Here is a 144,179-nt window from a genome sequence, read left to right as displayed (position 1 = left end):
TCTAAAGAATTAGCTATCATTTAAGAGATAAACATATATACATTACTAGTCGACTGTAATGATAAACAAAATTAGTTTTAGAGGGTTAGCTACTACTTAGAGGTAAACATACATTCCTAGTCTGAGTGTAGAGATAAACAAAATTAGTTCTAGAAGATTAGCTAGCTACCGTACTTATACCGCAGAGGTAAACAGTTCTAAAAGTTAGCTAACGTCATAAGTACAGTTCATCTCTTCTTTTTAAAATCTCAATCGAATATAAAAAATCTCAATCCGATACATCATAATTATAAAATTATAATAATTTTTATATGACGCTTTGACTTTTGGCACATATTTTTAAGTGTTTTGACCGGGTAGTTAAAAATATTATTTTTTAAAATTTTTTTTTCTGAATAATAATATATAATCAAAATTTTTATTCAGAAAAAGAAAATTCAAAAAATAATATTTTAAAAGTGTATATGATTGCACTTAAATGTAACTGGCCGCCTGCAAAATATAAAACTTAATCACCACACGATGTCGCGATTCCATCAAGAAGATCACATACATATAAAAAGATTTTTAAATCTATACGAACAAGATAGAGCATCAGACTGCTCCAAAATGAATCCCTAATACCATTCCTATGATTTGTAAAAAAAAATTCTATAAATTCATGTAACTGCCTGGCACAGAGAGTTTGTTAATCAACCTTAACCAAACTAATTAATGTGGACTTTCAAGAGAGCTGCATCATTCAGATAACCACCCAGTCATCCTCTGAAACTTCCTCATCCCGCCCCACTGAATTTGCCCCGGGCGAGGTCAGAACACAACTTTTCACTCTTTCTTCGTCTTCCAAGGGCTTATTTTCCTTGATTTCCGCAGACTTCAAGTTTGATCTCCCATTGTTTTCCTGGAAGTGAATTCAAACAAAACAGTGGTTCAGCAAGAAGCTGACAAAAGACTTTAAACAAAACTAAATGTTCCACATTTGTCTAACTAGAGCCACACAGCGATGCCAATAGAAATTGGAAATAGTGGACGAAAAAATTAGGCAAAAGACCAACAATTGTTCTGACATATGTGTTCATAATTGAACACGAAAAGTGGTAATTATATAATAACAGGAATAGAATCTTCAAGTTATGCAGCAGTAAAACATTCAAGTTAATGAATGATTAATGGTGGCTGCCACCCTTCAATAAATGGTTATTGCTTTGAATATATCTCAACTATGGTTGTCCGTTAAGCAAAACTACCCTGTTGTTATCTGGTCTAATTCCAATGGTACTCCTGTTGTTCATGGCAGGCCCTTAAAGGAAGTATTCTAACTATAAAACGTGTGCTTAAGTTTGGAATGGTAGCTATACAATCATGCACCTGTGTAATTCTGTAAATGAAACTATTTCCTTTCTTATCAATGAAATTAATATGTTATCAGTAAAATGTTCCCTCCCTATATCATTTTCTACTATGCTTTTCTTCCACTTAATTGCTTAAAAGAGCAAATACTGAAAATCTTTTGTACTGCGGCAATCCATTATATATTGCAGCAGCCAGCAAGGGAGTGCAAAAGTTCACGCTACATACTAATCCGTTTAGTCGTGGATGTCTAATTTACTCTGTTTACTTCGTGAGCAGAATTTAAGTGTATGGGCTAGAGCAGTCAGTACCCTTACTATGTGTAAAGGGGATCCCCTAAATTACGTTGATATTTTTCGCAACATTATATACTAGGCAAAAAAGAAGAAGAGAATAGTCGTATAGCAAGACTGATATTTTACCTCCAAGCTCGGAATGGAAGATAAGAAACTGGTACTAACCAAAAAATAATATTCCCACAACTCTGGCTTAGCAAATTGTGATTGAGTAGCGTAAACAAACTCTTCAGGAACTAAAGAATCATCAGCCCCTACTGTACTTACCTCTCGATGACTAATGTCATCCACTTTCTCATAATCCTCAAGATCCAGAACATCTTCAGTGCCACTAACATCTGATCTGCCTGTAGTGAAACCAGTTATAGTTGGATCAATACATCAGTTCCATAAAGTTGTCATTTCAAAAGCATAAATATTATCATGCAACTATACTACTGGTTACTATTGGCCATATACTAATATACAGCATTTCGAGGACTAGCCCGAAACAAGTGCATGCATTCAAAGCATTATGGCTCGAATGAGCTACTTGTTTTGGATATTCAGAGAAGTACAAGCACATTTATATTACGAGTTCCAAATTTCACCATAATTCTAGCTATTTATATGAATTATTATTTAGGCGGAAAACCTGATGATAGAAGTGACCGGAGATCATCAGACTCCACCCCTTGGTCTGAAAGTTTAGCTTCAGATAACTTAGTAAAAGCAACAGGATCATCAGCTTGTTGATCACTTGCTACGTCAGTATTTGTATCCACATACCAACTTATTTCCCATTCAATGAAAGAACGAGATATGCTTTCACATGATCCTAGGGAAGTAATTTTTGCTTCATCAATACAATTTTCTTTATAGCTTGCATATGAATTATTTAGGCGGAGAAAGGTAATAAATACATACCTGATGATAGGATTGACGGGAGATCATCAGACTCTACCCCTTGGTCTGAAAGTTTAGCTTCAGATAACTTACTAAAAGCAACAGGATCATCAGCTTGTTGATCACTTGCTACGTCAGTATATGTATCCACATACCAACTTCTTTCCCATTCAATGAAAGAACGAGATATGCTTTCACATGATCCTAGGGAAGTAATTTTTGCTTCATCAATACAATTTTCTTTATAGCTTGCAAATGAGTTATAATACATCCCCGTAGCTGCATTTTCCTCAAGGGATAATTCTCTTTGCAAACGGTCATCAGGTACCATAGTATTTACTTCGGGTATAGAACACGTATCACTGTTATTCTTTTCTTTATCTACTATTGCAGTTGGCATTTGAGAATCGGAAATTTTAGTAACTTCTACTTCTTCAACATCTACAGACTCTTCAGGGCTCTGATCGACAATATCTTGCACAATCTCTGACCAGAATTCTTCAATACGGGCACCAACTGCTGATAACTGGTTTTCAACATACTTGAGCTATTTATTCAAGAAAACAGTTAAGTTAAAACAAAAATAAAACAGGAAATTTGCACTAGTGTCATATCAAACATGAAATTAACATTACACCAAGATTAAAAAACTAGATTGCAAATTTTAAACAAGGGAATACTAATACCTTGCAGTTAATGGCTTCATCAACTTCAGAACAAAAACTATCAAACTTCTCTGAGATGTCTCCAAACAACTCCTCACCTATCTTTCCAAAATCCATTCTTACTCAAGCAGCCACGCCTCTAGAGAAACCAGAGAACAATAAAAAATTCAGCTTCAGCATTACTTAAAAAGCCTTTAGACAGAAAACAAACTCACTCCAAAAGTAAGTTGTTAAGCCAGTATATAGTAATGAAGAATCATCATAAGTAGTAAACTATATATATACAATACAAGTTCCTGCACTTAAATTGTATCTCCATTCCTTCTTAGTAACTGTAAACTTTGTTATAACATAATTAAATCCATTACAAAAAGGTCATACCCAACACGAATCCCGCATCGGTAGGATTTAAGGAAGGTCCAGACATACACAAAACATTACCCCTGATATTACTACAACATCAGTATAAAAAGTACAAACAAAGACAACCACAACATTATCACTATAAGAGTTTCTTCATTGGGTTTCTAATCTCGAATTCTGGTGCTTATTAGCATAATTTGTAGCTCCACATGTAGCACACACAACTCCATACTACAATGCATGTATTATAGCAGAGGCTGAAAGTAATTACACACTGATCAATGATTAACTGATCATTATCATCATAATACATAATTAAAATTGCTCTACTTTTCATCACAAATAAATATAATCAGAATTAGAATAGTATGAATATTCAGATAACATTATAACAAAAAACATGATCAACAAGGTACTCTAACAGGTCTGCATGTTCCAGAAAACAATAAAACTTAACCAACAAATAACACAAAATTATTATACAAGTGACAGAAAAAGTTCTTGATATAAAAACAAGTAAACAACAGAACAATGAGAAAGATATTCAAAGAATTCTCGTACCTCGAAGATAGAGAAACGAAGGGAAGAGAGTTAGAATTATTGTGTTTCACGATTGCAAGAAAAGAAGAGTCATATAGAGTAGAAAGAGTTCTATTCCAATTCGTATAGATTTTCTGTCTGCTCTAGAAAACCGTACCAAAAGAAAACAAAAGGATGCATATATATTTTATCAAAAAAAATAAAATAAAGGATGCATATATTGTTTAAATCACGAAAATACACCTTACGAAAAATACGGAAAAGCGAGGACCGACGAAAACAGTTGTCAGTGTACCTTAATGTAAAATCAATTGTCTAGCACTCTAAGTCTCTAACACACAAATATAGTTTAAGTAAAACCATGTCTATTTAACTATAATCTGTTTTTCTAAAAAGAAAATAAAGATAGGGGGAACAACGGTAAAAAGTAGCCTACAATGAGCCATTGACTTACAAATCCTAATCAAAATCGTATATTTACTTCTTGCAAAAAATTTATAAATGTTCATCTTATCTAAATGATTTAATATTTAAAAGTGAATGTGAATATCATAGATTATTAAATTACATATAGCTTAATTTATTTCATATTTATATTAATTGTATTATATTCTTTTATCTATATCTATATAAACTATCACTTCTATTACTAAAAAGAGCTCTTTTCACCGTAGCCCTCTTCACCTTTTTATCCATACTAGCCTTTAGCCGGGCTCGTATATAGTTCGTAATTTATTATCTAAATTTTAACATCAATTTATTAGTATTTTATTATTAATGAATTGAAGTTTAATTAAATTATATTAACCAATTGATTATATTTTCTCACGAAATTTTAGTTTTTACAATTTTATTATCTATTTATAAATATTATTCTGTTATTAATATGTGATAATTTATTATTCAATTAATTTTAAATTAGATTTTTCATATTTCGTATATCTTCATGAAAAAAGATATTTGTCGTAACGAATTAGATTTAGAAATAGTTACGTAACGGTTTGTGTTTGTATTAAAATATAACAGTTATATGAAATTTCTTATTAAAAAGATATTCTAAATTGGATATTTATAATTTTATTTTTAACATTATTATAATCTTTTTTATAAAGTATTATATGACAATGTATTGCATGAGTGTTTTTGATATCTGCAATTATCAAACAATGTAAAAATAATAGAGCTCCACATGTCCTCCACATCTCGTAGATTTGTAGTTTTAGAGGATAGTATCAAACAAAAAATATAACTACAATTTTGTACTACAAATTATAACCATGGTTTATTACAGTATAGATAGTATAGAGTACTTAATTTGTCATTTGCTTTATATTTTTTTTGGATATTAGTGAAAACATAAATTTATTTTAATAATTCGTATGATACACAAAATTCTTTAAATATATTTATATTAATATATAATATAATACAATATAATATTAATTTGTTTATATTATGAATTTCCTTAATAATATTTATAAACAAAATATATTATTATATTTATTTTATTTGAATAAATATTATAATTTTATTACAGTATATTTATTAAAATTATATATATATATATATATATATATTAAAATAAATAATTAATAATACATGCATGCCACAAGTTAATTTAAGTAAATGAAATAAGCTCACATTCTAAAAAGTTAAATAAGATATTTAAGCAGATTGAGATATAAAATTCTTTATTAACTGGAAAATTTTGTACAATTTAACCCCCATAAAATGAAATAGAATCAAATAGGACAAATTCATGGGTTCATGCAAAATTAAATGATGGCAAAATAACAATCAATGCAAGTTCACCACTTGCCTAGTTAGTCTCCGTTTCTAATGGTGCTAGTGACCTCCAAAATTTCCAACAGATTTTATAATACTTCCTCCTAGTTAATTAATCGCCTAACCGACATAATTAAAGCACTAAATTGTTCAACTAGCTTATTCGAGTAGTCCTGATCACATGGCCTGAATAGAAGTACTCCAACCTCTATACTTATATGTAAATTTACTTGGGATTTGATACATGCACATGCAGAGTTGAGGAAACTTACTCTAATGTTCCTGCAAGTTTATTAACAAAAATGGAGACTTAGCAAGATTTATATTTCACAAGTATGGAGGCAGTGAAGAGAGGAAAGAGTGTGGGAATACTGTTTACAAGCTTCTTAATCTCACTTGGCATTATTAGTTTTCTCGCAGTTTATTTACCAAACAGTTTCACATCAAATCAGGGCTATCGATATATGGACCTGCAGATCCCTCTGGAGAGTGAAGAAGAGTGTGATATTTTTCAAGGAGAGTGGATTCGGACAGGCCAAAACGAGTCCTTGTACAGCAGTACAAGTTGTGCATGGATTCCGGAGTGGAAGAACTGTTTCATGCATGGAAGGAAAGACACTGAGTTTGTAAATTGGAGATGGAAACCTCATGCATGTGAACTGCCAAGGTTCATTGCCACCAAATTCTTTGAGATTGCGAGGAATAGAACAATGATGTTTATTGGCGATTCTGTTGCGCGTAACCAAATGGAGTCTCTTCTCTGCATCTTGTCAGAGGTAATCATCACTGGCCTGAGAGCTAAGCGCAATGACATTTAGAAATTTAGTGATCACTTTTTGGCAGAAGATAAATTTATCACATTCATTTTCTTACAGGAAGAAGTACCAACTGAAGTTGAAAAAGAAGATGATGAAGCTGGCAACTGGACACTCTATTTCAGCTCAAACAATTTCACCATCACTTTTATCAGATCCATATTCCTAGTGAAGAGTGAGGAGATAATGATAAATGGTTCTTCATCTGGTTCTTTTAACATTCATCTTGATAAGGTCGACGAAAAATGGGCTGAGAGACTTCCCAGCACAGACTACACAGTAATCTCTTCTGCTCATTGGTTTTTCAGAAAGAATTACCTATACGAGAAAGGGCATCTAATAGGATGTGTTCATTGTAGTGAACCAAATGTCACAAATTTGGGTCTTGGTTTTGCAATAGGAAAGGCCATCAGATCCGCGCTTGAGTTTATCCATAGTTGTGAAAACTGTCATAGCTTGATGACAATACTACGAACATTCTCTCCAACTCATTTTGAAAATGGAGCTTGGAACGGTGGAGGATACTGTAACAAAACAAGTCCAGTAAGTAATACAGAGATTGACTTTGGAGGTTTTGAATGGGAACTGAGAAATGCTCAGAAAGCAGAGATTGAAAAAGCTCAAAAGAAAGTCTCATATAGTAGTGCTGATAAAAAGTTCAGGGCTCTAGACGTCACAACGGCAATGCTTCTGCGGCCTGATGGACATCCGGGATCACACTGGGGCAATCAGTGGAATAAGGGTATAAATGATTGTCTACATTGGTGTTTGCCAGGTCCTATTGATGTTTGGAATGACTGGTTGATCGCACTGATGAAAATGGAAGCTAGAGCATCGCTTCACCTCTAATTTGCTTATTTCAATCTTCTGTAGACAGAAAGAAGCATTTGATTCTTTATTGTTTCTACTATTTTTGAAAACACAAATTAGTTATTTGTCTTCTATTCTCCAATTTGAAAAAATCTTTGAGGCCTTGCATTTTTGTATAAGTAGTAAATCATTCATTTTCAGAAATATATCTATATGAGTTCCCTTCAAATCTTTCTCAATATCATTTTATCTTCTTGTTCTGGTGTTTCTATAAGATCTAAAATATCCATCTTATACTTCAATGGGTTCAAGTAAGTCAAATTAAGAAAATATAACAGGCTCAATGGAAGGCTGCAGTTCTGCAACTGTTTTTATTACTTCGATATCCTGCAGTGCCTCCAATATGCTGAATTTTTTCTAATTTGACACTAACTATCAGTGAGTGTGGACGTAATTTCTTTTATGTCTTAAAATACATATCGGAAAGTCAAAGTTTCACTTATTTTGGGACGGAAGAGTGTACATGGTTTAGAAATACTCCTATATCTTTCATGGAAATGTGATTAGTGAACATGCGTATAGAATTTGAAACTAATGATGGCAGAGTATCAATCAAATCTGAATTTGACCACTTCACATCCCAGACAAGCTTCCGGAGTCTTCTAATCTCAATTCCATTTCAACTGGTGCGACGTGCAACAGTGCAAGTATACTCCATTATTTAATAAGTTGACACGGCTTGTTAAATCAGAGTAACAAGTCAATATAGTCACTACTAATCAAGTAATCGCCGGACCTAAACCCTAATTAAACCACTAAACTATTGGATTAACTGCTCACATGGCCTGCAAATGTGTTGATCCCCGTACTTGCTGCTCAGATGTACTCGAACGTTAGTAAAAATCCACATGCACATGCTCTGCTCCTTCACCAACACTAAGATTGCGTTCACTTTGATGGAATAAAATGAGGAGAAAATGAAATGAAAAATTGTAAAGAAGTACGAGAAAATAGTAACTAAATATGAGTAAGTCAAAATTTTTTATGATGCAGATTGTGGAGAAATATGATGTTGAGGTAGAATGACCCTTCTTTCTAAAACATGTGGGTTAGATTTCGTAGTTAAAACAATAGTGGAGACCTGTAAAAATGTAACATCACAAGTTCTGGACTCGATGGCAATGCTAAGAGCAAGTCCAACAGTGTCCTAGCAAATGCCCTATAAATATAATAAAAAATAGTGTCCTAGTAATTTAGGACATCTTTTTGATACATGAACTCCAACAACATGCCTTATAATTGTGTCTTATTATTAAACTAATAATTTGTTTGAATTAAAATTGGAGGGAAGTGAAAAAGTAGGAGGAGAGAGATGCATTGAAATGGTGGGAAGTTAATATTTTAATGACAAAATTGGTTTAGGACATGTTTAGAAGTGCCTCAAAAATGAGGCTTGTTGGATGTCCTAGTGGTTTAAGGCACCACTAGGACATTGTTGGAGCACACATTTCATCCAATTGCCTTATATTTTAACTTAGGACTTCAATTTAGGACATTGTTGGACTTGCTCTAATGCGGCCTGATGGACATCCAGAATTATACTGCCGGTAACCAGTGGACAAAGGGTATAAATGATTGTGTAGTTTGGTGCTTGCCAGGTCCTGTTGGTGTTTGGAATGACTGGTTGATTGCACTAATGAAAATGGAAGCTAGAGCATCACTTCAACTGTAATTTGCTTATTTCAATTTCCTCAAGCCATATAGAAGACTTTGATAATGTTTTTTGTTAGTATAACCTATTCAATGATGATTGTTTTAATATATTATTTAGAAAAGTAGGTACTTATATTCAACACCTCCTTTACAAGGGGCGACTTTGAAAAATGTAGATGGAGATTGAAGGCGAAATTGCGAAAGTGTGCAGGGAGGACTTTGAAATTTCTAAGCAAGATAGAAGTTACAAGTGATGAAAAATTGGAAAGGTGTGCGGAAATTTAGACAAGTGCTGTTCAAACTAGTGTACACTCAATACTACTTGGTATGAAACCAATCAAAATTTGTCACACTCATTTGCGGACCATTTTGAAAAAATCTCCTGGGTCTTGCATTTTTGTAGTGAAACCAATCATTCATTTTCAGAAATATGAGTTCCCTTAGAAACTTTCTAACAACCAATTTATCTTCCTCTTCAGTTATGTCTATGAAAGCTAAACAATCCATCTTATCCTTCAACTGGTTCAAGTAAACTCAAAAAAGAAAAAAAAGGACTTAATGGAAGGCAGCAGTTCTGTAAGTAATTTTTTTACTTTCTTGTGCTGCATGTTATTCTTTTTTCTTTCACTAAACTCTATATCAGCATTAGACAATTTAAGAGCCAACCAGACTCTTATAGATGGGAGCATAATTGTTTCAGATGGTGGTCATTTTGAGCTCGGTTTCATTAGTCCTGGAAGGTCCACAAATCGGTATGTTGGTATATGGTACAAGAAAACTATGAAAAAGGCAATTGTTTGGATTGCCAATAGAGAATCTCCTCTTAGTACCACATCTGGAATCTTGAAACTTGACAGCAAGGGAAGCCTTATTATTCTTAATGGTTCTGATGTAGTTTGGTCATCAAACTACTCGACATCTGTGAATAATCCTGTGGTGCAGCTGTTAGATTCTGGGAATCTTGTTATTAGAGATGAAAATGACAATGGCACTGAGAATTACTTGTGGCAGAGTTTTGATACACCTGGAAATACTCTTTTACCGGGTTATAAACTGGGGTGGAATTTGGAAACTGGGATTGAAAGGTACCTTAGTTCTTGGATAAGTGAGGATGATCCATCTCCAGGTGAATATACATATCATATCAATCGTAGTGGATTTCCACAGCTGATCCTGAGGAAAGGCTCTGCTTTAGATTTTCGTCCTGGGCCTTGGAATGGTGTTCATTTTTCTGGCACACCTAACTCGAAACCAGATCTAATTTATAAGTATGATTTTATTTCTAATAATAAGGAATTGTATTATCATTATGAAGTTGTTAACAGTTCAGTTGCTATGAGAAGGATATTGGATTCACTTGGTAATATTCAAACATGGACATGGACTGAAAAATCTGAAAGTTGGCAACTTTATTTTACTGCTCAGAGGGACGAATGTGATCGTTATGCATTGTGTGGAGCTTATGGCAGTTGTGACATAAACAGTTCACCTGCATGCGCGTGCTTGGATGGATTTGAACCAAAATCTGAAAAAGAATGGGAAACAGCCAATTGGTTAAGGGGGTGTGTAAGGAAAGTAAAACTGAGCTGCGCTGAAGGAGACGGATTTGTGAAGCATTCGGGGTTGATATTACCATATACTCAGCGTTCTTGGTTTGATAAGAATATGAGTCTTGATGACTGTAAGAGGGTATGCTTGAAGAATTGCTCGTGTACAGCTTATGCAAGTACAGATATCAGAGGTGGCGGAAGAGGATGCTTGTTATGGTTTAATGAGCTTATTGATATGAGAGAGCATAAAGAAGATGGGCAAGATCTTTACATTTGAATGGCTGCTTCAGATTTAGGTAAACTCAAATTGTCTTCATTTATTACTAGATTTAGTACTGCTATTGCAGAGTTGAAGCCATGGATTAACTAGCACATACGGTGGTCATACTGATTTCTAGTTTCCTTGTTATAAATAGTGTATTTACATTATATTTCCAGCTAAATCTGCAGTTAAAAAAGGGAGATCTAAAGTATGGTTCATAACCATCCCACTTATGATGATCATAACGACAATGCTTGGCTTATGCCTGTGGGTAATCAGTAAGAAAAACAAGAACACGAAAGGTATTCTATTGATCTAGCAAGTCCAATATCTTTCCCCGCAATTATGTTCTTAGTCTTACCATAAGCCTTCAAATGTAGAAACTGCAGGGATAGCAAGGCTGTATTCTAAAAATGAAGGGGATTATGTGAATGGTGATCAAGACTTAGAAATGCCTTTTTTTGACTTCAGAACCTTAGCTAAAGCCACCAATGGCTTTGCTACAAACTTTAAGCTAGGTGAAGGTGGCTTTGGGTCTGTTTATAAGGTAATTACCACACTACTGAGTGATCTTAGCTTGCAGAGCGTGGCTTAAGGCCACTCCTCATGTAAATAAATCATCAGAATGCATATGTGCAGTATTGTAAGAGTTCTTTGTGTCATTCATGGTTATTTGGTGTGCTATTGTCATTCATGGTCTGCAGTATATATATTCCATTCTACAACATGACAATGCCAAATTAATTACTTTAGGGGGTGCTTGATGATGGGAAAGAAATAGCTGTAAAGAGGTTGTCAAAGCATTCGAAGCAGGGCTTGCAAGAGTTTAAAAATGAAGTTTCATGCATTGCTCAACTTCAGCACCGAAACCTAGTGAAGCTTCTTGGCTGTTCTGTGCAGGAAGGAGAAAGAATGTTGGTGTACGAATACATGCCTAATAAAAGCTTAGACTCGTTCATTTTTGGTATATTTATCCTCTCCTTCGATCTTGTCAGATGGTCAACTATATGTTCATCAAATTTGTCTCTTTAAATAGTGTCCTAACTTGAGTGACCATATGAACAGATAAAAATTATAGCAAAGGACTTGACTGGCAGATGCGCTATAACATCATAAATGGCATTGCAAGGGGAGTTCTTTATCTTCATCAGGATTCTAGGCTCCGGGTCATTCATAGGGATCTCAAAGCCAGCAATATTCTCCTTGATCATAACATGAACTCAAAAATTTCAGACTTTGGCACCGCAAGAATATGCGGAGAAACTAAAACTGGATCAAACACAACCAGAGTAGTTGGAACATAGTAAGAAACTCTATTATTCTTTAAATGATGATGTTCACATTACCCAGTATTTGATACACTTTTGATATGTTCTTGCAGTGGTTACATGTCCCCGGAATATGCAATTAATGGCCTATTTTCGGTGAAATCTGATGTCTATAGCTTCGGGGTATTGCTGTTAGAAATAGTAAGCGGGGAGCTAATAAATAATTATTCTCATTCTCGTTACAATCTTAACCTTCTTGGACATGTAAGCGCCTTGCCCATAATATAACAAAGTTTATTGTTATACATAGCATGTTTTATAATTTTGTTATGAAAATTTGTTTAGGCATGGAGAACTTATACAGATGGCAAAATGTTGGATCTAGTAGATGAGGTTATTGCACAGTCAAGCCATGAACACAAGTCTGAAGTGTTTCGAGCCATCCAAATAGGGTTGTTATATATGTGTGCAACAAAATCCAGCAGATAGGCCAACAATGGCAACTGTGGTACTAATGCTAACTAGTGAAAATTCCCTTTCTCAGCCTAAAGAACCTGGATTTTTCTCCGAGACAAAACTGCATGAAGGAGCCTCTTCATCACCTTCATCGAACAATGTTAGTGTCACAACTATGGTTCCTAGATAACAGAATTATCAAGTGCTTCCAGTGATTTCTCGAGAGTCTTGGTGTGCAAAACCCCTGGGGTCTGAATTTGCTATGTGATAGTCGATGAGCCCAATGCAAAATCCAGCTTTGGTGTACGATTATTTTTGTATCATACAGGAGTTTGAACTCCAGCACTTCAATCATATACCTTCTTGGACATATTAGCGTCAAGTAGTACGTAATTAACAGGTGTATACTCTAAAAGCAGAGCAATTTCTGTTTTCCTGATTCCATAAGAGAAATTTATATGCAGGTTACATGGAGACAACTATTTTATTGGAGACATGGGAATATAAATATTGAATATGTTTTGTATAATAATATATATTTTGCAATGTTTAGCCCGCAGAACATATATAATCTCTGATGAAAAAAATGTCTATGACTACTGGGTGTCCAGAAGCTCACTTCCTCTTTTTCCCCAACTGTTTGGCAAATGATTCCATGCACTTAAAAAATGTGAAAGAAGTCCGGGAAAAAAGCTTGAGATCCTGGCTTTTTTCAAGACCCAGTTTAAGCTTATTTCAATTGCACCTTCCTACTCTTTACTTTCTACTGCCTTTGTTTATTTTTTTGTTCCTGTCTACTTCATGTTATCTACATCCAAAGTGAGAGGTGACCGAATATAAAGATTTTTTTATTTAAACTTTTTTCTTCAATTTGATGAAATACTCAAATATACTAATTTTATATATTAATATTTATATAAATTTTATGAAATACTCAAATATACTAAATTTTAATATTAATACTTATATAAATTTTTAAACACAATTATTAATATTTTCGTCAACTTTTCTCAATTTATTTCGTAAATATCAAATAACTATATTACAAAAATACGAAACTATACAAATTTATAAATTAAGTTATCTAAACACTTAAAAACTTATAAGTCACGGTATCCAAACACTTATGATAACTTATAAGTCCAAACCAACTTATCACTTATAATCAATTTCTTTACTTTAAGCAATAAGTCACTTCCTTTAAGCCCAGCCAAACGGCCCATTAGTCTATAAATTTTAATGGATTATATTTGATTTTGATTTTGTGCGGATTTTTGATAAAATGTCGCAGAGTCAATATAGATTTTTTAGGATTTAAGAACAATACTTCAAAATCATATTGATTTTGATGAGATTTCAAAAAATTTAAAGTACACCGAAAAATGTCACAAAATCCATCATTTATGAAATTTAAAAAATCCATCCTCATTTGAATATCATCAGATTTTAATGGATTTTAAACAATCTCAATTGAATACCATCAAATTTTAAAGTATAACTTAAAATCCTAATTGAATATCACCAGATTTTCTTTATATAACTTTTTGCTCATTACTATTATTTCTTATATTTAAAAAGTAACATTTACGTTGCGAGAAGTGTGAAAGCTCTTAAAATATTTTTCGAAAACATTCTTAAATAGCGATTGTCATTTCTGAAACACAAAATCTATTATTCATTTTGTACTTATAACTATAAATGGACCCTGGCATATATGTTAGAATATAAGATCCTGGAAATGACCATTCTCTAATACCTTGAGATTTTAGAGTAACTGGTTCCTTGACATGGTATCAGAGCCAGGTTGGCAGAGGACTCAGGTTGGGTTCGATCCCTACCACCCCCAATATTCTCACAATTTATCGTGGCACGAATGGCAAATTAATGCTCCAAAGATGAGCGTCCGTGATCCACTCTTCGACCCATAAATGGGCTCTCGAGTGAGGGGGAATGTTAGAATATAAGATCCTGGAAAGGATCATTCTCTAACACCTTGAGGTTTTAGAGTAACTGGTTCCTTGACAATATGGACAATCCTAATTAAAATATTTTACTTGTCCATTTCTGGGACCACGAACTTTCCTCTTGCATTGTTATCTTTAACATGTGTATTTTGTAAATATGAATTACACGAAAACGTGCTGATTCAATCCTTTCCAAAGAGATAATAAGACATTGTTGTACATCAATTATATACGAGAAGTAGTGTATTTCTCGAGTAATATTAATTTAAAATGAGGAATGATAAAGAAAGTCAAAACCAAATGTAATAATATTTTATTTAGCCCTCGAAAGCTACTAGCACTATGAATTTATATCAGGGGGACATCACATAAAATTACTACTTTTTAGCTCTGTGATTGAAAAGCAACAAATTGATAAATAAGATCTAGTTTTATTGAAGTCTTTTGGTAATAATCAATTACAAACGCAACGACCATTGATGCAATGATACACAGGAGTTGAGCAAGGGCCTTGACAATCACTGTCTGAAGTACAGGGCCACCAAACAACATGCCTAGCTTCACCTCCCATGATCATTATCCCTGTCAGTTTACAAATGTTAGTTGTAGCCGATAAGTATATAAAAATCAAAATACATGTATATATAATACTTGATATAATTATAAAGGACGGATTAAATTACCGAATGCAAAAATAAGGAGGATGAGGCAAAAAGTGGCTTGAACAGATGGTGCATTCATGTTTGCAAGATGTTTGTTGCTTCGAGATAAATTATATATGTATTCAATTGTGAGTTGATAAAATAGCTTAGCTCTGAATAACTTGTTTTATAGGTGAAAATGTCATATAATATTGTGATTATCTTTAAAGATTTGGAGATAAGATATTCAAATATTAAAATCATATCGTAGATAAGACGATTGTATTTAAACTTATCTCTTTTTTTTAGATGCACGTGTCACATATGACACATTAACAAAGATTATAATATCTTTTATGATATGGATATCCGAAACTAATTAATATTTTTATTAATAAGCAAAATTTAATTAATTCGAACTCGAAATTTTCTTCCGTGAATGGTACGAATATAATAATATAATGTAGTAAAATTTTGGTTGAATAAAATTGTACTGGAGTTCTTAATTAAATATTTTTAATATGATAGAGCAATTAGATGATATCAAGATTTTTTTTTTCTATTTTGATCTTCTTCTACATCGTACAATATGGGAGATAATTTGATGCTCGGTTTCAAGGGAACTGAGAATGGTAATCTAGTGTAACATCACAGCAATTCATTTTACCACAAAAATGTCAGGCCATCGAGGCGCACATGCACTGAGAAACGAGATCATGTCGAGGAGGAGATAACCTTGGGTTATACTTTGTCTTGTTTCATTTAGTTACCTATTATATATCCACATAATTTTTTTCTTGTTACACATTTGTTATATACATACACGATATTATATAATTATAATATGCTCCTTCCGTCCAACCGATAGTATACATCGCGTGACGGAGACGTGCCACATAATTTAATTCTTCATATAGTTGTGCAATTTATATTTAAGATTTTTCTTTTCTGTATAAAAATATAGCATTTGTATTTTTATACAACAAAAGAAAATTTTAAAAATAAATTATAGAATTATATTTTATAAGAGTCCTAAAATACGTGCCAAATAATAAAAAAAAACTTATACAATTGAATGAGACGGAGTGAGTATTCGTTATGCAATATTCAAAAAGTTTCTCTTTTTTAACTATGCTTTTTTGGATATTATAACACCAAATTATCCTTCAATATTTTCTTGTCTATTGTATAAGTTTTAAATAGATAACCTTTCTTTATATAAATTTTTGCTCATTACTATTATTTTAATTTATACACAGAAATAACTTCTGAGTTACGAGAAGTGTTAAAACTCTTAAAATATATATTTTTCGAAAATATATTGAAATATTGGATTTTTATTTGATCGAAAACAATATTATTAATTTTGTACTTAAAGATATAAGTGAAATCCTTACATGAACAATTCCAAATAAAATATGAAAAACGTTATGTACTTTAAAAGGTTCACACATTTTTTCTCCAAATTTAGTTGGCAATATATAATTGATTTCACCCACACTAATAATGATGGGATCTATGTATGCTAGACCAGATGATTTGGTACACGACACGAAAAGTTTGAGTTCGGTTTTCAATATTCAGTAATGAACACGATATAAATATTATTTTTAAAAATAAATATATATTCATGTGTATATATATATATATATACATATATATATATATATATATATATATATATATATATATATATATATATATATATATATGGGCTTATTCCACTACAAACCACACTCTCATACAAACCTAAAAACCACTATTTCCACTCCCATTTTTACTATGAGCACTCCAATCTTTTTATTTTTTATTTTTTTTTAATTTTCAGGGGGGGTCCACTGCTGACATCATCTGCCACGTCAGCACCTGCTGACGTGGCACTGCCACATCAGCTGCCACGTCAGCACTGGGTCAGCCCACTGCTGACGTGGCAGATGACGTGGCACTGCCACGTCAGCAGTGGGTGTGACCCAGTGCTGACGTGGCAGTGCCACGTCAGCAGTGGGGGACCCCCTGCGCTGACGTGGCGTGGTGACGTGGCGGGGTGGAAAGTGTAAGTTTGGGGAAGTTGATGGCAAAGCTAGGGGGGGTGATATTGTTAGTTTTTAAGAGTTTGGGGGATATTTGTTTAGTTTTGAAATTGGTTTTTAGGTTTTTATGATAAAGTTGGTTTGTATTCGAACAAACCCCTATATATATATATAGGGTCAGGTTCCAGATAGAACCGCTTAAACTTAGAACCTTAGAACCATATTTAATAATCATTAAATGAAAGTAATTTGAATGTGTGAAATTAATTAATGTATGAATGTGTTTTAATATAGTACATATTTAAATATACATGTCTCAATCAATGCACATTCTTAATTTATATTTGATCATTTTAACAATAAAAATACATTTAATATTTAATTCAAATATCTCCGTAGTGTGATTCAACAGAACTCCAAAATACGAAGAACTGGAGTGTGTTTGTTTTGATATTTTATTATTGCTTATATGTACTGCAACAGAATTTCATGTTTTTTAATATTATATGAGCTAGATATGTACTGCATCAGAATCTCGTGTTGTGTAATATTATATGAGCTAGATATGTACTACAGTAGAATCTCGTGTTTTGTAATATTATATGAGCTAGATATGTACTGCCGCAGAATCTCGTGTTTTGTAATATTATGTGAGCTATATATGTACTGCAGCAGAATCTCATTTTCTGTAATATTTACATGTACTGCAACTGAATATCGTATTTTGTAATATTATATTATTAAAATTGATTGAGAATCACATATATGTATTGCAGCAGAATCTCATTTTTTGTAATATTTACATGTACTGCAACAGAATATCGTATTTTGTAATATTATATTATTAAAACTGATTGAGAATCACATGTTGTAAGTTTGATTTGCATTTATAACAAAGTGCATATATATTAACTGATTATTATGATGATTAAGTAGTAGTTAATGATTATTATGATTTGTAGTAATGATTTACATATAAAGTCAGGTATCTTAAATAGCATTAAATTGTAATTTATATTTATATAGTAAGGCAGATCATGACCATTGAATTCAAATTCATCTGATGGATGTGTGTGGTCCTAAGTTCTAATTTTAATATTGGTTCTAATTTGAACCTCACCCTATATATATATATATATACAGGGTTACTCCAGTGAGAACTTCTTAAAATGAGAACCGTGAGAACTTCCTTAATTTATCATATTTTGACTAATCTAAACATCAAACTAGTGGGTACCCAATATAAAAAATGTATATAAAACTAGTCTCTCCCTAGCTAGTCAAAAAAAAAAATCAAAAAAAAAGTCCACTGCCACGTCATCAGTGATTTATTTTTATTTATTTATTTATTTTTCCGGCTAGCTAGGTGGAGACCTTAATGATATAATTTTTTGTGAAGGTGCCCCTGGCGGGGTCCTTCAAATGAATGAGATTTTGATAAATTAAAAAAGTTCTCACGGTTCTCATTTTAATAAAGTTCTTATTTGAGCAAGTGCCTATATATATATATCTATACATGTACAAATTTGTATCCAATTATATACAAATATACCGATTTAATATATATTTCACAATATAATACATAAAAAATGTATTTTGTAAATGTCCTTTCATTAAATTTTATTATTATATTTATATCAAATGTAAACGAAAAGTACACGACACGTTTCGAAACGAGTATGGATTTGAGATTAGGTACACGAATCCTGATTTATCAAAAAATCTCTGATAAGTCTTCCACAAATCCTAAATCGGTTAGTAAATCGATCAGTTATTATTACTAATTTCTGCCATCATGATATTTTGTTATTATGAATTAGATGACGAGGTGTCCATTTGAGGAATAGCGTATTCTTGAGTAGTATTATTACTAAATGAGGAATGATAAATAAATTCAAAAGCAAATGTGATATTTTTGAATTCGAAAGCTACTAGCAGTATAAATTTATATTAGGGAGACATCACATAAAATTATATTTGTAACTCTGTGGTCGAAAAACATCAAATAGATAAATAAAATTTTATTGAAGTCGTTTGCTAATAATCAATTGTTACTACAAACGCAACGGCTATTGATGCAATGATACACAGGAGTTGAGCAATGATATTGGCATTCACTGTCCGAAGTACAGGGCACCCAAACAACATTCCTAGCTTCACCTCCCATGATCATTATCCCTGTCAGAGATCCACCAAATTCATAGCAAATGTTAGTTGTATACGATAAATATATAAATAACCAAAATACATGTATATATATGTATATATAATACTTAATATAATTTATAAAGACATGAATCAAATTACCGAATGCAAAAATGAGAAGGATGAGGCAAAAAGTGGCTTGAACTGATGGTGCCTTCATGTTTGCGAGATGTTTGTTGCTTCGAGAAAAATTATATATTGTGAGTTGATGAAATTGCTTCAACTCTCAATAACTTATTTTATAGGTGAAAATGTCATTTATTGTGATTATCTACACTGTTCTGGATTCTATTTTCTATATTTTATGTAATTCAATAGAGACTTGGAGATAAGATATTCGGTTATAATTTTTATTAAATTTAGATCTTAGATAAGGTAATTGTCTCCAAATTTATCTCTTCAGTTAAATGACATGTCACATTAACAAAAACTATAATATCTTTTATTCATATGAATATCCAAAATCAATCACTATTAATAAGTAATACAATGTTTTATACAATGTCTTTTATTATATTAATAAGTAATACAATGTCTTTTATTATATGGATACCCAAAATCAATCAATATCTTCTATTAATAAGCAAAACTTTATTTCGATAGAGTTTAGGGTACCAAATACCAAAGTACCAAATTTTAGTCTTTTTAATTCTTTTTATGATATGGACATCCAAAATCAATCGATATCTTTTATTAATAAGCAAGACTCCGAAATTTATTTTTTATAATATCTTTTATGATATGGATATCCAAAATCAATCAATATCTTTTATTAATAAGCAAGACCCCATTTCGTGGAATATCAGAAGTATCAATTATCAAAGTACCATATTCCAAATTACTAAAATTTGATCTCTTAGAATATCTCCAACGGTTTTGGCTAGTTTAAATGGGACATGTAAAACATTATGTAAAATTTGCTGAAATTGTAAGACATTTTACTTCAATGGTATTCGCTATATTGGTTAGCTATAATTTAAAAATAGTATATGTTATTAATATTTTAGATTGTTAAAATAGAATATATCAGTTCAATATGGTAATAAATGATGTGCAATCCTCCTACAGATTTCTTACAGACATGTAGAGGTTCGACAAATTTAGCCATCCAGAGGAGGTTGGCTAAAATTATAGACAACAGCCGGGTATGGTTGGAGTACGAGTTTTTCGAGCTGTTGGTTAAAATTTTTTATTTTTAGAATGCCAACTCACCATTTAGCTAAGGGTTTTCAAGCATCTCCAACGACGTTGGCTATGATCGTTTGCTAAATGGGACTTGTAAGACATTACGTAAAATTTGCTGAACCTGTAAGACATTTTGTTTCAATGGTATTGGCTATATTGGTTGGTTATAATTTAAAAATAGTATGTTATTAATATTTTAGATTGTTAAAATAGAATATATCAGTTCAATATAGTAATGTATGATGTGCAATCTTCCTACAGATTTCTTTCAGATCTGTAGAGGTTCGATAAATTTAGTCATTCACAGGAGGATGACTAAAATTATAGACAACAGCTGAGTATGGTTGAAGTTGAGTTTTTCAAGCTATTAGCTAAAATTTTGTATTTTTAGTAGGCCAACTCATCTTTTAGCTAAGGAGTTTTAATGGTTGGAGATACTCTTATAACATCTTTTTTGATATAGATATCCAAAATCAATAAATATCCATATATTCTTAATGCATGCTAGTGAAGGCCCCAAAAATAATCCTAATTTTGCCCGTTTTATTTGCCTGCTCCATCCACCCGAGACCCGTTAACCCATCTGCCCAGCACAGTTTGTTCCTTAATTTATGCCGTTCAATTCTCTTCCTCTGAATTCAAATTTCCAATCATGTGGATTAACCTCTTGGATTATGTGGCATCCTCTTGGATTCATACGGGCTTCAACCTGTGATATCAAAAATCATAACCGTGTCGCCGGTGTGTATTATCTTCGTGTTTCATCAAGTTTGATTTAAAGGTCGGAAACGAATTACTCTCAGATGCCGTCTCTCCCTTCGATAAAAGATGGTAAGTTTTTCCACACCCATATTATCCATCTTGCAATGTTGTGATGTGTTGAATGCTACAATATGGTTCAAGAGAATTTGACTTCTTGCAGATAGTTTTTGATTGATGCATATAAGGTGTTTGATTTGTGATTCTATGTGGGTTTGTTTGATTTTGTAAGATATTCTCACACTTTTATACTTTTTCATTCCAAGTCTCATCTTAGGTGTTAAGTAGATATGATTGTGTAGTACTTCACCTGCTCAACCTTTTTCATTTTTTTAAATATATGTTCAGGTCAAAAGCCAGTGTCACTAAGTGTCCACTCTCCTTCGTCGTCAGATAAGGGTATTGGTTTGTCTGTATTTTAAATTCAGTCATTTATTTTACTTTAAATTTTTCTCTTCTGCTCTCAATTTGAGTTCTGTATGTAGATATTCATTTTCATCTATAATTAATATCACTTGATATTATTTTACATTGTTTCATAAGGATGTATATATAGTTTTGAACTAAATCAATAGCTACAATTCGTGGAAGAAAATAGTTGTATCATGTCGATTCCCTTCAGGTTTTTTCTTCTCTTTATGATTTGTTTATTTATTTTAATATATCTAAGACCTAGCTTCTTATCATAATGATTCTTTATAATCTTGATTTCTTTGGATGTTGTAGCGATGCATAGTCTATAAACAGGGAAGAAAAAATGGAGGGACCAAGTTAGAAACCTTCCTTTTTAAACACAACTAACATCATAATCCTTGGATTGGTGATTGAGATTTCTTTCGAATTGTTTCTTACTGACCAGAAGTGGACGGAAAATAATTTTTTCCTAAATGGTAAAGTGTTACAAATTTTATGATGGATTATAGCATTATATCTTCTGTTTGTATCTTCTTATTCTTTTACATACTTAGATAACAATTGTCCTGTTTCACTGTTATATCTTTTTTTTTTCCAGATTCTCTATAGTCCTGCGTTGTGCACACATTAGAAACAACCCTTACTCGAATAGAAAAGCAAGTACATTTTTGATCCTACAATCTTGCATCTCATCACAGATTTTCTCGGAAGGTTTGTCATTTTGATCCTACAATCTTGCATCTCATCGCAGACTTATTCAAACATTAACGATAATAGACTTCTTCAAACTTTATTGATAGTGGCCAGAATTGTCTAAGGTGTACAGGTGCTCCGCGATTGGTTGCTTCTGTTGCCAGTGCATAAGCACAATAATCTGGCTAGCAACTTGAGGTGATTGCTTTTATAAAAATTTTGCAATATTGCCTTTATTACACAAAAAATGGTTATTCCTTCTAGGTCATCTCTTGAATAACTTTTAGAGTTTATTTATAAGACATAAAATTTTCAAGTATCAACCGTCCAATTTCAGTGTGTAGCTTATATTTTACAGTTTCTTCTTTCAGAAATCGGATCGAAGTTTGTCACCCTGGCCGCGATGGTATGGTGGTAGCCAGAATCATAAAAGAATACACAAAAAAGTGGTGGTATTCCTCTGATTGAAAGCTATTTTATTTTAAAGTTTTAACATTATTTCGCAACTGTTTGCTGCCTATTGATTTAAAATCTAATATTTGATAATCTCAGTATATAGTATAATATTGATATATGTAGATTTATATTATGCATGTGTTGGTGTTTTCTATACACATTTTTCCAGAGAAGAGTAGTAACTATTAACATTTTCTTGATATTATCTTTTTTTAGCGGTGTTACGCTTTAATGCATCTTTATTTAGTGATATGGCAATAGTAATAAAATGTTTAAGAACGTAATAGCTAAACAGTGGGAAGATGTAATCTTTTCTGATGTGAGGTTAATAAATCTTATGTTAAAATAAATAAACACTTTAGTGAAGAACTTCCTGTTAAAATAAATAAGTATCGGAAGTTTAAGCTCCCTACACGATTAAAAAAAAAGTGGCTGATAATTTTCATGAAATTAATGCTACTATATATTCCTTAGGGATATTATACCGTAGAGTTGAGGTTGCAAATAAAGATTGTGGATTTTTAGTATCAGAATTTACTTCAGTGCAACAAAGAATGACCTATTAACAGACTTTGGCAAAAGTGGTGTTAAGCTTTAATACATTTGTATTTAGTGATATAATAGTGATAGACTATTTTGGGACATAATGCTAGACTTGAAATTCCAGTGAATTTTGTTTTATGTGTTTTGTTTACAGGAAATCCCACCTATATATATGTGTACCTACTAAAGACTAAAGACTAGAAGCTACAAAAAGATGCAAGATATTCAAATTGGGAATGAGTTTTGTTCATTATCACCCAGGTATCATTAATTTTCATATTGCAGCTCTGTATATTTTTACAGCCATGAGTTTCTATTCTAACATCAATTCAGTAGGTGTGTAACTAATAAAAATCCTAGGAAAGAACAATGAGTCTCTTCATCATCTACAAAATAGTACAAAAATCACAAAGAGTTTAAAGCCAACTTATATATAAGCACCTGCGCTAAAGACAATTTTCATTATATGTCAAAGGTTAAATAATTTTAGTCTCCTCCAGGCTTATAGCATTTTTGTGAGCTTTCATGGCTACATGTATTGTTCCATTACAGGGTAACATATTATTTATACAGTCACCTTAGTAGTCCTATACATAAGTCAGTACTATATCCCCAATCATGGTTACATACTTTCTTAGAGAACATCTCTTTCCTAACTGATTCGAAGCTGCAAATAGACTACCACCAGTAACTTTTGTAATTGCAGTTGAAGAGACGGAAGATGTACATATCTCTGACTGCCCTGTCTTTATAATATCTGGAAACTCTTCGTGCATCGCAACAAAGGACATGTGGAACGAAATCAAAGAGGTTAGTTTAGCAAATCATTAAGATTTAATTAAATTGACATCTTTCACATAAAATTTGAGCTCTCCGCACTCTACTTTCACGACCAAAGTTGGCTGAACAATGACGTCTTAAAAGTGTTAGAACTGCTAATTTATAATATACCTTAAAAAGAGATAAAAAGATGGTGGATATTGGATTCTTTCTTTTGAGATTAATTCCATGTGTTGTTTGCTTAGTACACCGTTTTGGAATTTGGTGATCACCTCACTAAAAAGAAAAAAAGAATCTCACCATACTAAATTTCCTAAATAAAAGAATTTTTTCTCAGTTTCTAATAAAAGCCCTTATTTTTTATAGTGTTAATTATAAGTTGTTGCGTAGTGAGGTGTTCAGAGCATATATCCCTGTCAAAATCTGTTTGCATATAAACCATTCCGAGAAGTCAGTGGTTGTTTCAAGGGTAGTTTTCACTTAATTTTGGATTATCATAAAATGCACATCATATATTATTTTACTAATAATTTGAAATTCATACAATCTATGATCATGATTGTATTTTTCTTAAAACAGACTAATGAGGCATTCTATGCATAAGTTTACCAATTTCGCTGGAAGAGACTTACACACGTACTTAAGTTTATTATTTTTCTGCATGCTATGCAAAATCAGAATTTGGCATATGATTTAATCTTTCATACATTACACAATTGTTGGTGATGGAGCACATGTATAGTCTTCAAGTAATTTTAATCAGTTCAGAGTTTAATCCCCCTTTGAAACACAAGTAACTATTTCTTGGTTGTTATACGCATTACAGGGAATATAGTGTACAGACTACCTTTTGTCGTGATCTCAGGCCTGGACTCCATATCGGCGTTTTCTTCCTCGGACAAATCTGCCGCCCCTTCTACTGCAGCGCGGCTGTTTGAATGCATGCAAGGGGAGAGAAGTGTTTTGCTTTAGCTTTTTTGGACAATTATTAGGCTCCTCTTTTTAAGTTGTGCCTTATGTAAAGACCTTTTTAGATGTGTCTAATTGATATTTCGTCTCTATTTAATTTATTTAGGAGTTAATATGGATAACTAACTAGAAACTAATTTATATTAATTTTGGGGAATAACATTAACAAATATGTTTTTTTATACGTAGTAAAAATTTAACAAGAACTTGATATAATTATTCTTCCCAAAATAATTTTGTGTGATATGATTTTCGTGTTTATTTTTTGAGCGGATAAAGTTTTGATGTAGACAGTTGTCAGGTATAATTTTTTTTTATATATGAGTTCATATGTTAATATCATTTTTAAAAAATTGGGTATGAATTGATTATAAGTTCGGGAAGTTAATATTAAAATGACCAATACATGTTTGGAAAAAATTAAAATTTTACTTTTTTAAAAGAAAATTATACATAATAAAATTAATCTTTCTAATATTTTTTAAGTTGATATGTGTTTTTATTTTTGGGGTTATAGATTTGAAACTGATAATTATAAATGGACATTTATTTCTATGAGCTTATTTTATAATTTAAAATTTGAGTTCAATACTACCATAAAGAGTTGGTTTCCAAGTTAATAATGTTTCAGTGAGCTATGTATGTAATCAAGTTTCTTGATAAGCAAACATTTTGAGTTAGATATAACCATGATCTTAAAAAATGTATCTTTTACTTCTTACTACAGCACGAGTCTCTTCTACTACAACAGCCACAGTCACAGCAAGGGAACAACCCACAACTTGAGGAGCTTAAATCTTTTAAAAATGTGCTTGAGCGTTTTCTATCATTCGTACAAATTTCGAAGAGCAATATACAGATGGGATACAAGGATAAATTAGACTCTTATGAAAAGCAAATTATTAACTCGAATAGGCCTCAGAAGCCTATTCCTCCTATGCAGCTGGACCAATCACTTATCCCATCAAATGTGCCCTCCATGCTGCAGTCGCAACGACAAGTGTCAAATGACCCATCTGCAGCCTACTGATAATCAATTTGAATTTCCAGATGCAATGGGGGGGCAATGAAGCAGAATATGGTGAATTTGCAGCACATTTCATCTCCTCCTTTATCTGGGCTTTTCTTATGCACAGAAGAATGTGATGAATTAGCTACAACCAAGTTTTACTTGGGGTTCAAGACAAAGAAACTCTCTGCATTCAGTATAGTAAGTTGCTCCCGGACCTGTACAACAAAAATCAATGAGGCAAATGTGAACCTTATTTCATCACACAGTGGGGTGAATTGTCTAAAGGCCATTTACGTTTAACCATCAAGCATAATTGATGTGCATGTAACATAGCCAGGATTGTGTAAGCAGGGACTAAAATACTATAAAACAATTCATATTTAAGCTACTATGTTTTGTACAATTTTTTGTTAAGATATTCGTAATATATAGAATTGACAAGTTAATTTATTGCACTAAAATATAAACCATTCTTTTTGTTGGTTCATAAGATCAGAGATATACTTTGATTATATGGTATTTTTTTTTATAAAAATTATCGACAAATTTTTTATAGAGCGCTATTTTTTTCGGGGTGCACACAGTAAATGTGACGAGTCATGTATACTAATCATGCTGCTGTTAATTTTCAAAAGAAAGCTATAAGTATCTTTGCATGATTCATTTATTTTCCAAAGTAAGCTATAAGTATCTCCGAATGATTCAGATATTTTTCAAAAAATATTATTAATATACATAAAACTCCTTTTTTTTTTCATAATAAAACATAAGATGTATAAATTTTAATATTCTGTAAAGGGAGCTCGCGTAGCGCGGGCATAATTCCCTAGTTATTTATTAATAAGCCAAACTCCATTTTGGTGGAATATCAAAATTACTAACTGTCAAAGTATCATATGCGAAAGTATCAAAGTACTTTTGATCTTTTATAATATCTTTTATGATATGGATATCCAAAAACAATCAATATCTTTTATCAATAAGCAAGATTCAATTTCGGTGAAATTAGAAGTACCAAATATCAAAGTAACATATCTCAAAGTACCAACATTTGGTGATTACTTTTATATTTAATTATTATCATCATCATTCTACTAGACATATATATTGGTCTTGACTTTATAACACAGCGATTATTCATGAAAGATATTTGTATCCCAACAGAACTAAATGTTTTTTATTCAAAATTGAAATAATTTAACTTGCGAATTAACTCTATAAAATTCTATCAAATGAATATAACGTTCGAGCAGAGCATTTGTGTGGATATGAGAATATAAAATAAAATTTTTTTTACATAAAAATAAGCTTAAATATTCTATTATTCTATTATTATTTATTACTTAAAAGACATATATACATATTAGAACTTTATAATATAATGATTAATCATGAAACATAATAACATGCTAATGGAATTAAATATTTTGATTTTTAAAATTGAAACAATTTAATTTATAAATTAACTCTATAAAATTTTAATAAGATAAATATAAGGAGACAACAGAGTTTTTGTGCAGATATGAGAACATGAAATAAACAAAATTATTTAAATAAAAAAATAAGCTAAAAAGCTTTATTATTATATTACTATAAAAAAACTTTTATATTTAATAGGACAATTTTTTATTTTAATAATAATAACCATCATAGTATTAAGAAAAGGTTTTTATATATTAAAAAGAACTTTATAATTTAACGATTATTTTAACAACAAATTCTTTATTTAGACCGTGCTCGACGCAGGTCATCATCTAGTCAAAAATAAGAGCATCTCCAATGGGGGTGCCAAGAAGAGTGCTTAAGTGCCATGTGGCATGACATGGCATGACACTCTTGTTGGCTCTCCATTGGAGTACAAGGAGTGCCAAGTAAAGTTGCCAACTTTTGGCACCCTCTTAAAATAGATAAAAGTTGATATATCACCCTAAAGTCATATACTTCCCTATCTTATTATACTTATGTTTAATTTAATTTTTTTATATAAATGTGTGGCAACTTTGGGTGCCAACCATTGGAGCAAATATATAGGTAGAAGTTGCCAAAAGTACAAATGAAGAGAGAGAAAATAAAATAGTAGTACTTTTGATGATTTGGCATTTTAAGCAACTCTACTTAGCACCCCCCATTGGTGATGCTCTAAGTACTACTACATGAAAGAATCAGGACTTGTTTGCTCCTTTTTATGGCTAACCCCTTCCCAGAAAATTAATGCTTTATTTCCATAATATACAGAGCACGAGATTAAAGAACAGAAAACAAAGAGAACTTAAACTAATGACTTTATTCTAACGGTCTTTCTAATGTGTGCCCAAGGGCACACAATAATCACTAAATTCTATAAAAATGGCCTATTCTGATTGGTGGAGGTGATGTGAATGCAGGGGGGGCATTATCATTTATTACTCATCCACCAATCAAAAGGAGCTATTTTTATTGGAGTTAGGGACTATTGTGTGCTCTTGGGCACACCATAGAAAATCCCTTATTCTAATAAGGCAAGCTCTTAGAACTTGAACTAATGACCAAAAACTTGAGCTTAGAAGAGCTTTCATCGCCATGAGCACGACGAGCCATTGATTCCATATTTTTGTACAGACTTTGCTTCACCATGTTTTTCATCACCTTCTTTCCTTCACTCACTTCTCTTTGATTCACCGGAGAGCCAGAGGACAATCTTTGCGTTTGAGGTCCCGAATGAGGCCTCATTTTTGTTTGTCGTTCATCTTTAAACCATTGTAACAATCTCAATGCTCTTTTTTGTGCCAGAGGACTACTTAACAAGGAAACTTCAAGAAGAACAGGAACGATGCCTGCATTCGACATTTTCAATCTTTGTACCGGGCTTTGATGTGCTAAAATCATCAAGACATAAGCAGATAATTCTTGGCTTATTGGCTTATCATTCCATGTCATGATCTCTATCAAGCTCTCGGGAACCATTGGACTACTTTCCAGTGCTTTTTTCCCTGTTAAGGTCACTACTAAGTTTCCTAAGGTTGCCAGAGCTTTTTCTGATGTTTGTTTAACCGAAGAGAGTCTCAAGAGGATGTTAAACACTTCATCTGAAGCCAGAGTGTTTGCATTGTCTAGCATATTAGAAAGATTGTATAATGTGCCTAAACAATATTCTTTCGTGTCAAGACTTGAATTTGATTCAAGCACGGAGATCACAAAAGGAACCATCATCGACGAGTTTACTGGAAATTGGCTGTTGGCTAGGGAAGATACAGACAGGACTAGCTGTGCAAAGTCATGCATTGTTTCTTCATCTAAAACACCGATATTCCCGGGTAGTTTTGATAAGATTCCTGCATCCATTATCAGTGCCTTGTTCCTGAAAAACCAACAACAAACAAAAAGATAATCAATATGAATGCAAACCCCATGAGCTTCAAACTTAAGTCCATATGAGACCAATAATATAGTAAAGACTTGACTTCCCCATGTCCCATTTCTTTGAATCTCAAAAATCATGAACATCATATGTAATTGTGGGGTTTTCCAATAATGCAGAAAATAAACAGAATGAAGGTCAACAAACAGTTTTTTATGTTCTGAATATATTATAAGCTAGAGGATATCTCAACAACTGAAATAAAATCACAAGAACTGCAAAAAAATACCAGATGATTAAACATAATTATAGAATAAAGCATTTAAATAAAACAACTTGTCTGCTTAAGCAGAGTTGAGCCACCTACAACTATGGAGCTTAGTGGACAGTCAGCGCAGCTCATGCCCCTTATTTCCATATAAGTTAGTTCATTCTTTAAATAATTAGTATTGGTCTTCATTTAGATCGTTGAAAAAATGGTTCTCCTTGGCAATGCATATCTGTATATGTGAAATTCCAGATATGACAATGGGAATAACTTTAAATAACAAGCGATTTTTTAGTAGGTTTCTGTTTGGTTTTTTTGTCTTGTTACTCGAAAAGTCTAGATCAGTGACACAGATATTTATAACAAATGGAGCAATAGGATGGAGGATAGTGCTGTCCCATTTGGGATATTAAGTTTGAAGATAGAAGTTCAAATAGAGCCAACCCACCTACCGACTATTATAACAAAAACACTGTCATGTCATGCCATGCTAGGGCCGGGAGAACCAGGATTCTGAAATAGCCGGGTCAAGAAAGTACTAGTGCTTACATGTGGATGATGAACAAATTTTGAAGATTAGCGGGGGCTCAAACAAAAAATTCTACTCATTCTTAAGGGCAAAAGATGACTGAGAACAGTTTTTTACTACTGATTTTTCTTGCTCATAATTTCATTTGGAAAGATATGAAAAGGTCAGAAAACGATGGTACAAAAGTCAGGTTAACTGGACCCAGCATAGAATCTTGAACAAACACAAGAGCCAAGAGTTTGCTGGTGGGCGCTGAAATCTAAATATCCAAGCAGAGATCATGCCTATTTAAGTCGATAAATGTATCTTCTCCAACTCTATAAATAGAGTGTCTCATCAACCATGATAATTAAGATAATTCACATATAAAGAAATTTGCAGACTAACAAAAACAGCAGTACTTGCTAAAATAAACGAGTATTTACATTTCTGTTATCGATAACCTTTTAAAATAAACAAACACACACGAGCTCCATGATGGATTAGGAAATAAGTTATCATCCACTTAAGTCTTCGCAAACCACCATTGCGTAGAAATAAGTTTCTTTTAATTGTAAGAACATTTTATCAAGAACTTGAACGCCCACTGTTTATAAACTGCTTCAAATTAATAAATTTTGATTATAAATTTACTTAAAAATGTGATATTTGATAAAGAACTTACGTGTAAGTGCCGTTAGCGAGCTCAGTAAGCGCTTGAACTGCCAGCCTCTGTCGTGCCGTGGCTTCTGATCCAGCCATTGCCACCAGTGGTGGAATCACACCTAGCTCGGCCATTAATTTTCGCCTACTCAACGCTTCTGCCGCGAGGTTTTTGATATCTTTAGCAGCAATATCCTTTTCTTCGGGGCTCCCGAAGAGAAGCTTCTTAACTGCCCTTTGCAAAATTACCATCTCTTGTTCTTTCTTTTCTTCTTCTTGATCATTCATGTCTGCAACTTTGGCTGTGGTGTTTGATGGCTCAGATGGCTTGATGGAACTCTTGGGGTTGAGGAACCGTCGGATTCGAGTAAAGAATCGTAGCTTTGTGATGGTCGAGTGCCATGTTGAAGTGTGATCAGACATTTTCAATCAAAGCTTTGAAAACAGAGAGGGAGAGAGAGAGAAGGGGGAGAGAGAACAATATCTCTATGAGGTGCTTTTGGTTATTTATACAAGTCCGGTTTTGTAGACTATTTTTAAGAGAGAGAGAAAACAAGGGAGATATTACAGAATCTGAAAATTATAGAAGAAGACTTTGAAGGTAAAAACAAAGAGAGCACATGCGGACTCACAACAGTGTCTCGAAGAAATGGGGTCTATTGATCTACCTATAAATATTGTATGCACCTAAAATATTTATCGAATTCGATTGTGTGTATATAATTTGTAGCGGAATCATGATATTGAGCGAACCGGAATCATTCAATATCTCGAATTTTCTCGTAATGTCGAATTATAATACAACATATTGCATCATTTGCTAATTGTTTGGCATTGGCGCACTTGGTAATCAATTCAAAGAGGCAGAGCAATAAAGTTGACTTAAGTTAGGTTGCCGAATGCACCTAAAGATTGTAGCCAAGGACTCTTTGAACACTTTCATACATGTTTCAATTCTACATGCAGCATTTTCCGCAGCACACGAGTCAGATTTTGTGTATCGAGAATCAGAACTAATGGGTTACATCAATAAGATTTATAGGAAATTTTTTCGATAAATCAAAAATTGTAAGCTAAATTGAATTGTAATCAATAAATTATTATAATTTTTAAAGATTAATCAAAATTAATTGGGAATTTTTCAATAAATCGGGAATGATTAGAACATTGGTATTATAATACTTATATTATATATATTTTTTCCTAGCAAAACTTTATTATATATGTGCAACTAGGTCCAAGTTTTGGACCTCTTTTCGGCTGCAAATTGTCAATTGATATTCTAGTGCTTGGATAACTTGTATAATTTCTCTGTTCTGTGTTTTGCTTATGAATCACTTCATCCGAATCTGCTCGAATATCGAATCTGAGTGTGGAAGATCGAGAGAGATCATACGGTTATCAGTTATCACTCTTCTCAATGGTTCCTTTGCGTTGAAGACGCCCTTTAAGTTTGTTTAATACACAAATCATTAAGTTCCAGAAACTCAATCTTAGTCTTACTTTATTAATGTGATCTATTAGTTTGCTTAAGAGCCATGCACATTATACTAGTACTCAAGCTGTATGCAACATCTGGTATCGAGAGATTCCTCAGAAAGCGGCGAATTTATAATTTATGAGCGCACATTGCACATCCACGCGTATGAGTGTCAGAGATTTACACGTGAATACGCGATACAATTCATGCACGAATATTCAGTTATCAGGTATCAATGATACGATATGGCTGCAGCACCTGTTGTGATCCTTCATCGACGCTCAATTAACTGGAAAATGGAGGCGGACAGCTCATATGATCAAGGGACTCAGAAATACTGACACTAGCTCTATGCATCAACTGGACAATGAAGACTGCTTGCGAGACAGCTCATGCGAATGTACAATTAATGGACTAGAATCTGTTTTAGAAGTACGAATGCACATTAGTTAAATTAGATCATAATTCAAACTGAACCAGCTGTTAATCCACTGATATGTTGGGACACTGTCTGCAGACGTATCAGTAATTAGTTCCTCTGTTATTACTCGGACTCGCGTACTAGAGAATTCTGATTACCTGTGGAGGATTAATAAGAATTGTAAACTCCAGGCAGCTAAAAGATGTGAGGGACCTTCAAAGCTAGCCACAAGATATTTGGGTTACCGTACAAATTCATGGTGCATCATCGAGCTGTAATTCCATTAAATGGTCCATTTTATAACTCAAGCCACTGAATATCACTTTTGCATTAAGACATGGATAAAGTCAATTTATTGTTTCTGTTATATAGACATGCAGGGACGGATCTAGTAAGAGGCACACTTAGAATTCGGTGTACGTTTCAAATTCGTTCATTTATCCATAATATTCCAAATCAAACGTATGCTATTGACATCATATGCAGCGACAGATCATGATTTGACTAAGACGAGGGCAACTTCTGTAGAAATATTACACATGTTCTCATTAAATTCAAATATAATCCTATTATAAGAAGACAATAGAACTCCGCCACCTAACTAAAAAGTGGTTGTTAGTGTGTGCTTGCAGGCATACACAAGAAAATCCGTTTAACTGTAGCTATTGCTTACTTTTATGGGACAAAGATGTTAGGAATTCACATCTTAGAATAAGTCTGCAACACTGGTTTCCTAAACGTAAACAGCCGTCTACTTTCACATAAGATTTTGAAATCTTCGCTACAGCAAATTTGTTCCCAGATTTAATTCAAGATTCTGCACTTTCAAACTATATTGTGACTTTTATCCTTGATAAAGAGCGCGGAAAGCGATAATAGAAGTCAAATTAGTGGAGAAACCACTTGGCACTAAATAAATGAAACCAGGGGAGCTTGACAATTACTCCCTCTGTCCCATTTAATTGTATACGTTTCTTTTCAACTGCTCGACACGCATTTCAATGCTCTTATAAAACATAGTTCCGTAACTTATTTTTGAGATTTTCTTTTTCTGAATAAAAATATAACATCTAAACTTTAATTTAGAAAAAAAAAAATTTAAAAATAAATTACACAACTATACTTTACAGAAGCATTAAAGTCCGTGCCGCGTCCCCGTCCCCCAATGTATACTACTCAGGGGGACGGAGGGAGTAGTAATACTGGATCAGGATACAATTTTCCACCATAGAACCAACAATAGCCAAACTAAAAGTGGATTTAAACATTCAACTGATAGCAATGTCCATTACCATCACATAAGACTTACATGTTGATCGTTTGAAGACTGCAACTCAGATTAACAAGTCTAAGAAGGAAAATAAAGTTCGTCGTGGAATCATTAATACTCAGATGACGCGTTGCAGTCTTCTGCAGAGAATCAGTAAATTTCATTGGACGCAATATGATTTCACGAGGAATCAGCAAGTTGGACGAAATGTAGTTGATTGTTATTTTCATTGCTGCGAGGCAAAAACACTTTGGAATATTTTCCACAGAAAATGAAAAAGTGCAAAGGTTAGACCACTAAAAGTGCTTGCTGCATATTGAGTAACTATTGTTATTTGAGACTCTAAAGGAACCCTCCTATATGCTCTCAGCACTATATTTGAGCTTATAATTTTATTTTTTTGGAAATATTCAAACATTGAAGAAGTATTTGAGAGTTGCACTTGGACCTGACAAGTCATAACTGTGTTCAGTGTACAGTTAAGCGAAAAGGAGCCCTAAATTGCTGCTGCGGCAAAAAGGTTTTTTTAAATATACATAAATCAATTAATCAATAGACAGATGTAGTGGAATAATTAAAAATTATAACTTGCCCCAGCCGGAATCGAACGTGGACTGGTCTCTGCCTTGGAATACCCGTGCTTGAATGTCAATTTGATGAGCTGAATGCATCTTCGTATTTATCTATGAAACATTCATAAAGCATTAGAAGCCCGTAAACTTGCGTTCACTTGGATGGAATAGAATGAAGAGATACAAAAGTTTCAATAATTCACTCGACTGGATGATGTAGGTATGATTTTAGTAACTCATGTCAGAGAGCAAAAGAGCACTTAACTGCAACAACTTTAATATCAGAGATATTCTAGATTTGCTTAAACTAAGCTTAATGAAAGAATATCACCCCCTTTATATGGATAATATGTCTGTCGACTAATAATAAAAGCGCCTTTTAGATGGTAGGAAACGATGCATCTGTGGCAATACCACAAATGCCTCGAGGATCAGCAACATCTCGAATGAAGTATCCATATCCTCCCTCACCCCATCCCGTTCCCCACGAATTCTTCACAATCCAATACTTGACTCCGTTACCATTTGCACCATAGCCAACAATTGTAAGCGCATGGTCACATTGTGTGCCACACCCTGCATTGAACACACCGCTGGAGTAAAATCTGAACCGGTAATCCCTACTATCAACAGCAACTGAAACAGGTTGATTTGCCACCGCTTTCAACAAATCAGCTTCACTATTTTGGGGCACATTTTGATATCCATTTATTCTAACAGCTGCATGATTGACATCGCTGTTTTGGCACGTGCCTTGTTCGCTAGTGTAAGAATAGTCTGATTCCGCGGTGATACCATTCTTTTATATGAAACTAAATACATTCTGCATGCTACCCTTGTTGCAACCATGGTCATCATGGTCACAGTCTACAATTTCTTGCTCAGACAACGATACGAGCTTCCCTCGGGTAATATATGCAATGCCTTCCACAGCTGCAACTGCTGAAAATGCATAGCAGCTGCCTATAACACCAAAAATTAGTCACAAAATTATTAAAAAAATAGAATTGTCAAAGCAAGAATGTAACTGACCACACTGTCCCTGGTCTTTCACGGGAGTGACCGCCCCTTTTTTTCGCCAGTCAATGCTACTTGGAACGGATTCTAAATTTGCATACTTGAAAAAGGTGTCGTTCTTGGCCATGGACATCCCGGGGGAGTAAGCTTTCGAGCTTTTACTGTAACCAGTATAAAAATCTTGAAATTCTTCATCTGTTAAATCTGCGAAATTGTTTAGAGTTAAATTAAATCCTTTATTTCCCCCTCTACTAAAAGCCTCTACAAGTTCTGCATTTTCCTTGAAAATTGTAAACCTCATCTCCTTCTCTGCTAAATCTTTGTAAACGCGGGCATATTTGAACATCCAGTTGTCGAAAATTCTCACAATATCTTCATAAGGAATAGTCTGAGAGGAAGTTTGATAGGATAAATTGTTTAACCCCAAGATCACAAAAATTATAATAATAAACATGGCACTAGGAGAAGCCATGTCTGCAAATACAAATTTAAAAGGTTCAATTTATAGGTAAAGACAGAGAGTAATCTGTTTTAGCTTAAATTTAATACTTCATTAATTTTTAAACATAATTAATTACTTCTACGTTTGCTAGACTGACATAAATATATGTGTACTGTAACCTGCAGCCCTCATGTTTCTAGATTGAGCACTCTTTGTTGCTTTGTGTGATTTGCAGAATGCCTTGGATCCAGCTAGTTATAAGCATGAAATATAAACATAAACAGAACTTATTTTATACACAGTTCTTGCCAATTCCCTGATATCTAATTTCTTCAAACTAAACAAATCATCAAAACTTAACGCGAAAGAACACTAAGCAAATGAGCACCTACTTATTAACTAATAAGCCAATTAAGCCTATACTGCTAGCTACAACTGAAAAGCTTCTTATAAGACATTAGTCTAGAATAATCATGACGAGGATAACATATTGTTCCAGCTCTTTCACATAGTAGGGTACGACGGATCAGTGGCAATGCCACAGAGGCCTCGAGGATCTCCAACATCTCTGGCAATGTAGATATATCCATTGTCTCCCCAGTTTGAACCCCAGGAGTTCTTGACAATCCAATACTTCTGTCCATCGTCTGTCACGCCATAGCCCACAACTGCAACCGCGTGATTGACACCCGAGCTGCATTCCATATCCATAATACCACTATTGTAATATTTGAAATAATAATCACCACCAGAAACAGCCACTGCAATGGGCTGATGCGCCACAGCTAAAAGCATTTGGGATTCGCTGTATCTTGGAACATCTTCGTATCCACCAATCTGAACAGCTGGATTCGACGCAGCATTTTGGCAGTAGCCTTGTTGTCCTCTGTACGGATAATCTGATTCGGTGCTGACACCATTATCCCTAATGAAGTCATAAGTGGGTTCCATGGCACCTCCATTGCACTTGTAGTTTGAATTGTCACAGTCCAGTATCTCTTGTTCAGATAATGACACTAGCTGTCCTCTTGAAATTGCATTAAGACCTTCTACAGCAGCAATAGATGCAAATGCAAAGCAGTCCCCTATTCACAAACAGTCACAATTGAAAATCAGTTACAAAAATACTCGATATGTCCCACTCAGAAACAGGATACGACAGGAAAACAATTAACAAAACCGGAAACACTTACCACATGATCCTTGATACTTGATAGGCGTGACTGCCCCTTTCTGTCGCCAGTCCACACTAGGCGGAACCCCCTGTACATTTGCATATCTAAAATAACTACGACGTGGACGTCCATAGTCCCCATAAAATTCCGGCCTTACTGAGGACCCCGAGAACGACGCCGTCCTTGTCATGCTTCTGTTGTAACCACTGGCATGAGTCACTCGAAACTCCTCATCAGTTAAATCAGCAAAGTGATTAACAGCTAACGTAAATCTTCTATTCGGATCGCTATTAAACGCTTCGATACGCTCCACATTTTCCTTAAAAATCTTGAACCTCGCCTCTTGCTCCATGGCATCTCTGTACACCCGACCGTGCTGAAGCATCCATTCTTGATGCCTTTCGAACATGGTTTTCCCGAGTTGCGGTCCGGCCCGAGACGATGAAACCTCGTAGGGCAGCAGAAGTCCCATGATCAACAAGAAAAGAGCCATGCACAAGGCATATGGAGAAGCCATTGCACAGTGTACTTCACCAGACTCACTAAGCTTTCTAAGATAATAATTGATAGTAGTAATAATTTGTGTAGTGTACAATGCATGCATGTAGCTTATTTATAAGGAGATTAAGATGAGTAGATGAGTATTACTCTTAATTTTCCACCTATTAAGGGGGAAATTTAAGACTAAATCCAACGTAAATCTATAACAACTTGATCTGGATATGAAGCTAAACTATAATTTGAACTGAGACTACTGCATGACTTAGTATTGAGTGGACTTGTTGTAACTGGCCGGCCGTATCTGGATCGAATGAAACGGGCTATGCAGTTACTTCTCCTCGTAGTTTGCACTATTTTTTGTTATTTATTTTTTACAGAACAGATTGACATTTTTAGTTATAGTTTATCGTTATTTTTCTTACTTCATCCGTGCTTCTTTTCCAGAAAAAAAGAAGAAGAGAAGAGTACTGTTGACTCAGTTCGGCCGTATAACGTATTTTGCTTTTCTTTCTTTGGCATTTTATAGAGCCGGTCAAATGTGTTATTCAAAATACTACATGTCTACATCCATCCCATGTGCCCCGTTGACTTTGGACTTAAGTGCATTGACCGTCTACTTCTGAAATTTATTTTTTTATTTTTTCTTTTATAAATGAAAATTTCATATTTTAATTTTAATTTGCAAAAATAAAATTTTAAAGATAAGTCACGTATCTATGCGGTCAATGAACCCTAAATAGTGTGCCCAAATTCAACGGAGCCATCTAATTTGGGATGTATCAAATAAATTTCCTAATTAACTAATGAAGAGTCTATCAAGTACATAGTTTAATGATTTTGTAAAATCGGCATAAACTATTGAAATCTAAATCTCATTAATAACACATGTGAATGGTTTAGAAATTATATGTAGCTAATTTTAAATATTTATTTTATTATTATTTTTAAAAATCATTAAACAGTTAATGTATACTTGAAGTCAATTATTATTGATATATTATAAATAATATTACTCATTTAATAATAAATTATTAACATTATTAATATATAGCATTTACCTATATAGTATATACATCAGAAAAGTACTTCTATTAATTTTTAAGTTTAAATACTTGCATTATTTTCTAAAAAAAAGTTTAAATACTTGCATACTAAATTTCATTAACATAAATTTAAAATATGAGAAAAAAAAAAGTAATATCCCGACAGATACTCTAGTACTCAACCTGACTCTCCAATTTCCGAGTAATATTTTTCAGGAAAAAATCCAATTAAACTGATGTATATAATTTATACAATATATGTTATTTAAATGTTGTTGCAAATGAGGTTGCAGAATTTGCAAGTCGTATTTTTGTAAATAATTTGTATAAAATAATATTTTTAAAATATTGAAAGTTTGCAACGTAGTTTTTGTAAAAAAAATTACGAGGCAGTTATAAAAAAAGCCCTAATAAATAATTAGTAGAATTTGAAAATCAACACTTTTTACAGATTGATAGGGTGCATCCATGATTTTAAAACCATCCTATTTACCAAACAAATTAACTCTAGATTAAATAAAACTAATAATACAGAAATTGTTTTATTAAAAAAAACAGAAATTGTGCTTTTAATAATAAAAATAATCAAAAACTAACAAGGGCTAATTAGCTGAGAAAACAATAATTGTGAGCAGATCAGCTCACTTCAAGAGCAGCCCATCACAAATTCATAAAGACCAATAACAAGTCCAGTCCATCCTAAGTGCATCGCAACGACGTCGTTACACATGTCTTCCCATTCCCAACAGAATCATAAACTCTTTAGGGGGATTGCTTCATACTTCTACAGACTCGACGCCAATTCCTCAGCAGCATCGCTTATTACAAGGTAAGCTTATGTTCCCACCTGTCCTTTTCCCATGTTTATTACTGATGTTGTCTCTATATACAGTAAACACACATAAACACACACTCTGTTTGTATGTTTTTTTTGTTGTGCAAAATCCTTGGCTTGATTATGTATTTGTAGTACTAATCATGTAGGAGGAATAGACATGATGGATGAATGTGTGTAAAAATGATTTATATTTAATGAGAACTATGATGGGTTTTTTGTTGGAAACGTGTATGGGCCTTAAACCAAAAACTTCCGATATATTAGGATACAAACACACACAACTTGTATATTAATGTAACACGCAGCTACACTACTTATAATTTGCTACACACGCTAGCTAGGCTTCAGCCTTTCTTGTTACACACAGAGATGGCACGCGGCCTTTTCACTCAGAGCTTCAGCTCTTCTAAATTTCTCTCTACAACTGCTGTTGTAGTTTCACTCAGTGTGTTATCTACTACAGATGGACAGACTTATATATAGGCTTTAAGTTCACATTCTAACATCACTGCACACCTCACATTTTTATCCTTATACATATTAATAGCCTACCATATTTTAAGGACATTATTACAACCTGCAGCCTGTTATTTTGACCATGAGAACCTACTATATTTTCTTCTGTTCTCATGCACAGCCACCTTTTATTTCTCCCATGCACAGCTACCATTCTTTAAAACCTTGATTCCTGGAGCTGTTGTAGTTCACCTATTTCGCCACCTTCCGATCTTATACCAAGTACCAACAGCTTATATTAGGATGCTTGTTTATATTTTCAGCACACCACAATTGACCCTCTTTATTTTCTTGCATTGATATTACTGCTTCTATTATATCTATAAACCCCAGCTGTTTATTTGACCAAGCTGCTGCTCTTTTATTTTCTACACTTGACTGCAATGTATTTTATAAAACCCAGCTTCCATTTTATGTTTCTAATAATTAATCCCAATGTCCAGTATTTGAGAATGTTTGTCTCTACTGCATTGCTTTGAGCCGGGTTTGAATTCTAACACTCCCCCTCAAACCCAGCTTTGCATACCGAGCTTTTCTTTCGCTTTGTGAAAGATGCCCCACTTCAATGACTTCATGAATATATCATCTAGAATTTCTTTGGGCGTGTAGTTAACTCGTCCTGCAATTTTCTGATGCACAGATTCTGGAATTTTGTTGCTTTCGTCGGTTGCCTTGAAACAAGACACTAAATCATCAATGATTGTTTGTATCAGACTTGTTGGTTTGTAGATATTATCTGGACTCAGCATATACCTTGGCGCTTCCCCTGAAATATTAATAATGCCACTACTAGGACTCCTATTATCAAACACTTTCCATTGCACCATATTCTCCAAACTGCTAATTTCTTCATCATAACGATTCATCTGCAGCTCGTGGTCTTGGAACAAACATACAAGCTCTTCAATAGAAATTCTGGACCAATCTTTCGACTCCTCTAACGTAGTTACAACATAATCAAATTTTCTTGTCAATGAACGGAGCAACTTTTCCATGACCCGAACATCATCCAGACTTTCCCCATTTCTTTTCATCTCATTTGTCACCGTTTTCAAACGCGTAACATTTTCTTCAATATTTTCAGAATTTTTCATTTTCATATTCTTGAACTCGCCATGCAATACTTGAGGCTCCACCTCTTCTTCTTTATCAACTCCTTGGAATGATTTCTGCAGAATCTCCCAGGCGTCTTTTGCTTTTTTTTCATGTGCAATATTATCAAAGGTTAATTCGTCGACACCTTGATAAATCATGAAACATGCCTTGTTATTTTTGCTCCTGCACCCATTTAATGTCGTCTTCTCGGCTTCTGACAGAGCTACTTCAGCCGCTGATGTGAACTCATCATACCCTCTTTCGACTATATCCCAAACATCATAAAAATGGAGTAATTCCTTCATTTGGATACTCCAGTCTCCATAATTTGTGCCCGTCAACATTGGAACTTGGGCTTCCAGGAAACTTACCATTCTTTTTCTCGAACGAAACCTCGGCTCTGATGCCACTTGTTGGAAACGTGTATGGGCCTTAAACCAAAAACTTCCGATATATTAGGATACAAACACACACAACTTGTATATTAATGTAACACGCAGCTACACTACTTATAATTTGCTACACACGCTAGCTAGGCTTCAGCCTTTCTTGTTACACACAGAGATGGCACGCGGCCTTTTCACTCAGAGCTTCAGCTCTTCTAAATTTCTCTCTACAACTGCTGTTGTAGTTTCACTCAGTGTGTTATCTACTACAGATGGACAGACTTATATATAGGCTTTAAGTTCACATTCTAACATCACTGCACACCTCACATTTTTATCCTTATACATATTAATAGCCTACCATATTTTAAGGACATTATTACAACCTGCAGCCTGTTATTTTGACCATGAGAACCTACTATATTTTCTTCTGTTCTCATGCACAGCCACCTTTTATTTCTCCCATGCACAGCTACCATTCTTTAAAACCTTGATTCCTGGAGCTGTTGTAGTTCACCTATTTCGCCACCTTCCGATCTTATACCAAGTACCAACAGCTTATATTAGGATGCTTGTTTATATTTTCAGCACACCACAATTGACCCTCTTTATTTTCTTGCATTGATATTACTGCTTCTATTATATCTATAAACCCCAGCTGTTTATTTGACCAAGCTGCTGCTCTTTTATTTTCTACACTTGACTGCAATGTATTTTATAAAACCCAGCTTCCATTTTATGTTTCTAATAATTAATCCCAATGTCCAGTATTTGAGAATGTTTGTCTCTACTGCATTGCTTTGAGCCGGGTTTGAATTCTAACATTTTTCATGTTTGTTTGAGTGACATGCATAGAAGCCCTGTTTCTTAGTATCTGATACTTATGTTCTAGGAGTTTGATCTTTACTTGTGTTTCAAGAAGAGGGGTTGTCACAATTAGTGGTTTAGTCTTGAAAATAATACAGAAAAGTGGTTCTTTTATTTCTGCCTAGGTTTGTGCAAATAAGAATGACTAATATATGCAAGAATTCTTGGCAATATATATATATATATATATATATATATATATATATATATATATTCATATAGGCGGAAGATCCTAAGAAAACCCAGCTTATCAAGAAAACTGAGAAACCCTTCTCATCACCGTTGATCACGTATTCTTGTTTGATAATATACTGTATTCTAATATTTAATTATGTCAATCAAATCTATCGTATAAATGCTAATTTTCTAACATAAATATAACCAAATCAATCAGACATTAACACATTCTCCATATCTTAATCAATCATTTAATGTCTATTCAATTTGAATTTCAAATTTTAAAGATTCACCTTGAAAAGATTTAAAAACTACTATTTCACATCTTACATTTTACATTTTACATTTAACATATAATATTTATAATAAAATATCTTAGAGAATCTTGTAATATATTCTAGAGAATCTTCTATATATATTAATAAAATATTTTAGAGAAACTCCTATATATATTAATAATATTAAGATTCTATTAAGTGTTTCACCTATAACTTTTAATATTTGATGGATTCTTGAAGTGTTCTTTTAAATATTTCTATAAATTTTAAATTAGGATTCTTTAATATTAATTATTTTGAAATTCTTCAAAGAAAATATTAATTTAAAAATATTTGAAGAGTCAAAAGAATATTATAGGGTGTATAATTTATACAAGAAAAATTAAATATTCTAAAAGAATCTTGCACAATACAGATATTTATTACTAGAAATAATAAAATATTTTTAGAATAACCTCTATATATATTACCGATATTAAGATTCTATTAAGTGTTTCACCTATAACTTTTAACATTTGAAGGATTCTTGAAGTGTTCTTTTGAATATTATTATAATTTTTAAATTAGAATTCTTTAATATTAATTAGTTTGAAATTTTTCAAAATAATATTATTTTAAAAATATTTGAAGAGTCAAAATAATATTATAGAGTGAATAATTTATACAAGAATTAAATATTCTAAAAGAATCTTGCACGATACAAATATATATTACTAGAAATAATAAAATATTTTAGAGAATCTTCAATATATATTGATAATATTAAGATTCCATTAAGTGTTTCACCTATAACTTTTAAACATTTGAATGTTTCTTGAAGTATTCTTTTAAATAATATTATAATTTTTAAATTAGGATTCTATAATATTAATTAGTTTAAATTCTTCAAAAGAATATTAATTTTAAAAATATTTGAAGAGTCAAAAGAATATTACAATGTGAATAATTTATACAAGAAAAATTAAATATTCTAAAAGAATCTTGCACGATACAAATATTTATTACTAGAAATAATAAAATATTTTAGAGAATCTTCTATATATATTAATAATATTAAGATTCTATTAAGTGATTCGCCTATAACTTAATATAAATGTTAGAATAAATATATCGAATATTAAAATAATAGAAATCTAGTGTCATTAGGAAATTACTTAGTGGAATCTTAATAATATTGATATGACATTTTGTAGAATATTAATAAATTTTTTAATAGAATCTCAATGTATTTATTAGTATGACGTTTAGTAGAATCTTATGTTTGCTAAATTTATTATTTAGTTGATTCCACTGAGTGTTTTATTAGAAGTTAATATATTTATTAAGAAATCAAGTTAATTGATTGAATTTTGGAAATATAATTCACATTAATTGATATACATAATTGAATTTTGGAAATACCATAAATAGAAGATATGTTATTATTCACCAGATTCTGTCTAGGATTGTCCTCATATTTATGATTGCAATTAAAAAAGGAATACGGTACAATATACGTAATTAATACAGGTTTTCTCGGTTTTCTCCATACTTTGGTTTTCTCTGGAACCTCACTCATATATATATATATATAGTCTTACTCTAATAGAAACCTTCTTATCCTAGAAACTAAAAACCCATCTTAAATATCACTAAATCCTAAAGCACATATCACCAGTACATACACCTTCTTCTCCATCTTCCCTGCCATCTACATCTTCACCTCCACCTCCATCTCCGTCACTCCACCTCCGCCTCCTCCACCTCTGTCGCTGCCTCCTCCTCCACCGCCTCCTCACCTCCACCGATGCCGGCTCCTTTCCTCCGCCTCTTTCACCTCCATTGCCGCCTTTTAATTGCAACCCCAGCTGTCTTCCACGGCTCCGGCGAAGCTAAGACGCTTGAAACCACAGCGTCACTCCGTTGTCTACCTCCTCCGCCATCTCAGCTGCCTCATCTGCTACCTCTTTCGCCGCCCTATTTTTACCTTGCCCAATCCCTTCTATGCTCCTGCCCTTTCATGCTCACCTCCTCTCAGAATCGATATTACTCCCAGAAGCGATAACAAGCACATATCTAAGCACAGATCTGAAATTTTCGCTGACTCTGGAGTTTTTCACTAATTTTTGCAACGCATATCACTAAATTCTAAAGAGGATATCACTAAATTATATTGAGAATATCACTAATTTGAATTGGTTTCTAGTTTTTATTTTAAAATTGGTTTCTATTTGATCATGAGCCTATATATATATATATATATATATATATATGCAAGAATTGCTATTTGATCGTTTTTATGCTCAACTCACTTTTCGTATACGCAATATTTGGTGCTTTTTCTTGAATAATAACTTATAACCAGTAGTTTGTAGACAATACTTGTATTGGTGGTATTAGGATATTCATACTTTATCGAATTGCTAATTAGAAGAGAGATTTGAAAGAAGGGAATTGTGTTTTATTAATTTTACAAGAGGGTCTTTATTTTCTCACTTGGCTGATGGTAGAAGTTTAACTGGTCTTGCTAATTCTCCTCATCCGATTCCATTTAGTACAACTAAAATTTGAAAACAGTTGCAATGGAGGAATCAAGTAGTTTAGATTGTAGATCCGAGCCAATACCTCAAATCATCTATCGCTGCAAGAAGTGCCGAAGGATTGTTGCTTCACAGGAGCAAATAGTTTCTCATGAACCTGGAGCTAAAAAAGGTTTCAGGTGGACAGGGAAAAAGGGGGGACCATTGCACATGAATGAAGAGCCAGCAGAATGTTCGTCCATTTATGTAGAGCCTATGAAGTGGATGGAAGCAGGTTTATCTTCATCAAAATCCTGAATACTGCACTTTCCTAAACAACTTGTTCTATTAAATGTCTCATCGGGTTGTATTGTGAACTGACAGTTCAAGAAGGTTTTGTGGGACAGAAGCTGCAGTGCATTGGCTGTAAAGGTCGCCTGGGTTCGTTCAATTGGGCAGGAATGCGGTGCAACTGTGGAGCATGGGCTATTCCTGCATTTCAGCTGCACAAAAATCGGGTGGATGAATGCAGTCTGTGAGTTGACTCATCAACTATCTTAATATTTTAGTGATATACTCCCTCTGTTCCATAATAAGAGTAGCTTTACTTTTGACACGTAATTTGTGGTGTAAACAAAACATATTTTTATATATTATTTTTTAAATTTTCTTTATCTGAATAAAAATATAGATGTTAAATTTTTATTTGGAAAAAAATAATATGTAGAATTATGTTTTTTTTACACCTCAAATTACGTGTTAAAAATCAAAGCGACGCTTATTATGAGACAGAGGGAGTATCCAGGATGCTAAAAACAATAGTAGTACATATAGTTACCGCGGGATCTTATCATTATTGTTGATCTGATCTATAATCATAAAAAAAATCTGCTCTTAGGTACTAATTTAATTCTATATTTTGTAACTCCTATTAGCGCTGACATTTTCTTATATTAACTGAATAACTCTGTTTAACTTTTGCAAAGAGTTTACTGCATCAATTTGTAGAGTATATCATTAGTTTTTGAATTGCTGATAAAAGGTCTATATTGGCTCGACTTTTGGACTCGGAAGAAGATAGTTTTTCTATAACTGGCCACTCTCCAGGGCAATGTCGTTTCTGAAGAAATTATGAAGGTACAAGTATTGTGGTGAGCACCTATGTTTAGGATCCACATGTTCATATATAATTTGCACATGGAGCCATGCTCATTTTCATTAATAGAATTATACACCATATATAAGAGCTTAGTGTAGAATAATTATGACGAGGATAACATATGTATGTTCCAGCCCTTTCACATAGTAGGGTACGCCGGATTAGTGGCAATGCCACAGAGGCCTTGAGGATCTCCAACATCTCTGGCTAGGTAGATATATCCATTTTCTCCCCAGTTTGTGCCCCAGGAGTTCTTGGCAATCCAATACTTACGTCCGTCATCTGTCGCACCATAGCCCACAACTGCAACCGCGTGATCAGTGCCCGTGCTGCATTCCATATCCATAATACCACTGTTGTAATATCTGAAGTAATAATCACCACCAGCGACAGCAACTGAAATGGGCTGATTCGCCACAGCTAAAAGCATTTGAGTTTCGCTGTTTCTAGGAACATCTTCGTATCCACCGATCTGAACAGCTGGATTTGACGCAGCATTTTTGCAGTAGCCTTGTTGTTCTCTGTACGGATACTCTGATTCGGTGGTGACACCATTTTCCCCAATGAAGTCGTAAGTGTTCTCCATGGCACCACCATTGCAGTGGTTGTTTGATTGGTCACAGTCCAGTATCTCTTGTTCAGATAATGAGACTAGTTGTCCAGTTGCAATTGCATTAAGACCTTCTACAGCAGCAATAGATGCAAATGCATAGCAGTCACCTATTCACAAACATTCACAATTAAAAACCAGTTATAAACATACTCGATATGTCCCACTCTGAAACAGGACACGATAGGAAAATAATTAACAAAACCCGAAACACTTACCACATGATCCTTGATTCTTGACAGGCGTGACTGCCCCTTTGTCTCGCCAGTCCACACTAGGCGGAACCCCCTGTACATTTGCATACTTAAAATTATTACGGCGTCCATAGTTAAATTCCGGCCTTACTGAGGAACCCGAGAACGGCGCTGTCCTTATCATGCTTCTGTTGTAACCACTGGCATGAATAACTCGAAACTCCTCATCGGTTAAATCGGCAAAGTGATTAACAGCTAGTTTAAATCCTCTATTTGGATCGCTATTAAAAGCTTTGATACGCTCCACATTTTCCTTAAAAATCTTGAACCTCGCCTCTTTCTCCATGGCATCTTTGTACACCCGAGCGTGCTGAAGCATCCATTCTTGATGCCTTTCGAACATGGTTTTTCCGAGGTGCGGTCCGGACCGAGACGAGGAAACCTCGGAGGGCAGCAGAATTCCCATGATCAACAAGAAAAGAGCCATGCACAAGGCATATTGAGAAGCCATAGCACAGTGTACTTAACCAGACTCACTAAGCTTAGTAGTAATAATTTGTGTAGTCTACAATGCATGCATGCAGCTCATTTATAGGAAGATTAAGATGACTAGATGAGTCCTAGTTTTTAATTTTCCACCGGACAGCATCTCCAAGAGCAAGACATTTTCCTCACCGTCAGAATTAAAATAAAATTTTAATAAATCCGACGCCTTTTAACTGCTTAGACTTTATAAATTAAGGGTAAAAAATATCGAATAAATGACGTAAGTTATAATCATATCGCTGGATATTTTTGTTGGTTAAGGCCCACATATGTATTCGCCCAGGCACCTGGAAAATAGTATTAGATTTTATTTTATTAAACATGTGAGGATTAGGTGGTATTAGTTATAATCATTAGTTATATGTAACATATTTTTTTATTTTAAAATAAATTTTAATAAAATTAACTAATTTTATTATATATTAGAGAAAACAAAATAACATAGTTAATAAAAAGATATTTAATGATAATATCATAACAATTTAATATTTATTTCAATATTTTGAAGTAAACATTATAAAATAAAAATAAATAAATGTTATAAGTAAAACACATCTTATAAAATATTAAAACACATATTGTTAGCTATAATCATTAGATTTATGTAAAACAAAATAACATATTTAATAAAAAGATATTTAATGATAATATTATAACATTTTTATACAACATTTTAGAGTAAACATTATAAAATAAATATAAATATTTGTTATGATAAAAAAAACATCTTATTATATTAGAATTACATAAATTTAGTTAATTATTAAAATAATATTTTTACACTTAATAATATTACACAATATTATAACTTTATAGATTAAAAATACAAAAAGTACGTTAATACATATAATAATCATGAACATATTTGTATATTATAATATTATGTATTTAAAAAATATTATATATATATATATATTAAGTTGAATATTGAAAAATAATTTAAGTTAGCATGTCATAAATAAAATATAAATTTAGTAGAAAATTTGGTCTCTACATTAAGGGTTACAGAAGTCGGAGATGATAGATAAATTTGAAATAAATATTTATTTTAATAAATTCTCGATTGATTGAGAGACAATCTAAAATTTAGAACAACAAAGGATAAGTTTTTAATTTTGAATTATCTAACCGTGCTCAACAAAAAAATAGTTTTAAAAATCTTGTAATTATACTAAATTCAACGTAAATCGCGCTCAGATTGACTGCATGACTTAGTATTGACTAGTGGACTTGTTGTAACTGTCCACGTATCTTGATCGGCTGATTTGGGCTATGCAGTTACTTCTTCCCGCATTCGACACTCCTACTATAAGCCATGGTTATAATTGTAATCCAAAGTTTTAGTTATATTTTTTGCTTTGGTACTCTTCTTTTAGTGCTACAAGTCTACAAATCTAGATTCTATTAGTATTATATTGTTAAACAGTTTCAAATCCTAAAAACACTCATAACAATCCATTATCATATAATGTTTTATTAAAAAAATTATAATGATGTTATAAATAAAATTATAAATATACAATTTTAAATATCTTCTTTTAATAAGAACCTTCGTATAACTCTTTATAACTTTAACGTGTTTTATCTCAATATAAACACGAACCATTATATAACCCTTTCCAACTCTAATCTTAAAAGTTATTGTTGTCAAAAAACCAAAATTACAAAATTATGTTGAAATTCGACTAATTTACTAAATCTTTCAAAGGTATTACACGACGGTTATGTTCGGAAAAGATTTAAATTTTCTGATTTTTTTTATATTTAAATCTACGTTACTAAATTCGGATTAAATGTACTAAAATACTGTGTGTGTATTAGGGTTTGTCCATTTTCAAGTAATCGGGTGAAAATATAGTCAGTTGAATAATATAATTTAATTAAAATTCAATCCGTTAATACTAAAATACTAATAAAATGATGTTAAAATTAAATTATAAATAATAAATTACGAACTATATATACCCGCCCGTGCTTCGCACGGGTTAAAGGCTAGTATTATATTATATCTTTATATTATTAGGGTTATAAGTTCGATTTTTTTGGATAGGCTATCATACTAGTAGGTATAGGTGTGATAGTATGCCAATCGGATTAGTGGTTCGATTTAATAAAAAAATTAAAAAATTACATTATTTTTTTCACCAAATATATTGACATTTTTCGATATACTTTTCATTATTTTCCTAAATCTAAGTATGTCATGCACCATTCTTAACTTCACCCGGGTTTCTTTTTCCACGAAAATAAGCTTCAATTCAGCCGTAATGTACTCTTCTTTTTTGATAATTTTTGAGTTGTGTTAAGAGTCAGGAGTCAGGTCGAGTACTGAGTGATCCGAGTTCTGGGTAATCAAATTCTAAAAAAAAAAAAAAAAATTGATTTTGTAAATAATTTCGTAAAAATTCACGCGTGCAAAATCTGAGAAAATACCGCAAGACTTGGCTTTACTCCAAATTCTCGAAATCGGAAATATGTGAATGGTTAGAGATATTATTTTTAGTTATGACAATAAAAGGGATATTATTTGTAGTTGACTATTAAAATTATTTTATTATTTTATCAAAAATTAATAAATAGGTAATGTATAATTAGCTCAATTATTATTAACGTATTATCAGTAATATGACTTTTTATTAATAAATTATTAATATTATTAGTATATAATTGACCTATATATTATATAATAAAACATTATTATTGTTAATGTTTTAAGTTTAAAGTACACTTATAATTTTATTGAAATAAATTTTAAATATGAGAGAATAAAATATCCAGATAATTCTTCGAGGACTTTCCGATTTTCGAGTACTAATTTTTAAAATAAAATCGAGTTAAACTGATTTACTTTTTTACTAACTTGATTATAGGTATATGATTATTATAATATAATAATTCATATTATATTACGCCTTTTATAATTATTTAACTATATAGATATACACATAATAATTTGTCAGATGCGAAAAATCAACACTTTACATCTATGATTTTTAAAACCATGCTATTTACCAAACAAATTAACTCTAGATTAAATAAATAAATAAATAAAAAAGGCTGAGAATAAACTCTGGGCTAATTAGCTGAGAAAACAATAACTCTGAGCAGATCAGCTCACTTCAAGAGCAGCCCATCACAAGTCCAGAAAGACCAATAACGAAGTCCAGTCCATCTTAAGTACATCGCAACGACGTCGTTACACATGTCTTCCCATCCCATCCCCAACAGAATCATAAACTTTATTAAACTCTTTAGGAGATTGCTTAATACTACTACAGACTCGACGCCAATTCCTCATGCTTATTACAAGGTAAGCTTATGATCCCACCTGTCCTTTTCCCATGTTTATTACTGATGTTGTCTCTATATATAGTACACACAGTCTCTGTTTGTATGTTTTTGTTGTTGTGCAAAATCCTGGGCTTGATTATGTTTTTTTAAGTACTAATCATGTAGGAGTAATAGACATGATGAATATGTGTAGAAGTGATTTATATTTACTGATAACTATAATGGGTTTTTCTTGTTTGTTTAAGTGACATGCATAGAAGCCCTGTTTCTTTGTATCTGATACTTATGTTCTAGGAGTTTGATCTTTACTTGTGTTTCAGAAAGAGGGGTTGTCATAATTAGTTGTTTAAAGTCTTGGAAAAATAATACAGAAAAGTGGTTATTTTTAGTTTTGCCTAGGTTTGTACAAATAAGAATGATTAATATATGCAAGAATTGCTATTTGATCGGTTGTATGAGATAGTCCACCTTATAGGATGTTTATTATGCTGAACTCATTTATCGTACACGCTAAAGTTTGGTGCTTTTTCTTGAATAATAATTTATAAACAGTACTTTGTAGACGATACTTGTATTGGTGGTATTAGGATATTCATACTTTATCGAATTGCTAATTAGAAGAGAAATTTGACAGAAGGGGATTGTGTATTTTTTTTTGATGTCAACATTTGGTTGCTGCCAAGCTTCATCAGATTTGTGTTCTTTGGCCACGTTACTTCATTAATAGGGAAAATAACTATAAAGCATAAATTAACTGGAAGATTTGATTTTTTCTTGAAGTTGGGCAGAGCTGGCTTTATTTTAAGTTGAGTCATCTTGTGTATGAAGTTAGATTAGAAAGTGATATATGATTTTACTGTGCCTTCTACTATATATCTTGTGTAAGAATATAGTAACTAATGTAGCCATTATGCACCCTAGGGCATCTTATTGTATCTGAGAAGGGTGAGTAGTAGATTGCTTGTCAGCAGTGTAGATTGATCAATCATTGATTTATATGTTTTAGGTAGCAATCAAAACAACTGAAAAAGATTGGAAAAGGGATGTTAAATATGACTTAAATGCTTGCATTTTGTGAACTTAAACTACTTACTTTTGTTCCATAAATTGCACATCCAACATCAGCGGTATGACTCTTGATATATTTTCAGGAGGCATTGTTGGTGTTGTTGATTTTTATATATTACTTTATTTGTAGTTTAAGTTGTCGTATAGCTAAACTTCTTTTGTTCCTTCAAAGTTTCCATCAATCTGCAGTGGATTGTGCCTCTTCTTGGTTAGGTGTTTCCTATGGAACCTTTGCTATTTGTGACTTTTCTCCCAGTTATTATTTTTATGTTATGCCTGGAAGAATCTCGGGTGCATTATAAAGCTTAGATCCTAACTAATTAAATTCGGCTAACCTCTGAATAATTTAGGTAAAAGTTGCTTCTTTATACTGTTGTTGTTCTTCAACGTGGCATATATAAATTGAAATATAAATGTTTGAAGTTTACCATTTCTGATTGAAGTAATAATTGATTGTTCTTTGCGTGGTAATGATCTAACTGGACATATACTATGTAGACGCATTTTAAATTTTCAGTGTAAGTTATCTACTTATAGTTTATTTGTCTATTTATTAATTTTACAAGAGGGTCTTTATTTTCTCACTTGGCTAATGTTTGAAGTTTAACTGGTCTTGCTAATTCTCCTCATTCAATTTCATTTAGTACAACTAAAATTTGAAAACTGTTGCAATGGAGGAATCAAGTAGTTTAGATTGTAGATCCGAGCCAATACCTCAAATCATCTATCGCTGCAAGAAGTGCCGAAGGATTGTTGCTTCACAGGAGCAGATAGTTTCTCATGAACCTGGAGCTAAAAAAGGTTTCAGGTGGACAGGGAAAAAGGGAGGACCAGTGCACATGAATGAAGAGCCTGCAGAATGTTCCTCCATTTATGTAGAACCTATGAAGTGGATGGAAGCAGGTTTAATTTTTATCAAAATCCTGAATACTATACTTTCCTTGAACAACTTGTTCTATCAAATGTCTCATCTGGTTGTCTTGTAAACTGACAGTTCAAGAAGGTTTTGTGGGACAAAAGCTGCAGTGCATTGGCTGTAAAGGTCGCCTGGGTTCTTTCAATTGGGCAGGAATGCGGTGCAACTGTGGAGCATGGGTTATTCCTGCATTTCAGCTGCACAAAAATCGGATGGATGAATGCAGTCTGTGAGTTGACTCATCAACTATCTTAATCGTGTGGTAATATATCCATTATCCAGGATGCTGAAAACAATAGTAGTACATATAGTTTCCGTGGGATCTTATCATCCTTGTTGATCTGATCTATAATAATCATAAAAAAACTCTGCTCCTAGGTACTAATTTAATTCTATATTTTGCACCTCCTATTAGCACTGTCAATTTCTTATATTACCTGAATAATTCTGTTTGACTTTTACAAGGAGTTTATTGCATCAATTTATATCTCATTAGTTTTTGAATTGCTGATAAAAGGTCTATATTGGCTCAATTTTTTCACTCGGAAGAAAGAAGTTTTTCTATAACTGGCAACTCTCCAGGGCAAGTCGTTTCTGAAGAAATTTTAAAGGTACAAGTATTGTGCTGAGCACCTATGTTTAGGATCCAAATGTTTCATATATAATATGCAAATGGAGCCATGCTCATTTTCATAAATATAATATTAGTCCATTTTATAAAAACTGGTTCGCCTTAAAAAATTGTAGATTCTTAAATCGTTTTATATAGAACAGGAAAATAATGCCCCGTTGCAGAAGTCCAATTGTACCAACAATGTTATCAATCATGGTTCGAGGAGAGTAGATAATTGAACAACTGCGTTCATGAAACTTCAGACTATGGTACTTTCCGGGTTCCAGTTACGCATCTCTCTCAAATTGGTTACGGAGAGAATTAATGGTTAGAGTGGTTTTTAATTCATTGTTTTTGAAAGAGAGGTTAAACGTTAAACTTTTGTTGAGGAAATTTTTTTAAAAAATTATATGGAATTCTAGTTTATAATAACCTCAAAATGGATGTCAAAAAATAACATAAAGAACATCCTAAAACAGAGAAGGTAGTATATAGAAAATAAACAAAAAACATGAGAGCATATTTAACGAGAAATAAATTTTAGTAAAATATCAATTATGACACCTCATAATTAAAAATTAGAATAATTATGTAAAATATTATTGCACATCCCTCGACCCTCGTGACAATTTATAAAATAAAGGGTATGTAATAAATATTTTATATTTCATATTATTTTTATTAGTCAGTCATTTTGATATTCTAAAACTCTGAAACATATGTTTGTCTATCAGTTTAATACAAAAAATGATCACACATGTTGGAGACATTAAAGAAAAAGTTGATACTCTCAAGGTTTTGATGATCACACTGCCAGCAAGCTAATAGCATAAAACTTGTGCTTGTTAGCGAGCTATCAATGATATATTTGCATGTGCTAACAGCTTGATATGATCCAGTATTATGTTCAACTGTCAGCAAGCTTACAGGTTGTCATTCAGGCTTATCAGCAAGCTCACAGCGTGAACAGAATAACAAATGGATAAGGATCAAAGTCGAAAAGCAAGGAGATTTATTAGGAATCGATTTGTAAGGACTTTAATATTTATATATGACTTATATAAATATTAGAGCTCAGTTTTTAAATCAGTATTTCAAACAAAAACGATTTCCTAACTTATAGGAGTGTTTATCTCTTTCGATCTTATCTCTAAAACTACTCCTATTTGATTTCAAATTATTGTTTTATAAACAAACGTTTACTGAGTTGTTTCAAACGTCTTTATGCTTTTACTCAGTAAAGATACATCGTTCAAACGTTCATTATTCAAGCAAATTAAACGTGAGGTTGTTGGGCCAAGAACGTTGGATAGTTTGTTGAGTTATGACCGTTTGGAATGATGGTATATAAACTTGAGTGTGGTTTCCGTTTTGGTAGAGAACAAGAACACACTTCAAGCTTCTGAAATACAACACACTTATATTGCAAAATCTTCTTTGAGCTCTAGTACTTATATTCGATTATATATCTATATTGAGTTCATAGTTTCGGTTGTATTACACTCATACATTGTATTGTTTAAGTGTAAAGGTTTGTTGCTGTGTATCGAGCTTGTGAAACAGGGAACAAGGGGACTAGTTAGCTAGAAGAGTATACTTGGGAAGTATAGGTCTTGGAGAGCTTTTGGTTCGTGGTTCAGGGGTTTCAGCAAGCTGATAACAGGAACAAGGGATAAAGGGAGTTATATTATTGAATCATTGTAATCGTTAACATTATTGATTAATAATATAATCTCTTACCAGTTGGTAGGGGACCAGGACGTAGACCATTAGGGTTAGGGGTCGAACCTGGCTAAAATTCTCTGTGTTGCTAGCTTACTGATTATATCTGTTTTGCATTGCATCTGCATTGTTAGCTAGCTGACTGTTTACTCTGATAATTAACAGCAAGCTGTCTGTGACAGTATAACTATTCGGTAACATTAAAAATCGGTCATATTAGCCATAACACCTATTCACCCCCCTCTAGGTGTGTAATTTCAAAAGTATCATGATGCTCAAACATGTTGTGTATCCTTACAAAATTATGAACAAAATATGATACTAAAACAGAACTATCAAGATAATACTGAAAACGATGTTTTATATATCCTCATACATTTCAAAAGCAAATCGGCCATATATAATTTAGTTTTTTGTGTCTATCTCTTTGAGATTTGATAATATAAAACTATCACAGGCGGTGACCGGGATGTACTAATTTATAAATTGAAAAGTGTATAAAAGTTTCAACCTGCAGAAGTATAAGTTTTGCCGAACTCTACCATAAATGAACTTGAGCAGCCATTGTGCACGTACATAACCAGGGTGTATTAAATGTAGTTATTTTTCTAAAGAAACAAACTGGATGATGCATACTCTTGACCTCGCAAAACGACTTTTCTTGTTTATCCTTGAGAATATTCTTATAAAAAATTAAGCAATAAACTATTAGCAGAAATGCAGAGTTGAGCTTCACATTTTCTCAATCAGTATGATTTGCTCAAACATAAACAAATTCCTTTTCAACAATAAAACATAAAAGAAGCCTCAAACGGTTGGTGCAACAGGTGTCTGATAAATATAAAAGTTCTGGTAAATAATTTACTTCTGACCATAAATTGTTTTAATTTAAGTTTTGACACTTCACATAAGAAATTTAAATATAAGTTCACAAGCGCCGGTACACATTTTCTTTTGTCATCTCAGATTCGGAAGAGGATGGCGGGAGGAGCGGCGATATTGTACATATTCTTTATACATACGGTTTGGGTAAAAATGACTATAAGTCAACTTGTGAAATAAACGTGAGTGTTTGGCAACCCCGGCTTATGACTTATTTATATAAAAAAATGAGCTTTGGCTTTTTTCGGAGCGTTTGGGTAGTTGAAAGAAGTGCTTAAAATAGTGTTTGAGAAGCCTAAGAAAAAAAGCTAGGAAACCTAGCTTTTTTTTGATTTGGAGCTTCTTTGCAACTTATAAGTCACGGGTATCCAAACACTTTTAATAACTTATAAGTTTAAGCCAACTTTTCATTTGTAATTCACTTCTTTATTTTAAGCAATAAATCACTTTTTTTTAAGCCCAGCCAAACGGCCCCTACATAAGAGGAAGTTTAAGAGGCTGTTTAGCTGTGCTTATAAGTCCAGCTTATTTAAGTGATTTTTTTAATTTGACCTTATAAAAGTATATATATGATCATCTTAAAAATTAATTTATAATAATTATCAATATATGAATATATATTGTACCTAATAAATTGTACATATTAGAAAGATTATCCAAATATATATATAAATTAAAACTATCTTCTCACTTATAAATAATAAATATTTTTTTGAATTAATCAACAAACGCTATTGATGGTAATCATATGGGACGATGAAATTTTAAGAATTATTAATGTTGTTTCTGAATTGTTAATAACCGTTAATGTATTGCTTCTGAACAAGAAGAAGAAAGAACCGCTAACGTAAGCCAGAAGAAAGTCCTCACTTTTTTTTATGAAACCATTACGTAAACATAAAAGTATGCAAGTTCTATTTCATGTTATATATTGTTGACTAAATTGGATTGGACTGTATTTCAATTTCGATTAATAATTTTCAAGAAAAGAGTATCTTTAAAAATGTTATTGTTATTTGTTATTATCTATCAATCATTTTATTGTTAAATTAAAATATAATAAATATTAAATAAACTTTCCATTCCACCAAATATGGTTTGTCAATAGTAACTAATAAACGATAAATGATAGACTTAAAATTAGAAGATTTTAAGTAATAGATATAAGAGTTTTATATTTTATTTTCAAAAAAGAAAAGAGTTTATATATATTTTATTAATAATATAATTGAAAATGACTTGCATTATAAAAATTGACCGTAACTATTTTCTTCCGTTAATACTATAATGCTGCCAGCACAATGATTGTCAAATGTTACGCATCAACAATCAAATTTGTCAAATATCGACAGCCTGTATATACACCAAAAGCGCAAGAGATATACACTAACTTGCAACATTTATCTAAAACAATATTAATATACTATCGTTTTATTATATTATACATTCCTTCGGAATTAATTAATCCTACATTAGAGACAAACAAGAGAATCATCAAGTCTCAACCCATGAGATGCCACCCTAGCAGCTAGCACCTCCGCCTCTTCGCCGGAAAAACATGGCGGAAACCACCATCCACCGCCATGTCAAGCGGTTGCACCCCGGAACCCACATGCTCAAACATGCTACAACTCTCGGAAAACCCTTCAACTCCGCCGAGGCCCGGCAGCTTCATTTTCCGACGGCCAGCTCCGACGGGAACGTTCCGGAGGGCCCCACCTGCCGTCCAGTACCTCTGGCAGCCTTTGCAGAAGTGTCTAGGTTGATTAACGTTGTAGTTGTTGAAGTAGCAGAACTTTGTTTCCATGCTTTTGCATCTAGGGCATGGGACTATCTTTTCGGGCTTCTTGTCTAGGTTTTGATCATCTTCATTTTTCTCATCTTCTTTAGGTTCTTTTAGAACTGGCTGCTCATCTTGTTCTTGTTTCTCCGGCACCGCTATTGTTTTTCCGAAGAGCTTGATCCCCTGGACGTCTTGCTGTTTGTTCTGCACTTTCGCCATAATAGGGTGCAACACGGGAGAGATGTTAACGAGAGAGATTGGGAGAGATTGAGAGAGGGAGAGAGATTTTTCGATGGGAAGAGGTTGATGAATATCACAACTATATGAACATGTTATTGTGCGTATTGTTGTGTAGAAAATATAATAATATGTGTGTGAACATATTACAGGGTTAGTAGAAAATATAAAGAAATAGCCATATGTACCAAAGGGACTCTCTTAGATGAGAATCATATACCCTTTTGGTTCTTTTTTCTTTCTTCTTTTTGAAAACCATGCGTCACAAATGATGCGTCATTTAAACAAAATACTATGTTCTTGTATCTATCCTCTCCTAAAGTCCTATCCTATCATGCATGTTATTATCCTTAAAGCTGCTGAATATAATTTCCACCCCCGGTCACTGGTTTTATCTTCCCGCTTGCAAGATTATTATGAGCAGAGGACACATATAAATGTTTTCGAGACTTGATTGCATCAATATCTATCTTCTTACGAGATTCTTATATAATTTTTGAATATTTTTTAATGAGCTTGATGCTACTAAAAACCTATATATTTTTCACATGTATCTTAGAAACAGATTAAAAATTGTTTTTTGAATAAATAAATAATTATAATTATTTTTAGTCTCTTAAATAAAAATAATCTTGCATATGTATAAAACCTCCCTAATAAAAAGCCCAAGAACCGGTATGTACTCACGATGTGCATGTTAGTAAGACCTTGACGTAGGCGAGAAAATACATGGTTATTAATAAGTTAAAACTAAAATAATATATTTATGTGTAAATTAATACTAGCAAACTGTAGAGCCGCCAAGTCGCAGAGGTTTTGCTAGAAAAGGTAATGACGAGCTTTTAGTCCACAAAATCATTTTTTGCCAAGTTAAAAGTAGTACTTTTCATTTCAGGGCCCACACCATGTAAGTTGCGTGTAAAGTCTTTTGAAAGCCGGGATAAATAAAATTAACAATAATTTAAGTATAAAACAGCTGAGTACTTCTGAATTATTCTATCCCGGTCACAATTTTCTACTCGGAGCCGGCTTAGACCTATAATTGTTTAATTAAAGAAGCATATGACAGATAATTCTTCTTAACATTATCTTAAATAAATATTAAAACATGTTTGGTAAACAAAACACAACTTAAATGTCAAGTATTTAGATCAAAGGATAAAGGGGGGGTTTGTTTCCAACTTTTAAGCCGGGTTTATAATCTATAAGTTAAAAGCACTTATTTGTACTGTTTGTCTAAAAAATTAAGAAGCACTTATAAAAAGTTAAGAATGCTAGCTTTTGTTTCAGGACTTCTGCTTATTTCCTAAACACTTTAATCACTTATAAGTCTTATGTTACTTCTAGCTTCTACTTCACTTTTTTATTTTAAGCAAGAAGAACTTATTTTAAACTCAGCCAAACGGCCCCAAAATCTTTGTTTACCCGACTGTAGCTTCATGATTCTATTTTAAGTCAAGAAAATATTGTTATTTCCTTCAATTCTTTATTTAATATTTCAGTTTTAATATATAACTATAAAATTATAAGTTTTAGTAAAAGTTATTTATGAATTACAATTTTATTTATATTTTTAATTAAATTTCTTTATAAAAAATTAAATTTTTTGAATTAAATATATACAAAATATGTAATAAAAATCATAATGTGTCCTAGAAAAGCTTGGAACAACATGAGCATTTGGCTCGATTTATAAAGTCTATAACGTCTCACTTATAATCTTATCTATATTACCTATATCATTTGTTTAACAAATTTATAAGATAATTCCTCGTTTATTGTTGAAATTTGAGACGAGAAAACTCTTTTTTTATTCATTTTAATTTTAAAACTTGACTTTGTACGACTCTAGACGATTACTTAAAATATAATTGATTATAATTTTACACTATTATTTTATAATTAAGAAGTCTAAAAATTTTATTCAATAAATAAACTTAAAATTTATTCTTATTTAATTAATAAGTAATTAATAATATATTCCCTATATTAGAAAACCAGCCGTCAGTAGACCCGTGAATGTGTTAACCACATGTCCTTCTTAGTTGACTTTTCTAGGCATGATGAATTGGATAAATATTTTCAAGGATTCTCCACTCTGTTCTTGTATTGGCAAATGGTAACATTAAAAATCTCGTATACAGAGGCTATGGGATGCAGGGCTTTAATAGTTTCAAAACGGATTAATTATCAATTTGCTTAGTATCAATGGTTCACTGAACTGAAAAATAATCAAAATCATCGTAAATATCAAACAAATATGTCGAAATATGAGTTCAAGCTCTAAGTTTTACATATTATCTTTGAAAGTTAGTAAAAAGTTATGAATTCTAATATTTATAATAATATAGTAACATTTTATCAAATTTATTTATTATTATATAGTTTATTATTTATTAATTTACTATATTTTTTTATTATTATTAAAATGTTTAAAATTATATAATTCATAGTTGTTTGTATGTATAAATTGAATTGTAAAAACTAGGTTTTTTGATAATTTTTTTATAGTCGAATTATAAAATCTAGTTATGTTAACACTCAAAATATTATATTAATCATTTAAAATATTATAATAATTCTTGAATAAGTCAATAAATATATTTTTACAAAACAAACATAAATTATACATCTTAAAAATCTGAAGATCATGGCCATCTGTTTATTTGAATCTTGCGAAATAAATATGTTCTAAATTTACTAGTGCACCAATATTGGTTTATTCCAGAAACGTTAGACGGGCCCAACTTGGAGCACCATGCAATAGTATTAAATACGTCTTGATGGACCTTGTCTTGATGGACCTTGTGGCTTATAGCCCCAGCGATCTGGGCTAATAATGCTTGCAGGAAGAGGGCCTGCAGGTTGAAGAATTTTAACATTGCTGTCACTCTCCTTGTCAAAGTTTTTCAAACTAATAAATTCATATCCTAAAGTGTTTTTCTTTCCGGACCACATAAATTTAAATATCTATTTACAACAAAACTAAAAATAATACCTATTAATTATCGCTATTTGCAATTGTGTTTTGTCATCCATTACTGTACAATTTGAGGAGTATGCATGAACCATTTTCGTTGTCAATTACAAAAACACATACTCTCCGTCCCAATCAATAGTATACATTGGGGGACGGGGGTGGGGCGCGGCACGGACTTTAAATGCTTCAATATAATATAGTTTTGTAAATTATTTTTAAGATTTTCTTTTTTTGTATAAAAGTATAACAGTTATACTTTTATAGAAAATCTTAAAAATAAGTTGTAGAACTATGTTTTATAAGAGGCTTAAAAAACATGTCGAGCAGTGAAAAAGAAACGTATACAATTGACTGGGACGGATCATCCACCAACTACAAATAATAGGATTAAATGGGGTTATCTTAATTTGATGTGATGGTTTTGTCATTGTTGTTAAATTTGAATTAATTATGCGTTCTGGATGTACGGATTTCTATTAATTAAACGACAAAGAGACTGGTGATAGCGTAGACAGCAAACATAACATTATGCATATGAAGGTGGGGATCGACTAGGCCCCTATGGTTGAGTAGGACTATATGTTACAATTATTTATTTTTAAATCAAAAATATCTAATCTAATCATAAAAAGTCATAAGGCATCTCGACTAATGATATAGTCGAACAAACAGTAAATTGCAATTTGCAATCGCATGTTCTCATAAGTAAACAGTTAAACAATATTTTGAAAAAAATGTATATACAAATACAAGTACCCGTTTCATGCATCTGGTTGAATTAGTGATAGCCTCTTCAAATTTAAACAAGTTGGAAAATTAAGATACACTCTTTATAATAATAAATTCCGTCCAATATCAATTCAGAGCGATTTGAGTCGAGCTGTAATTCTAGTTTGAAACAATTGATTCAACTACTTAACTAAATGAATTCAAAACTATGTTCAAGTTCGACTTATACACAAGTTTCAACCAATCCTCGTTTTCATAAATGAGTTTTAGTTAACAAAAAACATTAACATATATAAAGTGTAGCAAGTTTTTAATTAATTTAATCATTTACTAATTAATTAAGTAGGAGAAAGTATCATATCATTTTACTAATAAGAAATTATTTAAATATCTAAAATATATGTGAAGTGATAAATTTATAATATTCTAATTAAATAAAATGTATATAAGAAAGTATGAAATTCACTTTGTCAATCAAAAAAGTTTATTGTACTATGATAGTATAACTTTCTCCAGTAACCAACAGACACTTATTTAATTTTTTGATTATATAAGAGAAAGTGGGATTATTTTTGTGTGGGAGTAACAATTAATGATACTAATAATACTGATGATGATAGGTGGGATAGTAATATGTAGTTGCATTATTTTTTCAATTTGTTCCATCAACTTAAAATCATAACACTCTTTGAAAATTCTCTCCACAGTCCAGAGTTGATTCTTGTACAAGACACTGGGTTCCACAGTTCAAGACCAAGTGATCAGCACGTTTTAAGGACAATGCCCCCACATAAGATCTGAATACTAGTATTGGCAAAAAAATATTGGTGAGAATTCAATTCGAGTTTGAAAATGGAACTATTCGCGTGAATATTTATGTACATGACAAAGATGAGGCATGAAAGGACGCCCTGCATGTTCTATATAATCTCAACGTACCAAACTTCTGTATGCATATACGGTAACTTAATTTGACTGATCACTATGCTTCCTATTTATATATGGGAAAATATCAAATAACAAGTCACCCTTATGACCTATATAGACGTTTGCCGAGTCGCTGGCCACAAATTGAAATATCAACTTCAAAAACTTGGCAAAACCTGAATTTGTTGCAAAACAATTAATTTCTTATCATGTCCACTAAATATCACTTAAAAGTATTTATTTCTGGAAAACATATATAGTGGGTGTTTGGGCGGAGCTTTTAAGCCTATTCTTCTGGAGTTTTGAGTTTTAAGTTAGAAGCACTTACAGTTTGTGTAAAAAATGGAGCACTTATAAAAAGTTAGAATTCCTAGTTTTTGTTTTCATGACTTTTATTTTTTTTCTCAAATACTTTAATCACTTGTAAGTTTTAACTAACTTTTAACTTCTACTTCGCTTTCATTACTTTAAAAAGAAACACTTATTTTAAGTTCACCCAAACGGCATCATATAGGATCAGTTTGGGCAACCATTACTTTTCAAACTTAAAGGCTTATTTTTTAGAAAATATATATTTTTTTAAATACATATATTAACAACTTTTATTCATTATTTAGCAAAAAATTAAGAACTCATTTCATGAAAAAATAAATTATATATATCCTTCTTTCATAAAAAAACCTTTATTTTTGGATAATAAGACCAGGACCACACAAAAGTGTATAATTCCGGAAAAATAAGTCTCTGAAGTATGAAAGTGGAACCAACAGGCCCCAGTTTATGTTGGATCTTCTTATACTCATTTTATTTGTAAAACAAGATGACTGAATATATCTGTTGGCGCGCGCTGATGTTCGGGAATTTAAATTCCTCATGGGGCTTCTCTGTTTTACTTGATAATAATTCAGGAACAACAGAAGTTATATCTCCAATTCTGGTCAAAATTAGGACAGCCCATAGATGGGAGTTTCTTCCCTAAATACAGACAGATGAAGGGAGAAAATTTATGAGAAGTAGTAACATTTAGCAGTTAGCTAGGGAAACATGTACGCCTGGTCTTTAAAATGAAAATGAATTACTATGTCCAATTTGTATGACATTGCTTGTATATGAATGCAGTTCTATAAAAATGTATTATAGTACAGAATATTGATAATTAATAACATATATAGAGGAAAAAAAGTCCCGAATGATAGAAACTCTAAAATAGTCAAATTTTCAGTGTAACAACTTTTTCCCCGGCTAATATCATGTTAGGAACCCGAACCCTCTATAATAATAATGGATAATAAAGTTAGATCGATCATTTTTTATTCATAAGTATAGGCAAAATGGTGATTTATGGATTAAGAATGAAATTGCATATATACTCTTTAATTAACAAAACAATATATATAAAGCAATATTTATAAAGAGACTGTCCAAAGTTGTACCTCAAATAGCATTACAAGCAGTGGCTCAGCTGTGATGGGCTGGACCCATCACACCATGACCTTGTCCAGCATTTTTGAATTATTCATAATCTAATGCTTCATTCTCACCTTAATAATTACACAGGCAAGCAAACATATATATATTCTCTCCTTTCTTTTCAGACCTTTCTTCCCCCATCAGGCAGAATATTTCCTCACACATAATATACATAGTAATTAGTGCTTAATGACCTTTCACATTAAAGTCAATCAGAGGTGATTACAAACAAGTTAATGTTCTCTGATTAATATTTAAATACACAATGCTTTGTTGCATAGCCATTGGTGCATCTCCTCACTGTGGTCTGCTGCCTTTTCTTCTTTTCCGTCCATTGATTGGTAATAAGATTATTATATTAATATTCTGCAATCACTTGTGATTTACTGAGGTTGAGACCAGAGATTTAGAGCTAAATCACCTCCAATAATTAAACGCGCTTTTGTTGAATAAACTAAACTGAATCAATGTGGGCAATCAAATTTATTTCTGGGGCCCCCAAATCACTGAAACTTTATACCAGAGAATAGTTTTTGCATTTTGAGATGATTTAATTTCCTCAAAATTTCACCTGAACGCCTATGACATTCACACAAGTACCTCGTTGCTTGCTGGTATCAAACTTATCATACATAGGATAAAGTAAAGATAAAAACAAAGGTAGCCTGTGTGAACAATCATTCATATATTTGTCACTCAATGCATGTACATGCAGTCAAAGTCTGTGCTTGAGCTTAATTCCTCCAAACAGGCCTTTAGGGGCATCTATGATTTTCATTCCTTTTACCCATCAATAGTAAACAATGAAAAGCCAGTAAGACAAAGGTTTGCCCACCTAAAACAATAGCATAACTTTTATGCATAGGTTAATCATACTTATATGTGAATTATTCAAGATTTTTTTATCAGTAAATTAAAGGATTCTAACACTCTGTTTACTTGGATGGAATGGAATGAGAGAAAAATAAAATGAAATTTGTACTATGTAGTTGGAGGTGATTAGAGAAATTATCTATAATTTTCATTGCATTCAGTCATTCTATTTCAACTATTTGAACTATAAATCTGACCACATGTTTTGGAAGGAATGTCCATTCTATTTATTCTTCATGTTTCCCTATCATCTTCTTCACGAAAAATTTTAGCTCACACATAATTTTCTTCTTTCTTCATAAAACTTCTCTATATATATTCATTCTATTCCATCCAAGTGAACGCAACATAAGTGTCTTTACTATAAGTCAAAATGAAAATCGAACATAGAAATTATTATTATATATATACAATCTAGAATTTCGTACGTATTCGTCACTAGACTAAAATGTGGTTAATGTCCTTGGGACCATATTATGTAAGTAGGGTAACCGGAAACTTATTAGAACGCACTAATACATCAATCACTATCTATAGATGGTGGCATAATGGAACCAAAGGACATGTAGTGATATATTTAGTATTTAAAAATTAGAGAAAATCTGAAAATAATATTTCAGAACATTCCGTGACACACATATATATATACATAGCCAAGTGGCACGCATAACTTTTCTAGATTGTGTAGAAAAACTGAGTAGTATTTAGCTATATATACATGCATTTGATTTAAAAATAGAATTACGTAGCAGCCTGTGAGTCTCTCCTAGGCACTCCACCTCATGAGTGGCTGTATATCACAATAGGTTGTATGATGCAAATGAAAATCATTGTACATGTTTTTAATAATGGATACCCTACTTGTGGGTCAATTAAAAAGAAGTAATTAATATATATTCAAAAAAAGATAGTGGTTATACATATATATAAAATATTATGGTATATAGTGTGTTATTTCAAGGGGAGAAAATTCAAAACATGAAAAATAAAGAGTGATCAGTGAGTGAGAGGAACAAAGGCAGCTCCAATGAGGGCCCATGAAATGTCTCCTCAGTAGACTCAAGATGTGATATTCATCTTTCTCTCTACTGCACTAACCCATCTTTTCTTTCACCTTCTTCACCGCCCCTTTCCCATTTTTTGCCCTATTTCAAAATAGAAACTTTTCCACTACTAGCTAAAACACTTTCTTAATTATGTCTCTCGATATTAAACCTAATGATTTCGGTGAGGGATCGTCGCGATCCGTCACTGAACAAAACCAGCAACTCGTATCTGCTCAGCCTGCTCCGGCCCCTCTGAGCCGATACGAGTCGCAGAAACGCAGAGACTGGAACACGTTCGGGCAGTACTTGAAGAATCAAAGGCCTCCAGTGGCACTACCACAGTGTAACTGCAACCATGTACTCGAGTTCCTCAGATACCTAGATCAGTTTGGAAAGACCAAAGTTCATTTACTCGGGTGTGTCTTTTACGGACAACCCGACCCTCCGGCCCCTTGTACATGTCCACTTAGGCAAGCTTGGGGGAGCCTCGATGCGCTCATCGGACGCCTCCGAGCTGCCTACGAAGAGAATGGCGGGTCACCAGAGAAAAACCCGTTTGGAAACGGAGCTATTCGGGTTTATTTACGCGAAGTCAAGGAGTGTCAAGCTAAAGCTAGGGGAATTCCTTACAAGAAGAAGAAGAAGCGGAAACTTCCAACTAAAACAAATGATCAAGATCAAGTTAAGTTCGCCAAGCAAACTACTTAAACTTATTTATTAAGGTAATTAATCTTCACTCCCTCTGTTATATTCATAATTACTGTTTACTTTCCGTTTTGAAATTGATGATTAAATTTCAGCTTAAGTTGTAATTAGAATCAAAACCCTAATACAGAAACAAGTAACCCTAGCTTGTATATTTCTGAATTTATCGAAACAAATGAAATTCCTACGTATATTTCACTACAAAGTAATTTACTGTTCACATGTACGCGGATCTTACCGATCTTAGTTAAAAATACTTGAATACGTAAATGAATACGACTGATTTGATTCGGAAAACAATTTATATCGTAAAATTAATTACAACACAGTAAACAAGATAAAACCCCTCTTAAAACAGTATATCTCACCCTGAGGAACTAATGAAACTGGGTTATATTCATCTCTACTATATTTTCTTTGCTGATACTCTCTGTCATATCAGGCAAAACACTGTTTAATATATGTGTTGGGCTTAATTAAATGAATCTATTGATTAAAAGTTCACTTTTTTCTTGTTTTTGGCTCTTTGGGGATTCGCCATGATCTTTTGCCCCCCATGGGATGGTCATGTGATACATTATACAAATGTGTGTTAGTACCTCTGCGTTTACGCATTATATGTAGAGCTTACATTAATTGACGTAGGGTGACATATATCTATCTAAAATTATTTCACTAATTAAGCTTTCGATAATATTTTCTTAACTTTAATTTGGTAAAAAAAATAATTTAAATGCAGCCTCACTTGGTAATTAACATATGATTATATATAGATATCAACAGTCTAAGCTTTATATTTATTACATATCTTTATTTGATGCGTAGCTAGCTAGGATAAGGAGATATAGTTGTTAATTTCCTGAAAATGCATGCAGGCATATTCAGTTTGTGAAATTTTCATGTTCAAATGGTGAAAAAACATCTTGCTTAAAAATTCATTAGAGTGTAAAGTTATTATTTTATATTTACCGGTTTGATTTCACAAGAGCTAGAAGGTTATATTACAAATTATTCATTGGAGTATAAATTATGCGCTTGTGGTCTGTTTGGGAATTTCAATTTCATTTGAATTTTTGGATTTGATCAAATAATATATTTGAAAATTTGGATTTAGATTTCATTTGAAATCAAGACATTCTAATATTAGTATAAATATGAGAATTTGAAATGACAAGTCTCATTTGAAATCCATCATTTGAAATGAAATGAAATGCATGTTTCCAAATGATCTCTTAAATTATTTGAGTTTTAAAAGTTAAAATGTTTAGTTCTGTTGGGTGTAATTCTATTTGTAGGATAATGTTTATTTTTACAGAATGTTGGTTAATATGAAATATTTTTCATAGTAGGGTAATAATAATTATTAAATAAAAATAGAATATATAGTATTTTGGTAATATGAAATTTTTTCCTAGGAGGGGTATAATACTAAATTTTTCAAATAAAATTAATATATATAATAATCAAATTTTAGTATGTTGATATTTAATATTTTTGATGTTCAGAGAGAAGGGATTTTGCTTATTATTATAATCAAAATTTAACTACTAGCTAGTACTGTTTTAATAATTAGATCAGTAACAGGGTCGATACCAGATAATTCTGATGAATATTCTGCCGACAAGTTTGTGCTCCTTTTGATGGGTAGGACAAAAAATAGTGACGGATAACGTATACGCGTACGGTTATTTAGCTATGAAAATGAAGCTGGAAAGAAAATGAAAACAGTAATTTTAGCTATGAAAACTCCAAAAGGTGTAATCGGTCTAGAATTTTTCAAAATTAGAAATTCAAGTGTATTCAATTCAAATTTTAGAAAATATATTTAAAAAATTGGGTTATTAAACTAGGGCGATAAATTATCCTTAAAAATATGATGATAGCATGTGAATTATTTTTGAAAATCTAATGACACTCAATTATGATTATCTCTCAAATTCACTAAAATAACGGTATTTAAAAATAGATGACTTTTTATGGACATTGTAAAATGATAGATTTTAAAAGATTTGTTAATGTATGTTATACTTTTAAAAATATCTTCAAAATCAATGAGATTGTGAAGAACTTGAAGTTAAATCCCAAACACTCTACATTCAATCTATGAAATTTTATATGCTTAGACATGGATTCCCCCGATAAGCCTCAACTCTATCGAAATCCATCAATTATTATAATTCCGCTAAAATTTATTATTTTGTTTCATAAATCTCTTTAAATGAAATTTTGACCATCAATGCTAAACCTCATCTCTAAACTTTTTTTAATTTTTTTTTCGTATGTGTGATAAAAATCAAGAAATATTTGGAGATAGAGACAAGAATACTCATTCTTATTACATCATCAATTCTCAAAAATTTGGTTATTCTGTGTCCTATTTACAAATCCATATCCATATACGGGAAATTTTCGTACACTCTCCGTAACGAACAGAAGATTCATTTAAGCTACATATCTCCTTTGTAAATATAAATATTTATTGTGTACTTTAACTTGGATTGGTGTTTGAAATTAAACTATTAATTTATTCCAAACTATGTATTTTACTTACAAAAATGTGATTATTGATATTGCCAAGCATATTAATGTTTTTCACCTATTAATAAGTTTACAAATGTTGACTACTTATAGTGTTTTGTCACTTTATAATCATGAGACATCAATCATAGTTGAAACCAAAAGATACATATATTACGTGTATGTACGTAAAAGTTAAAATAATAATGAATTACATGAGTTGGGGCCATGAGGGCTGTAAAATATAACTTTATTATGATAAATGATACAATACAAAAGTGTGAAAATAAATATAAAAAAGATCTAATGTAAAATATAGATATTAAATATAAACAGCATGAACATGTATCTTCGAGTATATTTCCGCACCATGATCCTAATCCATTGATATCGAGTTTTGACATGTTCATGTGGTATTTCTCGACATGATCATGTCATTGTCTTCTCGCGATTCTTCATGGCCTTGATATGCATGAGAAATTCTCCTACATAAGCCTCCTCCACATCTGAAAAGCTCGAGCATGGGTAACAATAAACTTTATACACTTGTTACTTCTCTATCCCTGATGGTACTTTTGTATATAAACACTTTACTAAAACTTTGTATTTCAATTCCTTTTTAAGATCGTCATATAATGCGAACAATCGTTGATTTAATTCAACACAACCTTGATCAACCATTGCTGATGTATAAATTGAACTAGTTTCAATCACTTTAAACTCTTTCGCAAGAAAAATCGACACTAAAGATTTTACAGAGCTTTTTCACATGCCATTATACTCCAGTAGGTGTAAAATACAATTTGTACTATCATTTCGAAAGTCAGTTTTTCTACCCAAATTTTATGACATAAATTCAAATCAAATTGGTACATTCGATGCAATACTAACTAGCATGCATCTACATCCAAATTATTTAAATATATAGTATTCTTGTACTTTAAACTCACAATGTCAATGATACAAATTTTTAACTTTACTAGCGTTGACAAATTATGATTAATCTCAACAATTTTATTTGGTGATTAACAAATTTGTGGGGGAAACAATATTCATTAATAACATCACTTTAAATTAAATTTTAATGATTTTCATCATTTATCACTATCTCAAAATTCAGTGACACACCTCACATATTGTCTGAATTATATTCTGAGGTTGCAAATCATCCACTAACTTATAGGTGTATATGAATAGTTTGTGCACACCTTCAACTTGATTTTTATTATCACATTCATGTTCATAGACATCGTTGTAATATTCTTTGTTGTGTTCCTCTCCATCCTCATTTTCTCCATCCTCATTTTGTCTTCTTCTATATCTTTATCAATTTTATAACAATTTGTGGACATAAAATTTTTAGAACATGCTCTCTCATAACTTTCTCCAACTATCGCCATATTTAACGACCTATCTTGTCGTGGTTAAGATTATTCATCGAAATTATCAGCATGAACATGTTTTGTATGTTGAACAATATCATTTTTTTGATTAGGCTTAGATGAGATCAGCTCATAAGTAGTCAGGTGGTAAAAATTAATCAAACATCAACTGTTTCATTCATCATTTTATGATTGACTTTCTTTCTTACTATAAGATCCGAAGAATATTAGCCATTCAGCCTGTTTATTTTCATAGCCCAATAACATCTAAAATTTTTTCAAATCGAGTATAAAATTTTGGAACTCCTCAACTCCCAAAGACTCATAAAATAATAAGATATCACATCTAAAATTACTTGAACGTCATCAGTTATTGTTGTTTTCATGAATTATGAACAAATTTATGTGATCTTTCCAAAGTCTTTAGGATTGTGGGTAAAACCGTAGTAACACTTGTAAGAACTTGGGTTCCCCTGTATCAAATCAGGTAATAAAAAGAAAGGATATAGCTTGCGCTGCTTAAAAAAAACTAATAATCTCCCAAAATGTAGGAAAAATATAGATATATACCATAAATAACTCGTATTCAATAAATTTTTTTGAGTTGTATACCCAAGACAATTCTTAAATCCAAGTGAACCTCAAGAGGAGATGAAAAGAAAAAAAATTAAGCCTTTTTAATTCAATAAAAAATTATCTATTTAACAATATAATTTCCTTATGCAAAGATATAAGACTATGACATAAGATAAAATCATATTCTTATTAAAAAAAGATCTATTAAATTTAAGCAGATTTTCAGGTTGGAGCATGATCATGTACCGTAACCTCAATCCATCATGCACCATAACCTCAATCCATCAATGTTTGTTTAACGATATTTAATTTTATCATGTTCATATGGTAGTTCTTATACATGATCATGTTGTGGCACTTTCACGATTATTCTTGAGCTTGATATTCGCTGGATTCCCTCCTAGATCAAATTCATCATCATTTTGTGGTCGGAATCAGCTTTGTATATGGACTAATGGTATATGGATATGAATGTTACTTTTTATCAAACTTTAATAATACATATGAGGGTATTTGTCTTTTTCATTTTTTACAAAAATAATGACCTATTTTGAATAAAAATTTCATATTTACATCAAATTTCATGAATATATATATATATATATATATATATATATATATAAAAGTAATTTATTTCTAACAAATAATATAATCAAATGAGACTATAGCCTGATCTTTAGTATTTAGATTTCTCGTGTGAGTCTTCTGCTTAAAAGAATAAGGGGTTGTTTGGCTTGACTTATAAAACCAGCTTCTGGCTTTATAAATAATAAGCAGTTTATTTGTTTCGTTTGTGTAACAAATTTATAAGTAATTTTCGACTTATAAGTCAATATCTGAGATGTTGAAAATCCTGATTTTTAGTGATTTATTAATTTTTAAAATTTAATTTTACAAATATGTAGATGACTATTCTGAAAGATAATTTATATAATTTATTATTATATTAATAATTTTTATACCGCCAAGTTATAAACATCAAAACATTTATCTAAGCACATACCACCAAGACCCGTGAAGCAATAAACACCCTTGAATTTTGTGAGTGTGTAGTTAGGCTATTCATGCTACAGTGTTATTTTTTATTTATTTTTTTTGCTAAATTGCTACAGTGTTATTAAAATTATATATATTGACTTTTGAGCTCTGAGTGATCGAATTGATTATTTCGGTTGCCATTTTTTCGCTAAATCACGGTTGCCATTTATCAGTTCAACATGAACCGATATAATATGTGTGTGTGAACAATGAGTCAATTGAGTCGTGGGGTTTGAGTTGGAAATACCTGTCTTCTTGCGGAGAACTGAGTATTAATGCGTTCTCACAACTATCCTAGTCGATACTTACCGAGAGAACTAGAAAGTTTGCTTGCATGTTTCGACAAGAAAATCATGTAAGAATACCTTAAGCTTGGACCCATCGTGCGTGCCAAAAATAATATGCAAGTCACGTGGATAGGAGTATGTAAGAGATTGCATAAACTCTGGATGAATTTTATTCAAAAATGACGAGTTTATCACTAGGGTTTATAATTCCATTACATATATGATAATTTACTTTAATTTTATTTAAGATGATTTTAATGTCAAATCGATATATATTTTCTTAAGCAGGCTAATTTGTTTGATGTTTAACTTTGTATTTATTAATATATTTTGGAGTAAATCACACTTTGCACCCCTATCTTTGGGTCGTTTTGCAATTTGGTTTCATTGTTTAAAACTTTGCAGGTTGCACTTATAAATTTTTAATCTGTAACGCTTTGCATCAACTTAACACTTTCCATCCAATCCACCGTTAAGTCTAACAGAATGGAGGGGTAGTTTGGGAAAAATGGGGTTTAATTAAAAGCAGGTTTAACGAAAAAAAATCTGTTTTAACGACAAATAAAATAAATATTAAAACATATTTAAGAATAATATTTTAAAGAAGTTTAAGAATTAAAACATATAAATCACTGCAAAGAAGTTTAAGAATTTTATAAAATATATTTTAATATTTATTTTATTTTGAATATAGAGATATGTAAGAATAATATTTGTTTTTTTCGTTAAAATAGACTTTGAACATTTAATATTTAAATATATTTGATAATTCTTCTTTAACTTTACTTTAAAGCACAATTTTCGCTAACTATTTAAATATATTTGATAATTTTTTGCTACAAAAGTGTCCAAATATCAACAAATGTTAAATCAAAATTATAACACCAGTAGCCTAAAACCCAGTTTTTGACAAGTAGAAAAAAGAAAAGGAGGAGCTTCCAAGGAACTGTGATCTATAAATTCAACCTATGCGGTTTGAGTTAATATGAAGAAAAGTAAGAACCAAAAGATAATACATCACTGTTATTACAAACTTAGAGCCTATCTTCTGAATTCTGATACTTATTATAACTTAATCGTACACTGGCCCGATTTGTTATTTTTAAATATTAAATATTAAAATAGCAAAAAATTATCAAATATATTTAAATATTAAATGTTCAAAGTCTATTTTAACGGCAAAATCACATATTATTCTTACATATCTCTATATTCAAAATAAAATAAATATTAAAATAGAATTTATAAAATTCTTAAAATCCTTTGTAGTGATTTATAATATTTATTTGTTATTTTATAAAATATGTTTTAATATTTATTTTATTTTTCGTTAAAACAGATTTTTTTTTCCCGTTAAACCTGCTTTTAATTAAGTGGGTGTTTGGCGGGGCTTTTAAACCCCGCTTCTGGACTTTTAAGTTAGAAGCACTTATTCGTACCGTTTGTGTAAAAAGTCGAGAAGCACTTATAAAAAGCTACGATTCCTAACTTTTGTTTCACGACTTCTACTTTTTTCCCAAACACTTTTATCACTTATAAGCCTTAACTAACTTCTAACTTCTACTTCACTTTTTTATTTTAAGCAAGAAGCACTTATTTTAAGCTCACCCAAACGGCCCCTAAATCTCATGCAGATTTTTCCTAAACTACCCCTCCCTTCTGTTAGACTTAACGGTAGTTTGGATGGAAAGCGTTAAGTTGGTGCAAAGCGTTACAAATTAAAAACTTATTAGTGCAACCTGCAAAGTTTTAAACAATGAGACCAGATCGCAAAACGACCCAATGATAGTGGTGCAAAGTGTGATTTACTCTATATTTTGTGAATGAAACCATATTTTACACGAGTTTTAAAATGAAATACATGTCGAGCGTTTCATCCCAATATAAAATAAAATGCATGTACGTCTTCCGTCCCAACATGAGTAATGCAGGGGACCGAGGGAGTATGCGATTGAGAAGACAACTGAATTTATAATTTCACAATGTAGTCTTTTCCCCCAGTTAAAGGTGTTGAGCGTAGACATACATTTACATCAATTCACGTTTCAGACAGCATCTATTTCCACTAGTCTTTCATCCCTTTAATGGTGCACTCTGAACACATCATATCACACATTCTTTTCCCGTTTTCATCTCAAGATATTGTGCATAGCTAGCTGCCAATCTTATCATAAATAGACTGAAATTAATCTTTTTCTGTTGTTGTGAAATGTTTTGGCAGGTGTACTATGCAGCTTTGGTTCAAATGGACACCAAGTGTCAAGGAAATAGATCACTGCTTCGCAAATGCTTTATTCCATTTCCCTCAGTAGCTGATCATATAGATTCAACTTATTAGAGTCTAGCTAGGCTAGCTACTTTTCCAAATAATGTTTAGTACAATCCGATATATATATGTATATGATGGAACCAGCTTCCAAAATTTGCTTCTTGTGATCTTTAATTTGCATGTAGCTCTGTGTTAATCATATATTAGATGCTAGTATTAAGTACCAATGTGTATATTCATTGTTAGTTCAAGCTAAACTGTATATTTCATCAAGTCCAGAACCAGATCCAGATGCAGATCATTTTAGCAGCTGCTGATGAGCATAGATCAGACATGAGGAGACAGCTGCTGATGAGCATAGATCAGACATGAGGAGAAACTAAGTGGGTGTTTGGCACGGGCTTATAAGCCCGGATTCTGAAATATAAGTTAGAAGCACTTATTTGTACCGGTTGTGTAAGAAGTCAAGAAGTACTTAAAAAAATCTACGATTGCTAGCTTTTGTATCACGGCTTCTACTTATTTTCCAAACACTTTTATCACTTATAAATCTTAATTTGCTTTTAACTTCTACTTCACTTTTTTATTTTAAGCAATAAGCACTTATTTTAAGCTCACCCAAACGGTCCCTAAGTATCGTGTTTAATCATATAGCCAGCTGTGAGTTAATGCTTGCAAAAGTCCGCTACTACTGCGAGAAAGAACTCGGCCTATATGTCAACATGTTGGCACAGAGAATACGTTTATGCAGTAATTCAAACCAAACATATCCCGTAACAGATTTCATTTGAAAATATGGATTTGATAAAATGACATGTTTGGATAAACATAAAACTGATCGGGATTTCAAATGAGAATCCTCCAAAACACTCAAATACTAGTATAAACTTGAGAATTTAAAATGACAATTCAAATCATGTAATTTAAAATTCAACATTTCATATAAAATACATGTTCCGAACACAATCTTAGTACATTCCGGGCAAACATAATTTCTATCTAAAATCTTGACGGGGAGCAGGATAAAGTGACTACTGACTTGTGACTGAGGAAAGAGATTGCAGGCATCTCATATCAATATATAAACCAAGTATATTTTTTCTCCCCGGATAATAAGCATGGAAAGGTTGACTCTAGATTAAAGTCATCCAGATCCATTTCACAAGTATATTTAAAAATCTATAACACCTAGACATTTGCAGAATAGAGAAACTAGTAACAAAGAAGCAATTACGAAAATACAAGAAGCATAACATCATCACTATGTATGTTGGGTTTTGGATATGGCGTGACATTGAAAAAGCCACCGCATTTCCCAGAACACAGGAAGCTACAACATATGCTGCAAATAACATAAACACCGGATCAATAGAACAGGTGGCTTCCCTCACTTGGTAAGCTCAGGTTACACAAATATTGTAAACTCAGCATTTCACTTTAGACAATTTTCTAAACTATGTGCATGCTAATATCAGTCTACTTAAACAGTGGATCTTATACATCAGATCAGCTCTAAATACAGGATATTCAAAAACAGCAGATCTGAGTAAGATTTTCAAGCCAGCTAAGACGGTTAGACAGAGATCCTAGCTATCTACTTATCTAGCTCACAATTTTACCAAAAACAGGATAAAGATGAGCGCAGTGGAGTTGCTCAAATTGTTTTTTAGGAAATTCCTCTAATACAAGGTAAATATTCATTTCATGATAGTTAAATATCCACTTCCTAAGGTTTCACACAAAATGTACATATATGCATACAATTTACATACCATGTAAAAAATAACAATAGTAATATTTATCCACTTTAAGGCAAGTTTCATGGAAACAACAATACAATCAGAAGTTCAGAACACCCTCAAGAAAGCAAAACATTTGGTGTATTTGGTTTTAATGCAATTTTTTAAAAGTTTAACAACGAGCAACTCCATTGACAACATCAAGAAAGCAAAATTTTCATAATCCAGTTTTCCATATTTGTAAATAAAAAAAATGCAGAATTATTTCCTACTAACGAAAAACAGAGATGCATCATTATTAAAACTGACAGAGCACAGCAGTTAAATTATAATTTGATGCAAAGAAAGTAACATGTAGTTCAACAGATAAGTCATTTGTATAATCTAAGAAATTAAACCGCAAAACTCTCTGGTCAGCGGTGTGCATAATTTGCTGTTAAAATCAAGGACTTCTCTACTCTCCCAAATGGAGTCACCGCAGTTAAATATACTTTAATTTTGAACAGCAATCACTACTAAAATGTATTATAATATACGAAAACTAAACAACCTACTCGACTTCCTAGGCTCGATGCTACTAAACACCATCCTCATCAAGCTTCCTCCATTAGTGCAAGTGCATCAAGCAAAGACCCTCCCAATTACGAGCTGCAAAGATCTACAAAACAATACCGGATAAAATACTTAAAAGATGTATCAAAAAGATTGTCAAAATAAAGAGCTGTCCAATAGAATCGTGTAATCACACAATTTGAACATGAGCATAAAAAAAATGACAAGCAAAGTTGTAATTTACCAAGTATTTCAAATACTCTAACCAGCTAACTGATCAAGTGAAACAGATGGAATTATCAAGTGAAACAGATGGAATTAAAATCGTAACTGGCTAGATTGAAGTGGATAATTATACAACCGCAAACACTAGACAACCCACTACATAACAATACCAGGGTAGTATTTACAAACAATTGCCACTGAAACTGACTCTTTTGTAATTGGTACCAAAAAATGACGTCACAGATAGGCAGATTACACACAGAATATCAGAGCCCCTGCCCCCATCCTAAAGTATGACCTGCTCTTTCGGAGTTCTATTGATTTATGATTCTCTAGAACAAAACATCCTTAAAACCAGCAACATATAAAGACCAGTACTGACACAGAGAGGAACATTAAGCAAGGAAACAGTTCTTCATAACAGGTAAAAAAGATAAAACAGAAAAGTAGAACAGAGTTTTAAAGACAAAGAATCAACTATACAAACCCCTTCGAGAACACAAACAAGGGTATGCTTATTTGCAAGTACTATAATCCTTTCCCTGTTTATAATTTTAATCATTTAAACCACAAATTATCCCTTCAAATAATCCCATGGCTGACTCTACATCAACACACAATTAAACCAACAAGTAGAGACTAGACGAGTTGCCTTAGTGCTATCATCATGCTTCTTAAGTGCTAGTAAGGATTAACATTACAGAGGAAAACCATTTTCAATAAAACTACAAGTAAAACAACCTGAAAACGATACTGGATGATAAATGATTAAAATCATAAAACAAGCAAGTTTTCATTAAAGTCAGGTAAAACTCGGAAGTCAAAGAAAATAGATGATTTACAAGACAGCTGCCAACAGCTTAAAATATGTTTATAAACAACTAGAAACACACATACACAAAAAATATGGGATAAATTCCTCAAGATAAACGCTAACACATAACAAAATAATTAAAACTATTCTAAATTTCCACAAACCCGAAGACATGTTTACTTGCAGCAAGGATACGATGTGCCAAATATCATTCCATTCAAACAAGCAAACTGCTTCACAATTACAATTAGGCAAGCAAACCAACAATTGATTCATAAAATTTACTAGAAGTGAGACACTTTCAATTTGCACAGATTAATATTAATGCTAAAGCTCAAATTCTCAGTTCATAATAAAAAATTTAATCTCAATCTAAAGCACCAACTTTGATACCACCAATTACAGTGTGACACAAAGTAAAACTAGAACAGCAGAAAAGAATGCTCACCATCCAGTCCTGACGACTTCTTCTTCACTTCCTTACGCTTCATCTTCTCAAACTGAACCTGTGTGCTCATCATCAGCTCCATCCTTTTCAACTCCACTTCCTTTCCAGCATCAATCCTTTTAACCTCGACTTCCTTCACATACCTAAGCTTCTCCATTTCAACTTTCTCATAGGTTTCCGCAAAATGGTGAATTGCCATAGCTATCATCTTAGTACCCTCCTTCATTTGCAGTTCAACACCCCCTCTCTCCTCAACATCCACAGCCACTTCCTTCCCCCTTCTTTTCGCATACCTTCTCTCCTCCTCGCTCTGCTCCTCATCCTCACTCTCATCATCCTCATCATACGCCTCCTCTTTCGCAGCAGCAGCAGCCATCGCAGAATAATTCCGCCTAAAGAACGAATCATCCATACCCCCACTCCTCTTAAGCGGAGTAACAGCCACCGCTTCAGGCAATTGCTTTGCCTCCCTCCGCAACGCAATTGCCATTGGAGGGGTTCGGGACCGGGTTCCCGTCCCAAACCCCCCACCAATTCCACTCCGCGTTCCCCTAGGGAACGCCTCCCCCCTCCAACTACTGCCTGCAGGAGGCGTTTTCCTCGCCTCCACCTTATCCTGTCCAATCAACATATCCAATTGATCATAAAACCTCCAGGTGCTGACGTAAGCCCCTCCGGACGCGCAAACCCTAGCCTTCTCCGCCTTGAATCTCTTCTTAATCGTATCGATCCGGTTTTTACACTGAACATCAGTCCGCACCTGCTTCTGTGTCGCACCGTGCCGTTCATTAACGGCTAGAGCCACCTGATTCCAGTCCTCACACCGGAGACTCCCGCGATTCGTTTCAAGATAGCGCCGGCCCCAAACGTTGACAAGCGTCGCCGTGGCCTCCTCTGTCCAGCAGTCCTCCCGAAACGCCGTCGCTCGCGGCGGCGCAGCGTTAAACGCCGGCGAGGATTTCATCGGAGCAGAAAAATCACCCATGGTAACAGGTAGAGAGAGAAAGATGAGATCTTGTTTTGAGAGAGAGAGATGTTAAATCGTCGATCGCAATCGCCGAGGATTTGTCTCTATACATCTGTGTTTTGTGTGTAAATATATGATATAAAGGTGCGGCGAACCGCCGGTTGGCGAGGAGAGACGCGTGGGACGCATGTGTGGGTGCGTGGGCGTGGGGGTCAGTAACGCTAATTGTCGTTGCGAACGGTGCGTTTGCCGGGGGTGAGCGCGTGATCACGCGCGAGACTGGGCGGGCATAGAGAGGCGATTTCGATAGGCGTACTGTAATGTCAGATAAATCGGACTGCTAGTTTCTAAGTTAAACGGACTTTTTGGTTTTCGATTTTAACGAGACGATCATTATATGGCGTGAAGAAAATGAAATAAAAAGAAAGGCCTGTTACCCTTTCCTAAATTATTAACTTCTTTATTCAATTTTAAGCGAAATTATTTATTAATAATTTTGTATATATTTATTCAGATTATTTCAACCAATTTTAATCTTTTTACGATTATAATTTTCACATTTGAATTTTTTTAATTTTATTTAATATCTCTGATCGATAGATCCAATCTTAAATAATTATATTAAAATTATGTTAAATGATCGATAATACGATTTAACGCGCTTGATTAATGCACGCGCTAACGCGCTTGATACGTATATATATTACTTTTATATATTTAACGCGTTAATAAGAAGCATCGGTTACATGACTGTAACTTTTTCGGCAATTTTCATATTATCATTCCTAAACGGTCAATAAATATATTTAATTTTTAAACAAAAAATTTATTAACAATTTTATATACAATTATCGAGATTAATCCAACAAATTTTAATATTTTCATAATTGTAGTTTTCACATTTTTTTTCCATTTTTTGAACTTTATTTGATCGATCATACAATCTCAATTGATTGTCTTAAAATTATGTTAGATGATAGCACGATTTAACGCGCTTGATTGATGTATGCGCTGACGCGCCAGATATGCATATGTAGATTATATTTATATTTTTAACGTCTTAATAAGAAACATCGGTTACATAATTGTAACTTTTTTTGTCGGGTTTAAAAATTATTTTTCCTGAATTGTCAATAACTATATTTAATTTTTAAGCGAAAATATTTGTTAATAATTTTGTATATATTTATCGAGATTAATTCAACAAACTTTAATCTTTTCGTAACTGTAGTTTTCACATTTATTTTATATTTTTTAAACTTTATTTTGTGTCTCTGATCGATCGATGCAATCTCAAATTATTATAATTAAATTTTGGTAAATTTAATTATAATTTTATATACATTTATCAAGATTAATTCAACAAATTTTAAACTTTTCTTAATTGTAGTTTTCAAATTTTTTTTACATTTTTTGAATTTTATTTCGTGTATCTGATCGATCATTCAATCTCAATTGATTGTCTTAAAATTATGTTAAATGATTAATTGCACGATTTAACGCGCTTTATTGATGTACGCGCTAACGCGCCAGATACGCATATGTATATTATATTTATATTTTTAACGCGTTACTAAGAAACACCGGTTACATGATTGTAACTTTTTTTGTCGGGTTTAGAATTATCTTTCCTGAATTATCAATAATTATATTTAATTTTTTAGCGAAATTATTTGTTAATAATTTTGAATATATTTATCGAGATTAATTCAACAAATTTTAATCTTTTCGTAACTGTAATTTTCACATTTATTTTATATTTTTTATACTTTATTTTGTGTCTCTGATCGATCGATGCAATCTCAAATTACTATAATTAAATTTTGGTAAATTTAAATATAATATGATATACATCTATCGAGATTAATTCAACAAATTTTAATCTTTTTTTAATTGTAGTTTTCACATTTTTTTTCCAATTTTTTGAACTTTATTTCATGTATCTGATCGATCATACAATCTCAATTGATTGTCTTAAAATTCTGTTAAATGATTAATAGCACGATTTAACGCGTTTTATTGATGTACGCGCTAACGCACCAGATACACATATGTATATTATATTTATATTTTTAACGCGTTACTAAGAAACATCGGTTACATGATTGTAATTTTTTTTTGTCGGTTTTAGAATTATATTTCCTGAATTATCAATAACTATATTTAACTTTGAAGCGAAAATATTTGTTAATAATTTTTTTTGTATCATGATTAATTCAACAAAATTTAATCTTTTCGTAACCGTAGTTTTCACATTTATTTTATATTTTTTATACTTTATTTTGTGTCTCTGATCGATCGATGCAATATCAAATTATTATAATTAATTTTTGGTAAATTTAATTGTAATCTTATATACATTTATCGTGATTAATTCAACAAATTTTAATCTTTTCATAATTGTAGTTTTCACTTCTTCTTTTTTTACCATTTTTGAACTTTATTTTGTGTATATGATCGATCATACAATCTCAATTGATTGTCTTCAAATTATGTTAAATGATTAATAGCACGATTTATGTACGCGTTAACGCGCCAGATACACATATGTATATTATCTTTTTATTTTTAACGCGTTAATAAGAAACGTCGGTTAAATGATTGTAACTTTTTTTGTCGGTTTTAAGATTATTTTTCCTGAATTATCAATAACTATATTTAATTTTTAAGCGAAAATATTTGTTAATAATCTTGTATACATTTATCGAGATTAATTCAACAAATTTTAATCTTTTCGTAACTATAGTTTTCACATTTATTTTACAATTTCTAAACTTTATTTTGTGTCTCTGATCGATCGATGCAATCTTAAATTATTATAATTAAATTTTGGTAAATGATTAATAACACGCACTAAAGCGCAAGATACGTGTATTTATATTGTGTTTATATTTTTAACGCGTTAGAAAGAAGCGTCGGTTACATGATTGTAACTTTTTTTGTCGGTTTTAGAATTCTCTACTTTTTTAAAAAATAAAGAGATTTAAACATATATTTAAAAAAATTAACTTATAAAATGCTCTATTCTATTTTTGCATTCATATTGATTTTATGATATTTATAAAGAATTTAGTGATGATTTAATTTTTTTGAAATCTTTTGTGTCAGTTTTGCATCATGATCGATTTAATTATTTAATATATATAAATTACAGTTAAAATTTGGTTAATTTGATCACTGAAAATCAAATATGACAAATAAATTGAGAGTAAGGGAGTATATTGGACTATCTCGGTTGGACCTCGATAAAGGCAAATACATGATACATCCTGTACAGATGACTATTTTTGACGAGGCATGTTATGTGATTTTTATTTTCAATAAAATTAATTCAATAATAAAAAGTTACACGGAATCTAAGAAATAAGTGAGTCTAACAAATATAATATAAATCATATCAATGATTAATTCTTCAAGCAAAGACAATCAAGACTATTTGTTAAAACTAATATATAAACATATACTCTTTTTATAACCCGTTTGAACTATCAATTGTAACTATAATTTCATACAAACATCTGTCACCGAATCAAAATCTTAAAATCCAGGAGATCTAATATCTCGAACGTTGAATTAGACTAAAAATCCAAAGAAACATGTCAAGTTTTCACAAGGAGAGGATAAAGAAAGTCTAAATAAACTAGGAACAAAATTCATCCAAATTAAATATGACAAGGAGTATTATGAAAAGATAAGCACGGATTTACAAAATTAACTGATTTGAAACTTTCCCGACGACCATCATGAAAAGAAGAGAGAGAAGGCTAAATTTTTTTAGACACTTGATTTATTTATTCTAGGTTAAGTGATTTTCTTGAAACTAACCATCCAGCTGATCTTCGTAAATCAGGATTAGTTTAAGGGTTTGTCTAACCTGTGCCCTCAGGGCACAGGTTTAGGACATTTATTGTATCTTGTTTTCATGCACAGTGCACTAGTACCATTGTTAATGTATTAATTACTGATTAGAAAATTCAAATGTTCACATCTATCAAGAAAACTTGATATTTCATTTACTTTTGTATCATATTATATTTTTATTATTTATATTATTTAATAATATTAAAATAATAAAAAATTCATACATTTGTTATTAAATATAAAATTGGCTGATTTAGTTAGGAGGCTGGTTTTAATTAAAAAATTAATGTATATGCAGGGTGGCTTGTTATTATTTGTGGGTTGAGATCAATTAAAATTTGTTTTATACTCGATTAAAATCTAGTAAAAAAATTATCTTATAATCCCCACATTTTTTGAAATAAAATAATATTTTATCATAAGTATAAAATTTGAAAGATAAGTTATAAATAGATATATAATTAGTATATATACACATGCACTGATACTTATGCAAGTCAAAAGAACATTTAATGATGGTAATTATGACTTATCCTGTGCCCTCCCTGAGGGCACAGGTTAGACATTCCTATAATGAAAATAAGAAATTTCCAAGGACTTTGTATAGTACTCCCTCCGTCCCTAAATACTTTTCCTGTTTCTCCTTTTCACGTTTGCCAACACACACTTTTGATCATTAATATCTTTAATTTTATATTAGTATTAAATATAAAAATTTCACTGTATTAAAGTACTCGTAAATACGAACCCAACAAGATCACTCATGACTATATTTAGTTTTATAGATTAGACGTAAATTAGTCATTTGTCTCATGTTATGAACAGTCCCGACATATCAAACGAGAAAAGCTTTTTGGGATGGAGGGAGTAGATATTTAATGATAATGAGGGACAAGACCAAATGCTTAAAGACATGGATAGCTCTGCCCACTTGCTAATTTGTGTAGACTACACCTTCAGTGCTTGAGGATTATTCCATGGTTGAAAGTGCGGTGGGACAATTATTCTACCTGCCTCAAAGTAATTAGGCTACACTACTTCTATTAATCATTATTAATTCTACTAATGTGAGTAAAGGTTTGCAAAATCTAACTTTAATTTGTTTATAATCCTGGGGCTAATGATGATTGGGCAGCTCATTAAGCTCTTTAAGTGAACACCACCACTCAAATATGGCTAGTGGCGATCATTTGTGAATTATTAAATACGAGAATGACACTAGGCTACCATACTGCATCACTCACTCACTGCCGACACAACTGGGCCGGGAAACCAGCACCACCAAATTTTGGATACAAAATCCAACGGTTGAAGTTTCTGATAACTCGAGTTCGAATCGTAAAATACGGTACAAATTATAAATGAGAATTGAAGATTTCGTAGCTAAATTTTTTCAAAATCAAATATTATGTGATTCGGGTCTTTTCGATGACAGATCTAATTTCAAGTCATTGAAGACATAACTGTGTAATTTTATTGTAATGGCACTTCACAAGTCAAAACCTAGTAGGTGGACAATCTTTTAATGTCAAATTGTCAATCTCTTACTGAAATCACATTTCATCTTTCTTGAAAGTAAGAGAACATATTTCCTTCCATCTTTAGTGGATTCCTTTTTCTTAAATTCCAACTTTTAAAATTATTCCTTCCCAATTATTATCTGCATCCATTTATCCATTTATTTATCAAAAATTGAAGATGCTTATATCAGCAGAGATTACAGACAGGGCAGCTGTGTGAACGGAAATTTTAATCTGATCTTACTTCACAACTATATATAATTTTACATTCACTGGGTACGGTCATTACAAGAATAGCGGGCAATTTCGACTGCTTTTTTCAGCCTGAAGTTATTTTTGAACAGAAGTAGTCGAAAATGGTTATTTTTAACCAGATTCTGACTGTCGAAATTAGTCGTTTTTAATGCAGTGAGTTTCATCATAAAAGACCTGTTTGTTGTAATAGGGTGACTCTAAATTGTACGAAACAAGTAGTAGTCTGTTCAACAATACTTTTCTTAACAATTTTACAAAATCTGAATATATACAAGAACAACAAAAATGAAATATCTAACTATATATCATGAAGAACCCTAATCAACGGAAGAAAAAAACTTATAAAAAAAGGCAAGAGTTCCACATAGCAGCATATCAAGATTCATACAATATCGGAGTCTCCGAAATGCTCTCCAAATGTGGTCTCCAAACTCCACCTCGCCCTCTTCTCCGATCATTCTGCGTCGCCACCACTTTCTCAGACAATATCTCCGCCAAATAATGATCATTCACCTCCACCTTCTCCGCCTCTTTTTTCATCTTTTTTCTCGCTGAACCGCGACGATTATTTTTCACCGATGTCGAAGCAACAGGCATGAGAAAATAAATCTTACCGCGCTGAAGCTGCGCCTCAGGAGGAATTATAACAACTTGAGGGTAAATATTGCTGCTACCATCATAAGGAGACGAGGAAGATGGTTTTTTCAAGACATGCTTAGGATGCAGTTTCATGATCTGGTCTGCAAAGACCGTGCCACTCAACTCTTCAACGTAGCCATTAGTGTGAACTATGCGAATCACGTCGAATGCGCCGCAGGGGAGGATGCAGGAGATGCAGCATCTGATGGTGTTGATCATGCTTGATTCTGTGGAAACAAAGAAGAAGATAGGAAAGTGAAGGAGATATTAGAGAAAGATAAAGAGAAAGTTGAGTGGGATTAGTTTTGATAAATGTATGTGCATTAGCACAACTTTTTTGTGACAAAAGATGTGATCATTATTCTACTATTATAGCTAGTGTTGCCTATTAGGGTTTTCTCTTTTCTCTTTAATTACTTGTTTCTTATGGCAATCTGTGGAGTGGTCAGACCATTAGCTTTATAATTATATAATTTTGAAAAATATGTTAAAAATTTCAGGCATATCCTAAATATTAGGGATCCATTTTTTTCACAAATAGATAATAATTAATCCATTTCTCATTTATGTATAATGATTAAATATTATCTCGCACAGTTTGCTTATAATTCTTTCTTACAAATTTTTGATTTTTTTGTTAATTAATTTGAATTTAATATTATTATAATAATAAGAAATGTAAATATAATTATTGATGAAATTATCGTTCAATATAATATTTTTTTTATAAAAATTAAATCATTTATTACATTTTTTTAAGATTCTCATCATCAAATGAATATATGCGAAGAAAAAGGGAACGAGAATACAAATACTTTTGTACTTTGCATTTCGGGTCCATTAATATGAGGTTTGGCCCCAGCACAGCTCCTCCACACTTATCTTTTGTTCTAAAATTTGAATAAATAAAGTCCAGCTATTTTCTTTAATACTATTTAATGTTCCGCTATAAATGGGTGATGTTGGGGTCGTAGTAATCTAGCTGGCATTGCCACGTTTGCAAGAGTGGGGGCATGTGAACTCTGGGCCTGAGGGCGTAGGCTTCTTACACGTGTTAGTCAATGAACATGACAATCGTCCGTTTAAGGTCAATCAAATTACTCCTATATAGCAGTGTTGTAAAAAGCGGGAATCGGACTTAGTCGGTGAAGGCACCGTCTAGCGATTAATCGGGTAATCGGAGATTAATCGGAGTGATTAATCGGATCATTAATTGTAATCAATTTAATATTATTTTTAAAATTATATATATATATATATATATATATATTAATATAATTATATATAGTATAAATTTATAGTCATATAAAATCAAAGATTAATGATTTCTTATAACACAAAACATGCCTTTGTATACTTATAAGTCCAGTGATCTCATATATAAACTTGAATTTGATTGAATATGTGAGACTGTGAAAGAAGATATTGCAAATTTATGTAATTAGAGTTTATGAGTTAATATTGAAAGAGTGAAAGGTAATAAAAACAACTTTAATTTTTGTGTTTTGTCATTTTTGTGCTTTTTGTTTTATTTAAAATTAAATTTAAAATTTTGAAAATTTTTTACTTTTTATTTTGAATTTTTTTAAAGTCACCGATTTTTGACCGATTTTTTCCGATTAATCCCGATTTTGACCGATTTTCAGAAAAAACGATTTTTTCACCGATTAACGCTTAATCGAGACGGTGGCCGACCGAACAGCGATTAATCGGCGATTAATCCCGATTAATCGCCGACTTTTAGAACACTGCTATATAGTTTCAATTCGTTTATGTAGGAACATATTTCGTTAAATCAATATTTGATATTTGCATTTTTAATAGGTAGTTGAATAATTTATATTTAATATTAAACCATAATTTAATATTAATCAGATGATGAGTTGACACGCGACATGAATAATTGGTGATAAATTTGTTACGTTAACTGAGTGGGTGATTCGAACATATATTAAGTAACTTAGTAAAAGGATTTTTAGAGGTTAACTGGTGATATAAACAAGTGGTTGATTTGCTAGAAGTGTTGACAGATGATGGGACATCCGAATGTGTCTTGTACTATTAGAAGTGTTGAGAACTTGAGATGTAGATGTAATACAACAGCCATGTGAGGCATGGGGCTCAGGGCCCATCCATACTTTAGCAACCATACTATATAAACATCATCATTTATAATATTACATGTATTGTTATAAAACTCTGTTATTAATGGGTGATTGATACTGTTATTCATGTTTTGCAATTCGTTAAATTAATTAAAATTTGATTTATTTTATTAATAATTTAATTAATTTTTGAATAATTCTTATTTTGTATTTATATTGAAATCCGATTCCTATTTTTCAGGACACTAATTATATGATAAGTATACTTACTTTTAACTTATATGTTATTAAATTCTCACATAGGATATTTAAATAAGTAAGTATCCATTTCATCCCAAAAATATTTTGAAACCTAATTAAAAAGCGGCACTTGACATCGATATTTTATAACAAATTCAAAAATAAATAAATATCATATCATGATGTACTAGTCACAATATTAAATTATGAATTAGTCATTATATGTATAATTTTTTCTATTTCACATCATTTAAAATATTTTAAGATTTTTAATGGATCATTTTGCGCATTGTTATTCTTATAGTTAAAATTCTGAATAAAAAAAAAAGGTAGTTTCAGTTTCTGAAAATAATTTTCCACCATTTAAATACATCCGTCTAGTAGATATTGTCCGTATTTTTTTTTCCACCGTATTAACTATTTCATCCAAAATATTCAAAAATGAAAAAGGATCATCTTGACTTTTCAATACGAACTCTCCGATGTATTAAAAGTTTTTTTCCAACATATTTAAAACTTTTCATATTTAAAATTTAAAAGAGTTAGGAAAATAAATCAAAGCCGTAAAAATTCTTTCCAATACATCCGAAACTAAGAGGATATTCTTTCCAAATCATTACAAACTTACTTCCAACATATTTGAAATTAAACAAAGATAAATTTTATTTTTCATATTTAAAATCCAAAACAAAGTTAAAAAAAGTAGTTTCGATTTATCAAAATAATTGTTTTTACCATTTGAGATTTTCCTTTTTTATAGATTTTTTTTTGTTTTGTCTTTCCTGTGATTTTAGAAAATTCTTTCCAATAAATTCGAAACTGTAAAAATGATAGTCTTGATGATACAATTTTTGCAACTCATTACAAATTTTCTTTCAATATATTGGAAACTAAAAAGGTAATTTCTGTTTTTAATATTTAAAATTTAAAAATTAAAAATTAAAGAATTTAAAATTCAAAAATTTTCATAAAAATCATATATGTTATATTATATATCAACCTCCGTCTTTTTTAATTGTCGACTTTTCACTTTCAATAGTCAAATTGACCAATGATCAAGGAACTTATTAAAAAAATCATGATTAGTTTTCCATTAATTTGAAAAAGTATCTTATCATTATCGATCACATTTCGATTTGATTAAAAATTCATGATTTATTGAAAAGAATTTCTATAAATCCGAAATCGGTAGGTGAAACGGATTCTAATCCACGATTTTTAAAACCTGGTTGATCAATGACAGTGTCATAAGCAAGCAATGTAAGATGAATCAACTTATCAGTGACATTACGTGCTCACAAATGTGGAAGATAACAGTATGTTCAGATACAAATTTCCACAACCAGCTACTTAAAATGGATCAGAAAATCCAAAAGGGTTCTTCAGCTAGTACTGTGAACTATTTCTCCGATACCAAAAGTTCAGGCTCAATGGATGTTTTGGTGGTGTCGATTGAGTACTGAGACGTTTCCTGGCTGAGCATTTCATATTTTCAGCACCTTCTTTCCACAGGGACTGGACACAATACCCTTCAAAAAAATTTGTAGAATTACCTCCCATGGTGAAAAAACAACAATAAATTTTGGGGTTCACAATTGTTTCAAGACAGCTGGAATGATAATCGATCAGGAATTCAGTAAAGACCATTGTTAGACCTCTCAAAACTGTGGTCGAATAGCATGCCTAGTGGAACGGTTATTGACTTGCATAATATATCTGTAGCTTAAAGACTTGTAAAACAGACTATTAAGTCACAGGGCGTACCCTGGCAAGACCATCCATCTATGTCGAAAACATGATTAAAAAGATGCTACTTTTATAATATAAACCTTGATATGATAGACCAGAGAGGTCCTTCTATTGCAAGGGAATTCAGGCGGCTTTCCATCACAATTAAAAAGACATAAAAAAATCTCCAAACGCTGTACCAACTCTATCTTAAAGTCCATGCAACTGGGCAGACACTAAACTGTAGGTGAATCAGGTTCTTCATAATCACATACTTTGCCTGATATCAGAGAATAAATCAGAGGAGAATATTGTCTTCTATCAATCAAACTTTACTTGAGAATCAAGAAGTGTCTGGACGGTTAAAGGTGTTTGATTCACACCTTCCCTTCTCTTCTCCTATACTTAAAAAAGTTATATCAGTTTTACAGAAGATCTAGCAATAAAATTGGCGTACTAATGAATATTTGTATAGATCACTTTATTTAAGTCGTAAATTACTAAGAACTGAATATGTTCTGCAGGAAAGATCTAGACGGGTACAGGACTCTTACTAGAGGCAACACTGATACGAAACTGCAATAGCTTTTGATAGGCAGGAGAGTTACTGGTGTTCAATCCCAGTTTCAGCAACTGTTCAATCCATCTAGGTCACGAATGATCACATGCGTGACACAATTAATTTAGTTAGTGGTATATAATTTCATGCATCTTTTCTTTCATTATCTATAAAAGCTTAGTGTGGCCAAATGTCCAAAAATGCTGTCCACTCGGAGAAAAGTAAAGAATCAAAAGTACTACAGAGACTGAACCTGGTTCTTCATACACTACCTAGTTTTGTTGATCGAATATATCTGATATATTTGTTCTGATGGCTTGAAAACGAGAGCCAAAGCCATAAAGAATTTTACTTGACGATTCAGACTTCAGAATACGAGTTAAGCCATAGGTCAATCATTGTTCTAAAAAATTGCTAGGTTGGCAAAAAGATGCCTAATGCATGGAGGGACATGAATTAAAATTTTCTTTTATCAGGTAGCGGAGAATAGTGACACAATCTGCAGTATATATTGCAATAAGAAAATAGATTTACTACTACTCACAAACAACATTAAAACAAACTCTTGCTAGAGCTGTACCTTGAGAGCGATGGCAAGCATGATAAAGCTCTGCAATTTCTGCAGAGCGGAAATTAGAGTGCCCTTTGAGGCGCGAAGAGGGATAGAGTGTCCTGTATGTGGCAATATCAACAGCTATGGCGGCCCTCCTATTGCCAGACAGTATGCTGGTAATGGACCTCAACAAAATGGCTATCAATATCCACCTCCCCGGAGACCAGCACCACGAGGTCCTCCTGGCGGGGCAAATGGCCATGGTTATTACCAACAACCATGGTCTCCTCAAGCCTCTGACGATGATTATATTGAGCACCCTCCACCTCCAAGACAAGGACCTTTTCATCTCGTCAGACCTAACAGACATAGTTATCAACCGCCACCACAAGTAGCACCTCGTCCAATGCGTCCTAACTTCTATCAACAACCACCACCGCGCAGACCATCCTATCCACCTTATAATAATGACTATTATCAACCACAGCCTCGTCCAATGATAAAAGTGAACAATATCTATCGACCACCACAGCCACAGGGCCCTCGTCGCCCGGCTTATAATGGTTACTATCAACAACCATCACCAATGCCGATGGAAGAGGAGGATTACCACTATCAAAATCAACCAATTCCTCAAGCATCACATCGCCCAGTCCATGACAACAACAATGGTTATGATGAACAAGAAACACCTCCTTTGGATGATTATTACCAAGAACAGTTGCAAACTTCACCACAGGTATATAGTCATGGTTATTATCAGCATCCTTTACGCACACCTCAACCACAATCCGTATCACATGTGACACGACCTCAGGTACCCAATAATGGTTCTTATCAACGACAACCTTCACGCGCAGAATCACAAGCTCAATCAAGTCCAATGAATGGCAATAATAATCAACAGTTCTCGCACAATCAAGAGGGATCACCACCACAACCTCCTCCTCAAGCTAGGCCCAACGGATACAATCAGCAACAACCAGGACTTACAGTAACTTCATCTCATATCCAACAAGTAACAGCACATACATCAAATGCACAACCAGCCTACGGAAGGAAGAAGGCAGTGGTATGCGGCGTGAGCTACCTCGGACAAAAGAACTACCTTGAAGCAAGCAGTAGTGATGCCAGGTCTATAAAAGACTTTCTTGTCAACAATCTGAAATTTCCAGAAGCATCCATCTTTCTCCTCACAGGTATATATGGTTTGATTCAATCCCCTTGAAAATTCGCTGAGATTAGATATCCATAATGTCTTAATATCAATTGTGACATACTGCAGAAGACGAAGAGGATCCATCCCGGATACCGACAAGGATCAACATCTTTAGGGCCTTAAAATGGCTGGTTGAAAGCTGTCAACCAGGAGATTCACTGGTTTTCTACTACACAGGCCATGGCTCAAAAGAACGCGATTTTGATGGAGATGAAATTGATGGCTTTGACGAAGTGTTATGCCCTGTTGATTATCAGACTGCTGGTAAGATAACAGATGACGAAATCAATGCTACAATTGTTCGACCTCTGCCTCCTGGAGCCAAGCTTCATGGCATCATTGACTGCTGTTTCAGTGGAACTGTCCTGGATCTCCCTTTTTTGTCTAAAACCGACAGGTCCGTAGCATGTTCTTCATCACCTGACACACTTATAAACATATTTTGATACTACTATCGAAGTTCTAAAAGACTTTTACTAAGTTTGCATTTATAATGCTGCAGCAAAGGAACAAGTAGATGGGTAGATCAGAGAATACAATACGCGGCTTATAAAGGAACAAGCGGGGGAATCGCCATCTCCATTAGCTCTTGTACTGATCATCAGAAGTCTGGAGACACAACTGTAAGATCCCACTTCTTCATCTTCTTCGATCCTCTGGATGACACTATTATCAAACATACATGTGATAATAGAAGGTTACTCATTTGAAACTAGTGAAGTACTATAGCAAAACTTGTATTCTGCAGGCTTTCACTGGGAAATCTACTGGAGCTTTAACTTACAGCTTCATTCATGCACTAAGGAAACAACCCAACATAACATACGGAAGCTTACTCAATTCTATGAGGACCACTATCACTCAGGTTCAACAAAGGGACCAACCACCACAGGTAACCAGACATCTATATTCATTGCGCAGTTTAATACACTGTAATTTTGATCTTACCGTCTCTCTGCAGCTCCTCTTAATGCTAATATCGGATTGCTGATTCTAATATATATGCTTCTTCTGACTTTTGCAGGAGCCTCAGATATCGTCAACAGAAAAATTTGACATTCACTCGAAACCTTTGATCATGTAAACAACCATATAAGAAAGGCAAATGTAAGGTTTCCATCTGGTTTTTGTAAGCTAGGTCCGTAGCATGTCCAAACTGTCTTTCAGTTCCATCATGAATATTAAGGCGACATTCAGTTGCATTCATGATTCAACTAGTATTGCTCTGCTTTTCCATCTGGTGTAAACAAATCATCACCACCACCCGTAATAGCAGTACAAATATAAGCACCAATAAGGATTTTTTTTATAGAGCAACTGGTTTAAGGTTCTGGCAATGTTGCTTTGAAATTTACAAAGCATTGATTTATCTTTGATTTCGCCGACACAGCCTGATTCTGTTAACGAGATAATAACTATTTTATCGTACCAAGCTAGAACAAATTCAAGAATGACTCCACAGATACAAGATATATCTGCATTGATGTGTTGTCTAAAGTTTAGTAGATTGCACCATAATAGTGATTTTATGTTCTCCACCCTGGCTCGGGAAGTTAGGCTGGCATCTTGACAAGTGCACAAGCGGCAAGTGGGCTGATCTCATTTGTTATACTCGTGATCTAATCCTGTAATCGATCAGATTCAACTAAAATACGCACATATATTCTATACATATATGGCAGACAAGTTTTCTTTATGAGGGACATGCAAACTACAGAATACATCATTAGTTAATGTCAGTCAAGTTAGCTACTTAGCTTATGGATTTAACATACATAATTGTTCATTGCAAAAGTGTACCTAGGCTCTACAGTTGGGGTTTTGGGGGGGGGGGGGGGGTGGTTGGGGTTGGGTTTACCATTTGGACAAGGTGCAGCAAAGTAGCATTTCCTTCTCACACAAATATAGGATGCTTCTAGTATCGGGAAACTAAACCTCATTTGAACTCGCTCTCCCTGCCCCCTTCGATTATGATCTGAATATTCTTCCAAACTATTGTTTACGCTTGTATGTTTAGTGACGGCAACCAAAATGCTATTGTACATGTGGTTGAATTAAAGCTAGAACACCATTAACATCCAGTTAGATTCTTCCGGAATGTTGGTAGTCAACTTGCTGCGGCTCATATAGCTGAAACTGCTTGCAATTGGATGGGCATAAAATTACAATGATTAAACCACAGTACCTTCCAATGTAACTTTGACCAACACTTTGCTGGCAGTTGGCCTACGGTTAAAACTGGCTGGTAGTAAAATCCATCAGATGTTTTTCGGTACTCTTTTCGGTCTTTATACCAGCCCTTGACAGAACTTGTTTAAATCAACTCAACTTTGTGTATTTTCACAGCCCTATAACAGAACTTGTTAAGATCAACTCAACTTTGTGTATTTTCGCATCTACATAAACGTGAGAAAACTTCTTCACAGCTAGGTCGTTGATCTGGCTCAGCCCAACAATCTGTCAGATTATCATACTATTAAAAACATTCCCAGATTACAATTTATAATGTTTACAGGTACGATGAAAGGCAAAAGAGTACTGTTAAACAGCTGACCAGCAATTAGCTCCCCCAAGGGACCGTCAGGAATTTCTAATCTCAATCCATCGTGAGCAACTGTATATATTACCTGTATGGCAGATACCAAATATAATCAAGCTTAGACTTTCATTCACAATTATAATAGTCTTCCACTTCCATATCTGTCTCTTTATCAGTCAAAAAGATAAGTATATATAAAACACTCACTTGAGCTGATGGTACACCTTTCCATGGTCTATTAAGTGTATATAGCTCCCATATTATGACACCAAGGCTAAATATATCGCATTTCTCTGTAAATGGTTCATTGCGAATGAGTTCTGGGGCCATCCATTCAGGAGTTCCTGCAGACGAAGAATCTCTCATAGGCGTCGTGGTTAGTACACGTGAGAGCCCGAAATCGCAGATCTTGACTGTCCAGTATCTACTCACTAAGCAATTCGCACTTTTCAAATCACGGTGAGCTACTTTCATCCGGTGTATGCACATCAGACCCCTTGCACATCAACAGTAAAAAACACTTGATTAATTTTTCATCATGCATAAAAAGGGGCTGTAAATTACTGGAAATCTTAACGAACTACTAGATAGCATCATCAGTCATGCTAGCAGAGGGTGGAGGATGACTCTTAGCACTGTCAAACCTCATATGCATACATCTATACAAAGTGTTTGTTCATGTCCTGAGTGTGCACATGCTAGCAATTTGAATTTTGTGCATATAACAAGGTATATAAGGAAACGTCTTTAGGGGTTAAAAGAGTATAGTGCACTTAGTAATACCATCATTAGGGTACCAGACCACATGCTCTATTAAATTTAACAAACACCACCTGCTATACTGAAACTCCAATTTTTATTTCACTTTGCATGTTTCTGTTAAAAACACTTTACACCATTAGTAAATATTATATGGTCCAACGATAAAATAGGTCTTTCAATACTATCTTCCCAATTTGCAGTAGATGTTTTTCATACTGAGAAATATGTATAGGGGCTTGCTCCACTAGAAACAAGAAACAAGTGATTATGACAATAATATTTAGTGATTATTCAGTTTCATTAATTAAATAAATATATACATACAAATGGATCTTCAATCATCAGCACCAGTCCACCACCAGTGATCACTGACCGACTACCACCATTAATTGTAGCTATTATCAATGACTTGTGATCAACATCTCACATAAAAGTCATTACTTTCATGTATTATTTATAATGGCCAGATTCATACTTCAATCACCGATTTATGCTACAAAAATCACTAACATGTGTTGTAATAATCACATACATACATATATAGACTATTATATCATTATTTTCTATCTGACTCTCATCTCCATCTTTAATGAAGGACGATGCTAGAACTTAGAATCAAAACTCACAGTGATTAATACGTGTGGAGAAAAGTGGATAAAAGATAGGTAGGTGAGAAAGGAGGATGAGAGGGGCCCGAAGATTGCGATGGTTGTGGGAAATGAGTGATGGGCGGTGGCAGTCAACGACATGGATAAGAAGATAGTGTGATGTGCAGGATTGGATTAGATGGCTATGAAAATGACAGAATGAAGTTGTACTGGTGTGGGGCGGGCGGGCGGGTGGGTGGGTGCGGAAAAGTGAGATGGATGGGTATAAAATAAGGAGTTTCTAGTTTTTATTTGGTGTTGGGTTTCTATTTGATCACTTACCAAATTATACACACATACATATATATACATATACATACATACATACATACATATATATATATATATATATATATATATATATATATATATATATATATATAAACCACCCTTAAAATAAAAACTAGAAACCAATTCAGTTTAGTGATATTCTCAGTATAATTTAGTGATATTCTCTTTAGAATTTAGTGATATGTGTGGCAGGAATTAGTGAAAACTTGCGTAACTGCCCAGAATCTCCAGATCTGTTCCTGAAACTGCTCAGAATCTACAGATCTGCTCTAGTTGCCGATTCAAGTGGTGGTTGTAGTGGTGGAGATAGTGGAGGTGAAGGTGGAGATGGAGGTGGTGGACATGGAAGGAGCTTTTAGCTCTGTCCGGCAGTTTTTGGCAAAGATCTGGAATTGAAATCGGCATTAAGTTGGGTAGACGATACTGGAGGTGAGGATGACCGAGGTGGAGGTGAGGACGAAGGTGCAGGTGGAGATGGGGGTGGAATGGAAGTGGCGGTGGGGGCGGGGGGTTGGATTTGGTGGTGATATAAATAATTGAGGCCAACATGGAGGGGGTGGTTATTTGAAAATTTAGTGATATTCACTTAGATATTTAGTGATAGTTTCTAGTTTGTAGGATAAGGAGGATCCTATTAGAGTAAGACTATATATATATATATATATATATATATATATATATATATATATATATATATATATATATATATATATACAAACTTACAAACTTTATAAGTTCCAACACATATAATTTGAGTTCAACATTTTTTTAAAATATATTGTTGAACATCGACTAAAATTGCGTTGCAGAAGTACATAAACTAGTTTTTCAACGTAAAAAGTAAGTTAAACGTATTATATAACTAATATTTAAGTTTCTAGACCCTACCCAAACCCCAGAAGTATAGTTTAAGCATCTTTATAGATATATTCAACACAATGATAATTAGTGTTCTACACCCGATGTTGAACCCCAGTTACAAATGTGTTGAATGCACGATTTATTTATGCGTTATTTCTAAAAATTAAAATCTTTTTTCAAGAATTTTCAACATTGATACTTTCTATAACTAAGGATTAACACGATGGGAGAATTAAAAAATTCAAAAAAAAGTTTGTAAGTCTGTAACTTAAAAAAGTTTTTATTTGATCCTATCCCTATATAGGGAGATGATCAAATACAAACCAATATAAGCCTAAAAACTAAAAACAATCACTAATTATTTGTACATGATCACTAAACAACCCCAAACCCTCACTGTGATCACCAGCCACCCACCCTCCCTGCAATCAGCCACCCCCGACGCTGTAACCACCGCCACCACCCATGCCACGCTGCAACCATCACCACCGCCAGCTCGCTGCCACCCACCCCAACCCCAACCCTCTTCGTTTTTCTTGTTGCCTACCTTCTCCTTCTCTTTCTCCAAAATCTGAGAACCCTGAAATCGCCGCTGAATCGAAAAGCCATTGTTGTCGCCATAGCAGCTAGATTAGCCATCCGATCTGCCAGAGCTTTGCCTCGAGATTTGCGTCTGACATAATGATGATAATCAGAGATGACACTGAACGAAGGAAGAAGGGGGCTGCGGCTGGGGCTGGGGTGGGGATGAGATAAAACTGAATAATCACTAAATGTAACTGTTCCGATCACTGATTTCTAGGCCGGAATTAATGGCTGTAAACGAAAATCATGATAGTGATCGAAGGAAGGCTGGGGTGGGGTTGGGGCTGGGTGGGGATGGGGCTCAGATAAAACTGAATAATCATTAAATATAACTGTTCCAATCACTGGTTTCTAGTTTTTAGTTTAAGTTAGTTTGTAGTGGAGTAAGCCCCTATATATATAAATAGGCAAATGATCAAATAAAAACAAATATTTAATAGAAATTAGAAACATCATTGATTACTGAAGTTATATTTAGTGATTACCATTAACATATCAATCCGCTACCAGACCAAACTCCGTCAACTATCAACTCCTTTCTGATCCACCACCAGCCCCACACCCGTTGTCACCCATGTCACTTCGACCAGTGCCACCAGTCCCTCTGTCCCACCCCACAGGCGCCCCCCCAGCCCCCGTTGCTCGCTCTCCCCACCCCATCCCTTCCTCGACTCCGACCTTTCTCGTCACTCCGACGACCTTTCTTCTCTTTTTCGGAGACCATATCTCTTCTCTATCTCTCTGGCGAGCTCACCATTCTTCTTGATCTATGCAGTTTTCGACTAAATCTATGCACTTGTCAGTATAATTTTTTGAATACATCAATTAATGCCCCCTACTTGCCATGTATCATCAGAATTCGATAACGGGCTAAATCATTGATGGTGGCCGAAATCAACGGTTGTGGTGATGATTGAGGTTGACTTGTATATACGTATTTATTCAATTAAAAAAACTGAACAATCACTATATATAACCGTGTAACCACTGGTTTCTAGTTTCTATTCTAATTATATATATTTGTCCAACACTATAACACCTTGATAATCAAAATCCATACATCTGACTTCTAGCTCTCACAGTCTCGGATCCAATCTAATAAGAAAAATGTTAGAGCACCCAAATTCATTCCAAAATAAATTCCAATTGCCACCTCATGACTTAATTGGCTATGACTCTTAAATATAATAGACACCCCCCCCCCCCCCCCCCCCCCCCCCCCCCCCCCGCGCGCATATACAATAATTTAACCAATTAAAACATCCTATACTAACATATCGCCACGTCATTTAGGAGAATTTCAGGTTCTCTAGCTTTACTCATCTAATAAACCTATATACTTTATAATATAAATGATAAGGTTATAGATTGAAATACAATAGATTATTTTCAGTTACATCACAATTGAAAATACTTGGAATTGACCAATCACGTAGTACCAATTCTCTAATCAGTCCAGTAACATCAGTAAAATGTTATAATCAACAATTTTGTAATCTACCAATCTCAGAATTGTAACTATCCTCTGTTGCCGGTAGACTAAAGTTTTTACAGGTTGAGTGAAAGTTTCAGAAGAACACCAAAAAGATGAGAGAATTGCATAATTTGCAACAAAATTGGAATTGATATAGGCCTTCTAATTGATAGATACAATGACAACAACAGAAATATCATAAAAGTAGCCATAATTAAGCTCAATTTGAGTAATTAGGTATTTTGAATCATTTTCAATTGATTGAATGTTTCCAAAGAGGTTCTTGATTGGTGAATTGAGTATTTGGGAAGAAGAAAGAAGCAGTTGCTTCTAAGAAATTGAGGCCCCCTTAGTGCAGTGGGAGTGGGAGGGGGCATGGTGATGTTTGAAATTCAAGCATGTTAGAGGAAGAGGTTGAGCAATGAACAAAAGCTTTTGTTTCCTCCGTCAAAACAGGTCATTGCAACATACGAGCTTTACAAAGAAAAAGGGCCTTATATCTGTTTTGAAGAAAATGCTATTGGAACTGTTATGGGTCAGATTATGAGCATGGGTTCTTGAAATAATATAATTCTAATAATACCCTAACGCCGTCCCACTGATTTGAGGGATATACACAAAGTGTAACGCAATATAAAATTTTAATTAGCAAATGGCATTTATAAAGTCGAGTATTCCAAGTGGTGTGACAGACTGACACCCTAAGTGCAGGTACATTAACTGCAATTGATCGGCTTGAAAGGCATAAGTGCAATATTACAATCAGAAGTGACATAAAAATTGATACAACAGACCTGCATATATCACACATCATTTTGAGTTTCCTGCGCCAGCTAAGTCTCTTTTTCTGTCCACTAACATGGATCAAATAATATAGGGATCCCATTTCCATAAATTCAGTGATCAAGGACAAGCGAGGAGGCATTGTGCAAGCACCAAGAAATGAAATAACTGAAAGTAAAGAAATTTCTTACTTTAGAACTAAATAAAAAAATTGAAGGCCATTACACATATGGAAAGTAAGAAATCACTCGCTGCATCCTAAACAACAAAACAAGGTCAGGTTTTCTTTTTCCAAGGGCTTAAAGTGAGAGTATAACTTATATGAATGCCCCAAATTGGTCAAGTTTAGTCTAAAAATGGGCAATCAGTGTTGACTTCAAACTTCATATTAAGGACACAGATAATAGGCAGCAAATTCTCACCCTTGGATGGATGGATAATTTTATTTCACAACAAATTTTAGCACAAAATCTTTGGGCAACCAACAATATGATAGAAAGTTTACCCAAGTCCACTAAAGTTAAGTTGATTACCATTTGGGTGGCGCAGACGGCTGAAGAACAAAACAGAAGTTAGCCGACGAATAGAAAACGAGAAGGTAAGGTGGTCAATATACAATTGTAATTGACCAAAATTATATTGTACACAAGACAATAATAATACAATAGTAACATGCCTCAATATGGATATCTCGTTGCAGAAATCTTCAATATTATCAACAGTTAGCTCTTGCTCGAGGAGAACTTTAATTGCAACCTCTGTCCCATTCCAATGGCCACGAAAAACTTCCCCGAAGAAACCTGTAAGAAAATATAGTTTAAAAAGTTCAAACCTAAAATAGAATATTCGTATAAATGGAACTATGTGGCCCTACTTGGCTAAGATAAAATAATAATATAAGAACATATGAGGTCTCATATAAATAAGTTATTTCTGTATAAATCCATACCAAAAGCCATTACGTATGGCTCTTAGTACTAAACATTTTTTTGTGTGTGTATGTCTGAGCTTGTAAATAGTCCTGTTCTTTACCACAGACTCATGCTTTTAGGCTGCCTGGACAGATATGGGATTTGCAGCTATTATTCAGATAATAACCAAATGTGTACAAACTATTCCTATCTATGCTGCTATATTGCTTTTTCGGTATATCCTGTGGATAAGAATTCTGTTATATCTTACATGCATGTTGGTCCTACAAAGTACAAAAGTTGGTGTGTTTAGCTTCCTGGGTTTCAATATGTTAGCAACATTTTAACAATTATAAGAGCAATTGCAAATATATTCATAACAATATTTATTTAAGTTTTTACAAATACAACTAAACTAAATTTAAAAGATAAACCAAGAAAAATATCAATTCTCTTCTTCAAAAAAACCATTCCAAAGCAACCTAAAAACTGTAACAAGCAAACATATAATGCATGGAATGTCTTAAAACAATTTGGTATTGCGAGGGAAAGCTAAGATTAAAACTTAAGGGTTCAAATTTTAGGTAAGACAATGTAAGCTAATTACTATTAAATTCAAGGAAAAGATAAAGGGGACAATAAATTGAAGCAGCCATAAAATTCATTTTAATCTGCGAGAGATTATGCAATCTAATTTATTACACTTTCTTCTATTTCATTGATATGGATGGAATCCTTGTACACATACTTGTACCAGTTTGACAAGATCACACCTAACAGAACCATAGTTTATAATTCAAAAAACATACCTATTCCTACACGAGGCCCGACTGTTAACTCAGAAAAATCAATATTCCATTCTGGATATGGTAATAAAGGCTTATTTAAAATCTCTGATGATCTTATGACATGATTCCAAGTCGAGATCATGTCAGCACTTCTCACATACTCTATGGCTCCACTCCTTTCAGAATCATGGGAACTAAATTTATGCGGAGATGAAGGCAATGAAATTGCTTTCTGATAACTACTTTTTTTCTTTTGAAGAGTATAAGCTGCAAAACTTTCACCAGAAAACTTGTCACGCTCATCTTGATGGAAATCAGAAACCTGAAAATGATGAAACTCATATACACGAAAAACACTCTTAAACAAAAAACAACTCAGTGACAAAAAATGCAATCATATAAGATATCTAACAAATTATTACTATGTTGCATTAAGACATAAAACATTCTTATTTCGTGTACTCTCTTAAAAAAGAAACAATTTGTTACACACATTTACTTGCAGATCAGGGTGGTTGTGATCTTCACCAGCAGAAGAACTACTTAGTGCATCAACGTCCTTGGGAAGGTTCTTTATGGTCTCAGTCATTGCTCGCACAACTCTACATGGAAAGTCACGAGGAACATGTGAGAAACATTTTTCAATCAAATATTACCCACAAACAGTTGACTGCTTCCGGTATAAATCAAATTAAAGGATGACAACAATGAATGTCTTGCGAATTTTGGTACAAACCAATAGTCTCTTTATAGATAAATATAAAAGATTCTAAGAAGTAATCTAATCCATATTAATTATAACAAAATATATAAAAATCTAAGAAGTAAAATGAAATCGAGAAAGACACAGGTTTTATAAAATTTACCGGAAACTGAGGCGTAAACTTCTTTCTCTGCATTAGTATGGATGATCACTCATAGACTATGTCTACAAGCAGCTTCAACATTAAAAGACTAAAAACTATATTTGGAATATATGTTAGTTGTGTATTGAGGTGGATTCAAAATATATGTTAGTTGTGTAATGCTCTATAATTAGCCCAAACCAGCCACTTCAAAACAGACCGATTACAAAAAGTTAAATATCTCTGAAGTAAGCAACATGTCAACACCTGAGAACCTTAAGTAAAAGTAACTAATATCAAGAAACTAAAGGTTTTGCATCACATGTATCCTAGCTATGACATTGCAAAAAAAAGAAAGACAAAAAGAACCCTAACAGCAATAATGGTAGATTTGCACCAACCTTACAATATCATCACTGATTTCGGGAATCATACTAATAGAGCGCCGTCGTCTTCTACGAAATTCTGTGGGTGAGGCACCAGTAGACCTGTTGAAGTAGATGCAAGATGTATAAAATATAAGAAGTAGATGTAATAAAACTAAAATTGAATAGAGAACCTCGATGCTTCTCCAAAATTCAAAAGTGGATCTGCATGACGGCCAAGATTAGATCTACCGCGTGCTTGCATGTGAGTATCTGGATCTGGACTAGATGCACTAGTAGAGAGAGACCAACAATGAATAACAGAAAAAACAATTAAGTAATAAAAAATTAATTAATTAAGTAATTGATAAATAAGGTGGTTTAAAAGAATCAATTAATTAATAAAACAGGTGGTTTGACAGCAAAGAGATTTTCTGCATAAAGTGGAGCATAACAAATACAAGTATGGAATAAGTGTCCAACTATTATCCATATCAAGTGAGAAAAGCACATAGACACTTATTTTATTGTGAACATATAATTATCTACAGCTAATGAAAATTCGAAGACGACGGCAATAATACTTCTCGGTGGCTATTAAGTGAACCTCTTTTATACTGGAAGCAAATATTACTAAGTAATGTGGGAATAAGCACAAGATTTTCCAACACAAAGTAGGATATTAAAAGCTGCTAAGTACAGGTAAAAGCTTAAACTTCTCATAAATTTGGAATTAGAAACATGGTAATCATGTTTTTTATAAAAGAAAAGCTCACAGATCTGTAGGTATGTGCACTTTACAGGTATACCCATGCCAGCCATACACCAAAATTTCGATAATTCACTTGAAAATACTTATATTCTATGCTGCACAGTATGGAATTTAGATAGATGGTTGGACACTCATGAACCGTAGGTTTGAACTGTGAAAAAAAACAATACATTGAGCGTTATGCATTATGTACATCATGTAACTATATGGATATTTGCTATCAAATACAGGGTGAGTAGTTAACAGAAGAGAAATGATTAAGGGTCAACAAAAAGTACATATGAATATTTCCCATTTTTAAGTCAAATGAAAATTTCCGTTGCTTTTCATTCCTTTTCCAGGAATTTGTATGGACGTGGATATTCTAATTAATGCACGTCAAAAGATAAAATAGTTAGGTAGTATGAAAATTACAAGATTCTACTTTGTACACCTTCCCCATTATTCAGATGAAATTATGGCCAAATAATTATCACTCCTTAAATGATTCGGAATTTCTATTTTCCGACAGAACTATTCCACTGCTAGCCTCAAGTAAGAGAGATAAAATAAAAATCTGAAAATAGAAAAAATTGTACAAAGTATTGCCTCATACACCCTGATGAATGAAGAAGCTAAATAATATTGCAGAAGAGATATGAACTAGACAGAAATATGTTAATAAAACCTTGAGGTAGCTGTCCTTTGCTCTGCAATAACATTCTTCCCGCTGCGCACCCAGAATGTATTTGGTACGTAAGGTTCGCTATGAGATAAGCTGGAACATACGAGAGTAAAGTTCAAAATGTTACACTCAATAAGACCACCCTAAACCTGTAAAAACTGAAATTTGAAAAACAGGTGAAAAGGAAAAGGCCAAAAAAAATTGATGGCATACAAAAAATTCAACAAGCAAGTTGGCTTCTTGTGTCAAACTTAAGGATGAAGGTATAGGTATCATTACTTAAGTTGTTCCTTCATCATTGTTCTCGACCTTCTGTTCATAGATGAACCAGATATGGCCACTGCTGCTTCTAGCCTACGCTGATATAAATCCTGAGGGCTCTCATCATACTCGGTACTGCAGACATAAGGAACTAGACCACATAAGAGATATGACACGGTCAATAGCTTTAAGAAAAACAAGACACTTCTGCTTCTTAAAACATATCTAGTAGAAAGCAGTTAAACAGTAGGGGTCCTTTCTTCTTAAATTAAGAACAAATATACTGCATCCTCTTACCTTTCAAGATCACCAAGGTCTAACAAGTTACAAAGGGGACTGGAGGGTTCAAGAGGCGAATCACATGAATCATTCTCTGGAGAGTCACTTCCTCCAGCAACAAAAATATGACACATAAGTATGGCTTTAGTCGAACATGGTATTAGTTGACCCGGATGACGAACAAGGTCAACAAGTGTTTCCACAGAATCTAACACAACTAACACAGACATATGCTTATATGAGTCTGTTCTCTCCATTACGCCTTCCCGAGGTAAACCCTAAATATATTTAAAAAAAAAAGTGTAAAAAGTTAATGAGCAAAAATTAGCCTCGACATAGGTAAGTGATTAGCCAATATGGAAAACAACATACCAAACATCATTTTGCTAACAAAGATGTACTTACAGCAACAAGCATGCTATCAATCCCTGCAGCATCTGCAAGGACTTTAAACAAGATTGCACGAGGATGACAAGAACCATGCCTCATTTGTCCCAGCATATGAATACCTTGACTCTCCAAAGCATCTGATCCTTCTAACATTGCATCTTTCATATTATAGGGTTTGCAACAATCAGCAACCTGTAAATAGAAAGTTGGTCAAGGGCAAAGAAAGAATAGTTAGCATAACATTTCGTTGATGTGGATATTGTAAATACAATATAAAGATCGCTAGAATATAATTTATCATGCAGTAAAAATTACATAAAAAACATAAAACGAAAAAACACACGATCTTCGCCAACATACAACTAAAGAAACGCAGGAGTCTGGAATCATCATCTATCAATATTCAATGTGCTCACAGATGACTGGGAAAACCCCCCTCATATCTGATATATCTGGTGAATAGAAACCCTCTTTTGTAGAATTAATCGATCACCAATAAAATTTAAATTTGTGTTATGTGATTAGTATAAGTAAAATTAATAAATTCGAGATGAATTAAAATTAGTGATATTTTTACTCTCATCTAATTATCCACAATGCATGATTGGGATGAGATCCTTACGTGAAGTTCAAACTTTTAGTTGCTAATAGATCTCCTAAACACTGCCACACAAAGATAATCTAAATTAGGAAGTACAACAGAGTTCTAAGTCTCTTTCGAAAATTTTATAATGTTTTAATAGCAAGGAAGTGGAAGATTGCAATCAGTGTGGGTAAGTATAAAGTATAAACTGCAAGCTCAAATTCAATGACTCACAGAAGAACACTAGGTAAACTTAAGATGGCTTCCTAGGAAATTGATCATAAGTTTTACACTAATTACGAGGTCTCCTATCATAAGTTTATCAAGTTAATAGTCTACGATTTTGTTATCAATATGGTCTTAAACTAGTACTTTACCATATTGGAGTTTATTCAATTTTTAGAGAGTATAATCAATTAAAGTTGGTGTTTTAGAACTATTTATGCCAAACCAAATACTCCAGAATCATTCAGACAATCTTCAATTTGACAAAAATACAAACTAAGGCTGCTATCGATTTACTATGTCATATTTCACCAATCCAGTTATGCTTCAAGAACATATCCATACATATCAACCTTCCATATCTCTGACAAATTAAATACAACCGTTTTCTATGAGTGTCTAATTTCAGAACAATTTGTATCGAGTGGTAAAGGCACATTTACGATTTATTATATAGTGCAGGTGCACATATGATGAAAGAGGGTCAATAATAAATGAATAAATAAGGGTGGGTCAATTGACGTGTCAATCCAACTGATAAAGACCCAATATAATACTAAACAGTAGTATAGATGTGTTAGATATACATGACTGGGAAACACACCAATCCAGCTATCTTTTTTATCACTGCTACTGGATTTGAGCGTAATCCTTTAACCAGAGTCAGAGTCAGCTGCTTTAACATAGAAAGCTTCTTATCTTTACGCAAATCGACAATAACAACATCGAGTGCAATACCCTTCAGATCCATAGCATATAGCTCATCAAGTGAAGGTATCATGTCGAAAAGCTCCTTGAGTCCCTTTTCCTGCATAATATTTTAAATGGAATCATTTATCGTACTGTCGATCCCAACTCATAAGCATAAAATTGAACATTAAGAACCAATATATGATCAAAAGCGTAAAAGCGCGCTCGATGAGCGGCATGAGCCTGCATAGAATTAAGTAGTTGGTCAGGTAAATTCTGACCAAGCCAATGATGCTTAGCTGGTCTTTTCGGATAATCAGCCACACTGGGACTAAGACACGGCCCGGACTCCCACAGGAGGCAGCAGTGGGGAATAAATAGATAGATTAAATAGTCAGGCACTAAGGAAATATGTCAGAATTTTAAGAGATTACACTCTGTCAGAGGCAATTAGAGGAATATTGTATTGAAAATTTGAAATATTATTGAGCAATAATTGCTCCAAGTAAATCATAGAGAAATGAGGATCCTTAAAAAAATTCATGGCGATAGAGTGAATGCAATTATGGATAGACTTTTGGTGTCATCACATGGGATTACATGGCTAAAAATCAGTTAATCAACCGTTCAATGTCAATGTGAAAATTATGAGATAGAACATGGTAAACAAATCAGTCGAGAGGCAAATAGATTCAGTTGCAGTTAGCAAGGAGTGTCAAAACTTGCTAGTTTACACAAATGTTTGTCACCAGATCCTCACTAAAACATGTGACTGCTGTACAAAGCATAATCCTGTTCTAAATACTTAAATTTGAAACTCGAAGGGGATGCTGTTAATATGGGTAAGACAGAGGTAATGAGTAATAGGCTTGCTGAGAATCTCTCATATTCTTGTTTTAATTATTATAAAATTAGGTCTAGAAAGTAATTTATATGCTTTACTGTGATAGAATTGTCCTGCCGCATACTCCAGTTTTTAGTTTTTATTCTTTGGTACTAAAAGGGTTATCTACTCCAATTTTTTAAAACTGTGTGATTATATATTTTCAGCTGTGCCTAGTATTCTTCGCTCTTGGTCACAGTATAGAGTACACAAATTAATAGTGAATGAAATTTGGATACAAGTCAATGGCAAAAATACTGCAGAAACTTGAAAGTTGAAATATTGGTTGGAAGAAAGACAATATTCAATTGTATAATTAGCGATTTATAGTGAACTAGTGGTTTATGATGTGCAATTTTAGCCTCATAAAAGTGGGTTACATTTAATAAGAGAAGTTAAGAAGTTGATTGTAGATGCATATTTAAATTAAAAAATGTGCTCACCAAAAGAATAGAATAGAAACCATTAGGAATAGGTTCAGAAAGTTTTCCATGAGCCCATAAAATCTGTGATGCTTTCCGTGCAATCAAACCCTCCAGATCATACTCGCCTTTTAGATCTTTACAATTTGAGGCGTCTTTTAAGGAAACCTTCGGAACTGCTAATGGATTTTGCATGAAGTCTAGATCACAGGGTGCAGAGATAGGAGCCACTTGTTTATAAATCCAATACTGTCTCGCCTCTCCCCCATCTCCTTGATAATGAAAATTCTGAAATCATTTTCACCACATCTAACCCACTACTAATGTAATTCATGTGCTGGCTGCCAGAGTATATAATTTAGTACTTCCATAACAAAAAATCTGTATAACCTGCAATGATAAAGACAAAAAAATCATTGAGCAATCCCATTATCAAGTTACTCGTATATACAATGATATGCTTCATGAACAGATTTCCAGTCTTAAAGTGACGACATATAAGAAGAGTTGATATGAAGCATGCATACAACCTACATCTTCAACAAGAGTTCAAACAATTAGTTATTTGTCTTTATAGATTGATTTAACAAGAGAATGAGCTAGGCGCAAGTAAGATAATGTATATATGGAGATATAATGTCATAGAGATATAGAGAGGATGATTCAAAAGTTGCCATTATTATAAACTGCTAATTGTTGCCTGACATGCCCATAAATATACAAAAATCTCCCTAAAAACATATTTATACGTTAGACAACTTGGTTAAGTAACCTAATGACCCCAGAATCATTTCTTTCCCATAAAAGCGTGTGAGATGTCGACATTTCACTCCGTAAACTACTGAAATTGAAGAACATGAGGCGCTATGCCCTAAAGCTTCGCATTTATAATGCACAAATCAAAGTTATAGCCAACACTTCCTACAAAATAAGATATCTTACAATGAGATGGTAGAGCTGAAAAGGTAGAACTGAAAGGCATGCAGCAATGTGATCCTAACAAAAATCATAAGTGCTTATGATGCTAAAACAAAGGAGCCTCAAAGCTACCTTTAGGTTGGTAGAGCATAAGACCTTAGCAACTGCCTCCAAGCTACTGAAAGCAATGTAGCAAGGTATTCTAGTGACACTGATTGATTGGTTTGATGCATACTAGAGTTTATATAAAGCTTCTGCGTTAAGATTCCTTCTGGTAGGTTTCTATAGATCTCACAGCCTACAAAATACTTTGTACCATAAAATAAGAGTCCAACCTAATAATAGCTATTAGGCAGGGACAACCACAGCATATTTTAGTGGCCTCATATATAGTGATAATATGTATGTATGTCATACTTATAATAGTCTAAGTAGAAGTAGACTGAATTCAAACTATTGACACTTTTGTAAACACAATACAATCTCATTTCTTCAAGCCTTTAAACATAATAATGACTTCCTGTAAATAATCCCAACGTAAACTAATAATTCCTAAACTAAAACTAAAATATCATAAATTACTCAAAATCCTCCCTATTAAATCCATAACTAACACAAAAATTAAAACTCTAATTCTCAACTAATAAAATATTAATCCTGTTGATTGTTGTGCCAAACCTTACTCGCCAGCCAAACTCAAACCTCGTCCTCAATGTTTAAATGATGAAATTCCTCCATACCGACAAAGTGATTTTTTTCCTCGTAATTTTCATTGGAATCGTTAATCTCAAGTTCATCTCCATGACCCAGATTACTTGTAGCTTCTTCTTTTTGGCAGCAGTGTCCCGGCCCGAATTTTTCATCACGAGGAGAGGCAGAGACCCTATTCCCTCTGTTCCTGCATTTCAGAATCTAACAAACACAAAAAATTAATTGCAGCGGTCTTCGCGTAGGGCTGAACTGGAGAGGACCAAGAGGCAGAGGGGTACCCCCACAAAAAGTTGTCGAGGCAAATACTTTGATAATTCAACCCGGGACCCATTTTGATAAAGCAGATGGTCATTTTTATTCTTAATTTATTGTGACATGCACATAATCTTGGGCAGCCCCATGGCTCAACTCGACAAGTATATCAGGGTATCTGAGAGACCACGCTGACTACAGTCTAATTTCTTCATACCTTCAGACATACTAATGGCTCTTGGTGGGGGTATGGGCCTATGGGGGGCTGATTAGGGTTTGATGATGCTCCTCTCTTGAGAGTAAAAAAACAAAGATGTCTTCATCTAATAACAAAATTCTTAATAGATTACAAACTAATATCCCTATATATAATAAACCTAAGTACTTTCCTAGGACTAATCAACTTCTAATAACTAATAGATAATTAAAGCATATCATCTCAAATCAAAACAAAACTTCTATATTATTCCCAAATACTTTGTTTTTGGGCTTTTTTGACCCATTGTCCTACATCACCGTCCTACTTACAATCTCAACATCAACTCATAATTCACAAACTATAATTAATATATTAGAAATTCCACAAATCAATCATTTGGATTTTGTAACTGAGTTGATTGTGTTGCCTAACACATATTAACCAGTGAAAAATTGCCATACAACCTGCTAGAATAACAATGAGTTCAAATCACAAAGTATTACCTATTAACATTGAAAAGTAAAGTGTGAAGAGACTATGTTGACCTCTTATGTCATCCTCTTTTTAGCGGAGTTCCGTGACTCCTGTATTTCCTCTTCAAGATTCTTCTAAAACGTTTCTATACCCACAATACATGAAGGATGAACTAGTCATATGCTTTTGGGTTGTATCTTCAATAGTCGAGTCAGGGAAGATTGGATTGTTGAAGGCAATGGTAGTGTGAATGATTTGGTATTTCACGGGGTAATCATGGAACGATTCATCCCATCTAACGGAAATGAGGCTTCCATTCTAACCCATTAATCCCCTCCAAGAAACACTAAAACATAAGAATTATGATTACCATCAAATTTTTTACTTAATAAATTGCTTACCATTAACCAATTTAAATCTCATAAACCAAATGATCCCTTAATTTGACTATTTCACATGACATGCCAAACAGTAGATCATGCAAAGAAATCACTGTCCTACAATAACTCTGGATAACATTACAAACGCCTCAAAACTTTAATGAATATTCGACAATAAATCTGGAGAACATTACAAATGCCTCACAATTTGTTTTATAAATTGATTTGACAAAATTAATTTTCTAATGCTGCTACTTGTGAGACTTGAGGCTCAGATATCACTAAACCAAAAAGTAAGAAGGAAATAAATCTACCTGGTAAGAGCAAGACTAGTTAGATTCTTACCTAACCATCTATTCAATTTTTAGTGAATATGAAAGTGACACTAGGTAAACCTAATAAACCCCGAAATCCGAATACTAACTGCTCAATGAATATGTCAGGTCTCGTCATTCACCAACAACATTGTCTGTTTGACGGAAGCATTGATCCACCATGACATGTAGAGTATTTAAAACTATTTAAGCTGCATAACTATTATAGATAGTAGATTGCATCCAATCAATGTAAAATCAGCTACACACCTAATTAATTCACAATAATAGTTAAAGTAACATAACATAAAGGCAATTAACACCGGAATAACTAACCTCTGCTCATTAAAAACAATACGATCCTTACATTACACTCGTCTAGTGACTAGATACTCTGGCAATTGATTATCCTAACAATATTTCATCCAATTAAAATTTATCGGATCCGAAACAGAAGTGAATAACATTACGAAGGTGAAAGATTAATATATATATATATGAGAATGATATGATTTCAACAACACCTCAGTAATTGCAATTATACTTAGAATGAACAACAATTAATTAACATGTAACAAGGTAGCGATAGATATAGAGGCGAGAAATTACCAACGGATCGGAGCGTTTGAAAATTTTATGAATCGGAGAAGTGAACGATGCGATTGTGTGATAGTGTAATTTATGTACAAGGAGAAGTTGGAAAGAGTGACAAATATAAAGGAATCCACATATAGCGACAGGGAGGTCGATAATATCTATACACATGTTTTGTTTCTGTCAATGGGTATGCAGACTATCATCACGTTAATTAAACGCGTTTATTTTCGTTAACAGCCTAATTGGATTTTATGTTTTTTTTTTTACAAATACTAGCCTTAAACCCGTGCTTTGCACGGACGACTATATAATTGTATATTATTATTTATAATTTAAATTTTAATATTATTTTATTAGTGTTTTAGTATTAATGAATTAAAATTTTATTAAATTATATTGATTGGCTGATTATATTCACTCCTGAAAATTTAACTAATTAAATTATATTTAAAAAAGGAATGGTGGAGTTTTTATCTCGTAGTACATGACAAAGTGTTTGTAATTTGAAGAGTATGAAACTGTTTAATGATGTAAGGGGAATAGAACTCTACTTGTTGCATACTTGTAGTTATAAATGAAAATGACCAAACCAAAATTTTGGACGACTACCAATTATACCTATATTGCCTTATTATATTATAGTATAGATGACTACAGCTAATTGAGTATCTAAAAACTAAAACAAACCAAACGTGCTCAGTATATCCGGCTTAAAGTAGGGTCGGAAAAGAATAAAATGTACGTAGATCATGCCCCTACCCTTCAAGTAGATAAGCTGCAGTGAGACCTCCACCATAAATAAAATAATGTGTGATACAATATAAATAAATTATTTTATCCCATGGCCTTTTTCACATGAGACTTACCTATACATTTCTCGATTATCAGTATTTATTTTTTTTTTATCAGGGTCTGCATTCTCGTAGATGAGTTTGTATCATAGATACAATAAGCAAGGTTGAAGGCGAGGGGGAAAAGATTGGTGCAAATCAAATTGGAACTCAAAATCTTGAAATCTTACCATCTTAGACAATAACCATACTCTTGACTATTGAAACTTGTTGTCCATAAAATACTCATCGCAGAAAAAGAAACAAAATCTTTGTTAAGTGTGGAGATCTTGTGGAGGGCTTCGGAATAGTTGGAGGAAGTACCAATTAAAGAAACTGACACGTTACACCAGAGTAATCGTCATGCTTAAATGAGTTTATTGCGGAAAATCATTTATATAAAGCAAAATGCGGTTACAATTGCATACCCTAACCATAACAATGTGCTAATCAATGTGCTAATTGAGTATCTGTTTTTAGATATTCTCAAGATGATCTAAAGTCGAACAAGACCCGATATATCAGAGGATATACCCTAACCATCATCGGGTTATCTTAATCGTGTTCGGATTTTATGCCTTTATATATTAAATTCCACACCACACCGCATCACATGACATAATTCATCCGTTACATTTTTTTATAAAAATTTAGAATAAATTTAATGATGGATCTAATTGATTCATTAATTTATTTTAATAAGTAGATCGAGTTAGACCTAATAAAGAGATAAATCTACTTGATATTATCGAATTGAGTGATAATTTTGATAATTAATCCATTTATAAGGTTAAAACAAAGTAATGATGAATTCTTACTTAAATCTTTACACGAAAATGAAATCAAAATGATGAGCGTTATCGTTGAATTTTAATTTGTTCAAAATCGCCCGCTAATCGGGTAAAGTGACTTCTTCTCTTGCGTTGCCGCGGTGGATTAGTTTTAAGCAGAATCGGTGGGTGGCTAGCCAATACGGTGGCACATGTTCAACCTGGACTTCCACAAACTCCTTCATGCAATTTAGCATATTATTATATATACCAATGAATTTGAAACCTTTTTATCTCTCATACACGTTTAATAAGATGTTATGACAATTACAAATTAATAATGAGAACATTTGAATCGTGGTTGCGGATGAGAATCGGAATTAGAAATTAAAAATATGTAAATGACTATCCTAATAAGAGGGAATGAATAATTTATTCTCCAAAAAAATTAAAATTCACATTTCATGACACAAATATACTAATCCAAACACCTAAGACATAATATTCCGACTAAACTCGTTAACATGAACCAAACGCTTTCGTTGTTCACCTTACACCTTTCCTTGTAAAAGAATCATTGCAGCTATTGCTTCTCAGTTTTATGCAGCCAAAAGACTTATTTTCAATTTAGTGCTCAAGTTAGCCAAGAATAAGCTCGATTTATATGTCTTCAGAAACCTGACGGAGGAAATCCAATTATCAAGTTGATATCTCTGTTGAAGATATGTTTTATTTATCGTGTTGATATTACAAAAGTGAAGATCATGCTTATTTGACTAAGATCTGCTGATAAGTCCACCCACAAGAGATTACTTTTATACTCAAGATATTAATACAAAATTGGCGATGGGAAGTTTGCTTTGTTTTTATCGATAATCACCTAATTTAACGGTTGAACAAACAAAGTTCCATTTGAACCAAAATGCATGACAATGAAATCGGCAAAAAAGTCAATCACAAACAATGCCAACAAATTTTGTTCATGTTGCGATGCATGCCGGCCAATGTTAGTTCGATAAATAACATTTTAATAGATGATGTGATATTCATTGCACTATCTCTAAAATTTTGACAAATATAATTAAGTTCATCATAATTATAGATGAGAATAGTAGAAAACACTCTAAATGTTATGTCTTTTTAAATTTTAATTTTGATATGTCATGGACTTTTCAGCTAAAAATCATACAGGTTCAAGATGTTCCAAATATTTTTCTAAATGATGGTGAAAGAAATAAATTTCTAGACTTGTAGTTTGTATTTATTATGTTTTATTTGGATTTCCAAAAATATTATTATTTTAAATTTTTATGAGATTTTCTGAAAAGTAAAAATTCTAATTTTTTATTTCAAAAAAATATTTTTAAAATTAAATACAATTTGACATCACCAAAATAACTTCAACTTTTTCCAAAAAGAAATTAAATTGAGTTACAGATCGTTATATTTTTTTAGTTTTAAATCTTATTACTCCAAATATTATAAAAGATACTAAAATACAAGAAAGTCAAAAAAGAGTTATATTTTTATTATTCTCAATAATTATTTGTGTTTCTAACAAAATGTTATTATACAATAATATACAAAATAACAATAATACATAATAGATCTATCTTAGAAAAATATATAAATTAAAACAGACTATTCATCATTCCTGAGTTGAAGGAGATGCAGAAGAAAAGATGACAGAAATTGAGGAAGACAGAAAAAGAAAAGTTGGTTAAGATTAGGCGGGGAATATGGGCGTTTTGTCTCCAAAACGGTCCCTACAAACGATCATACTTTTCTTTACTCTCTTGTATTAAACTCTGTCTCTCTCTCTTCTTCAAACTGTTTTCTCTGCGCCAAATAAACACAAATGAATGACATCAAGAACTTCACCAAACATTAAACCCCACTCTCCCACTAAAGCAAAAGGACTCTCTCTCTCTCTCTCTCTCTCTCTCTCTCTCTCTCTCTCTCCCCACTTACATTATACACACTCTTCTCAAACTTCTTCATCATTCAAGCCTCAAAAAACCCACCAACAATCTCCAGGTAAAACTGGTTTCTTGCTTTTGTTCTTCCTTATTTGCTTTCTTGAAAACTGGGTTTTTTATTTTACATATACATAATGTATGTATAGTGATTGTTGTTCTATAATTGATGGGGTTTCTTGTTTTTCTTGAATTCTTGATTTTGTTCAAGAAAGATTCAAGTTTGAGATGCTCTGGTTCCGGTTCGAATGTTAATAATAATCTTTACATGTTTTGTAATTTCAAATGCTATGAAATCAAGTGATCAGATTATTTTATTGATAATGCGGATTCAATTTGATTTTAGATTTGAAGGGCTTTAATGTTTTTATTTTTTTGGTTTGGATTACTGTTTGTTTCACATACATAAAGATTTGAGATTTAGTACATACATAAAGATTTGAGATTTTAGTATATACTTTGAGTGAAGTGTAGAGTTTAATTCTGTTGAGTTGGAATTTGATTCTTTTTAGTCTGTATAGTGCTCCCTTTGTCAATATACAACATTGCTGGAGTTTTTTTATGGAAATTGTTATAGTTTTCCCCTTCCAGGAGTGTTTAAGTAAATGATTACCAGGACACTTTTAATATGTTTGGACAGAGATCGTAAATAAAATAACAACAAAATGTATATCTAAATATCTTACTATCACAATTTTATCTCAAGTGAAGACTCTGCAAGATATAATCTTTGATTCTAGGTTGAGTTTTATCTGATTTCGTAGTTAAATTGATACGAGATGTGCTCATAATTTTTGACTCTTTGATTTTGTGTGATTTTTGATACTGAGAGCAGATCGAGGGTAACGTAGGACCTAATGGACGGCAATAAAATTGACTTTAATGCACCGCTTCTTTCGGTGAGAGTGAATAGGAAAACAAAAGAGGTACCTCGACCTGTTAGGAACCTCTCTCTTCCTTCTCAGAAATCAGATTGGGAGTTAACTGAGGTTGCCAAACCAGCTGCTGTTCCTTTTATTTGGGAACAAATTCCTGGAAGACCTAAAAATGGAAGCACAAACCAGTCTCTGTCTCCACCAGAACGTTCGGTTAGTCCAATGTTCCCTCCTGGGAGGACCTTTGATAACAAAAAGCGCGTTTCAGGTGAGCAGTTTCAGGATAAGTATGTTTGTAGGCCTCACGTTGAAGCTTCTCACACGAATGACGATGTGAAATGTTTAGATGTGTGTAAAAAGTCAGCTGGCTCACTAAGTGACGATGAATCTTATTCTGACGCACTTGACACATTATTAGAATCAGAATCAATTTCTTGGAACTGCAGTGTCAGTGGTTTGAGTGACTATGATAGTTCATATGCAAGATCATCGAGCAACTTCTCTGCTGATCCACAAACTCGAGAAATTATGATGACTCGCTTCTTACCTGCAGCAAGGGCCATGGCTGTTAAAAAGGAAAGTAAGAAGCAAACTATGCCAAGTGAACTACCTAGACATGTCAGACAGGTTCTTAGTGGGGAATTAAGGCCAACGCTTGAAAAGTATGGATCTAACACTGCCATACATCCAAAACAATATAAAGGGAGTGTTGCTAGTGAAGATGAGGACAATGAATTCATTGAACGTGGTAGAAAATCTATTAAAGCTTGTGGGTTGTTACCTAGATTATGTGTAAAGAATTCATTGTCCCTTTTAGGTCCAGTGCCAGGGACAAAATCCAGAGCCCAAAGTCCCATCCCCTCTGTTCCTGAATTTAGAAGAATGGCCAGAACAGCTCACAGTGGGCCTTTACCTCAGACTCATCACGAGAAGGTAACTCTACAATCAATATTTCTGATTAATATATGTTTTATGTTTTGATTTTGTTGATGTAGTGATCCTGTATATTTGCAGCAAGATTGGAATGATGTTTATTGGAAAAATATGCAAAAAAATATTCAAAGTAGAGTACAGGCGCAAGAACTTGTTAATAATAAGCTGAATGGTGTATCCAAACGATTCAATCACAACACTGACTTATACAAGACAAAAGGTTTGTCACCTCACAGACTTTCCAGAAGCGGTGGCGTATCTCCATTCCGGAATGAAAAACCACAGTCCCCCTTTTATGACGGGGCCAGATTTCTCGGTATTCCTAAGATAGTAAAGGATGACAAGGCTAGTGAATTTCGTCCCGTTGACAGAGAGTCTGATAAGCAAGATATCTCGGTACATCAGATATATAAACAAGGGTCAGGCCCCCTCATTGCTTTAGACCCTCCATATGATGCAGAAGTCCCAAATTTGGACTCGTACTCATTGAAAATTGGGAGAATAGATAAAGCTTATGAGAAGACCTTGGGGGAGAGCAGACAGGTGGAAGGATTGTCTCCCCCCAAATCTTTTCCTCAAGAAAAAGTAGTTAAGCCCATATTACTCAGTCCACCGAGGGCAGATAAACCTTCTTACACGGACATTTATGTAATAAAGAATCAAGAAACCAGCGACGGGATGGAGAATCATGAACAAGATATTGGTCAGAAACCTTCTGCACAATGTTTAGCATCATCTCTGAAGGATAATTTAGATAAGATTGAAAATACAGAGAAGGTGAAAAATCAAGACAAGTCAAATAGTGCTACTCCAAAATCGCCTAAACCCCCGCCATTACCTAAATCACCTTCAGAGTCTTGGCTTTGGCGTACTGTTCCCGCAGTTTCATTGCGGAATCCTTTTTCACAAAACCAACCTAAGAAGCAGCATCAGAAGCCTTCCAAAACAGCTGCCAAGTGGGAGACCATAGTGAAGGCCTCTCATGTACGTCATGAGCATTTGCGGCATTCTGAGGTATAACTCGTCAGTTGGAATTTCATCCTCAAAATTTGATAATAGTATTTCAGCATTTATTTTTAAAACATGACGCGTAGTGTATTAAATGAAATGACATTCCTTTTTACTGTGGCAGGAACGTGCATCTCTGGTCTCTCAGCATGCAAAGACCTAAGACTGGAGTTGTCAGCTAGGCGTTATGCACGTAGAGAGTAAGGGTAACCTGAACATCATCAAGATCTTTTGCCTTCAATCTTCAACACAAACTGAAAACAAAATTAGTTTGACATTTTTTTGGTGTGAACAAGTGTGTCCTTTTGAAATCGGAGTATAATGCTGGTATATAGTTCCTTTCCGCCCATACCAGTTCATGCCAACTTCAAGAGTGTTTGTTTGTTTGATTAGTGTGTCTTGTGTGTACGTGAAACAAAGCTTTCTCTCTTTTTCATAAAGAAAAGCTTTGTAAAAACAGTAGTCAGACATGTACTACTAGTATTATGGATTTAACCACAGTTCCTTCTGTTTATTGATTCTGTATGTCTTTGAGTAATTAGAAAATTCTGATTCTTAATTTAAATGTTTTGTTTGGTCTTTGTTCATTAGAAGGCATTAAAACTCCGCATCTTTTTGTTCAAGCTTCTCTTATCTGCTTCTTCAATCCCAAACACTCTATACAAATTACCTTGATGTATTATTTCAAACCCAACAATTTTATTTAACATCTTTCACCATTCATGTACTTCACATCTTTTTTGGTGAGTTCATTTTCATTATTGATGTTTATTCCACATTGCCTTTTTTTTAACTGCTTGATATGGAGGATATACTCTCTAACTTTTCAAGGATCAATTACAGTAATTTAAATATCCAGGCACTTATGCCACTATTTGATATATTTTTATTGTAATTTGACTTGCCAACATCGCTCATATATATATATATATATATATATATATATATATATATAGGGTAGCACTCCATAGCATACCCTCTTATATGGAGTTACGTAGCACACCATTATAAATATATACATAATATATATTCTATTATATTTTTTATGAAATATAATTGCAAATTTTGATTATTAAACCGAAAACGAAGTTATACAATTTTTTTATTCCAAAGATCATCTAAAATTATGCAATATCTTAACATGATTCTATAACAGAATAATAATCATCCAGAATTATTCTGTTGTAGGATCAGTTTCGAAAATATACTTTTTTTAATCAAATTTTAAGTGTTAAATTACTTGAAATAGATTTATTCTATAGTATTCTATATTAGAATTACGTTTTATATGTATTCTATAACAGAATTTATAATAAAATTGATGATTTATAGTGGCGCACTATGTAACTCCATATAAGGAGTCCCTCTCTGGAATGTTGGCCTATATATATATATATATATATATGGGTTGCACTGCACACAAAACACTTTAAAAAAAGAACAACACAGAACACTGTTATAACACTTCATTTTTCACAAATAATTATTTGTTAAAGTTATAACTACATAGCTAAACACTAATTAAATTTAATATATGAAATCTAACATCCAAACTCATCCAAATTATTGATATGAAATATTATAGAATCCAGAACAGAATCCAGAATAGAATCATATAAATATATTTTTTGCACGATTATTTTACATAGAATCATGTTATTTTTAATAAATATTTATTATTAAACATGGTGGATACTATTATCATTCATAATAAAACGTTATTCAACTTAAAATTTGAATTTAATTCAAGTTTTAGATGAGATTCTATATTTGATTCTAAAGTGTTCTGTGTTGTTCTTTTTTTAACAGTGTTCTGTTTTGAGCAATGGCCTATATATATATATATATATATATATATGAATTGATTTTTAAGCTCTTATTAATTTTTCGTCCATTCAGATTATGCAATTATTGACCATTACAAAGATGTTCTTATTATTATAGAGTGGGTATCAATTTTAGTCTCACACCGTAACGATAAATAAATATTAATTTGGATATAAGTAATTAGAAAATCCCATTAGCACTATGCCTTTTATGAGTAGTTTAAGAATAAATCATGAGGGTTTAGCCACGATCCAAATCAGATAATATATGTCATATGAATATGAAGTTAATGGGTGTTACACGACTCAATAATTGGTATCATATCCAGATTAAATATCCAGATTAAAAAGTTGATGCTTGGGTAGCGGGAAATAGATGTGTGGTGAGATACTCTCACTTGAACTGTGGTTAGAGATCTTGGACGACTTGTGTCCTCACTTGAACTGTGGTCGGAGATATTGGATGGCTTAGGTCGAAAGTCTTTTCGAAACTGACATGGTAGGGTAGCTTGTCCAGTAGGGAGCGATTTAAAAGTCAATAGATGGGTGGTCCTTGGATTGTGAGAAGTTTGTAGAGTGGGTATTAACCTTAAAGAAGATTTATCTTGAATGCAAACACCAAAAGAATTTTATTGATATAAGACCTTTTTAGATAAGTCTAGGAACAAATTCATGATGGCTCGGTCACGATTCACAGTGGGTCGTATTATATATACTAAGTAAAGTTAATGGGTGCTGCGCAACCAACACTTAGAGTTAAACTGTGGGTAAACATTGTATTGAGGGTCTTTATATGTTCATAAATTATAAAAGGGTTAAGATAGTTTTCTTTAAATTCAATTCTAAGTAGAGGTGAGTATACAATGTTGTCTACAATAATTGATGAGTTCTAACTTAGATGGGTGTTTATTATGGTAATTAAAGTTCTCAATTTTTGGTAACTACTTGTCTATAATGTTTGTAGAAATTTTATGATTATTGTGTTTATCACGTATTTAAAATATATGGCATTTACTCGTTGAACTTCAATGGTAATCGTTGGCTATAATTCTTTTATATTAAATTTTGTAGTAAGATATAATCTCATGACTAATTATTGCAATATATATGGAGACACGTGATTACTATTCTTACTTCAAATATTTTTGTTGCTAGAGAGAATTATCAACAATACGGTAGTTTAGATTCATATCTTGATTATTTACATGTGATCTGGTGTTCATTGTGCCAATAATAAATTGCGTTGATCCAAGTTTATATTTATATTTATTAAAATATTACTATACGATGCGTAGAATAAAGAAAGTGGAATATTTCCTCAAAAGAGTACGTATCTGTTTAATAAAAAACAATATAAATTTAGATAGAATGTGGTTCATTGGTTCGAGTGGTTTAATTTAAAATTAGGATTTTCAAGTATGCTTTGTGTATTGGTTGTTGTACCATGGTAGAATAAATACTACCTTGTGTATAATATGCGGGCGTATGATGGTGTTTGCATAATTTCAGTTGAACTTGAAATTAGTTTGCTATGGTATTACTTACTAGTCATTCTGTTTTACTAATTATATTTGTCAATTATACAAGATAATTTTTTTGATCATCACAGTGTCTTGTTCAAATGATGAACAAATTAACAAATAAGATTTAAGAAAAAGTGTACACTAACTACTAAAAAGCCATCTTTATAATTTAATATGTGACACATTTTATATTAATAAGTTTGAATGTAAATATTATTTTGTTCTTTGAAAAGTAATAACAAATAAGTCTCACTATGATTCATGACTCGAGAATAACTATGATTCATATTATAGTCTATATCTATGTTTAGAAAGGGATGGATTTCCGTTATGTAGTGGAAAATAATCTTGAGAATATTAAGTCTTTTTTTTTTATCTTGTTTTTCCTTCGCGAAATAGAAACTATTGTCTTTGTTTAATTATTTTAGTGAAATAACTTGAACATCTCGATTGGAGGGCTACAATGAGAACAATTATGGGAGTAAATTACAGTCTTCAAGTTTACCATTTATAACTGGTAGGGTTATTAAAATAAAAGAAGTTACATGGGTTCAATCAAATCGAACTGATTCATTTATTTTCGGGTTAGAAATCGAGCTTTAGCCCGATCAAGTCAAATCTCATAACATACTCTTCTAGATATAGCAAAATTTAGCTTATCTTTAACTCAAATATACTTAATATTGACAACCTTGAATGTGATAATTTTAACTCAAATTTTGTCAAATTAGATAATTAAAATACGTATATTTTAAATGTATGAAATATACAATCGTAAATGAAGAAAAGTAAAACTTGTATGCAAGTAACTCGAACTCAACTCGAACTTTAGTTTGAACAACATAAAATGTTCGACAAGAGAAATAATAAAACTCGACTCGATAAACTTGAACATGATAAGTAAAAACTCGACTTTACTCGTTCACATCCCTAAATATCACTTGTTTACTTCCTTGCTACCCATAGAATGAGTGTATTAATTCCAAATTTCGAATCTTACTAAAATCAAATTATAGGGCCGTTTGGGTAAGTTAAAATAAGTGTTTCTTGCTTACAGTAAAAAAGTAAAGTAGAAGTTAGAAGTTAGTTAAGACTTATAGGTGAATAAAGTGTTTGGGGAAAAAAGTAGAAGTCATGAAACAAAAGTTAGGATTCTTAGCTTTTTATAAGTACCGCTCGACTTTTTACACAAACGGTACGAATAAGTGCTTCTAACTTGTAACTCCAGAAGCCAGGCTTAAAAGCCCCCGCCAAACACCCACTATATTATAAATATTTTCAAAGTTCTTTTATTATTATAAAAAAATAAATTTTTCATTTTCAATATTGAGATTTTCCACATTGTCGAAATCTGGGAATATCTGATTTGAATGTTATAAAATCTTATAAAATATTTAAGAATTCAATTTAGATTATATATAATCTTTTAAAACTTTAATGTAATTGTCGATATTGAATAATCTCTTCAAATATGTAGATTATCCCTGGATTCAAAAAAATTGATGGGATATTGAGATATCTTCTATCAAAAGATTTTAAATGATTTTATTATGTAATAGATTTTGAATTGAATGTACGAGATTTCAATGGATTGCAAAAATAATGATATCTTCAAATCTAAAATTAATTATCAAATTATATGTGTAATATATTACAAACTCTATATATAGCATGTAAGACTCTTTATATTTTATATATTCGACTTTCAGGCTTCTCTCCTAATAAGTTCTATATATTCTATCAATAGGTACATAATCTATGAACTCCTTCATTATCTATGTTATCATCTTAACAATTGTCCATACCCGTGTATGAATGTATTATAGTTTATGATTACTCTCATATTTTTGGTAAATATAGATGTCATTAATAATTTTTTATCACAATATTTTCTTATTAAATTACTCATATGCATGTTTGATAATACAGTAGCGCTGCAATGGCTGATACACCAGTTGCTAGAGAAAGAGATGAATATAATACATGGAAAAAAGAGGAGACTAGGTTACTGTTAAGACTTATGGTTGATGCTACGAAACAGGGATGGTGTATTAATAGTGGTTCCCTCAGTAAAGAGACAGTTGAAAAACAATTTTTGCCATCTATTAATTCAATATTTGGTTGTAACAAAAATTACAATAATTATCAAAGCAGGTTGAGATCATTTAGAAATCGATGGCTCTCATATTCATCGCTTTTGAAGTTCAATTCTGCTTTTCGATATGACTCAACTTCAAAGATGTTCACTGCTCCAAATGAAGTATGGGATGAATATCTAAAGGTAAATCTAAATTCATATATTATGATAATGTAAAATCATCAATCATTCTTTTGTGTGAAACTAACAATTTGAAATAATGATTTTTTATAGGCTCATCCAGAAGGTGTTACTTTGCGTAATAAAGTATTGGAAGATTATGAAGACCTTCAAATTATTATTGGAAATACTGGGGCTAATAATATTACAGAAAGAACATTAGAAACTAATGAAATCAGTGATATACGCATAGATGACTTGGATTATGATATTAATGATGAGGGTTTTGTACAAAAAGATAATGGTTCAACATTGGGTTCTTCTGAAATTTTTAAGTTGATCAAGAAAAAGCTTCCAATTAAAAGAAGTAGAAATGATCATGAGGAGGGTTCTAACTTAAACGAAAACACCCTTTTACCTAGCATTTTGGAACATGTTACTAAACTCGGAACATCTCTGGAAAGAATTAATGACTCATTGCAGAAAAGAGAAAATGAGATAACTACATGGGATGCTATCAAGGAGGTACCAGATGTTGATGACCATATTCGTTTTGAGGCATTTAACTTGCTCGACTGTGAAACAAAAAAGGATGGTTTCTTGAAAATGACTCTTGAAGAACGAGCAAGATGGATGCTATATATGATGGGAAACAAATGATGATCATTTGACTTTTATATGTTACAAGTTTAATTGTTTTTATAATATATGTCGCATGTTTTAATAGAATTCACCCGTGATTGATTACGATTATGTGATTTAATAATATGTATTGATTATGATTATGTTGTTTTATTTTTATGAAGTTGTATGAAAAAATATTTGTATCGTATTATTGTGTTATATTAGACTAATCAAAAGTAATATATGATAGTCATATTTTCGGTCTAAGACATTATCTTATTTTAAACTTATAATTCTAGTTTTGCTTGAGTTACCATCATTTTAAAAATTATTAAGAATTCTGACACTTGATCGACTAGAAACAAAACTCAAAAATAAGTAAAATAGTAAAAAAAAAAAAAACTCAATTTCAAGCCAACAATATTTAAATTAAAAAATGATGAAAAAGTGATACTAAAAATGCCATTATCACCAAATTTTAGAGATTTTATTTGTACTTGATTATTTTTAGAGTTCTTTTGATTAAATGTGTTAAGAAAGAATTGGTGTTGTAATTATAATGGATAAATTAAAATATTTATCATATCAATACTTGAATTTTAGCATTATCATGTAAAATAAATAAAAATCAAATTTTAATTAGTTATACATGTATCATTACGAAGGTGACTCTTAAATATTGAGGTGATCAAAGATTTATACAATTCAAGTCATTTTTCACAATTTTTTTAAACTTTGATTTTGTTGTAATTTATTGTGATTATTTATATTTAAGATTTTTGGTGGAAATTTAGACATGTCATCGTTTCTCCTTTGTGTGAACTTATGGGGTCATATATAGTAATTTTATAGTTAATCTGGTGCCCTGACTCTTAAATTTTAAATTAAGATGGCCATTTTTCCTAATTAATTCACTAATAATATGTGACATGATCTATAGTTTTTATCATGATGTTGGTATACATAATGAGATAACTTGAAATAAAAAAGATCTAAGATATTGCTTTATGATCTATCCGTTATCCTTGTTTATAATGACTGAATTATGTGGATATAGTCCTTATGAAAAAAATGAACAATCGTGATTTTATTAAAAAAAAAATGATAATAGCTCATATAAAATTTCTAAGATGGCTTTAGGCGTACAATCTGCTTCTTATCGGATTGAATATTCGGTCACGCATAATTAGTAAAGTTTGAACTTATGAGTTCTTAAAAATTACATGGTCATTGCTATTAACATTAGTACAAATTAGACTTTTGAACTTATGAGTTCTTAAAAATTACATGGTCATTGCTATTAACATTAGTACAAATTAGACTTTTAACATCGTCAGATAAATTCTAAAACGTCGGTTAAGTGGCATAGTAATTAGTATATGTAGGAGATGCTATAGGCATAGGATTTTTGCGCCCCCTAAATAGGCGATGTTATTGTCATAACAATAGCGTCGGGTACCAGAAATGCCGATGCTCTTGATTAATTAGGTCGGTTGTATAAGTAACTGACACTTTAATCTTAAATAATTGCGTTGCTATAGTCCTGAATTAGCGTCGATTGTCTGAGTGCCGACGCTATAGACCTGATCAACTGTGTCACCTGTTTAAACAATAGATGCTATACACCTGATCAATTGCGTCGCCATTTTGAATAACCGACATCTAAAATATTGTTTTGTAAAAAAATAATTCTATTTTCTTGTAAGCTTCGGGCAATTCACCATGATCATAAGAACCAAACTGTGTCACTGGTTTTTCATCACAACTACAAGCCACGGGTGGCCCAATTTTCTAGCTAGACACTAAACTATATATCCTTATCACTGCAATAAGAACTATATTACTACTTTGATTTTCAGACATCACGAGCAGGAGTGAGGGCTTTAATTTTCCAGGAGAAATGGGTGACTGGCGGGACTGTTCAGCATATTTCTGTTGCCTGGTCACGTTTTATACAAAACACTTAAAATAAAGTACTGGAGAAAATAAACTTCTAGTTGGTGAAATAATCATTTTGGTGAATCCTTACATTGGGTTGATGTTCAGGAATATTTTCTCAGCATGGTTATGATAAGAGTTTTCCGGCAAGTGGAATATTTTTAGTTATAAACATCCTAATAAACAATAGAGCAGCAACTCTAATTAATTAAATCTTTCAAATTGATTTGAAAAAAAAAATGTCTGGTTACCGTGGTCAGATTTGTAAGCTCCTTCCGAAACACCTCACTAAATTTTTCAAAATCATCATCGACTTTAGAGTATTTTTGGAGCTTATTCTCCGCGTAACCATGGAGCCTTTCCCAAGCTTCTGTAACAAAATTTTACAATCAAATAAATCTCCAAGAGATTCCATTTCCAACACATGGAAAAGGAAACGTTATACTTTGGACTTAATCCACCAGCCACCAAAAAGCACATCAAAACTATCAATACAGCTTAAACTCTTTATTACAGATCAGATGATTTAACCCTTTGCATTCACAGTGCCAAGGAATCGTCCATTTTGAATATGATGCAGTGTAACAAGAGAGTAAAAGAACATTTATACTGACAGAAATACAAGAAGCAATAAGTGAGATTTTAAACTCTTTTCCACAAGATTAATGGACGATTCAGACTAAGTATTCTTAATGTCGGAAACATCTTATTTAATTAATCAACCCATATTCTCAGATCTGAGACTAAAAGAACTCACTAGGTGTAAAATGGGTTGGTTCAGAAATCGATCACTGTCCAGCTTTAGCAGCAGAGGTGGTCTCATAAGTAGTAAAATCTCGGCATTTATCACAGAAATTGTTTTACAAGAATTAGAAAATATCACTATAAACAGATGGAGTATTTGGAAAGGAAAACTAAAAAAAGTTGGCACCAGAGTGATACTCATGACATGACTTGAAAAACTAGGGTTTGTGCCGCCATCACTGAACTGTGAAGTTCGATTCTTCTTTGAGTATATAATGATTCAGTACTTGAAACAAAAGCTGAAGAACTAATAAAAATAAAATTATATAAATAAATAGTACTTATAATACGATGACTAAGATAGCACTTCTAAAAAATCTATCCAAGATTTAATATATTTTTATTTAACATTTATATAAAAATATTTAAAGGAAATATTTAAATAACTGTTTTGAAGTAGAATATAAAGTATCTAATAACAAAATATTTAAAAAAATATACAAAATATATATTCAAAAGATATTATAATATAAATATTTTTAAAATATAAATATTTATTTTGAGACAACATTATGCTATAAAAATTTTAAAAATAAGTATATTCACAATTATTTTAAAATTGTAAGTTTTTTTTCAAAAAGCAGTATATTTGCTAAATTCCCTTTATTTTGTTCTTAAACATATATTCACTTAGAGAAATTTAACAACATATTTAAAGATGATACTAGTTAGTGTTGTTTTTCATTTAATTGTACTGTGAGATAATAATATTATATTAGACAAATTAAAATTAATTTAATATTTAAGACATGAATTACACTCTCATGGGAAGTAATGAACATATATAACAATTAAATTGGTAAGGTTGAGATTTTTATTTAATTTATTCCTGAACCGTTCAATGTATATTATTTAAATTATCTATTAACTAATCACAATTTGTATATTTATATATATAGTAATTAATTAAAATTTTAATAATAAACTAATGTATATTCTTTAATAATAATTAATATATATTGTTAGTTATATATATATATATATATATATATATATATATATATATATATATATATATATATATATGTCAGTAATTAAATTAAAATTTAATTTAATAAAAAAAATATCAATCAAATAAATTCAACTAGATAGGGGTTGACACCGTCATTTGTAAGTAATTATAAGATACATAAAAGTAGTTTAAGAATGAAAAAAAAATTATGGCATAAGAATAAATTGAAATAATAACAATGATGAAAAATTGTAAAGGGGTTAAAAATAAGAAGATTAGTTGGTAAAGAAAGGAGATTGCATATGTTATTAACAGAACTAAATGAGTATTTATTTTTTTTATAGGATGTATGTACTATGTCCATCTGTACATATCCATCCCCGTTATGTATGTATCTATATGTATTATACAAGTTTTTATCTCTCATGTTAGCTCTCTGCTTGAGTGTTGTTATCTATTGTTGTATGTATCATATATGTATCTGTTTATGTGCATGGTTGCCGCGTGTTCTCAATATATAATGTGTCTATAATACAGGTGTCTGTTTTTTTATTATGTGTATAATGTGTCAATACACCTGTCCATTTATATTTTTATGCGTTCATAATTGTATGTATGTATTATACGTGTCTATCTGCATGTTAGTAGTGTATAAACATCTTACGTTGTATGTATTACATATATATACACGTGTCCATCTACATGTTTGGCGCGTGTTCTGTATATTATATACGTGTCCATATGCATGTTTCTTGTTCTTATGAGAATTGTATGAAACATAATCAGGAGTCATTTCCTATATTAATATAAAAATTTAGTTATATATATTATACAAATTATAAATTTTATCATAGATTACATACAATACACATGAAAAATACCTAATAAATAAACACTTAAATGGTAAAGGGGCTGTCCCCAGTCTGGTTTGATCGCTGTGTATAGAAGGAGGTTTGCTTAGCTTATCCAAACAAAAAACAGCCGAGTTCCTCCAAGTAAGTTATTTCAATTTCAATATATGCATGATTTTTAGTAATTAGCCTAAATTTCTATAGTAAAAAAGGTCAGTTTGTTGTAGTGCATAATGGATTCATATGTTAAGTCGGTTGGAATCAAGGTAATTTACAAACTATACGATGTAACAAAAGATACTTTGGTTTCTTGTTATGTTTGGTTGTGGGAAGTCTTCGAAGTATCACATGCCATGTTAGTTTGAAGGATTGTGTATAATTTTTTTGTTTTATTTTGTTCTTGTTGATGTTTTATTGTCTTCAGATAGTGGTTCTAAGCGAAATGATATTTGAGGGAGTTTTAATAAAAATCTCATAAAAATTTAGTTACAAATATTTGTTTTGAACTTGTATTGTAAAGCTGATAGCTTTCAAATCTTTCATATTAACTAGATTGGTTAAATGCTTGAATCTCCAACTGAAAGATCTTTACTTCCATAATTATACTCTATGAACAGTACAGAGGCAATTTTGTCCATTGTACTTTTTGTTCAGGTAAATATGTCTCCACTGTGAAAAGTTTATTAGTTATGGCATTTTTCTGTCACTAATATAATTTTTACCTCAATTGCAGTTAGATTACATATTATTCTGAGTAGATATGTCCCACCAGCAAGACCTTAATTCCGGAGAAGGAAAAAAGAATCCTGGAATAGACATAATGGTTGATCAGTCCGAGGATGAGGTTGAATCAGCACTGCGTATGAAAGATGGAAAACAGCCCAGGTCTAATGCATTTCCCTCACCTATCAGCCAGTCATCGGGTTACTTACAGGCCTTGGATGAATTCGAGAACGCCCTTACGGGTAGTGGCAGGAACTATGGATCAATGAACATGGATGAGTTCCTTCAAGGCATCTGGAGTACAGAAGGCAATATAATTCAAGCACAAAATTCTGACATAGCCATGCCTGATGTGGTACCCATCATAAGTGCTAGTAACAACAATCCACTATATCCGTCTTGTGAGACCTCGAATGAGAGGGGTAATACTGCAGGGCAAATGAGCTTGAAAAGACAAGGATCACTAATTGTTCCGCCACCCTTGGGGCAAATTAGAACAGTGGAAGAAGTGTGGTCTGAGATCAATAGAACACAACAAAGCATTAATAGTCATGATGGCTCCGAGAAAAGCTATCCTGCAAATGAAAAATTGACATTGGAGGATTTTTTAGTCAGGGCAGGAGTAGTCCGAGAAGCAAGTGGCAGACAAGCACAACCACCTCCTCCTCCTCTTCCCCCTCAGCTGCCTCAGCTTCAGCCGCAGCCTCTCTTTCAGATAGCCTCCGGTATACAAATTGGTGGAGATAATTTAGCGGCTTGCTTTCCAGGTGGAATAGGTAGCGTCAGTGCAAACCAACTTGCCTATAGTGTTTATGGTGGGGGAGTTACAGACAATGGATATGGAGCTCAAAGTTCTGAAAACATGAGTCATGTTTCCTCTGATGGGATAGGTATGAGCCAGCTAGGAAGGAAGCGGAATGGCCCTGGGAAAAAGGTAATTGAGAACCGCCAGAAGAAGATGATAAAAAACAGGGAGGCTGCAGCAAGATCCCGAGCAAGAAAACATGTATCGCATTTATCTTGGTTCTAAACTTGAAATGTTTATTGTTTACTGCTGTGATGCCTCATATATTTTTTTTGTATGGACAGGCGTACACAATTGAACTAGAAGCAGAGGTGAATCACTTGAAAGTTGAGAATGCTTACCTCGAACATAGATTGGTATATGCCATATTCCCTGGTCATCTAGCTTCAATTTATTAGCATTTATTTGTTTTCAATAGCTTCTTATGCTGACAAGACTCCCTTTGTTGTGTGCCGTGAACAGGCAGAGTTAAGGACCGGACCTATGAAGCAGGTACTAAACCACGTTCACGTTTCTAGCATAGTTAATTATACCCATGTAAAGTTACTTAAAATGTGGGCAAGCAGTAATCCTCTAATAGGAGTAGCTCTATCATGCATTAATGCGATCATGCTCTTCATTTGAACACTTCATTCATGCTTATTCTCCATTGCAACCAATTCACTCAATCTAATCTTGTGAGCCCATAAACTAATTTTACAGAAATGGTGAAATCTGATGATGTTATTCCTTGTGGAGGTTTGTGGCATTTGAATTGTGCATTTCTTACGTAAATTTCAATGTTTTGTGCTTACCGTTGAGTAACTGATGATGAAAATTTGGGGGAAATGTTGTCTTCCATTTCTTGTATATGTTAAATTTTGAAATGTGCTTTGTGAACATCATGCAGTACGCTGAAGCAGATAAAGCCGAAGCTCAGGCCAGGGCAAAAGCTAAACTCGGAATATTGAGGAGGTCTCTCAGCTCCACATTCTAAAGCATAATGGCATGTTTACTCTGTGAGTAGGATCTTCCTGTTGTGATAAATAGGCAAATTGGAACCTCAAACTCGTGTTCTGTTGTTATTTCTGTTTCTAGTGTTTATGTTTCTGGATGTTCAACATTACAATGTGTGTATGTATGTGGATATTAACTTGTTCAATTTTTGTATGTTTTGTTTTGTATGTGTGTTTATATTGATTTTTTATAAATTTTTGCATGAATTTCGAAGATTGTCTAGGATTGTCATATGCATGTATGTCTCTAGCCTCTTCACTAACAGGTAAAGATATTGTGTCGGCATAAATATTCACAGTTAACGTTCAATTGTGAATTCTACAACCATCTGTAGAATGTCAGAGACTTTTTGTGCAAGATATAACAGGATCTTTTTAGCCGGAGTTTAGCAAATTTCTGAACTTCTTGAGTATGTAGCATATGTTAGCTTTGGTATTGAAATGCCCTATGGTTATGTCAAAAACCAGACAACTTTTCGATTAACCAGCTTCCTTACTAGATGTAGTCTTGAATGATATGCCGCGGCCACGCTGAAATTCAGAGTTGATCAATATGACCCTGACCTGAACAATATGAGAGTGTATTATGGCAAGGCAATCAAGAATCTGCAGAAAACTCAATACAGATGTATACTCAACTAATTTTTTTTAAGATACGTAATTTTTTTTCAAAAGGGACATGTAAAATAGGACGGAGGGAGTACAATACTGTGAAATACGCTTAATCAGATTTAAGCTTTGCCCCCCAGCTTTTGTAGCTGAATCCCCTTCTTTCCCAAATTTAGAAAAACTAGACGAATGCATGTTCCTTTTTGTGATATACATTACATAGATCCGGAAGTTTTAGACCTCCTTGTATTACTCTGTACCACCTAATATTTTCTTCACAAATTTTACTAATCTCTGTCAAGCCAATGTTGAAAGCTTTTGTTCCTTCATACGAATTGAACCATATTAGCTGGTTTTATCAGCTGATTATCCGATCTCCATTTTCGAACTACTCTAGTAGTTTGGCTAAAAACCGTTGATCAAAATGCGATAAAAACCAGAGCGTATATAAATTTCTTCTCCATTATTGTTGATTTGTACCGAGCAAACGAAAAATGGAGAAGAAAGGAACCGTATTGATGAATAAATATGAGCTCGGAAGAATGTTAGGGCAAGGTACATTTGCTAAAGTGTATCATGCCCGACATCTGAAAACTGGACAGAGCATTGCTCTCAAGATCATTGACAAAGACAGAGTCCTCAGGGTTGGTTTGATGGATCAGATTAAAAGAGAAATATCGATTATGAGACTTGTCAGACACCCGAATGTTGTGCAGCTACATGAAGTCATGGCAACAAAAACGAAAATATATTTGGCCTTGGAGCATGTCAAAGGTGGAGAACTCTTCAACAAGGTTGCTAAAGGTAGGTTGAAAGAGGCCTCTGCTAGGAAATATTTTCAACAATTGATTGCAGCTGTTGATTTTTGTCATAGCCGCGGTGTTTACCACCGTGACCTAAAACCTGAAAACCTACTTCTTGATGAGTCTGGCAACCTGAAAGTTTCGGATTTTGGATTGAGTGCATTGCTTGAATCCAGAAGGCAGGATGGCCTTCTTCACACAACATGTGGAACTCCAGCTTATGTTGCACCAGAGGTCCTCCTTAAGAAGGGCTATGACGGACAAAAGGCGGATATTTGGTCATGTGGTGTTATACTATATGTTCTTCTGACTGGTTATCTTCCATTCCATAGTTCTAATCTCATGGTAATGTATAGGAAAATTAGTCGAGCTGACTTTAAATGTCCTCGTTGGTTTCCCTCTGATGTTAAAAGGCTTATGTATAGAATTCTTGATCCAAACCCGGCTACAAGAATGTCTGTTGACAAGTTAAAAGAAAACCGTTGGTTTCTTAAGGACAAGAGCAAGATAGAAATCCCAGAGAGGGATTTAGAAGATGGTCATGATCCAAATGCTAACAACACGTCTCCGCGAAGTGTTCTAGATAGCAATGGTGAGGCAGACTTGGAGGGTCATAGTGATGATGATCCTTGTGAACTTGATCAAAAAACAGCTTGTTCTTCAGTGAAGCCTACTACATTAAATGCATTTGACATAATTAACTCACTTTCACGTGGTTTTGATTTGTCTGGACTTTTTGAGGATAATGTAGCCGAGGTTTATAGATTTACTACTCAAAAGCCAGCAGCACTAGTCTTGTCCAAGCTTGAAGAAGTTGCAATGACAGAGAGTTTTAATGTGAAGAAAACTCATGATTGGAAGGTGAAATTACAAGGGTTCAAAGAAGGCAGGAAAGGGCAATTAGCTATTGATGCAGAAATCTTCGAAGTAACACCATCGATTTACATGGTGGAGATGAAGAAAACATCTGGTGATACCTTAGAATATCGTAAATTTTGCAATCAAGATTTGAGGCCTTCCCTAAAGGATATTGTATGGACTTGGCAAAGTGATAGAAACCAGGTGCAAGAATAGAACATTTTAAGTATCAGATTGTTCACCAGCTGCAAAATTAGAACATCTAATCAAATGACAGGCTGCATAAAGGTAAATCATATTAGACTTAATTATAATACTTTGTGTTGATTTCAGTTTCTGTCATTACATTGTTTTTCTCTTCATTTTGATTCGAGTACTTGTCTTGCATGCATGTGAGTATAGTTCTGGAAATTCCGCAGTTAAGAACCATAAAATTATTTTTAAGCACTGAATAAGTTATATAAACGATTCCTGAGATATCCTGGTAAAATAATTGTGCAAACCATGGATTATGGCTACATTGCTGTCCTGTTTAGCAATTTTTATAAAAGAGATTATGGAAAATTTTCAGATACACATTCAGTTTATTACTGACGCTCTTATTTACTGTAATTTGTTTAGTTGCATCACATGATAGCACCACAGAGAAGCAACCATAACTTTAAAGTCTTGACAAAGCCTTGAAGGGCAGCAGGAGTCCCGAGTTCTGGCTGCCTGCATGAAGATTGAATTGTCCTCGTCGTCTTCCGAAAAGAGATACGGCTGTGATGAAAAGTTCACGGTATTCAAATGCCACTCATGTCTTATAACTTCTGACATGTATATAGGTTTCATTGAATCTAATTATTATTTCATTCGGGCAGTTGATAGTGAACCTTCTAGAGGAGATCCTAAAGGCAAGGGGCTCTGACTACCAGTTTATCATATAAGTTTGTTTATCAATACAATCTACTAATCTCATACTGTAATGAGGAAATTTTGATTGATCCTCTTCATGCCTCTAAATCAGTAAATCTTACTCTACACAAACCTTTATTAGCACATACCCTTTATATTCAGAAAAATTCATGCCTATTTCAATTTTAGAATGATAAATCAAGATTTTAGCTTCTAGGTAATTGGCCTGCCGCGTGCTACATGGATCAGAGCATGAACTAATAATGCTTTCTTTCGGCACCTAATTCTATTGACAGTAAGAGATATAAATGGGAGACAGTTAAAAACGAGTAAATAAACTTGGAATACTAGCCAGTACCCGCAATCGTGACAAAATGAGAGGTCTGGTACTAAGAAGAGAGGGTGCAGACCTGGTCTAATAAACGGTTCTGCAAATTGTCTATCTGTAATGTTATACTGCAACATTTCAATTAGTGCTCTCTGTCATTATCTGCACTACAGATTCATTTCAGAACCTTAATAACTACGCATATCGTCTTATATTTGTATGCAATGCATGTTCAGTGATTCAATATCAATGTTTCATTCTGAGATTTTAAGTATAGGAAGTACATGGCTCTGTTCTATATTCAAATACTGCATTTTCTAATCATAGATATTTCAAACTAGTATATTTTCTTAACCATTAGGTATTTGAACTCGTGAAATGGTGGTTATAGTGGAGAAGGCCAGAAGGAAGCCATATATTTGATCTAAGTTACTATAAGATTGATCTCCTCTAAACAACAAGATATTTACTTTTTATTAGACCTGGGATTCCAAAGTATTTACAGAAATTATTACAAACTTTTTTTTTGTGGGGGGGGGGGGAATTATTACAACTCTAATCATCCACATTTCGTAAAATATATATCACTTGTTAACAATAATTCTCCATTGATCTATTTAAAGAATCTTCAACGGGGTGAATTATAAATTCTTTTTTATAAACAAGTTCGACAAATATAACTAATAAAAATATGTTCAATGGTGTTGCCTGTAATCATTGGCTAAACTAAACCGATAAGACATTATGTAAATTTTGCTAAACCCGTAAGACATCGGTTATATTGGTTTATTATAATTTAAAAATAATATGTGATTGAATATTTAGAAATATCAGTTTAATACGGTAATAAATGTGTGTAATCTTCTTACAGATTTTTTACCGGCACGAGGTTCGACAAATATAGTCATGTGTAGTATGTTGGTTAAAATTATAAACAATTGATGGGCATGGTTGGTGTGTGATTTTATTTTTAATATGCAAATATATATAATTGGATTCTTTTCACATAATCTGTATATTTTTTATTTATAATATAAATTAATTAATTTTAGTAGAGGATGGTGATTGTTTTAAAGAACTACTGTCTCGAGCATTATCACTCACCAAGTTGACTACTCCCCGCCCCCCACCCCCACCCCCCCACCCCACCCCACACATATATCTCCGAGTGCTTTATATAGTAATATCATATACGAGTATCATCACTTTCTATTGATTTAACTGAACAAATATAATGAAACAGGGGCGGGCAACCAACCAATGCTCGGTTGCTTAAAGTTGACGCCTGATACTATCAGCCTGATAAGATTGTCCGTTGTTAAGTCTAACTCAATGATCCATATTTGGGGTAAAATCCAAATCTTATTTCAATTATGTAATTTAAATTAGTATATTCTTTCCACAAATGCTCAATAAGTGTATCTCGAAGTTCAAAATGAGCAATATTTATCTTTGATTTTTTTTGCAGCGATCGATAATTTATTGAAATTTTATGTATTTTGAAATTTTAATTTATAATTAATCGTTGTTTTAGTTATATTCTAATCTTAATTAATCTATTTTTAATAACATCAACAAAATCATCAAATAATAAAAGTAATAATATTTTAATGTTAAAAAGATTTGGGTTAGTGAATAGTAGTGATCCAAATTTGGACTATTCAAATTTGGACCGTACTATTCACTGATCCAAATTTGGATCGCTTTTTAGTCCACGATTGGAGTGGTTTGGACCGAACTGCCCCAAATTTAAATTTTTGAATCACGGTTAGAAATGTCCTAATTGATCAATGTTGAAAAGGAGAGATTAACTCCTATCACATAAAAAAATAACATTAATTTATTTTAACTTTACATATCCTGATAACTTATTCTAACATCAACTCATCACATCAAATTACATCGATCATTAATTTTTTGGTCATCAGGTTTTATACTTTTAATTTAAATATATTATATAATACAAAAAGTTGGTTAGTGTTATCAGAGCATGTGTAACTTATTACTCCAACTCCATTCGACAACTGTAATCTCAAAATGATTAATCATAGTTAAAGTTTATTATACAGACATCAAGTGTCTACAAAAGTTGAAACAATAGTCAATTGGATTATTATGGAACCCAGGAGTTAAAACAATTCTTAATCAAACAACTCCCAGCACCTGATTAGCCGCAGAAAATATCTAGAACATTTAAATTACAACTTGGCTGCTTGATAATGGCTTTGGCATTTCATATCATTTCATTTGTTTATTATTATATTGGTGAGAACTTGTGAGCACAATGCACATGACAGCCGTTGAATTAAAAATCATGTACTTATAAAACAGTAAAGCATTAGTACAAGTCTAATGACATTTGATTTTTAAGTTCGTAGCAATAAAATATTTCACATGACAAATTGGATGATTAAAGTGCTGCACCACTTGGTGAACAAAATGTGAGCGGTGGAAATGGAAAGCAACCCCACGTTTGGCACGACGGGGACGCGGTAGGGCAGGATAAGGAGACAAATAAATAATCAAACATGCCACTAATTATAACTGGGTTAGCCGATAAAATGTACAAGGCTTAATCATGCATGATTTTCCACACTGCACTACTAAGTACAGTACTTGTATAATTTGTTTTTCGATTGTTGTTTCCGGAACTCAGTGATGCCATAGTTTTGTACATGTAAAAAGATGTATATCTCAGATTTGTATTAGAAAAAACTCGATTTTATTAAGTAAAAAGTGTTTATGTTCGGGTTTTTATATATTAAAAAATGTAGGGAGAAATCACGGCCTTAATGAAGGGCTCAACTCAACTAAGGCCAAAGAATTCTACTTAAACTCATAAAAATTTGGGTCACCAAGAATAATTATACAACTCCTAGAATGTTTCGACTCTCCGTGATCATGTTTATAAAAATTTGTCGATAAATTTGTCACCAAATCCTTCCTGCTTTCAATTCTCCACTCGTATATCAATGTATTTCTAGTTTCCGTTCACTAATAGACTGATGATATAGTGGCCCAAGCCTTCCCACTTTCCATCTTCCACTAATATTTGACGTATTAAAATAAAATATCGTCCCATGCCCAAAGAAAGATGCATCTTTATGGTTTGCACCAATGTAGCACAGCTAAAATATCTGAAACTACTTTACTCCACAGATCAACATCTATTAGAAAGGTTTACGCTAAAATACAAGAGCAAAGTATAACAATGATATCTTATAGATCTCTTTGGTAGGCCAAAGATACTCCAACTAATGGTAATTGGATCACAAATAATGACAAATCTCGTAGCTCATCAGCTCAAAACTCTGAAATGGAATCACACATAATAGACAAAAATAAAGTGACAAAAAAAGGGGGGGAATAAGTTTTCACCAACTACTGTTTTTGAAAAATCTGTGCAGCTAAACCTAAAACCTACCATATAAGAACAGACATTCAACATAGACGTTTACAAGCTCAGTAATACTTGTATGCATTTATTCTGGACCCCCAAGCTTTCAATCCTTGTTGCAATTCTACTTCTAGAATTGAATGAGGTAACAATCATTTTCTAAGTTCGTGCATTCAATATGTACCTTCTTAGTACGATGTAGCTGGATGTAGGTTCCAGTCGAGCTTATAAGAATTTCATCTTAAGCTAATAATGATGAAGAAATTACAAGAACTGCAAAAACATATAGAGGGGGAGGGGGGATGCAAAAACTTTCCACAAATTAGTAATTAACACGTCATCAAATTAAACTTTCCACAAATTTGATCACAATTAAGACTCTCTTCTATGATTCCAAGTCAGCTTAAACATCTCAGCCAACTATCTACACTACATAAACAGAAGAAACGAATTTCTTCATAACATACGATCTTTTGCTCCACTGGTATGTGTAGTATATCTGAATCCCTCTTCTAGTGATACTGTTCAGGTACAAGCAGTTTGTTAACAACAATCAAATGAAGATGCTTGAGCAGATGCACGCTCCAGTCCAGAAGTCTGATTTTCAAATGTATTAACCAGAAAATCAGTAATTTGAACCAAAATCTTGTTCAACAATTAGAAAGAGAAGACAAATAAGCCATTCAGTTTACAATAGTAAGATACACACATTTCACCCAAGCAATCAAATCCATTCATGAAATCATCAACAGAGAATCCTACTGCAACTAACTTCTCTGTACCTAAATCAATCAATGTTTCCTTCTTTATCTACCAGCACAATATTAGGTATATAGATCAGAAAAGGGCTTATCACTTTCATTTGCATCATGTCACCTAAAATACCATTTAAGATTCCAATTTTTTTGAATTAGATAGATCTAACAATATTATAAAATATTACATATCATTACTAATATCATAAGCCACATACCAAGTTTTGGAAACGAACATACAAAACACTTAATGCAAAAAATTAATAATAAAAAAAAAAAAAAACTTAGCCGAATCTTCTTTAATTAAACTTTATGTTCCTGCGCCGTCCTTTGAAATTCGCTCACGTGTGCATAGGAATATAGCAGTGATGATGACGCAGGAAATTTGAAGACCGTATAGTTACTTGTTATCGCATTGCTAATTTAAATGTATGAAGCATACAACTATATCAAAAAAAAAAAACCAATCTTTATAATCTGATCAGTCTATCATACGAAAGCCTGACATGCCTTCCCGTTCTCTACTAAATTTCAGTGGTCTCTAGACTTCCTCCTCTCGTTAATATCTAGTTTGACATTAAAATTAATGCCAAGATAAATACATAAATTCTTGGTAAATATGAGATTCGCTAAGGATGAAACTCCCTATATATAAGTTTTTTAACTTTTAGAAATATACAACCTGGCTGTTACTGAGAATACTTCTTGCAAGCATCAAAATAACACTTATAAATATGAAGTTTTTGAGAGATAAAAGAGGGGGCAACAGAGGAAATGTGATGTTTGAACAAAATACTTGAAGCTTTCCGACCTGCATGACTGTATCAGCACATGCAATTGATATAACACAATTAGTATGCTCAATTAATAAATAAATGTCCAACAACCATAATACAGGAAATAAATTTAGAAGAAACCACCAAAAATGGCCTACTCGCTATTGTTTTTAATGAACTGAATTGATTAGGGCACATGTATCAAGGTCATCCTTTCCAAACATTCAGTTGCGATTCTTTTCCCATTCTTTTTTCTTACTATTGTCACAATCTCCTGCAGCCTAAGAAAATAGACTACATCTAACCTAATCGTTTCTTGTCATATGCATCGCCAAACTTTGGGTGTAAAATGTAACCATTTACCCCTTCACTTTCTATTTGAGTATTTCTTGTCATTTATATAAACATAAAACTGAGTCTCTTTGTTTCAATGTTCAAAAACGGAAGCAGCAGTTTTATTCAGATAAGTTATAATTCTTATTTCATTAATTTAATTAATTCACATAACAACGCAAAAGAAGAAAATATTTTTTTTAGTACCATTTAAGAAGAAAACGTAGTAACCAACTATGGGGCCAGCATTATTAGTTCCAACAGGTTTACAAATATTAGTAGTGGACAAGATACAAGAAAGCTATAGGAACTTACAAAGCTCCAAGTAGAACAATAACAGAAGCAAATATAAATAGTGAACATACAACAGCAACTAAATAAGAACAGAGAAAAGGCCGTACCATTCTCTATCCCCACTATTCAGTATCTGAAGGCAAATTTGATGATTCAGCAGACTCCATTAACATAAGGTTGCGCAGTCCAGGCCTCAGTTCGCGGTTAACAAATTCATCATACTCTCCTCGATCCCCGGCTTTCTTCTTCACCTCCACAACCCTCAATGATGGTGTCAATTCAAATATCTCCACAGCTATTGTCAACGGCCCCTTGACACCTTCCCTCGACCCCTCCAAACTCACACTACAATCCTTCTTCCTCACATTAAATTTAACAACCTTTGCAATCTCCTCCAACTTAGATATAACACTCGACACCGGTGCCCGCGACACAAACCTCGAATGCTCCCCTCTCTCCTCAAACAACCCCGACAAATCAAACCCCGACGACATCGAAATAATATCAAACGCATTCAAACTCGCCGGTCTAGGCAAATTCGACTGCCTCCTCCTAATCTCCATCTCACTCTCCGACTCAGACACCGACGTATCCGACGAATAATCAATATCATCCTCCTCATCATCCTTCACACTACAAACCTTATCATCCTCCACATAAAACTTAATATGCTTAAACCCCTTCTTAAACCACCTATTACTCATAATCTCCGGTATAGTAATCCTCGTATGCGGATTCGTATCAAGCAACCTACTCAACAACCTAGTCAATTCAGGCGAAAACCACCTCGGACACCTAAATTCCCCCTTATAAATCTTCTTATACATCACCATTATATTCTGATCATGAAACGGTAAATAACCAGCCATCAAAACAAACAAAATAATTCCACAAGACCACAAGTCTACCTTCGCCGCATCGTAGCCCTTCCTCCCCAGCACCTCCGGCGCCACGTACGCCGGCGTCCCGCAGAACGTATGAAACAATCCATCCCCCCTAATCTGCTCCGAAATCGCACTCAATCCAAAATCCGACACCTTCAAATCCCCATCCTCATCCAGCAGAATATTCTCCGGCTTCAAATCCCGATGAAACACGCCTCGAGCATGACAAAATCCAACGGCCGAGATCAATTGCTGAAAATACTTCCTCGCAATCTCCTCCTTCAATCTCCCCTTCGCAACTTTACTAAAAAGCTCGCCGCCTTTCACATACTCCATCACGAAAAAAATCTTCGATTTCGTCGCCATCACTTCGAAGAGCTGCACGATATTCGGATGCCTCACTCTCCGTAAAATCGAGATCTCGCGCTTGATATGATGAATCAGGCCGCCTTTGAGAATCTGCTCCTTGTCGATCACTTTAATCGCGACATTCTCGTTCGTCTGGACGTTCCGCGCCACGTAGACCTTCGCGAAAGTTCCGTGGCCGAGAAGCTTGCCGATCTCGAACCGGTTGAGCAGCAGGCCCTGCGATTCTTTCCTGGTGGTGTTTCTCGACGCCATGGAATTGAGTTTTGAAGATGAATTGTGTGTATAGGTTGATTTTGTGTGTATAGATTAGGGATTTGAGGTGTGGTGTTGAGCTGCCATGTAGGGGGTTTTGAGCTGTAATTAAGTTGAAAAATGATGACAGTTCAATGTGAGCGAGATATTTATAAGGCAAATCATGAATATATATAACACACAGCTGTATGTAACTGTGTATATGTTCTCATGTGTTACATGTCATGTTATTTATGTGGTTGTGAATTTGAATAGGTATTTTTGGGGGATGTAATTAAGTTTAATTCTTTCTGAAAAATACAGTGGGCCCGGAAAATTAATGTGAAAAATTTTGGTCCTCGAGTTGGGCTGAGGAAGATAAATCTCGTGGGATATGCGTTAAGATACTTAGGGGCCGTTTGGTTAAACTTAAAATAAATGTTTCTTGCTTAAAATAAAAAAGTGGAGTAGAAGTTAGAAGTAAGGTAAGACTTATAAGTGATTAAAGTGTTTGGGAAATAAGCAGAAGTTCTGAAACAAAAGCTAGCATTCCTAACTTTTTATGAGTGCTTCTTTACTTTTTACACAAACAGTACAAATAAGTGTTTCTAACTTATAAACCAGAAACTCGGCTTTTAAGCCGGAAACAAACACCCCCTTAGATTCGAGATGAGGATTGATTAATTGAACACATGAATTTTATATTTTATTTTTAAGTTTTTATTATATTTTCTGTAGCATGAAATGAATATTAAGTACCTAAAGTGATTGTTAGTTTTACATTAACTTGCTGAACTGAATTTTCGTGCACATTTCTCAAAATTATAGTTTTGGACATCATATAGCTAATTTATTGGAGATGTTCTTAGAGTATCTTCACCATAAAAAGCCCTTAGTTAAATTGAGTTGGCATACAAAAATAAAAAATATAATTAATTTCATAAAAAAACACAATCCAATCACATCAATCTCTTGTCTATAATTACAACCAACCTCCTACGGAAAGCTTCGTCGAAGGAAAATGTTAGATACCCAAAAAATAATCCCAAATTCTTTTTCCAAATAACGTGTCAAAGTGTGATTGA

The 144,179-nt window shown here is 32.9% G+C and overlaps 18 protein-coding genes, 1 long non-coding RNA gene and 2 pseudogenes across 37 annotated transcripts; 12 read left to right on the top strand and 9 right to left on the bottom strand.

Moving 5' to 3' along the window:
* Positions 1-6,130: 6,130 nt before the first annotated feature.
* Positions 6,131-7,727, top strand: LOC108223909 (xyloglucan O-acetyltransferase 3). Its single transcript, XM_017398382.2, has 2 exons — positions 6,131-6,660; positions 6,760-7,727. The coding sequence occupies exons 1-2, from the start codon at positions 6,220-6,222 to the stop codon at positions 7,546-7,548; spliced, it is 1,230 nt and encodes a 409-aa protein (XP_017253871.1). The 5' UTR covers positions 6,131-6,219; the 3' UTR covers positions 7,549-7,727.
* A 1,399-nt stretch (positions 7,728-9,126) lies between these two features.
* Positions 9,127-13,128, top strand: LOC135146749 (G-type lectin S-receptor-like serine/threonine-protein kinase At4g27290; annotated as a pseudogene).
* On the top strand, positions 9,781-11,049 carry LOC108223904 (G-type lectin S-receptor-like serine/threonine-protein kinase At4g27290). Its single transcript, XM_017398369.2, has one exon. It carries the CDS (start codon positions 9,781-9,783, stop codon positions 11,047-11,049), a length of 1,269 nt encoding a protein of 422 aa, XP_017253858.2.
* Positions 13,129-21,315: 8,187 nt separating the features above from the next.
* LOC108198325 (uncharacterized) lies at positions 21,316-25,510 on the top strand. Of its 12 annotated transcripts, XR_010288129.1 has the most exons (11): positions 21,319-21,614; positions 21,706-21,769; positions 21,891-21,941; positions 22,086-22,164; positions 22,269-22,432; positions 22,555-22,667; positions 22,757-22,847; positions 23,021-23,101; positions 23,803-23,909; positions 24,355-24,458; positions 25,255-25,510. It is a non-coding gene; the product is annotated as an uncharacterized LOC108198325 (long non-coding RNA). The 12 variants fall into 12 exon arrangements; XR_010288128.1 differs by having other exon boundaries at positions 21,317-21,614; positions 21,891-22,164; XR_010288126.1 differs by having other exon boundaries at positions 21,318-21,614; positions 22,086-22,432.
* A 3,250-nt stretch (positions 25,511-28,760) lies between these two features.
* LOC108213902 (U-box domain-containing protein 7) lies at positions 28,761-31,736 on the bottom strand. The gene is made up of 2 exons (XM_017385689.2): positions 31,208-31,736; positions 28,761-29,746 (listed from the first exon to the last, which is right to left on the bottom strand). Exons 1-2 carry the CDS (start codon positions 31,606-31,608, stop codon positions 28,900-28,902), a joined length of 1,248 nt encoding a protein of 415 aa, XP_017241178.1. The 5' UTR covers positions 31,609-31,736; the 3' UTR covers positions 28,761-28,899.
* Positions 31,737-35,307: 3,571 nt separating this feature from the next.
* On the bottom strand, positions 35,308-36,417 carry LOC108223898 (ervatamin-B-like; annotated as a pseudogene).
* Positions 36,418-36,658: 241 nt separating this feature from the next.
* LOC108197631 (zingipain-2) lies at positions 36,659-38,250 on the bottom strand. Its single transcript, XM_017365302.2, has 2 exons — positions 37,581-38,250; positions 36,659-37,472 (listed from the first exon to the last, which is right to left on the bottom strand). The coding sequence occupies exons 1-2, from the start codon at positions 38,164-38,166 to the stop codon at positions 36,892-36,894; spliced, it is 1,167 nt and encodes a 388-aa protein (XP_017220791.1). The 5' UTR covers positions 38,167-38,250; the 3' UTR covers positions 36,659-36,891.
* Positions 38,251-45,824: 7,574 nt separating this feature from the next.
* Positions 45,825-46,300, top strand: LOC108212579 (probable inactive dual specificity protein phosphatase-like At4g18593). The gene is made up of 2 exons (XM_017384312.2): positions 45,825-46,056; positions 46,146-46,300. Exons 1-2 carry the CDS (start codon positions 45,825-45,827, stop codon positions 46,298-46,300), a joined length of 387 nt encoding a protein of 128 aa, XP_017239801.1.
* A 449-nt stretch (positions 46,301-46,749) lies between these two features.
* LOC108197257 (ervatamin-B-like) lies at positions 46,750-48,304 on the bottom strand. The gene is made up of 2 exons (XM_017364833.2): positions 47,749-48,304; positions 46,750-47,640 (listed from the first exon to the last, which is right to left on the bottom strand). Exons 1-2 carry the CDS (start codon positions 48,233-48,235, stop codon positions 47,060-47,062), a joined length of 1,068 nt encoding a protein of 355 aa, XP_017220322.1. The 5' UTR covers positions 48,236-48,304; the 3' UTR covers positions 46,750-47,059.
* A 3,158-nt stretch (positions 48,305-51,462) lies between these two features.
* LOC108213197 (probable inactive dual specificity protein phosphatase-like At4g18593) lies at positions 51,463-54,051 on the top strand. The gene is made up of 3 exons (XM_064085862.1): positions 51,463-51,580; positions 53,307-53,532; positions 53,624-54,051. The coding sequence occupies exons 1-3, from the start codon at positions 51,473-51,475 to the stop codon at positions 53,776-53,778; spliced, it is 489 nt and encodes a 162-aa protein (XP_063941932.1). The 5' UTR covers positions 51,463-51,472; the 3' UTR covers positions 53,779-54,051.
* A 4,239-nt stretch (positions 54,052-58,290) lies between these two features.
* LOC108194567 (dof zinc finger protein DOF1.5) lies at positions 58,291-58,764 on the bottom strand. The gene has a single exon (XM_017361528.2). It carries the CDS (start codon positions 58,762-58,764, stop codon positions 58,291-58,293), a length of 474 nt encoding a protein of 157 aa, XP_017217017.1.
* Positions 58,765-66,747: 7,983 nt separating this feature from the next.
* LOC108208107 (protein LIGHT-DEPENDENT SHORT HYPOCOTYLS 10) lies at positions 66,748-75,808 on the top strand. The gene is made up of 2 exons (XM_017378596.2): positions 66,748-67,529; positions 75,534-75,808. The coding sequence occupies exon 1, from the start codon at positions 66,958-66,960 to the stop codon at positions 67,513-67,515; it is 558 nt and encodes a 185-aa protein (XP_017234085.1). The 5' UTR covers positions 66,748-66,957; the 3' UTR covers positions 67,516-67,529; positions 75,534-75,808.
* Positions 75,809-77,675: 1,867 nt separating this feature from the next.
* On the bottom strand, positions 77,676-80,709 carry LOC108193954 (trihelix transcription factor ENAP1). The gene is made up of 2 exons (XM_017360855.2): positions 79,360-80,709; positions 77,676-77,978 (listed from the first exon to the last, which is right to left on the bottom strand). The coding sequence occupies exons 1-2, from the start codon at positions 80,342-80,344 to the stop codon at positions 77,962-77,964; spliced, it is 1,002 nt and encodes a 333-aa protein (XP_017216344.1). The 5' UTR covers positions 80,345-80,709; the 3' UTR covers positions 77,676-77,961.
* Positions 80,710-86,181: 5,472 nt separating this feature from the next.
* LOC108196115 (uncharacterized) lies at positions 86,182-86,980 on the bottom strand. The gene has a single exon (XM_017363233.2). It carries the CDS (start codon positions 86,818-86,820, stop codon positions 86,338-86,340), a length of 483 nt encoding a protein of 160 aa, XP_017218722.1. The 5' UTR covers positions 86,821-86,980; the 3' UTR covers positions 86,182-86,337.
* A 4,761-nt stretch (positions 86,981-91,741) lies between these two features.
* On the top strand, positions 91,742-94,316 carry LOC108209380 (metacaspase-2). Of its 2 annotated transcripts, XM_017380261.2 has the most exons (6): positions 91,742-92,525; positions 92,604-92,985; positions 93,072-93,402; positions 93,508-93,628; positions 93,754-93,897; positions 94,030-94,316. In XM_017380261.2, the coding sequence occupies exons 1-6, from the start codon at positions 91,824-91,826 to the stop codon at positions 94,087-94,089; spliced, it is 1,740 nt and encodes a 579-aa protein (XP_017235750.1). In that variant the 5' UTR covers positions 91,742-91,823; the 3' UTR covers positions 94,090-94,316. The 2 variants fall into 2 exon arrangements, with proteins under 2 accessions (XP_017235750.1, XP_017235742.1); XM_017380253.2 differs by having other exon boundaries at positions 91,748-92,985.
* Positions 94,317-94,681: 365 nt separating this feature from the next.
* LOC108204455 (uncharacterized) lies at positions 94,682-113,048 on the bottom strand. 7 transcript variants are annotated; one of them, XM_064085858.1, is made up of 18 exons: positions 112,883-113,048; positions 112,610-112,683; positions 109,047-109,415; positions 107,635-107,838; positions 106,238-106,414; positions 105,851-106,110; positions 105,572-105,688; positions 105,296-105,385; positions 104,051-104,149; positions 103,893-103,979; positions 103,140-103,248; positions 102,668-102,968; positions 101,624-101,747; positions 101,481-101,500; positions 100,959-101,115; positions 95,752-96,040; positions 95,545-95,632; positions 94,682-95,462 (listed from the first exon to the last, which is right to left on the bottom strand). In XM_064085858.1, exons 3-18 carry the CDS (start codon positions 109,218-109,220, stop codon positions 95,380-95,382), a joined length of 2,379 nt encoding a protein of 792 aa, XP_063941928.1. In that variant the 5' UTR covers positions 109,221-109,415; positions 112,610-112,683; positions 112,883-113,048; the 3' UTR covers positions 94,682-95,379. The 7 variants fall into 7 exon arrangements, with proteins under 7 accessions (XP_063941928.1, XP_063941927.1, XP_063941926.1 ...); XM_064085857.1 differs by lacking the exon at positions 112,610-112,683 and adding an exon at positions 111,651-111,925; XM_064085856.1 differs by lacking the exon at positions 112,610-112,683.
* Positions 113,049-116,211: 3,163 nt separating this feature from the next.
* On the top strand, positions 116,212-119,849 carry LOC108210429 (uncharacterized). The gene is made up of 4 exons (XM_017381711.2): positions 116,212-116,507; positions 117,282-118,254; positions 118,336-119,268; positions 119,387-119,849. The coding sequence occupies exons 2-4, from the start codon at positions 117,304-117,306 to the stop codon at positions 119,423-119,425; spliced, it is 1,923 nt and encodes a 640-aa protein (XP_017237200.1). The 5' UTR covers positions 116,212-116,507; positions 117,282-117,303; the 3' UTR covers positions 119,426-119,849.
* Positions 119,850-124,550: 4,701 nt separating this feature from the next.
* On the top strand, positions 124,551-125,528 carry LOC108223889 (uncharacterized protein At2g29880). The gene is made up of 2 exons (XM_064086937.1): positions 124,551-124,892; positions 124,983-125,528. Exons 1-2 carry the CDS (start codon positions 124,551-124,553, stop codon positions 125,526-125,528), a joined length of 888 nt encoding a protein of 295 aa, XP_063943007.1.
* A 5,186-nt stretch (positions 125,529-130,714) lies between these two features.
* On the top strand, positions 130,715-132,750 carry LOC108204336 (protein ABSCISIC ACID-INSENSITIVE 5). The gene is made up of 4 exons (XM_017373716.2): positions 130,715-131,766; positions 131,850-131,921; positions 132,028-132,057; positions 132,455-132,750. Exons 1-4 carry the CDS (start codon positions 130,798-130,800, stop codon positions 132,539-132,541), a joined length of 1,158 nt encoding a protein of 385 aa, XP_017229205.1. The 5' UTR covers positions 130,715-130,797; the 3' UTR covers positions 132,542-132,750.
* Positions 132,751-133,489: 739 nt separating this feature from the next.
* LOC108204335 (CBL-interacting serine/threonine-protein kinase 20-like) lies at positions 133,490-135,819 on the top strand. The gene is made up of 2 exons (XM_017373715.2): positions 133,490-135,118; positions 135,452-135,819. Exon 1 carries the CDS (start codon positions 133,664-133,666, stop codon positions 135,044-135,046), a length of 1,383 nt encoding a protein of 460 aa, XP_017229204.1. The 5' UTR covers positions 133,490-133,663; the 3' UTR covers positions 135,047-135,118; positions 135,452-135,819.
* Positions 135,820-139,764: 3,945 nt separating this feature from the next.
* On the bottom strand, positions 139,765-143,263 carry LOC108204334 (CBL-interacting serine/threonine-protein kinase 12). The gene is made up of 2 exons (XM_017373714.2): positions 141,718-143,263; positions 139,765-140,049 (listed from the first exon to the last, which is right to left on the bottom strand). Exon 1 carries the CDS (start codon positions 143,113-143,115, stop codon positions 141,733-141,735), a length of 1,383 nt encoding a protein of 460 aa, XP_017229203.1. The 5' UTR covers positions 143,116-143,263; the 3' UTR covers positions 139,765-140,049; positions 141,718-141,732.
* Between the last annotated feature and the right edge of the window lie 916 nt (positions 143,264-144,179).

Source organism: Daucus carota, chromosome 1, assembly GCF_001625215.2.
Source record: "Daucus carota subsp. sativus chromosome 1, DH1 v3.0, whole genome shotgun sequence".
In the NCBI taxonomy this organism is placed as follows: Eukaryota; Viridiplantae; Streptophyta; class Magnoliopsida; order Apiales; family Apiaceae; genus Daucus; species Daucus carota.
Note: the sequence above shows the minus strand (reverse complement) of the source record. Positions and strands in the feature narration are given on the sequence as shown.

Coding starts and splice junctions, on each gene's coding strand:
- LOC108223909 (XM_017398382.2), top strand. CDS start 6,220: ATGGAGGCAGTGAAGAGAGGAAAGAGTGTGGGAATACTGTTTACAAGC. Junction 6,661..6,759: donor TTCTCTGCATCTTGTCAGAG/GTAATCATCACT, acceptor ATTTTCTTACAG/GAAGAAGTACCAACTGAAGT.
- LOC108223904 (XM_017398369.2), top strand. CDS start 9,781: ATGGAAGGCAGCAGTTCTGTAAGTAATTTTTTTACTTTCTTGTGCTGC.
- LOC108213902 (XM_017385689.2), bottom strand. CDS start 31,608: ATGTCTGATCACACTTCAACATGGCACTCGACCATCACAAAGCTACGA. Junction 29,747..31,207: donor CTCGCTAACGGCACTTACAC/GTAAGTTCTTTA, acceptor TTGGTTTTTCAG/GAACAAGGCACTGATAATGG.
- LOC108197631 (XM_017365302.2), bottom strand. CDS start 38,166: ATGCATGCATTGTACACTACACAAATTATTACTACTATCAATTATTAT. Junction 37,473..37,580: donor CAAGTATCAAGGATCATGTG/GTAAGTGTTTCC, acceptor GTTTGTGAATAG/GGGACTGCTTTGCATTTGCA.
- LOC108212579 (XM_017384312.2), top strand. CDS start 45,825: ATGGAGGAATCAAGTAGTTTAGATTGTAGATCCGAGCCAATACCTCAA. Junction 46,057..46,145: donor TATGAAGTGGATGGAAGCAG/GTTTATCTTCAT, acceptor GTGAACTGACAG/TTCAAGAAGGTTTTGTGGGA.
- LOC108197257 (XM_017364833.2), bottom strand. CDS start 48,235: ATGGCTTCTCAATATGCCTTGTGCATGGCTCTTTTCTTGTTGATCATG. Junction 47,641..47,748: donor CAAGAATCAAGGATCATGTG/GTAAGTGTTTCG, acceptor GTTTGTGAATAG/GTGACTGCTATGCATTTGCA.
- LOC108213197 (XM_064085862.1), top strand. CDS start 51,473: ATGTCTTCCCATCCCATCCCCAACAGAATCATAAACTTTATTAAACTC. Junction 51,581..53,306: donor TTCCTCATGCTTATTACAAG/GTAAGCTTATGA, acceptor GTTGCAATGGAG/GAATCAAGTAGTTTAGATTG. Junction 53,533..53,623: donor TATGAAGTGGATGGAAGCAG/GTTTAATTTTTA, acceptor GTAAACTGACAG/TTCAAGAAGGTTTTGTGGGA.
- LOC108194567 (XM_017361528.2), bottom strand. CDS start 58,764: ATGGCGAAAGTGCAGAACAAACAGCAAGACGTCCAGGGGATCAAGCTC.
- LOC108208107 (XM_017378596.2), top strand. CDS start 66,958: ATGTCTCTCGATATTAAACCTAATGATTTCGGTGAGGGATCGTCGCGA.
- LOC108193954 (XM_017360855.2), bottom strand. CDS start 80,344: ATGGGTGATTTTTCTGCTCCGATGAAATCCTCGCCGGCGTTTAACGCT.
- LOC108196115 (XM_017363233.2), bottom strand. CDS start 86,820: ATGATCAACACCATCAGATGCTGCATCTCCTGCATCCTCCCCTGCGGC.
- LOC108209380 (XM_017380253.2), top strand. CDS start 91,824: ATGGCAAGCATGATAAAGCTCTGCAATTTCTGCAGAGCGGAAATTAGA. Junction 92,986..93,071: donor ATCCATCTTTCTCCTCACAG/GTATATATGGTT, acceptor GACATACTGCAG/AAGACGAAGAGGATCCATCC. Junction 93,898..94,029: donor AAAGGGACCAACCACCACAG/GTAACCAGACAT, acceptor TGACTTTTGCAG/GAGCCTCAGATATCGTCAAC.
- LOC108204455 (XM_064085858.1), bottom strand. CDS start 109,220: ATGCAAAATCCATTAGCAGTTCCGAAGGTTTCCTTAAAAGACGCCTCA. Junction 104,150..105,295: donor CAAAGGACAGCTACCTCAAG/GTTTTATTAACA, acceptor TCTCTCTACTAG/TGCATCTAGTCCAGATCCAG. Junction 103,980..104,050: donor AATTTTGGAGAAGCATCGAG/GTTCTCTATTCA, acceptor CTACTTCAACAG/GTCTACTGGTGCCTCACCCA.
- LOC108210429 (XM_017381711.2), top strand. CDS start 117,304: ATGGACGGCAATAAAATTGACTTTAATGCACCGCTTCTTTCGGTGAGA. Junction 118,255..118,335: donor CTCAGACTCATCACGAGAAG/GTAACTCTACAA, acceptor GTATATTTGCAG/CAAGATTGGAATGATGTTTA. Junction 119,269..119,386: donor AGCATTTGCGGCATTCTGAG/GTATAACTCGTC, acceptor TTACTGTGGCAG/GAACGTGCATCTCTGGTCTC.
- LOC108223889 (XM_064086937.1), top strand. CDS start 124,551: ATGGCTGATACACCAGTTGCTAGAGAAAGAGATGAATATAATACATGG. Junction 124,893..124,982: donor TATGGGATGAATATCTAAAG/GTAAATCTAAAT, acceptor GATTTTTTATAG/GCTCATCCAGAAGGTGTTAC.
- LOC108204336 (XM_017373716.2), top strand. CDS start 130,798: ATGTCCCACCAGCAAGACCTTAATTCCGGAGAAGGAAAAAAGAATCCT. Junction 131,922..132,027: donor CTTACCTCGAACATAGATTG/GTATATGCCATA, acceptor TGCCGTGAACAG/GCAGAGTTAAGGACCGGACC. Junction 132,058..132,454: donor GGACCGGACCTATGAAGCAG/GTACTAAACCAC, acceptor AACATCATGCAG/TACGCTGAAGCAGATAAAGC.
- LOC108204335 (XM_017373715.2), top strand. CDS start 133,664: ATGGAGAAGAAAGGAACCGTATTGATGAATAAATATGAGCTCGGAAGA.
- LOC108204334 (XM_017373714.2), bottom strand. CDS start 143,115: ATGGCGTCGAGAAACACCACCAGGAAAGAATCGCAGGGCCTGCTGCTC.